Below are 121,896 nucleotides of genomic sequence, written 5' to 3'. Positions count from 1 at the left end.
GAATTCTAGAAGAAAATGTTGGAAAAACTCTTCTGGATATCGGCCTAGGCAAAGAATTTATGAAGAAGACACCAAGAGCAACCACAGCAACAACAAAAATAAATAAATGGGACTAGATTAAATTAAAAAGCTTCTGCACAGCCAAGGAATCAACCAACAGGCATAATGGGATACAACATACAGAATAGGAGAAAATATTTGCATGCTATGCATCTTATAAAGGACTAATAACCAGAATCTACAAAGGACTCAAACAAATCCAGAAAAAAATCAAACCACCCCATTAAAAAGTGGGCAAAAGACATGAACAGAAGCTTTCAAAAGAAGATAGACTAATGGCCAATAAACATGAAAAAATGCTCAACCTCACTAACAGAGAAATGCAAATCAAAACCACAATGAGATATCACCTAACCCCAGTGAGAATGGCTTTCATCAAAAAGTCCCAAAACAACAGATGATGGCATTAATGCAAAGAGAAAGGAACACTTAGACACTGTTGGTGTACAAACAATTCAACTTCTATGGAAAATAGTATGTAGATTCCTCAAAGAATTAAAAGTAGACCTACCATTTGATCCAGTAATCCCACTACTGGGTATTTACCCAAAGGAAAAAAAGTCATTTTATCAAAAAGACACTGGCACTAGAATGTTTACTGCAGCACAGTTCACAATCACAAAGATGTGGAGTCAACTCAAGTGCCCTTCAATTCATGAGTGGATTAATCAAATGTGGCATATGTATACCATGGAGTACTACTCAGCCATAAAAAATGAATTAATACTTTTTGCAACAATCTGGATGGAACTAGAGACCATCCTCCTAAGTGAAGTATGGCAAGAATGGAAAAACACCAAATGTATTCACTATTAAACTGGAACTAACCAATCAGGACTCATGTGCACAGATGAAAGTAAAACTCAATGGAAATCATACAGGTGAGAGTGTGGAGGAGGAAATGGGTGAAATCATATCTATTGGGTACAATGTACAGTCTGGGTGACTTAAGCAGTACAAAAGCAATTGATGTGACTGAAGCATACATACCCCTGTAATTTTCTGGAATATATATTTTTAATGCATTTATTTTAAAATGTGCACTTGAAAATCAATTTATAAATCTAGACTTTCTTATAAAGGATTACAGCCTACAAGGTGGCTGTCCTGACCAGCTGGGAAGTATAGCCTCTGGGAGAGCCCAGAAACAGGCACTTTCTGGGGCAGGAGCTTTAATGGTGAAAAGTACACATGTTCAGCAGGTTACATGAGCTATGAATATTCATGAAGGGGCTCCTAATGCATGTATGATAAGCAAACATGCGGGTTATACGTATCCCATGTTTACTTTTGCAGGGAGACTTAACATTTGAATGTATTACAATTAGGCCCTATATGGCAAAAGGCGGTGAAGCAGGGACACAAGGGAACTCAAGTGTGCAGCCTCTGTAAACCAACTGGAACCAGACTACAGTTGGTGGTCTCCGATCAGGTGAAATTTATTGAAATCAGTCTCTTATCCAAAGCTTTGGCTTGTGGAACAAGGGGGTTAGTTAGTCAGCTATGGGTGAACTACAATTTGTTTTAATATTGCCAGTACTTGTTTAGCTGCTAGAGAAAAAGAAAAACCTTATGACATTTAGAACATAGTTTATTTTTCAAGTGTAGGGATAGGTGACTTAACCCTTGCCCGGCATGGCCTTAGGTCTTGTTTACAAATTGTTATCTTATTGCCATAAAGAACACATTCTGTCAGTCTATGATCTCTATTTTAACATCAATGCTGGTCAGTTATTGTGTCTAAACTGCAAAGGTAGTGGGTATAATGAAGAGTGTTTGATCTCCCATATCATCATGGTCAGGAACTCAGAAGGTTTCTCTGTTCAGTTGGTTGGGGGGAGAGTTAGGATTCTGTTTTTAGTCCTAAAGTTAAAGTTTAATTTGGTAATCTTCAACTTACAGGACAGTAGGGCAAAGTATAAGGGCTCAACAGTAAAGTACCCAGATGCTAAAATTTTATTAAAGCATACAAATTATATTTCACTACATAAAATACTAGTGGGGAGATAGAGAAAACATTTCCAATTAAGTGTTTGAAGCAATTTGTGTTTTTTCTTCTGAAAAGGCTTCATCTGTCCTCTGTCGTTTAACAGGTGGATCTTCGTGATGCTCTGTAACAAATTCAGAAAACCTATTTTAGGTAAGAAATTTAGCAGTTGAAAATATTTTTAAAAAACAAGCAGTATAGCCATTTTTAAGATTTTTAATTTAGTTAAACATGAAATAATATTCCTCTAGGTTTATTATTTTAATGAAATAGGCTTCCATTAGACTGAACAGTATATCATACTAAAATTTGTAAAATTGGGAGAAACCAGTCACAATTGAATGGAAAGAGATCTTGAACATAAGTAACTAATTAAGTAATACAAAATATATATGTAGCCCAAAGAAAGATACATGAAAGTTATTATAGTTTACATTTAATTCCCCAGAAATTGCTCACCTAGATTCATGGTCTGGTTCTTGTAGAGTATAGCGGTAGGAATCTGAAAAGTGATGCATAGCATTTCCTTATTAGGGGCCACATTTCTTACTAGGTGAACTGAACTGCATGCCTCCAAGGAAATGCCTAACACAGCTCCAGCTCGTTGCCGAACATCCTCAGCAGGATCAGCATCTTTGGAAAAGCTGTAACAGTGGACTATGGGAAGGAGCTCCCTGCTGCATGGCTGCCCTTCTAAAAGTGATTTGAAAGCACTAAGAAACTCTATAGCCTTTGCTGGCAAGTTCATGACAATGTGCACAGAGTGTTTTCTTTCTTTTGACAGTCCCAGCTGCTGCGTTAACTCTTCTTTGACTGGTCCTTGCAGGAATTCTTTCCCATCCAAGTTGAAGACTTTCACCTTTTGGTCCACTTTATTTAATTTACAATTGTGCAACAACCATTTATGGGATTCAGGATTGAGATCATTGGCAAATACAGTACAGTTTTTCTTTGCTGCTGGAATGGCAAAGGGCCCAACCCCAGCAAAAACATCAAATAGGACATCGCCAGGTTTGAGAATTTCTGTGATACGGCTATGTTCTGTAGAGAGACGAGGATTCCAATAGACTTTTGAAAAATCAAATTCATAGGTGTAGTTGTTTTCTCGAACCTGAAAACATATACTTTTAGTTAATCTCCTTGGCCCTAAATTCCAGCCACTGATATTGGATAGGTGTGTGTATGCATAAGCAAACACATACACATTTAAATTTACTACTGTAAGAGCAAGTAACAGTGCATTTAAAGGCATTTTAATTAGACAACTGGTTTTTATGCTAATCCTGGGGGGCCAGTTAATATATTGCAGAAGACTTTTTCATGAGAAAAATCATCTCTTCAAAGCCAAATGGTTCTCCATTTCAATCCTAAAAAGCCATAAAGTAGTTTCCAAATCACATGAGAAATTTTTAAGATAGGCGAATTAACTGGTTTAATTATACTCTCTTATGTCACCAGATAGGGAAGAAAAGGCCTATGATTTGAAACAACAAACCACACAGATCTGCATGGTGGGTAGCTAAGTTGCAGATAGCACTTCCACACAGCAAACAAGCTTCTCTCCTTATGTAGTTTTCAGTTTGTAAAAGAGAGGCATGATAGATATAGCATTGAATTTTGAGGTATTTTACTATGTTTTTAGATAGTTACTTGGACTTTGCAAATTTCACATCTGTAAGTTAGAGTCAATGTATATGATGAATCAATCATTCTCATATTTTCTTTCCTTTCCCAAATTTGAATTTTCATGGGTAAACTAAATATATACAGTGAAGATAAGTCTTGAACAAAATTATGACTTCGTGCCATTTCTTTTGTCTATCACAGACATGTTAGAAAACAGAAAATAAAACTAAAATTGCAGTCATAGAATACGACCTTAGCCATCATCTTATATCCCTTAATTTATGGGTGAAGAATCAAAGGCCAGAAAGTTCCTAAATTCTGTAAATCTCAGAGAGATATATCTTCCATCTCTGCTTTCCTGGACTTTAATTCCAAATTTGTACATTTTCCCCCCCTCCCAAGCACATCAAATGCTTCTGGCCATATTATTAAGGTTCCAGAGTTGGAAATGTTTCTGCAAGTTTCTGTCAACTAAAAGTCTTTCTAGGCATAATCTACAAGGATTAAGTATGTCTTGAGAACTATTTTGTACACACTGTTCTATAACTTTCTTTTCTTTTTTTTTTTTTTTGAGACAGAGTCTCGCTTTGTTGCACAGGCTAGAGTGAGTGCCGTGGCGTCAGCCTAGCTCACAGCAACCTCAAACTCCTGGGCTCAAGCGATCCTTCTGCCTCAGCCTCCCGAGTAGCTGGGACTACAGGCATGCGCCACCACGCCTGGCTAATTTTATATATATATATTAGTTGGCCAATTAATTTCTTTCTATTTATAGTAGAGACGGGGTCTCACTCTTGCTCAGGCTGGTTTTGAACTGCTGACCTCGAGCAATCCACCCGCCTCGGCCTCCCAGAGTGCTAGGATTACAGGCTTGAGCCACCGCGCCCAGCCTATAACTTTCTTTTTTGTCATTTAAACTGGCAATGGACAATTTATTTTAACAAATATGGAGCTAAAAAATCGTTAATGATGTAATATTCCATTGCATAATTATAACAGAGTTTAATCAATTCTTCTGGAAAGACTTTATCTGTCACAGTTATCCCATCAGTAGTCTATGTGAGTGCTCACATTCTCACATACTCATCAATACTGGTTGTGATAAATATCTTTAATCTTTGTCTTCTATTCTGATTCTAAACATTAATCTTGATATACACTTTATTTGGAGATAATAAAATATACCTTGGTCATCATGTTCTCCTCTCCAGACAATACTTCCATTTGGAAATTTCGGTATGTATTATCAATATTATTGATTTTATTTACCACTGAGGTGATTCCTGGATTTTTGTCAATCATAACTTGGCCTAAAAGAAAAGATGAAAATTAATAATAAATCCTGCCTGTTGATTACAAAATCAAGGCTAAAACTGCAAATATAAAACAGAGATGAATTACATTTTCTTTAGAGTATAAATAAAAACTGTACCTACAGTGTGTAATGTGGCATGCAATTCTAAAACTTCAGCAGATTATTAAAATTAATGTCTGATTGATGCCAATACTCACAGAAAATGGGTACATTTTTAAAGAAAAAAATGTTGAGGAGTTTGGGTCTACCTAATATGTTTGCATTTTTTCTAAATCTTTTCAAATGTCCCAATACAACAAGTAAACAAAAAGGTAGACCACAGGGAACTGAGAAAGAAAGTAAAGACAAAGACCCTGGCAACAAATGGTCTCAGAAAACAGCATAACATCTGGCTGTCCCCACTGGCCTCAAACCAAATGTCTGTTTTACTGTGGATTTAAAACAAATGCCTCCACTTTGGAAATTTATGCTGGCAAAACAATATTTCCAAATAAAAGAAACATAGATTCTTTAGAGTCTTGTCTAAATAAAATGTTCATTTACTTAAATTGTTCTTTTTGTCAAATATTTATCACAGCAGAAGGGCTATAAAGATAATAAAATACATCAGAAGTGGCATATTGATGTCTTTTAATCAGTCTATTTTTGGTTAGCACTTAAAAATTTTTATAAAAATCGATATGCTATTCACTACATAAGGAAAGATAACTTGATTTGTGAGTTAGTAAAAAGTACTCAGTCATACAAATATGCTGAAATACAACCAGAATCTGTCCAAATTCTCTCTGATAATTAGACATCTAATTTACTATATATATATATAATATCAATAAACTCTAATCAATCATTGCTCTATCCTGTTCTGTTTCATTTATCTGAACTCAATTTTTAAGGTATAGAAGTTAGTTTGAAATAATGAATGAAATTAAAACTTTTTTAAAAGCTACTCTGAAGGTCTGTAGTAATATCTTTAAAATCATTCTTGTATGAAAATGTATTACTTTTAACCTATGAGTGCCCCTTTATGAAAGAGAGGTTATAAAATAGGAATGCCAAAGGAATGTTTGAGTTAGAGTAGGCAGTAATTCACAGGAAAGCCTAGACTTGACATTTGCACCCAGTCACAATTATAAGAATCTGTTTAAGTATTATGTCACCACTATCCATCATCAGTCGCTTTCATCAATAAAAACAAAGGAAATGCATAACAGCACAGTCCTAAAATCCTACCCATGCAAAATACTGAGTACTACATTTAAAGCTGAAAATAATTCCCAGAAGTTCTGATAATTATATTTAAAAAAACAATTTGGAGAATTTAGGTTAGGAGTGCTAAAAAACAAAGTATGGTGCCTGACACATAGAAGAGGATCAGTTGGTTGAATCAATGAAAGCATATAAACGATGTCTTGCATTTTTGACTATAAAACACTCAAATTTATGAAAGCTAGTATTGAACACAGTCCTGAAAGACTAATAAGTCTTGGGTACCAAAAAAAATATGTTCAATGTAGCTGCCAAGGCAAATAATTCAAGTTTAATCTACACTTATGTATTGGTGTACACAAAAGCCTGGACCAATACAGCTTGCTATGACTCTAAAGAGGGTTTTCCAAAATGGCCCGTAAAAGAGGGTACGTAGCTCAAGATACAGCTTAAAGTTACAATGATAAAATGTCCCAAGGCTGAAATTTGGCATTTAAAAACATAATTTTAAAAACTAAAATTAGAATTTGTGAATTCCTTTCCAGCACATGAATAAAAACAAAGGAAATGCATAACAGCACAGTCCTAAAATCATACCCACACAAAATACCATAACACACCTACCAATTAAATGCTTGAAAGGTAGCTGATGATCTCGAAGGTTCAAGTGTGCAATATGTCCAACTCTGCTAAACCCTGAAGTCACATCTTGACCTTCAGGAAGCACAGCTTTCAAGATTTCCTCTGACTTAAAGTTTTCATAAGTTAGTTCCAAATTATATTTAGATATTTGTGGTTTGACATTAAGCTGTGTTAAAATACTGAGTTCTGCTTTCTCAAAAGAATCATGAGTAAACATTTTATAGGGATCCAACATAATTAGTCTATTTTCTTCATCGTCCGGATCTTCAATCACACGTTTTATGCCTGGGCGCTGCAGTGCTGCCCTTTTAAGGGATCGCATCAATTTATTGACTATTTCTTTCTTCACTTTAAGCACTGGAATGGTGACTGTCTTTTTAAAAGCTGTTCTATCAAGTTTTGTCATGCCTCGAACATCAGAAGGTGGTGAAAACAATTCAGAGTCTCTCTCATTTGTTTCTATTTCTGGCATGGTTGAGGATCTTTTTCGTTGACCGGGTAAGGAAATATCAGATGCTTTCCTAAGTTTCTGTGTCAGCGATGTCCAAGCTAGTGGAATCAAAAATTCTGATTCAGTTATGCTGCAGCTTTTCACTTTCAGAAGTCTTCTTGAGAATTCAAATGGTCTCCATAAGATCCTAGAAAAAGTATTTACTTAAGAAATACCATAAAGCTACAAACTAATGTTCATGTTCACAGGTTTTTGAGAATAAAAATCTAAGTTCTATTGTTTCAAATAACCTGCTAAATGCTGATAAAACTTTTAGTGGTGTGTGTAAAGTATACTATCTTTTCCAGAATAGGATGACTTTTATTAGTGGCAGATAATAAATTTACACCTTTAACCCACCTGCTGCCAGTGATCCATGCATCAGCGTTCCGTACTCAATGAACCTCTCTACCCACAATTTTCTACAGAATACATTTGGGATTGGAAGGCTGAAATTTGGGTTAAAGGGTCATGTCTAAAATGAAATGGTCATTTACATGACATAACCAATGGATATACTTATCGGGATATTCTCACGGGTGCTTACTGTGTCAGATGCTGTGCCAAATGCTTTATACATATTGTCAATCTTGGGAGGTGTGAAGTATAGCGTCCTCATTTTGTAAATGAGTAAACTAAAGCTCAGAAGTAGGTTACCTCACCCAAAGTTTCGTTGCTGGTAAGTGGCTTAGCAAGGTCTGACTTTAGTGCTTGTGTTCCTAATATATTGCTATGTTGTTAGTCCTCCATGTTTACTGCCACAGGTCCTGTCCTTAACTAGAGGTTTCCATATTCTGAGGGCGACAGCTCTGCTGAGTGTTATATGCACAGTATTACTCACTTTGTTTTCTAAAATACCAACTAAGTAATTGTAATGGGAAAAGGTTCTGCTCCAGAATCCTGTAAAGCAACAAAGTTTAACCTCATAGGGTTCAAAATGGGTCCAGCAGTTAACCACTTGGGTGACCCTGAGTAGATTACTTAATGTAAGTGTCGGTTTCCCATCTGTAAAAATGCGGCTAAAGGATTTAACTCGGACCCAAGCGCGACACCTGGGCGGATGGGTGACCCCGCGGCGTTTCCGTGCCCAGGCCGCACGAGGCAGAGAGCAGCCCGGCCGGACTGGTACCGCCCCTGGACCATCAGCCCGTCTGAACCGCCAAGGGCACCGCGGCCGCCACCTCAGCACTGCACCATTCAATTCCCAGAGTCGCTCCGCATCTGGTTCGGTGACTAGACTCCTCACCTCATGCTCCGGTGCCGCTCCAAAACCAGCTGCGGGAAGATGGGCCGGCCTTCGATGACATCATCACCGCTCGCCGCAGAAAGGGCTAGCGTCAGATCAAGTCGACGCGCTCCTTTTTTACCAGCTGCGGAGAGGTGCCGGAAACACCGAAGGGCAGGGCCGATGGCTCCTCCTCCGGCGCGACTAACGACGAGATCACAGGGCAGGGGAAAAGGTTCTCAGATGGGCCTGATAGTTAGCAAAAGAGCAGCATGGAGACCTCCCAGGAGAGCATCAACGCTGAGCGGGGCTGGTACGTCTCTGCGCAGCAACCCGAAGAGGCGGAGGCGGAAGAGTTGAGTCCGTTGCTAAGCAACGTATAAGTGGCCTCTGTTTTTTTTCCAGGCGCTGACGCCCTTGGCTTCCCTCACGTGCCTGCTGAATAACTGGAGAAGAAGGAGCAGGGCACCGGTAGAGGGGAGCAGCTGAATCCCGGGCCCTGGGGTTGGGTCCCGAAGGCAGCAGCTAAGAGTCAGATGAGATCGAAGGGGTTATGAATGTGACGGCACCCTAACATACTCTAGAACTGCGGTCCCCAGCCCCCTGGCCGCAGCCCGGTACCTGTCCGCTGCCTGTTAGGAATGCTCCATCCCCGTCCGTGGAAAAATTGTCTTCCATAAAACTTAGGAACTGGCTGCTCAGGCGAGTGAGTGAAGATTCATCATCTGTATTTACAGCCGCTCCCCATAGCTCTCATCAACGCCTGAGCTCCGTCTCCCCCCCCCCATCCCCCGCCCGGGTCTGTGGAAAAGTTGTCTTCCATGAAACCTGTCCTTGGTGCCAAAAAGGTTGGGGACCGATGCTCTAGAAAGAAAAGCTGAAGTAAAGTTGCAGTCTCCAGTGGAAGACATGTAGCGCTGAGTGGAGGCTGGGCACCGGACGGGATGAGCACTGTAGGGCGGTGTGACTCACTGCTTAGTATCTTTATCACGTTCCTGTTTTCTCTACCAGTCTTGTGACAACTTTGCAAGAGTCATAGGATTTTTCTTTTCTCAACTCAGCCATTGAGGGAGTTATAAACATCTTACTTAAGAACTCTTTAGCGGTGGAGGAGTGGAAATGATCTGGCAATAATAATAAGTGCATAAGGACGGGCACTGTGGCTCATGCCTGTAATCCCAACACTTTGGGAGGCCTAGGCAGTAGAATTCCTTGAGGCCAGGAGTTTGAGACCAGCCTTGTCAACATACCAAGACCCCTTCTCTACAAAAAGCTTAAAAATTAGCCAGGCGTGGTAGTGTCAGTTACTGTAGTCCTAGCTACTCAGGAGGCTAAGGCAGGAGGATCTCTTGAGGAACGCTGCAGTGAGCTATATGATCCAGCCTCTGCACTCTAGCCTGGGTGATAGAGTGAGTCCCTGTCTCAAAAAAAAAAAAAGTGTTTAGCATTTCCCTGACCCTAAAGCCTGTGCAGTGGACACTGTGCTTTTTAAGTCAAATCATTGGACTGTAACAGTGTCTAGGACTTTGTTCCCAAATGCTATGGGGGGAGGGGGTGTTTTCAGGGATATCCTCTCCAGAGCAATGTGAATTGCTTCCGTTTATTATAGTGTCATTGCAAGATATTCCTGACTGTCCTTCAAGTTGGATGGAATTAATTCATTAAGTAATAAATAGAGATTAGTTTTACAGTCCTACTAATTGGACAGTTGTTAACCCAGTCCCAAGATGACTCAGGGATTTTCAGTAATCACAAGAGAAGAGGCCATATCCTTCCTCTGCGTCCCCACCCCATTCCTGTCCTATCTTCATCTCTTGGCAAACTCAAGGTTAGTCCTGGCTCTTCCTGAAGCCTACCTGGTCTCTGTACTGGTAGAGATGATTTTCCTAGGAATCTCAAGGTTCCTGGAGCTGCACTAGTGGGAGGTGGGAAGGAAAGGAAAGGAAACTCAGGCTGGTTAAGCACCTAGTGTGTCACACAAAACCTGGTGGTTTGCGGATTTTTCCATAACCGTTCAGTGATTTCTTCACAAAATTTGAATTCCATCATCCAAACATTTAACATTTCTAAATTTGTGTGCTTACAGGAACTTCACAGACAGGGATCCTCAGGTGTTTCATTTGGTTTCTCAGTGTTTAATTTGATGAATGCCATCATGGGAAGTGGCATCCTTGGCTTAGCTTATGTTATGGCTAATACCGGTATCCTTGGATTTAGGTGAGTTTCATATTTTACTATCAGTTTTTCCCCATTTTGATAGTACACTGAGAAGCAAAGAGATAGGTTCCAGAAGCTGCTGTTATACAGTTTCCAGTTAAATTATTCCTGAGGTTTTACTATTTTTCTCGCTAATGTTGATGCTAGTCTGTAGCTTGGAGGATTACTATATAGTTTGCTTTTTTATCCAAAAGTGTGGATAGTTTTTAAAAATGGGAACTTGATCGACTCTCTTTTATAACCTTAAAAACTTATTCACAGCAGGTGTGGTGGCTCGTGTTTATAATGCGAGCTACTTGGGAGGCTGAGGCAGGAGGATCACTTGAGCCCAGGAATTAGAGGCTGCAGTGAGCTGTGATTGCACCACTACACTCCAGCATGGAGGATAGAACAAGTCGAGGATCTCTTTAAAAAATAAAAGAAGTGGCGTATTCCTTGTGTCAAGTTTATCAGCCATGCAGATTACTTATAAATAGTAATTTTATAAGTGCAAACATAATCATTTCATTCTTCTCCATCTTCTCCTCTCCTATTGTTAAGTAGTCTTATTTCACTTTCTGAGGTCAGGCATGTGTTCTGTGCCTATTTTTCATCTTTCCATACTCAGCTCATAAGGTAGTTTTGCCCTGAATAGAATACAGTCCTGGATTTTCTGTGCTCCCATAATATTTTGTATATTCATTCTGTTATTATAATGTGTTATGATTTGTTTGCAAGTTAATCTCCCCCACTAAACTGTCCATTAGAACTGAAACTTATCCTTAACATCTAGCACCATGACTAATAGAATGAATAAACAAATTTCTTTTGTTTGTTTTGTTAGTAGAAGCAGACCTGTTTTACTAAGAAATTTAAAATATGTAGAGTCTCATTTAGATCTATTTCCTTTTATTACAAATATTTTGATAAGCACACCAACTTTTAAGTAACCCAACTTGCTTTTATTATATGTATTCACAAACTTTCATTATTTTTAAAAATAAAAACTATATGTGACACTTTAGGCAAGACATAGAGCTCTTGCTTTTTGTTTCTTTTTGAAAAATCATGTTTTATACACCAGGGTCTTACACACAGATGTATACCACTGAATGAATGCGTGTTCACTGAATCATATCAACTGCCTCTTTTGGTGATAAGAAATTGCTACTTTGTGAGATCTCTGATGTCAGTTTAATGGAGTATACTCTCACCTCTCAATTTTGCTAATTAACAAGTATTACCTGGACCACAGAAATAGAATATCTTCAACTATTGGGGCAATCTACTGGGACCAGCTCTATAGCTAGAAACTTGTGCTGCTAGTACTTTCCTGAGGATAAGTTGGAAATTATGCATGTTGTTTCTTCTTACACTGTTGGTGAGAAGACTTCAATCATTATATTGTTTGCACATTTTTCAAATTGTGTCATTACAAGTGTGTTAACTGTATTGTTTTGGTTTGGTTTGGAGAGAGTGTGTATGTTTAATAGATATTAGGAAATACAGCCTTAATATTAGAGGTGAAATTATGGTAAGGAGGTCCACATCATGGGAAGGAGGAAGGGAAGGGAAAAGAAGAAGATAGATTTCATAACTGAAACTTCTGTTTACACTTAAAATAGGAAAAAACAGTCATAAAAGAGAAATTTTACAAGATCATTGAATGGCTGAACCAGCAGTCAGCAGACAAGAATACAAAATGAGGAAGTGTAATTGCATTTTAAATAAAGTTTGTTTCTTTTTTATTTCTTTTTTGATTTTAAAAACAGTACATTTTCATTTAAATAAAATTTGATAAGTACTAAAAAGTAGAAAAGTAATAATATCTTTGTAATTTCCTTCATGACCATTGTTCAGCTACTCAGAGACAATCCACATGAACATTTGTGAAGAAATTTTTTTTGTAGTGAGACACCATAAAATAGAGAAACTTTTTGGGAGCTTTGACTATGTGTTCTTTTATATTTTAGTTTCTTGCTGCTGATAGTTGCTCTCCTGGCTTCTTACTCAGTCCATCTTCTGCTCAGTATGTGTATTCAGACAGGTGAGTAAAAATATGCTGTTTCATTTGGTGAAGCAATCCCTTGAGTTTGTATTTACATAAAGGATTGGCTGTCTCAAACCTAGTTTCCAATGGTCATATGTTATTAGGTAGGGTGATTGAAATGGAGAATTTAAAAAGGCCAGAATATATAAACCCAATCCTGTGGAGGAATATCCAAGGACAGGATGGCAGGAGGAAACTAGCATTCTTCCCTGCTTTCCTCCATAGCACAACATAATTTTCTGGGTTAGAGTAGATTAGGGGAGCACCTAAAAGACATTCAGAGGATCCAAACCTTATGCTTATGAGGAGGCAGTAGACAGATTTTCATTCTGATCATGTTTCTCCTCAAGGAGAACACCTTCCCAGATCTATTGCTGCCTTCCCTGCCCTAGTCTGTCCACTAGACAGAGGTAGAGATGGCAAAATTAGGATTGTAAAAGGCAAGGTGGCAAAGCTTTGGATTTATTTAGATACATTTTGTATTTTTACTTGCAAGTGTATGATAAGCTAGTTTTTTCTAAGTGGCAGAAGTATGTGCAATTACTATAATATGTATTTATGTTTTTCCATTTGAAATTTCATTATGCAATTTAGTCATGTATTGAATAAGTTCTTTGAGGTTGCAATAAATAAAAGCATATGAATTATAGAACTGCTTTTATAAGGTTTTCCTTCTGTAATTAATGAACAGTCTATGTCCATCAATCCTGGTCTTTGTATAGTTTCTTTTATTTTTGGATTAGGTCAATTTTGATGCCAAAATTATGGCTTTACTTCTTACATGGGTGAGTTCATTTTGCTCTGTCTGGTCTTATGGTTTTCAGATTTTAAGAAGCAGAATAGATACAAAAAATAGATAAAAATGGCATCATTCTTGGCTGAAATGGATCAAGAAGCCCAAAGATGTTTCTGAAACTTTTAAGACTCCTCAGAACATAGTTCTAAAACTACTGCTCTAGTTTGTTTTCCTAAAACCTATCTGTGCATCAGAAAACACCCGTAGATCTTTTTATATACACAGATTTCTAAACATCAGGGATCCTAATTCCAAAAACCTGAGGCAGGACTCAAGAACATGTTTTTTTCAAGTCCTGTGGGTGATTCTTATGCAAAACTGCTTTAGGATCCATGGTTCATAGCTGTAACTTGTAGCAATGGTTTGGCCAGCCAGTGCATGTCTCTGTTCTCAAGGGGCTTGGGTGAACATGCAGACAGATAAAAATACTAGGAAACAATGCAAATATTAATGCCAAAGTAACAAGTTGTTCATAACAACATCCCAAATTCAGGCATAATAGCTTTAGATAAATTTATTTATAAATCTTGCTGAAACTTGACTGGAATTTTAATTATATATTTTGAAATTTTGCTTCTTTGTATGAAAAAATTGTTTTTACTTAATTATGATAGCTTACCTAATATCTTAATAGCTTTTTGTCAATTATGTGGCAACTATGTCATCTAAACTTCATTATAGTTTTAATAACACTAAAATATTTTATTAATTTTAATTATTTGGGAATAGTATTCAATTCATAGAAATTTCTAAGTAATGTTAATTTTTTTCCTCTCTTTCAGTTCATATATATTGAAGACTCTTACACTGCCTTTTGTTCTTCTATAACTCTGGGGCATATAAAGTGAAAACATATGTTTCTCTTCCTTTTTTCTTTTCCTTTGACTTTTTTTTTTAGCTTACTTGTGTCCATGAGCTAACTTCTTCATGGTTTTTCATACAAAACCGGTGCACCTGTCTTCCGTTGATTGAATTCCTTCAGTCAATATAAAATTCTCTGTGGTGGTAGGCTTTTCTTTTTTTTAATACATACATTCATATATAAAAAACTAGAGAATAATGTAGCTAATTTTTCCCCCAGTTTGTTGAACTGTCATAAAGGAGTATTATGCTCACATTGAATTCATTGGTCAGAGAAAGAGCTATCATAAGTTTTTACAAAATAATTTATTCATTTATGTGCTTGGAGGTAAAAGAGGAAGAAAAATGTTTAACTTTATAAAAGTAAAGTGAAATTTTTCTATTTTAGATTTTATACAGGATTTTGGGTCTATCAGGATTTTTCATAGTAGCTGAGGTGACATATAAAGTACCTTATTCTCTCTAGCCTTAGTTTGTCATCTGTAAAATGGCAATGATAATACTTCCCTCATGGGATTGTTATGAGAATGAAGTAAAATAATATACATAAAATGCCAAGTCCTTGCTAAATGATAACTCTTATTATGCATGCTCACTGGGACAAAATTCCCTAAGGGTTGCAAGAAGTTGTACACACTGTTCTCTCAGAAACAATTGGCTCATTGCCTTTTTTTTAGAACACTTCTTATGCTCTGGACTAGACTCACAACTCTTATCCACTGGCCTCCTCATCACTATCAGCTGGAGGGAATGAGAATACCAAAGCTCTGTATACATCTGGCCAAACCCTTACTTGCTAGTCCCTGATCCCCACTACTCACCGCATTGTCGTCATTATCTGCTTTGAGACTATTTGGATTAATGACATTATGCCGTTTATCTCAATTTATGTCAGTCACTTCATGAATCTTAGATTATCCTTCATTTCCCAGACTCATCCCATATGGCTGTCATCTGTTTCCTGACCTTATCTTCCATTGTTCTCCTACTCTTGAAACACTTCTACTGTCTTCTATGGAACTCACGGTCAATCATCAGCAAAACCCACATGTCCTTAATTCTTTTCTGAACATTTCCTTCACTTTCTTTCTCTAAGGAAACCTAAGCTTCCTCTGAGTACCTAGCTTCCCTGTAGTTCTTTCATGTGGCTACTCTTTGTCTTTCATGTCTCTCATACTATTCTAAAGATGGAATAGGTACCCTCTTTGTACCTCATTTCCACTTTCTCAACTGTCTCCCTGTCCCTAAACCTCCCAACTTTGAATTTCATAAGTATGTACCATGTATTTTTCTCCTTTCTATTATTGTGTATAGACTCCTAGACCATTTCCTGTCATTTTATGAATTTTAGCTCCTTCTTTCCTTTTTTTCTTTAGTATTACCCCTGTCATAATTCTGGATGATTTCAATATCCATATAGCTAATCCTTTTAATACTTTCAGTTCCAGAATCACTTCTTCTCTATGATCATATTCTCCACCTACCTCAGCTACTTGTTTCCATAGCTATACCATTGCTCTTGTCATTACCACAATTCTGGCCCCTCCAAAATCTTACTTTCAAGTATCCTTCCCTTCAACCATCATCCTCTTCTGTCTTCCTAACCACCCTCTCAAGTGTTCTGACTCTAACAGTTCTTCACTCTCATCAGGACTTCAGTTCATTCATCCTCATACCTTTGCACTGTCTACCACACTCTTGTTCTTGTTTCCTTCTTTATTCAGTTGAGGTTTAGTACTATGTTTTTACTCCCTTGCCTATCTCTTGCATCATCATACTTCCCTGACAAAATTCTAACCATAGTTAAATATAAGTCTGCCTACTTCATACATGGAACTGTGCATTTGAATGTTCCTGAAGAAAAACACAACCATGCAAACTTATATCACTATAATTCAATGTCTAATGGATCTATGATGCTATCATACAATCCTAGTCCACCTCCTTAGTTCACTTATTCACTTCATTTAGCTTTCTTCCATCTGCTATCTGACTTTTTTATATCATCTCCTTTCTCTCAAACCTTCAACACATTTTTCTTGATTTCACTCTTACTGATATCCTCACTTTCTGTTTCACTGAGGAAATAGAAGCAATCATAAAAGGACCTTATAAGTTCTTGCCAACTCTTCTACCTACCCATCTTATCTGTGCCCATATACTCTGTTACTTGGGATGAACTCTTTGTATTTATATCTAAGGCCAGCCCCTTTACTTATGCTATGATCCCATCTGCTCTCACCTACATCAGTTGAACCATTCTCTCCTCTTTCTTGTTTATTGTATCTTTCTTCCTTTCTACTGTTTTCCTTTCTATCACTGTACAAATAGTCTATAATTTGTTTCATCTTAAAAATGTTTCTTTGACTCCATATCCCTTCAATATGCTTCATGTCTTCACAGCAAAACTTAAAAGAGTTGTTTATACCAGATGTTTCTAATCCCTCTCCTCCTAGGGTTGAACCCATTCTGGTCAGACTTTCCCCATCATTCTACTATAATTATTGTACCAGTGACTTCCATATTGCTAAATCCAGTTGTCAGTTCTCAGTCTTCATCTTAGTTGACAAGTCAGCAGTATGTGACACAGTTGATAATGCCTTCCTCTGTGAAACACTTTATTCACACTCTCACTCTCCTGGTTTTCTTCCTGTTTCATTGAACACTCCTACTTTTTTTTTTTTTTTTGAGACAATCTCGCTCTGTTGCCAGGGATAGAGTGCTATGGTGTCAGCCTAGCTCATAGCAACCTCAAACTCCTGGGCTCAAGCAATCCTCCTGGCTCAGCCTCCCAAGTAGCTAGGACTATAGGCATGCATGACCACACCCAGCTAATTTTTTCTATTTTTAGTTGTCCAGCTAATTTCTTTCTATTTTTAGTAGAGATGGGGTCTCACTCTTGCTGAGGTGGTCTCGAACTCCTGACCTCAAACTGTCCTTCCACCTCGGCCTCCCAGAGAGCTAGGATTACAGGTGTGAGCCATCATCCCTGGCCAAACACTCCTACTCTTTTCTTCTGCTGAGTTCTCTTCATTTCCCTAGCCACTAATCATTGGAGTACCTCTGGGACTATTTCTCTAATCTTATTTACATTCCCTCTTGGGCTCATGATGATTCTAAAATATATATCCCTAGCCTGGAATACCTGAACTTCAGTCTCATATCATTTGCTTCTATGACATCACTTGGATGTCTAATATATATCTCAGATTTATCAAAGTCTCCATATTTATTCTGCCAGTCTACACTTTTTCCTCTTCCCATCTATTAACAAATAAATGGTAATGTCTTCCATCCAATTGCTTAGACCAAAGATCTTGGAATTATTCTGGATTGTTCTTTGTTCTCCCTCATTCTTCATGTCTAATCCATGATATCCTGTTCCCTTCCCTTCAAAAAATCAATAATCTGATTCCTTCTCACTCAGCTGCTACTGCCCACCTTTAAGCTACCATCAATAGTAGTAATATGTTACCTTTTTGTTTCTTTACTTCCACCCCTGTTCACTGCACTATATTCTTAATAAAACAATCATAATGATCCTGTTATTATAAGTTAGATCATAGCATTTTTTTTGCTCAAAATCCTCCAATGGCTTCCCAGTTCACTCAAAGTAAAAGCCAAAATTCTTACAAAGTCCAACATAATATGCTTCTGCTTTTATCTCCCTGATTTATCTTCTAGTACTCTATGCTTCACTTTGTTTCAGTCATACTGTTTATTTTCATTTTATTTTATTTAATGTTCACTTATATAGCATTTACTTTGTGCCACGCATCATTCTAAGGACTTTACAAATATTCGTTTAATTCTTATAACAATACTGTTATATAAGTACCATTATTATTCCCATTTTTAAAATGAGGAAACTGCAGCAAGAAAGGTTAAAGTGACTTGTTCAGGGTCCCCCAATTAGGAAGTGGAGGAGCCAGGAGCCAGACCCACACAGTCTGGCTGTGTGGTGCTTACTATTCCTCAAACGCACTGGGTAGTCTCTCACCTCCATACTTTTGTACTTTGCTCTCTGCTTGGATGTTTCCTCTTCCAGATTTCCACATGGCTTGCTCCCTCACCACCTTCAAGCCTTTGACAAATCTTACCTTCTCCACGAGATCTTTTTGGAACACTTCATTTAAACTTGCAACTAGTTCCATCCCAAACACTCTCTACCCTTTTCTCAGCTTTATTTTTTCCATATAGTACTTATAAATTAAATATTCAATAAATGATTGCTAGCATTATCACTATCATTGTCATTGGTCATTCTCAGTTATAGCATTAGGAAATACATTTGACTGTGAGTAACTGAGATCCAGAAAATAATGACTTAAGGCAAAAATGTATTTTTCTCTAATGGAGAAGCTATCTATAGGTATGCAGTTCAGGCTACTATGGTTGACCTACAGTACCATCAAGTATGCAGACATCTATCTTTCTATTCCACCATTCTTGTATGCATCTTAACATCTTTTAGGTTCAGGATAACTTCTAGATTGCAAACCATCACATCTACATTCTAGATAGCAGAAAGAGAAAGGAATGCCCCCCAGATGCATCTCACTTAAGATTCACTCTTCTTGTTGCCAGAACTTTGAATGCCACATGGCCATACTAAATTGCAAGGAGGCCTGGAAAATGTAGTTTTTATTAGAGGTGGCAATGGGTCCAACTAAAAGGGTTCAGTTACTCAGGTAGAAGGAAGAGACAACCAGCAGTCTCTGTGCCACTAGTATTCTATCTTTGTCCATCCTTATAGCATATTGTCTCTGAATAACATTATAAACTTTTATAGATTAACTACCAACTCTGGGCTGATGATTTCAATCCAAGCTCCCAATGTACATGTCAGCTGCAATTGAACTTTTCCACTTAGATGTTCCAGAGGCATAACGTGTTCAATATTAAATCGATCTTTCATATTTGATACCTGAAACGTACTCCTCTTCCTGTACCCTACCTCTATGAATGACACCACCTAATTTGTATATTCTTTACCTCATTCACTCACCCAATTACTAATCAACTTTGTTAATATTTCTGAGATCTGTCTAATTCTCCTTTTTTATTGTTACTGAGTAGATCAGGCCATAATTCCTCTTTAGGATTACAGTGGAGTTGAATCATAACATGCATTTAAATTCATGTAATTAATTCATGTAATTCAAAAGAGGAGGGAGAAGACAGTGGTTTAAACAGTGCTGGATAATCCTGCTTGCATTCCACTCAATGAACATATCTTAATCTGGAGACTGAGTGTGAGGTGGGAAATACAATAATGTTGTTTCTATGTTAGTCGTGTGTTTTTCTTAAAGATGACATTTATTGAGCTGTGTGCTTAGTGCTGTTTTAAGAGATTCACGTGTATTAATCTAACAATAACTATATGAGGTAGCTATTATTACATTCACTTTAGAGATTAGAAAACTGAGGCACTAAGAGATTAAGTAGCTTGCTCAAAGTAGTACAGCTAGTTAGTTAAAAGAGCTAATATTTGAATTAGGCAGCCTAACTCTAGAGTCTACTTTCATATACACTATGAAAATACTGCGAGATCTCACTTACATGTGGAATCTAAAAAAGTCAAATGTATAGAAACAATACGACAGGGGTTATGGATGGGAAAATGTTGAGCAAAGGTATAAAGTTGCAGTTATATAGGATGAATAAATTTGCAGATCTAAGGTACAGCACTATAACTATAGTTAATATTATATTTTTTACTGGATATTTACCAAAAGAATAGTTTTCAGGTGTTCTTACCACAAGGAAGAAAGAGAGAGAGAGAGAGAGAGAAAAGAAAAGAAGGAAAAGGAAAGGAAACATAACTATATGAGAGGATAGATATGTTAATTTGCTTGACTGTAGTAATCGTATCACTGTGTATATCAAAACATCATGTTGCATACATTAAACATATACAATAAAAAAATGAAGAAACCAGTCTGAAAAGGCTACATACTGTATGATTCTAAGTGTATGACATTCTGGAAAAGGCAAAACTATGGAGAAAGTAAAAAGATCACTGGGTTGCCAGGGATTAGCAGGGAGGAAGGGATGAATAGGCAGAACAAGGAGGATTTTTAGAGTAGTGAAATGACTCTGTATGATACTATAATGGTAGATATATGTCATTATACATTTGTCAAAACCCATGGAATGTGTAACACCAATAATGAACCCTAACGTAAACTATGAACTTTGTGTGATAATGTCAATGTAGGTTCATCAATTGTAACAAATGTACCACTCTGGTGTGGGATGTCAATAGTTGGGGAAGCTGTCTGTGTGGGGGCAGAAGGTATATGGGAATTCTCTGTACTTCCTGCTCAATTTTGCTGTGAACCTAAAATTGCACTAAAAATAAGATCTATTAAAAAAAAACACAAACAAGAAAAGAAACAAACTCAGAGGAGAAGAGGAAACAGATAATGCAGGGACCAGAGGAAAACTTTTTAAAAATTACTATATTTAATAACTTCAGAGAATGAAAAAAGATATTGTATCCTTAAAACAAGAAAAAGAAATTATAAAAAGGATATGTTCAGAAAACACAAGAGCCTTGAAAGTCAAAAATAAAATTAATTTAGTAGTTGGGTTGGAAAAGTTAAGGAAATTTCCTATGAGGGAAAAAAAAAACACAAAGAATTGGAAAGTGGGAGAGAAAAGATAAGAAAATTAGAGAATCAGTCCAGGAAGTCCAACATGCAAATAATAGGAATTCTACAAAGAAAAAAAAAAGATAAATGGGATGGTTGAAAATTATCAACAGAATAATACAAAAAAGAATGATGTAACTTAAGGAAATTAGTTTCCAGATTAAAAGGGTTCCTTGTAGTATCCAGTGTAATACTTTTAAAATAATTCTTACCAAGACACATTGTGAATGATCAGAAACCCAGTTATAAAGATTATATCCTAAAAATTTACAAGGGAAGAAACAAAAACATTTTCAGACAATGAATCAAGAACCATAATTGCAAAGGTCTGCCCAGAAATAATACTGTAAATTAGAAGACTGTAAAACAATACCTTCAAAATTCTTGGGGAAAATGATTTCAATATAGAATTCTATACTCAGCCAAACTATCATTTAAGTGTGAAGTTTGACCAATGACATTTTCATATATGCAAGATCTCAAAAAATTATCTCCTATGCACCCTTATTTAGTGAGCAATAAAGGATATCCTTTACCAAAGTTGGATAGTAGCAAAAAAACAGAGAATCTAACATAGGAGAAAGTGAAGGGGATTCCCAAGATACCAAATGAGCAGCAAATATACCACCTTTAGATTGGAGTAGTTCTTTTCACAAATGTATAGCCCGTTCTCCAGGTCATGTTTGCCCTCAGGATCCTGTTCAGGATGGAAGCCTTTTTCTTATTCCTGTGTGTGAAGGGAGCGCCTTTGTCATTTAGTCTAGTTCTAATTTGCACTAATAGTACCTAAGTAGATTAGCAGTCAGGGCTAGCTGTTACAAAAGTCTAAGAATAAAACAGGGATTGAACCAAGGTAGTAGCAAGGTGAACAGAGTAAAGAAACAGGTTAAGAAATGGGGTTTGGGGGAGAGTTATAGTTGAGAGGAGCTGATATCCAAGTAAATGTGAAGAGTAAGGGAGAAAGAGATGTCTGATTTATCTTTCAGATTTCTGCCTTGGGCCACTGGCTTAATGATAGGGTCATTAATGGAGATTGGAACACAGTCAGAGGAGGTAGTTCAAAATAAATGGAATTCAGTTTTGGATATATGGACTTTGAAGTAAATGTAGGTAGACAGGTCTTAGAACTGAAGTGCAGGATAGGGATTCATTCATTCAATATTCTTTTACCTATTAGTAATACAGAGATAAATAAGAACCAGTTACTTCCTTGAAAATAGTCATAGTCTAATAGGAGAGAAAATACATAAGCAAATAATTTATAATGCAGTGTGATAAATGTAACAATTTAAATATATGCAAGGTATAGTGCTAACTCAGAGAAGGGAGTGATTAGTCTTGTCTAAATTGGAGGGTGAAGGTAAGTATTCCTAGAGAACTGAGCTGAAAAGGAATTTGACTAGCAGGCAAGGCAAGAGAGAATCTTCTAGCATGTGCAAAGATTCAAAGACATATATTGCATGTTATATTTAAGGTACCAAAAATAGTTCACTGTTACTAGCATACAAGGTATAAAGGAAAAAATTAAACTGAAGAGTTAATCTTAGATCCTAAAGAATTTGGGGGTTTTGCTGAGGCAGTGAGAAGCCACTGAGGTTATTGAAAGAGTCAAGTTGATATTGGAATTCGCCACTTTTCACTTCCAAAGAGAATTTTGGTGCTTCCTGGAGCTGAACATAGCCTCTTTTTCTGAGAAAGAGAATATAGTCCCCTATATTCCTCTTTCTAAAGAAGGTTGCATTCTTTATGAATATTTTAATTTCTAGTAATGATAAAGAAATAAAGGAGTGAAATGACCCTTTTGTGTTCCACATTAAAGGCAAAGTTTTTAAGTATAAATCTACTTTAGCAATGATTCTCAATACTTTCTTTTATAACAAATGTTTTCTAAATGCTCCCTTTACTATCTGAAATGAAACTCCCATAGATATTATAACCTACCTGTAGTTAGGCTGAATAATGCCGCCTAAAAGATAGCCACTTCCTAATCCCTGGAACCTGTGGACATTACCTTATATGGCAAAAAAGGACTTTGCAGATGTGACTGAGTTAAGGATGTTGAGATGGGGATTATCCTGGTGACCTTTAAATTCAGTCACATATATCATGAGGAAGATCATGGACAGAAGAGGAAAAGGCAATGTGATCACTGAGGCAGAGATTGGAGTGATATGACCAGAAACTAAGGCATGCCAACAGCTACCAGAAGCTGGAAGAGACAAGGAATGGATTCTCTCTGAAGCCTTCAGAAGCATAACCCTGCTGAAACCTTGATTTTGACCCCATGAAACTGACTATGGACTTCTGGCCTCCAGAACTGTGAGAAAGTAAATTTCTGTTGTTTTAAGCCACCGAGTTTGTGATAATTTGTTACAGAAGCCATAGGAAACTAATATACTACTTATATATAATATAATACTATAACTGTAAAATAAAGGAGAAACAAAAACAAAGTAAATGCTCTTGGTGATGTGATTTTCCATTTAGGAAATACTTTTTGGCAAAGTTCCAAACAAAACAACTTATAGTCTTTCTTTCATTTACATGGTAATTGTATTCCTAGAAAATGTAATGTTTATTCAAACTATTAACCATTGTCTTCATAGCTTCTGCCATGTGTTTGACACACAGAGGGTATTTAATAAAATCTGAATCTATGGGTAAGGGTTAGATGGATGTATTAGCTCTATAGAGAGATTAGAAAATTAACATCTAAGGCAAAAATTATGTATAGGTAAAGTTATCTTTAAAAATTCCTTATATAGCTTATAAAATAGAATATTTAATATCATTTATCAATGAAGAGCTGACAGCCTCTCCCTGATCCCCCACTCTACCCAAGCATTGGTTTGGGTATCATATGAAGGCTATGGATTGCTTTAGGGTCATGATGAATTCCATTCAGCATTGTGAGATGCTCCCACTGTGAGAGGCACACAAGAACTTAAACTGATTGAAAGACAATACATTCATACCATTTCAAAGTTCACTGTGAACATTTGCTTACTGTTTAGAATGGTACTCAACTGTCCAAACTACATTTTCTTTCATCTTTTTCTTCTTTTGATTAGTGAACATTAATTAATAGACCCACAGTTAATTCAGTGCGTTTATTATATGGCTCCATCTTCAGTGGATTAGTGTCCTGTCTCATTCTTTTTACTAATAAATATCTTGTTTTCTACCTCCCGGGGCATTTGGCAGTGTCTGGAGACATTTCTGCTTTTCACACCTGGGGATAGGGAAAGTGGAGTGAGGTGAGGTGTTATTGGCATCTTGTGAGTAAAGGCCAGGGATGCTGCTAAGCACCCTACAACACACAGGACAGCCCCCCACAAGAATGATCTGGGCCAGTAAGTAGCAGCAATGTTGAAAAACCCTGGGCTAGATTGTGTGTGTGCTCTACTCATAGTGATTCTTTCATAGTGTTTGCTTTGACGTTAGAGTAAGTGCTTTCTTGAGCAGAAGCTGAATTTTTTGTTGTTGGGCTACAGGAAAGGATGGGTGTGAGTCTCTACAGGGTTAAACATATTTTTAAATTAATATTCCCTTTTTGTTTTTATCAAAAGTAATATATGCTCGCATGTGTGTATGCATATGCGCACTTATGTAGGACGTGGAGCAGTTCCCCACCCATTCTTCCCTACTTCTATTCCACTTCCCAGAGCTCACTACATTTAAAGAGTTTTTTGTTTTTAATTCTTTAGGTAATGACGTTTCTACGTCTAAATAGTAATCTGTTATTTATTGATTTAAGAGATTGTCTTTTGACTCTTCATTGCAAAAGGTGAAGATTTAGCTCAGGTACACTAATCCTTCCCCTTCCCCTTTCTAACTGTCATTAGTTTGTATTCAATTGTTCTTTCATGGATTATTGTGTAACTCTAAATAATACATTTAAAGCTTTATTTTAACCAGTATCTTTTGACTCTGTGCCTTATATGATGTCAGTGCTCCTATCTTTTCTTTTACCTACTCTCTCCCTATTTCCCATAGTCTGTCTGCTGTACCCTGACATTGTCAGGGTTGACAATATTTACTTTCTGTTTTGTAATCATATTTAAGATGTTTGTATTTGTATCTATAGGTTGAATCTAAAAGTTGAAAACTAATGAATAACTTTTATAGCATATGACTATGTAAATTTTGTTCACTGGAGAGCTAAGTAGTATACCGAGATGCCAGATCCCCCTAAATGCATGCAATATCACAGTCTCTGTGCCACCTGATAGACTGTTCCTAGTATTCTAGCATTCTGTTTTCTGTTACTGCGTGGAAATACCCTAAAATCATGCCACATTTCAGTTGGTACACTGACATTTAAACACATATTAAGAAAGATCAGAAGTGGCAATTAAATTGCATAATGAATATTCAAAAAATGAAAGACTTGAATGGGCACTATTACTAAGAAAAAAGTCTGGAAGAAAGTGATAGAAAACACAAGAAAGACAAGAATTTCAAAATAATAAGGGTATCTTCCAAAGGGCCAACTTTCTGCGAGTTGAACTGTATTTGAATAACTCATGGCTCTTAATCCAAATCCAAAGATAATATTGCTGCTGCTGAAACTTGGGCTTTGTACTATCACCAGAGTTTATTAATTGTCCTGTTTCATTGAGGAAAAAATGCAAAGCAGACAGAACACTGGAGTAACTAGCTGGAAATATTCCACTATTTCATGGGAAGCAGCTTTCCAAATGATTCCTATAGAGGCCCTACTCTTGATCTAGCCAAAATAGCACTAAAGTGTGCCTTGATGGTACATTAAAGAAGAAATTTCCTTCAACTTACTTGATTAAGATTTATAGCCTTTCTGTCCCCTCAAAACATAGTATTGATTTCTTTAATATCAAAAAATAATTTCCTAAAATAAATTGTTAATGATTACTTTCAGTTGTTTATTTAAGGGCTGTGCCAAGTACTGTTTATATGAATTCCTGTAAAAGACTGAATTAATTTCATAATTAATGTTATTCCTGTTCTGTAGGAATATGCTGTTAATGTGACTAGTCATCACCACATCTTATTTTTGTATCTCTCAAAACATCTTTCATAAGATGTTGATCTCAGGAAAGAGCCGAAAAGAATATCCCCTGTTAGCAGACCAAGCAATACTTCAACACTAAACACCAGAGAAAATTAAAATTACATCTTAAATAAAACCTATCAGATATTTGGTAGAAGAAATGGAATTACTCAAATAATGTGGTTTTAAAAAATGAAGTTCCAGTTGGCACAGTGGCCCACGCCTGTAATCCCAACACTCTGGGAAGCCAAGGTGGGAGGAATACTTGAGGTCAGTAGTTCAAGACCAGCCTGGGCAGCATAGTAAGAGACCGCTTCTATACTAAAAATTTTAAAAATTAACCAGGCATGGTGGCACGTGCCTGTGTCATCCCAACTACTCAGGAGGCTGACGTGGAATGATTGCTTGGCGCTGGAGTTCAAGGCTGCAATGAGTTTTCATTGGGCCACTGTACACCAGCCAGAGCAAGATTCATTCTCTATAAAACAAAACAAAAATAAAGTTCCACTACTTCCATTATAATCACTGTAGAATATTTGAAACCTCTACCCCCTAAAAAAGAAGGAAGAAAATAAAAACTAAACAATCATTATTACCATTTGTGTATGATTCAATCCCACTCTTTATGTATTTTTTTCTCTTAAAATAATATTGGCATCTTTCATGTTATAAACATAGTTTTTAATTATTACATATTATTCCATCAGGTATACCTACTATAATTTATATAACTATTTCCCATTGTTGAACATTTAGATTAGTTTTATTTTTCCAGTGTGAACAATGCCATGATGAGTACCTTTGCATATAATGATTTCTCTTGATTTTAGTTTTATTTCCTAAGACAAGCTCCCAGGTGTCAAATGTTTTAAATATTTTAAAGGTTCATTGTTCATATTGGATTTGAACAGTCAGTACCACTTTTTACTGTTACCAGCATTTTAAGAAATGGCCCAAATGACAGAACAGAACTTTAAAAGTATTCAACTAGTATGGTTTATATGTCAGGATGTTCCAGAAAACCATTAAAAATGAATATGTGGAGATAAAGCATTTGGCTGACTGTGTACACATTTTATTTTAGTAAAGCATCAGTGTTAATCCAAAAGCCATTATTCATATTCATGTCGTCTCAGGCATGGAAAAGTGCTTCTAATTTTTGCAACATAAAAGAAGTCTGATGACAGTGACAGAACTGAGTGACTAGCCAGACATGCTGACTGGAAAGCTAGAATTAGGACTTGAGCACTGTACTCAGTCTCCATTTTAAGAGTCTAATACTTGTTTCATTCTCAACTCTGACATTTGTTATATAGAGAGATATTTTTATAAAACTAAAAAATAATAGACCCAGAGAGCAAATTTGAGATTGCTAAAACGTATTCCATTATTGTCAGAGTTGCAATTAAAACTGTCTTCATTAAGCTGTTAGTTTGATATTTTCTGCAACATTAAAGATTGTATTTTAATTTTTTAAAGAAAAAATAAATGTTTAATTTATTTAAATTTAGATAACTGAAATATCAATTCCTTTTGGAATCTTTTAGTCTTATGATTGTTGCTCATAGTAAGCGTATTTGCTTTTCATGTTTACTAAATATACAATCTATACTTATTTCATGCTGTTTAAAAATAAAACAAACCCCAATTGAACTTTTTGATAAGTATTGTGTTGATAATTTGCTCACTGACTGATGCAAAATAGGTCATTTGAAAAGCAGGTATTTGATATATTCCCATATGTGACACTGAAAAGCATCCTTGCTTTAAATTCTTGGAAGGAAAGTTTTTCTTAAGAAAGAATGAACACATTTAACTGTAATATAAAAGGGGTGCTAAAAACATACAGTGATATTTCTTTAATCTCATGCCTCAGGGTGACAGATCAGAGATCCTCTGTAGACTTGATTCACCTAATATGTAACAAAATTACCTTCTCAATGCCAAATTAGAGAGAAGCTAATATTTAGATAATTTTCAGCTCTAATATAATACCAAGGCTTTGGAATGTTAAATGTAAAGAATTGTGTCCATATACATTATCAATTAAGTCTAAGAATGTTTTTTTTAAAAAAGTAAAGATTTATTGATTAAAATAATTATTTTTGTGATGGCATTTACTTTAGAATATATGTATTTGAAAGAAGAATTTTAGCAATTCACATTGGAGGAAAAAATTCCTGTTCTTAATTTTGTAACTCTGTTTCTTAATTATATGCTCTAAAGTATATCCAAAATATACCCCTGTAAAATTATTGTTGAAGTCTTTTATTATTAAAGCATAAAAATTCCTACTCATAATCAAGTTATGTATCCCAAGATCAAAGCCAAATTGTCCTCATGCACTATATTTAGCAGTATGTAAAAACATTGTCTAAAAGAGCCGTATCGTTCAAAAAGTTTCCAAATTCTTCGATCAACTCTGATAATAAAGTTAAAACTTTCATTCTTAATTAGTAAAACTCCTTATTTTTTCAGTATGCTACTTATATTTTTCTGACTTTGTAGTTATAATACGTAAAGACCATATATGGTTTTTAAAATGCTCATTTTTACATACCTAGAGGTCTTTGGTTCTGAAAGTACAGAGGAGTTTTTTGTTAATGTAGTGGCAGTTGAAAGAAAATCCATGTATATCTTGAGAGGATATATTAAAACTGGTTTTGAAAAATGATAAGCTATATCTTTAATATACATAGGAGATATGTATTGCTGTACCAGCTTTAGTATCTACTATTCTGCTTCTCTTTAGTGTAAGCACTATAAGGTAAAGCACTTTTCAAACTATAGGATTATACAAATAGTGACACCACCGCTAGTTAAAACATGAAGCTATATAGTCTAAGGACATAAATTTGGTTCTTTTATGAGCCATTTAATTTTCATCTTTTCTATGACCATACTTCTTGAACAGGTGACAGGAGAATGTAATTTAATACTGTTTTATGATGAAAAAAGAAACTTTATACCCTACTAATTATGAGATAAGAGTATTGTTTCTTTCATGAACACAATCATCATCCTAGGCACCTGGAAAAGTGAATGTCTCTGAAAGTATGATACAACTACTATATTTTATCTAACTTTATTTATATATCCAGTTTTTAGAAACCATCGCCAATGAAAACTTACATTAGGACAGTTATGCAGGTACTATGTAGTGAGAAGTGAGGGTGTTTTTGAGTAGTTATCCCATTTTAATTAATGCAGCCTGAGTGGTTGTCAGACAACTTTAAAAGTTCTACCTATTCTAAGAGGACCCAATCTTTACAGACCATACGTCTTCAAAATTTTTCACAAAAAATGGTTACTTCTATAAATTTAGTCTGACCATCCAATAGCTATAAAGCAGGTAGATCTAAATAGCTAGACATTTTCAAAATTGATATTGGGATTGTTTGAGCTACTTTCAGTATTTCAGAATGCCTAAGAGAAATCACAAATTTACCCATGATCAGCTTATACAGATTAACTAAAAATAAATACAGAGAGATGTCACATAGATAGATAGTTATTAGTTGGTGACCAAAATTACATTAATTTTGTGTGTCCACATTAGTTACCATATAATGGTCAGAAACTTTGCTTATTAAAGGGGGAAATAATTATTAATATGTACAGCTTGACAGATAAAATTTTTCAGAACGTAAGATACATTAACGGAACATAATAAAAGGAATCAGTGATTTTTTAAAAAGTAAAAACCATCACTACTGAAAAAAAGACATTGTATAATACAAAGACATCTGAAAATCATAGGCTTTGTAGGTTATACTTTGGGGTGAAAGTTAACGATTTGATGAAGAAAATTATCAAAGACCTTTACGTAAAATACTCAGTTAAATCTAGCCTTCTTTTTCACAATTGCCTTTATTCAAAGATGTTCGTGTCTTATATTTCTGTCTAGTCCTGAATGACTTGGGTCATAAGAATTATAGTGTGCTCAGTTTGTAGTAGTAAAATTAACTTTATTCCTTTTGAGGCCTGGCACATAAATAAAAGTAAAAGTGAAAAATGTAATTTATCTTAACAGCTGTAACATCTTATGAAGATCTTGGACTCTTTGCATTTGGATTACCTGGAAAGGTAATTTTTTCTCTTTATTGTATCCAAAACCCAAAGTGACATTTTTTGCTTCAGTTTCAAGTTAAAACAGACAAGCATATATAGGAGAAAGACATTAGGGGAATAAAAGGCAAGTAAAGTGAGATAAGACAGAATGATGGGAGCAGGCAGAGAAAGAGAAGAAATCTCTCTCTGCACCCTTCCTAAAAAATACATGAGTAAGTTCAACACTCAACTCTTTTTTTTTTTTTTTTTTTTTTTTGACACAGAGTCTCGCTTTGTTGCCTAGGCTAGAGTGAGTGCTGTGGCGTCAGCCTAGCTCACAGCAACCTCAGACTCCTGGGCTCAAGCGATCCTTCTGTCTCAGCCTCCCAAGTAGCTGGGACTACAGGCATGAGCCACCATGCCCGGCTAATTTTTTCTATATATATTAGTTGGCCAATTAGTTTCTTTCTATTTATAGTAGAGACGGGGTCTCGCTCTTGCTCAGGCTGGTTTTGAACTCCCGACCTCGAGCAATCCGCCCGCCTCGGCCTCCCAGAGAGCTGGGATTACAGGCGTGAGCCACCGCGCCCGGCCAACACTCAACTCTTTTAGTACATTTTCACCCCAATGAAGGAGCTCAATGACATGAAGAATTTTAAAAGAGTAACAATGGCCCATTTTAACTTTTCCATATTAATTTTGATTGTATTCTTGAGTAAATCCTCATAAAGACAGGAGAAGAAAGCAGCTTAGAATCAAAATTATAGCATGGCTATATACAGAACCAGTCATTAGAAGATCATATCACTTAAGAGTTGAACAGTGCTGAAAGATTATCAAGCTATCCTCCCTCTCATTTATAGGTGAGGAAATTAAGGACTAGAGAAATTAAGGGGCCTATTTATTAACAATTACATAAAATCAGTACTACATCCTAGGACTCCAGACTCTAAGTCTACTGCTTTTCTTGCTCAGAATAAGACAAATAATAGCAATTTGTCTTGGGCACTAGCACTCATTTGTGATGCACATACTAAACTGTTTAAGAGATAGGGAAAAACACTGTCTTCTTCCATAGATAATCAGGAGTTAAACATTACTGTCAGTGCTATAGCTTTTTTTTTTTTAAATTTCTGAGGAGCTACTATACTTCTAAAACCCATATTAATTTTGGTTCCAAATAGGAATTTTTCCTTTTGTTTGTAAATCTGTTGCTTGTGTGTTTATTTTTTGATTGACAAATTAGAATTAATTTTATCACATACAACATGTTGTTTTGAAATATGTATACATTGTGGAATGGCTAAATTGAGCTAATTAACATTTGTACTACCTCAAATACTTAACTTTCTTTTGGTTTATTTTGTTTTTAATCTAAAAGGATACTATGTTTGCAGATGGTTAAACTAACTTCTAATAAGTGAATCTTGGAGGAAAAGATATAGTTATGTAATGGGGACGAAAATCTGTATTTACATTCCAGTTAATTTTGTTTTTAAAGTACAAAAGAGAATGTTTAAATCATATACTATGTAGCATCATCACTTGGACTTTAATAACCTGAAACTTGAACAAAACAGAATATGTAACTTGAGGGTAAAGGATTTTATTAATCATCCTTAGTAATAATTACTCTTTTCTAGAAATCAGAATGTTTAGTGTAAACAGTGGTCAATATCCTACATCGGTCACCAAGGAAGAAGAAGAAAATGTATTTGTATAAGAAAATTCTCCAAATAATTTAGAATAATCTGTAAACATGACTCTAAGTATCACACCAGCATCGCTATCATCTCACGTTAGTATTTCCCGCAGTCCTTGCATAGCAGCAAAGCCTAAAAAAGTATGGATTTTTGAGAGTCTCCTTTTCCTACAACCCTAGAGTAGTTGCATTATCATTTTAATATATGTACCCTATTCATAGTAGGCAGGTGCACTAGACAAGCATACTCTGAATGAGGAGGAGTGTTTCTTTCTATATTTCCTCCCCACTTCCACAATTGGGTTGAAACTTACCTATTTCCTTCTCTCTAGATATGATATAAATATGATATATGATAGGATAATATTGTTCTGAGAATGAAAACAAATATTTTTGAAGTGTTTTTAACCTTTTAAGGAAGATTTTTAAAGTGTCTATAAATTGATGTGTACTCACCAGACAAATATTTATTGATAAAATACTATGTGCTATGCACTGTGCCAGGCACTGAAGATATAAGTAAGTAAGTAGATATGTAGGTAGGTGGATAGATATTCTGGTTTTCTAGGTAGTGAATAATTAAATTCAGCCAAAGAATGGAAAAATAATCATCAATAAGTTGGTATCATTGCATTTTGCAATATATTAATAGAGTAGAAATCCAAATTGTATATATAGCTGACACTAGGTATCATTTGTACTGAAGAGAGTATACACAAGTTCAAAATAGTCTTTACACAAATAACTGGCATATTGAAACTAATTTTTACATGGATTGAGATGCAAAGTTACTTCTGGATAATGTTAGAGTGGCAACTACCATATTTCCAAAGACACCTTGCTAAATTTTTATACCATTACCCCTCTTCTGCAAACCCCAACACCCCTAGGACCCAGTAACTTAGATTGTTTCTGCTCTGCCATTGATAGAATTCCTACTAGAGATGGGCCTGAAGGATGATCTGTTCTCAGTCCATGTAGGATGGAATGATGCTAGCTAGCTAATCAGCTCCAAACATACATTAAAAGTTCTGATCCACCAAGATTTGAGTGATTGAAAGGCCCAAGTAGAAGCACAATGTTTTACAATTTCCTCTGAGTGTATCTGACTACCTTGAGTTTCCTAGGAATCTCATCAAAGATGATAAGCTACCAAGCCTGCAGACTGAATTTTATTTGGCTCAAATCTTTTTTATTTTTAACTAGTTACCAACTAAGAGTCATGAAAATTTGAAAACAATTCAATCTCTGACTTTCCTTGAAAAATCAGAAGATCTGCTTATATTAGATCCACATTCTCAGATGCCATCAACTGGCCAGAGCTGAGTAGCAGCTGCCCCATTTTGAAAGGGGAGGAGTTCTCCAATATACTACAGTTCTTGCCACCTTCTATTATCTTACGCTCAACTTATATCACATTTTTGTGTTGGAAGTATTTTGCCTACATTTTCAGGAACTGAGAGTATTTGGGCTTTAGAATTTTCTGCTCTAGTCTTTATTAAACCCTGGGACTGAGATGTTCAAAGGCTGGGTGTATGCTAAGCTGATATACTCAGAAAATGATATCATTTCTTTTTAGGCAATACAGGATTGGCACAGCATATCCCAATTTGTCTTTGTCTCCCTACTAAAGCAGTGTAGTAAAACCAGTAAGAAAGAGAGAATGACACACCTACCCCATAGATTGAATTTTAATTATTTTTACTTTGATAATGACTATTATTAGCTTTTAATATTTTTAACTATTTAAAAATGACTGCCAAGAAAAATTTTAAGAATGTTCTTTATAGTAACCATGGAACTATAAAAGAAAGGCTTTTTTAATGTGATGATTGTTAATTTTATGTATTATAAATGACAAAATTTACTTTCCAATTTCTCTTCACTCATGACTTATGCATCTGTTTTTTAGTAATAGTTATTTGATATTAATAAAATACTAATTGTTATTTCACCTTTTATCTTCTGAATATATTTGTTCTTTTATAGGTGGTGGTGGCAGGCACCATAATAATTCAGAATATTGGAGGTAAGCAATTGAAAGTGGACCTCTTAGGCTTAGATGTGATGGAAATAATTTCCTTCCTTTGGTTTCTTGCCTTACTATAGGTCTAGCTGGAAACCTGAACCTCCATAGGCATAGGTGTCTTTAGATATTTATTTATTTATTGAGAGAGAGTCTCATTCTGTTGCCTGGGCTAGAGTGCCCGTGGTGTCAGCCTTGCTCACAGCAACCTCACACTCCTGGGCTCAAGCAATCCTCTTGCCTCAGCCTCCTGAGTAGCGGGGACTACAGGTGTGCACCATCACACCGGCTAATTTTTTCTTTTCTCTTTTTTTTTTTAGTTGCCCAGCTAATTTTTTTCTATTTTTAATAGAGACAGCATCTCACTATTGCTCAGGTTGATCTCAAACCCCTGACCTCAAGCGATTCTCCTGCCTAAGCCTCCCACAGTGCTAGGATTATAGGTGGCAGCCACTGTGCCCTGTCAATCTCAATATTAAGAACTATGTAGAAATAAAATTACTGTTGATTGTAGACAGCTATTGACTAAATGTATTAAACATTTAAATCTAAAGTATGGGAATCATGTATGCATATGTTGTAAAGAAGTTGCATAATGCTGAATAATATCTTAATTTTCTTTTATCATTGACTGGAGTGTTAAATAATTGCTATTACCTTAAAGGAAAATACACAAAGTTGGATCTTACAGAAGGTATGATCCGAGGACATTTTCTTTTTTTTTTTTCTTTTTTTTTGAGACAGAGTCTCACTCTGTTGCCCAGGCTAGAGTGCTGTGGCATCAGCCTAGCTCACAGCAACCTCTAACTCCTGGGCTCAGGCGATCCTCCTGCCTCAGCCTCCCGGGTAGCTGGGACTACAGGCATGCACTACCATGCCCGGCTAATTTTTTCTATATATTTTTAGTTGGCCAATTAATTTCTTTTTTTTTTTATTTCAGCATATTATGGGGGTACAAATATTAAGGTTATGTATATTGCCCAATCTCCCCTCCCCCCTCAAGTCAAAGCTTCAAGTGTGACCATCCCCCAAACGTTGCACATCTCACTTGTTATGTTTGTATATACCTATCCTAATTAATTTCTTTGTATTTTTAGTAGAGATGGGGTCTCACTCTTGCTCCGGCTGGTTTTGAACTCCTGAGCTTGAGCAATCCGCCCACCTCAGCTTCCCAGAGTGCTAGGATTACAGGCGTGAGCCACCGTGCCCAGCCATGAGGACATTTTCATCTTATTTTTTACATGTAACAGTTTAAAATAATTTAAAGATAACATTTTAGTAAAATTCAATTCTGATACTCTGATTCCATCATCAATGGGTTTTTGGGTCAAGGAAAAATTAACATTCCATCAATGAATTTTGCTCACCATTCTTTTGGAATCCTGAATATTCATGTTTTAATTCTTTTTCATAAAAAAATAATTTATCAAATGAGTAGAATCCTTTCTTGCATGGTATACCAAATAATTTTCTCCTTACACTGCTTCACACTTGATGATAGAAGTCAGTCTCTTCCTTTATGAATTTATATAATGTCATTGATTTTAAGATGTTTTAAAATAATTTTTTATTTAGCAAATGTGTATTCCTTAACTGTATACTGAAAATGTTTCTGAATATGAATGTATATTTTGATATTTTCTATCCCTCATTATCCTCTCTGTATAGGTACTAAGAACTATCACATTTTGTTTAGATTAGACATGTGCCACCATCCCCAGCTAAATGTTTTCTATTTTTGGTAGAGACAGAGTCTCGCTCTCGCTCAGGCTGGTCTCGAACTCCTGAGCTCAAACGATCCACCCGCCTCAGCCTCCCGGAGTGCTAGGATTACAGGCATGAGCCACCACACCTGGCCAACTAATCAGTAACTGTTACCCTAAAAGCCTCCGTAGATGCTATTCTTTGTCACTAAGAAAGGGGAACCTCAGTTCTTGAGACTACCCCTAGGGCAGCCTCTTAGGTTAATATCTAAGAAATCTAGTCCTAAAAAGTAGTTTCCTTTTTTTTTTTTTTTTTCTTTTCTTTTTTTTTTTTTTTTGAGACAGAGTCTCGCTTTGTTGTCCAGGCTAGAGTGAGTGCCGTGGCATCAGCCTAGCTCACAGCAACCTCAAACTCCTGGGCTCGAGTGATCCTTCTGCCTCAGCCTCCCGAGTAGCTGAGACTACAGGCATGCGCCACCATGCCCGGCTAATTTTTTTTATATATATATCAGTTGGCCAATTAATTTCTTTCTATTTATAGTAGAGACAGGGTCTCGCTCTTGCTCAGGCTGGTTTTGAACTCCTGACCTTGAGCAATCCGCCCGCCTCGGCCTCCCAAGAGCTAGGATTACAGGCGTGAGCCACAAAAAGTAGTTTCTTGATTGATATATATTAAGTCTGTGGAACTCCTGAACAGTTATTAGACCATATATGCTTGAGAAGAAACAACATAATTATTTGGGAAGATCTTTAATATACTGTGCATATGACTTAAAGTTATTTCTTCAAAATGGATTTTGACTTTTCTTTATTAATTGGAAATACATTGGATATTTATAAGATTATATGAAATAGCATCAAATTGGATTTTTCACATCTCAAGTACCTATCTGCATATAATATAGTTCAGATAGCATTATTTTTAGAAGACAGTGTATTTATTAGTGGTATAAATGATCTGAGTTTTTGCAGTGGTGGTTTAGAACTGAAAAATAATGTAGTAGATTCTAGTTAAGTCATGCATTCTACTAGACACTTTATACCTATAACAACTTTTCAAGGTAGATGATATTCTTATTTTATAGAGAAGAAATCAGCGTGCAGAGAAGATAACTTGTGCAGAGAAGGTAACTTGCTCACCTCTACTCTGTAATGAAGCTTAAATTCAAAACTCACTGTGTTGGCCTTTATTCTTTCTGCCATGACATAGTAAATATTTGAAAAGCTGTGAAAAGATTAAATGTTAAGGATTTTTAAGTTCTTTGGGAACTTAGAACTATGTGTTTTCATTTGTTTTCCTAATTTTTACCAAGTTTCTGAGAAGAACTCAGTAAATAATATTTGTTAAATGAATTAGACAATTGTAAAAGTTTTACTTCAAAGTTTTTGTCTCAAAGAGACAATTTTATATACCATATAAATGATAAAATTCTAGTTTAGAATTATATAAAAATTTAAAAGTTCAAAGTTGGGGAGAGTTAGATCTTATGTAAGATATATAAAAAGTATATTGAAATATTTTTTAAGTCTATTATTCTCAGATTAGGTCATTATGTCTTAGATTAATGATTCTTAACTCCTTTATTCTTTGAAACATTAAAACATTTCTCAATTTTCTTGGGATACAATTCCTCTGATGAATCAATGAAAATAATGTGAGAAGCCTTTAAAAGTAAAATGATCATGAATTGCTGTCAATCAATATTTGTTCCATGGGAGGCCAGGACTTCAAGGTTAGCCTGGGCAACATTGTGAGATTCACGTCTTTACAAAAAAAATTTTTTTAATGAGCCTAAGAGGTGACACATGCCTGTCCCAGCTACTCAGAAAGCTGAGGTGGAAGCATACCTAGAGTCTAGAAGGTCGAGACTGCAGTGAGCTATGATTGTACCACTGTATTCTAGCCTGGGGAACAGAGCAAGACCCTGTCTCAAAAAAATTTTTTTTGTTGTTCCATGGGTCTTTCAGCAAAGACCCAGTTTATCTACATCTCCATATTCCATAAATCAAAGTAATTTGGTCATTCCTTTATGTCCCTAGTACTTAGCACATAGTAGGCATTCAGTAAGTAATATTGTAGGAAGAAAGGAAGGAATAAGAGAGAAAGGAGAGAGGGAAAAGCTAGTGACCTAGCTTAGTACACCTTTAAGAGGAAGAAGGGAGTCAATTGATCAACCAGAAGAGAAGATCACAGAATATACAAGTGGGCATATAGTTTCTTTAGGAAAGAATCTACTGTCAGAACTTCACAGAAAATTTTTCCTCCCCCAGGATTAATCAGGCACCAAGTATTAGTCACAGGGCACTAGTGTGGTCTAACAAATCAATTGGAAAAACTTAGTCTTAAGATAATCTCTAAATTTTATAATGGAAAAAAATACAACTCACTAAATTTAGCACTCTTATTCTAAGGTTCTAGAAATCTTTGCCTTTAGAAAATGGAGAGCCATATAGTAAATTACTACTTGAAAGCAATTCCTGATCTTTCCCCAACACTAATGAATTGGGGGCCTGAAATAGACCAGAGCCAGTGGTAGCCCTCTGATGTCCATTTCCTCAAGAGCTGGAGTAGCATTTGCTGAGAGTCATTGCTGCTGGACACAAAGTCAGAAAACAGACATCTGGAGGTTTTAATATTTAATGCTATTACAGGCAAGAGAATTCTGGCTTAGAGAGTTTGAATTTGGTGAATTAACTAGTAAAAGGATCAAAAACTGTAGTAGAAAATAAGTATAGGTGGTTTTCACATAGTTCCTCTGATTTGCATTATGTGATTCTTTTCCTAAAAACTAAGGTAAATAGTTAGTTTCATGTTCATTTGAGCTCTTGAGATAGACTATTCAGTAGGCTAGAATATCACTAGAAATCAAAACAGTTAACCTCACCTCAGATGCTTAATCAAGCCAGAGAAAGTCCTATTAATTCTTACAAGTACTTGATAAAAACAAAGTCAATTGATATTATATCTGGTTTCATATTTTGCCCAATTCAAAATGGAAAGATGAGCGGCTCCTAAGAGAATGTTAAACTTTTATTTTTCTCTTATAAATATGAAGGACTGCTACAGTTAGCACATATTCTTTCCTCAGTTCTTTAAAGGAGATTAAGATTTAATCACTGTTACATATTGTAAAAGGAGAACCCTAAACAGTAGTAGTCTTAGGTAAACCCCCTGAAATTTCTAGAATGACCCATATTTTTCAGCCTTGTACAGAATCCACAAACTTTACTCTGGCAGCCGTTATTAATACTTCATGATGAGAATCTAAGTTTAAAGAGAACCCCAGTAACGTTTTACATACTCAGGTGGCAGTTTCTAAATCTCATAAACAGAAAGGTATAAATAAGATTGGTTTCTGTTTAGAACTATAAAAACCTCAAATTCTCAGTATTTGACAAATTCAAAATTTAATATTAGGTAAGTTAGTAACTATTTGAATTTATTCTCCTCTTGTTCATTTATTTGTTTATTTATTTATTGGTAGGGTAGTGAAGTACTCCTTTAAAGAATCTTTCCCATGTACTAGTTTGTATTATCTCTTGGGAAACTGGGATTGGGTGTGCTGTTACAACGCCATCTGCTGATCCATGTGTCTGTGGTGAAACTGCAGTTTTTTTGAGACGAGCAGTATTGTCCAGAAATTCTAGAAAGCACTTAAGATAAGTACAGGAAATTTGGAAGAAGAGTCTTTTTCACAAGTACCTCATTTGACAACATTTACTGGCAATGTGTCATTTTTTAAAAGTTTTGAAAATAATGTTTTTCTTAGTAATGATTTCTATTGAAATTTGATTATAAAATTATACATTTTTCAGAATAGCAGGTATTCTGGTCACTTTTTATTCAAATTTAAGGTCTTGGTAAATGATAAAACAAAGGCATATTTTTCTAGGGTTATAGAACATTTTCTCCCATATATTTTGATTTCCATTTATGCATGAATTAGGAAAATGATGTTGTTTTCAAGGTTTTAAAAAAGATCTTTTTTTAAAAAAGAGACTGTATTGTGTACTATTTGAGTAGGGACAGAATTTCAATGGCATTTAGACATTTAGTGGGACCAACAAATTAATAAAACAAGTTGAATAGAATAAACTATGACTAAAAACACGTTTGAAATAAAATCGAATCTCTCTTAGATGGAAAGGCAAACTTATTATTTCTTCCCAAGTACATCTGTTTGTTTAGGGCTGACTGATCCTTTAAGAAATTGCTAAACTGCCTCCAAGTGCTGAAACCCTAATCTGTTTTTAAAATAGCTGCAAGTAATCCAGTCTTCATATGTTTATATTAAATGTTTAACAAAAATGATAATTATCTTTTTAGACTTATTATTTCTTAGGCCCAAACTCCCAGTAAGGCTTTGTCTTTTTTTTTTTTTTTTTTAAAGCTGTATGCTTAATTAATGACAAATTGAGAAGTATTTTCAGAGTATTGGGGAAAATAGTCCATAGGAATTTGGGAGCAGAGGGGTTGGTTTCTGTTTTTATTTTTTAGATTTCAGTAGAGAGTTAATAATTCAAATATGTGAGAATAGAAAACTTTATCTTCAGAATTATAATCATAGCTGTAAATACAATAGAGTCATAGCAGTAGATGCAGTAGTTGTATCATGAAACTCCTTAAGTCTTGGACTAATCACTTCACCAAACCAGGTACAAAACTGAAATGGAGTACCTTGAAAATACATCTCAAGGGGAACTGAGTGTTCCTTAAGTTTCTGACTGTCGTTTCATGTTATAGAGATTCTTAATTTCCTTTGAACCCAACTATTAAACTCAGCATTCAGAAGAAGTTTGTTTTAAGTGCTGATTTAAAAAAAAAAAAAAAAGTAATTCTGAAGAGTAGTCCTTTTGGTAAATTTTCCTTATTTTTCTTTGCTTTGGTTGATTACTTCTTCACTGTGCTCCTAAACTTTCCCATGGCATACTAGTTAATGGAGCAAGTTTCTAAAGCCAGACTGACTGTTTCCACCCCATTGGCCTGGACAAGTTACTTCTTTGTGCCTCCATTTGTTCTGTGAAATAAATAATATCTCCTTCACAAGTTTGTGTGAAAATTAAATGAGGAAATAATTTGCATATCGCTTAGAATACTGCCAAGCATATAATAGGCATCCAAAAAAAAAAAAAAAGATAGGCTGTTTTCTTGGATCTTCTCACAGTTTCTTCCCCTTTTCTCTGTTACTACCATCTCTCCTCTCAACCTCCCTGCCCCAGACGCTGTTTTTCTCCCTTATGATTAGATCAACCAATATCAGTACCTTGCTACTTCCTATTGCCTAATCAAACTGTATGCTATTTTAGTCATTTCTTAATATAACAAGTGCTTTTTCCAAATGGTTTTGGAAGAATGCTTTCAACTTCTGTGTTTTGATTAGGTTGACAGATTTTTTTAATTTCCTTCCCTGGATAATGGGTTTTTCCCCATAGTAAGCACTGTGGTTTTTTAGCTCTTAAAATATACACCAACATTCTCTAAGAAAGATGCAGTATTTTCCATGTTTTATTATATTTGTATCTTGTATGCTGAGTTCTATTAGCTATGTTTAAAATGAAGAAGAAAAGAATACCTATTTAGTTAATGTGCTGAAATTTCAATGATTCATAATGGCTGAATACCAGTCATCAAGGTATATCTTCTAGCACTAATATTGGCTTCAATGGTGTGGAGACCAGAACCACTTAACTATAAGCATGGCTCTTGTGGATGTCCCTGTTACAGCTATTAATTTCAAGTACAACATGGCATGTCTTGTATTAGGAGTCTATACTATATATTGATGTCAGCAAAAATCATTTACAAATTGTCGCTTATGACTGGACTCTAAGATAAGTCTTTAAAGACTTTTTTATCTGTTAATAGAAAATATGAAACAAAAAGTGTGGCAAGCCAGCTATTCAATCTACTAAAAATTTTGGTTAAAAACAATGGATGTATGAGCTTTCCTATTAATATTGTATCTTTAAAACCTTTGTAGATTTTATTGAACTGATTGTTCTTTTTATGTGACTTTAATTAAGATGTATTAATATTTCCCAACTTAATGTATATTTGGTAATCTTATTTGTTTCTTCTCTGTATTATATATACTATAATGTGTTAAGGTGTTCGTCCTTACATGAAAATTTACTTGTGCTTAAGAAAAAAAACATTTCCACCGTGAATAGAATAGTGTATTTCTTTGTTTTACTTCCTTAATCGATGGGGTTTTTTTCCCCCATAGTAAGCATTGTGGTTTTGTAGCTCTTAAAATATACACCAACATTCTCTAAGAAAGAAGCAGTATTTTACATGTTTTATTATATTTGTACCTTGTATGCTGAGATCTTTTTCGAGAAAGAAACACATGTTTGGTGAGTTCAAATTTCTTAAAATATGCATGATTCTTCAACCTGGAATCTAATGAAATAGGACTCCCATCTGAAAACTAAAGAGTTAAGGCTGTAACAGAGGATAAAAGTGATCAAGTGATTAGCCAGGGGCTAATAGAAATTCTGGAAAGAATGACAGATTGTATATTAGAAAGAAATGTGATCTCATATTCATTGTAGCTTTATACATCTAAAGATCCAAAAGAAATAATAGGAAATTACTGAAAGAAATGAATGTCTGAAACTTTAGAATTGCTTGTGGTGTTGGATTAATCCAAGCAAGAAAGACTGATGGGCAGATAATACATTACATTGTGTAGGAAGTCTGCATTCCTTATATTCAAGTACTTTTGTCTTTTTTTCTTTCCTCAAAATATATTTAAGTAGTTCTAGGCCAGTTTCAGAAAATTCAATTTATGATTTTCATCATTGCACCATATGTGTGTAGTTCTTTGGAATAAATAAAATATTATAAAGACTCCAAATCCTTGAGTGGAAGAGGTTAATCTAAACCGTCCTTCTGTTCTGTGCCAAATTGATAGCATTTTTCCCTATGAGAATATGAACAATATAGAACAGATTTTCACATACAGTCAATTGTGATACCCCATAACTAAAAAAGTTTGCAGAAATGTCTCAATGGGTTTTACTCAACAGCTATACGTATTCTGGGAAAAAAGAAATAGTCATAAACTAAAAAATACACATATGTATATTTTTTGTTACAGAGAAATGATTATTTGACTTCTAAATTTTACTTTGCCATAAGTACATGTTATTTAACTAAAAAAATTGACTGTGTATGTTTGCATGTGAGTACTACTGTCTATGTCCATACAGATTTACACACAAACTGGTATGTATCCTTTTTTTCTCTAAAGTTAAGTGGTCACACAGCATTATAATTGTTCAGCTACTTTTCAAATATTTTGATTGAGATATACACATTCTTCTTAAACTGAGCTTTTTAATCAAATTTTCCCCAGATTTTTGCCATTTATACTTAGCATTCATTTGTGTTCTTAGTTTTTGTAGGTCCAAGGAGAAAGTGAAATGTTTCCTGAAATATAAATGAGTAATAAAATTAATATGCAGACAGAGTATCTTCTTTATTCTTCATGGACATTTTCTTGTTGACTCTTTTTTTATACTTCATCTTCAAGGGGAAATAGATTCTTACTCTGTTAAACTAAAGGTTTTTTTTTAAGTATTTATTTATTTATTTTTTCCCAAATTCTGTGGGTACAAATATTGTTAGGGTTACATATCTTTCCCCTGCCCCCCTCCCCAGCCCGCTCTGCCAGAGCTTCAAGCGTGTCCAGTCTTCAAGTGGTGCGCCCTGCACCCACCATGAAAGTGTGTACCCTTCCCCTTCTCCCCGCTTCCACCTGTTCACCTCCCATTAACAAAAATTTTTTTTTATTACCTCTATCCCTTTTTAGGGAGAGGCAAAGAAACACACTGTAACCAAAATGTCTAAACTAAAGTTTTGATGCCAAATCATCTGGATTTCTCTATATTCAAGCATTTAAGTTAATGTTAAACTCAAGTATTTATATATAAATGAGTTCCATATTCTGTAACCATACTAAACTTTTCCTAGTATTTGATGGAAGGTTTATAAAATTTATTTTACGTATGTATGTGTTTAGAGACAGAGCCTTGCTCTGTCACATAAACTGGAGTGCAGTGGTCCTATCATAGCTCACTGCAAGCTCAAACCTCTGGGTTCACTTGATCCTCCTGCCTCAGCCTCCTGAGTAGCTAGGACAATAGGCACGTGCTACCATGCCTGGCTAATTGGATATTTTTTTAAAATAGAGACAGGGTCTCGCTGTGTTGCCCACACTGGTCTCAAACTCCTGGCCTCATGTGATCTTCGTACCTCTGCTTCCCAGAGTGCTGTGAATCATCTAGCCTGGCCTGAATTTATTTTTTTATAACTACATCAGAATTAGGACCAGGCACTCACACTTGTAATCCCAGCACTTTAGGAGGCCAAGACAGGAGGGTCGCTTGAGACCAGGTGTTTGAGACCAGCCTGGGCAACATAATGAAACCTCCATCTCTACAAAAAATTTAAAAAATAGAAAACTAGCCAGGAATGGTGGCATACCCCTGTAGTCCCAACTACTTGGGAGGCTGGGGTGGGAAAATTGGTTGAGCTCAGGAATTGGAGGTTGCAGTGAGCTGTGGTTGTGCCACTGCACTCCAGCCTGGGTGACAGAGTAGGACCCTATCTCTTAGAAAAAAGAAAAAAAAAAAAAAAAAGAATCATTATTAAATTGCTAAAAGCTAGATATTTCTTGGATCTTGTCAGATAAAATGTGATAAATAATGCTAGCTTCAGGTTTCTGACTGTATAATACAAATGAGCCCTGTTAATAAAATAGAATAAAAGAAGTTGATTCTTTTAATATGCTTAATGGTTTCCATAGAACATTTTCTAATCTTTTTTAGAGAATCATTTTAGATGTAATTCATTATGCATTCTGTTTTTGTCCTATAATTACATATGTTCATAATGTGGGTAGCAGAGAGAGGAAGAAAGAGAGAATGAGACTTCTGTGGTAGGGTGAGGCATCTCTCTCTAGTAAAAAAGAACAAATAATCAAAGTCATAAGCCATACTTATTAAACTACTATTTCTGTGTCAGTTGCTTCTAAACTACTCTAATGACTTGGACAGGAGTGATAACATATAGAGGAGTTTTTGCAAAACTTCAAACAATTTCATTTATAAGTGATCTGTAATCAAGACCCTTTCTCTTACCTAGTTTGCTTAAATGTAAGCAAAGGATATTTAATGAACTTATCAAACATTCTTCTTAACAAAGTTACTTATCTGCATTCCTGGTATGTATGTATATATATATATATATATATATATATATATATCTTTGGAATAGTGCATTATGAGTTAATTCTATATTTTGTCATAGTCCTAATGGACATCTGTGTTCCTGGATAGATTATTATTTAAATGTTTTAAAATTATAGAATTCTAATAGGAATCTCTTTCTTTTTGCAGCTATGTCATCTTATCTTTTCATTATTAAAACAGAGCTTCCTGCTGCTATTTCAGAATTTTTAACTGGAGACTACAGTGGGTAAGAAAAATATTTCACATTGTGTTCATTCATTTATTAATTCAATAAATATTTATTAAGCTCTACTGGCAAGTGAAACAAATGTAGTCCTTGCCCTCAAGACACTTACAAATTAGGCAGGGGTGGAAAAGTAATAGAGTAGAAAATACTTAGCAGATGTTTATTGATTACCCATATGTACCAAGCACTGTGCTGTGAACCATCAGAAGCACCAGATATAATCCTTGTATTCCTTGAGGGTGTGAGATGGGCTAAGACAGGTCTGAGATAGATCTTGGAGAAGAATAAAAGAGAAATTTCTAGAGATATGAAAGATTGGGCGGGGGGATAGGAAAAAGCTCATGGTACTGGAAGTAAAGTTCTTAAAGGAAAAGAGTAAATAATATTGCTGTCACTTCTCAACAAATCACAGTGATGAAAAATTCAGCAGTTACAACCATATTGTGTGAGGTTCTTATTATATAGTATGGTTAAAAAAAAGTATTTGCAAGTTCATTTCCTGTTTTTTTAAACAATATTATAAGCAATTCTAAACCACGCTATACCTCCTTTCTCCTTTCTCCTTTATTTAAAAAAGACTAGGTTCTAAAGACTTGATTCATCCCTTTTGTGCAGAAAAAAATTAATTGTGTTTTTTATTTCACTGTGTAGAACAAGAAATTTTTAGAAAAATAAACTTGAAAAGATAGAATAAATCCTTTTAATTGCCATCAAGTTATTTAACACAGTTTTCAACCCACAACACAAAATCCATCAGACTTTTAGGTTTAAATATTTGGTTGTTTTGCTTCAATAATTGAACTTGTTCTGGAATGCAGGGAAAGTTCCAAATTCAGTTTTTCGCTTTGACATCTTGGCTTCCATTAAAGAATTCTACTTGCACAAGTGCAAATACATATTTGTAAGGAATGTATGGTATACTTTAGAATAGAAACCATCAAGCAAATTTGATTGAAAAAAGGTAGATAGAAGTTCTTAAAGATTTTGCATCATCAGAAGATAATGTGCCTTTGTATAGTACTTTACAGTTTACAGTGTTTCCACATTCACTGTCACATCTGATACTCAACAACTACCTTGTTTTATCTACACCTTCATCTAGTTACATTTTGATTTTATGCTTTTAGTTTGATAAACACTTGCTGTAAGAAATAACTATGTGAAACTCACTTTGTATTTGCTCTGAAAATATTGAGGACAGCTTCTATTATTCAAATTCTGTGTGAAACATGTATTTTATAATTTAGGGCTAAGAGCTCAAGGCAGTGTGAGGTGGAATAAAGAATGCTAGACTAAGACTAAGGAGACATGTGTTCTATCCATTTCATATTCAATAACCTCAGGAATCTAATTTAACTTCTTTTGGGTGTATGACTTAACTTTGAGCCATAGGTTTTTTTACCTGGTGTAATGGGCTTACAAATATTGCCTTCTTAACACTGTTTTTGGGATGATCAAATAAGATATACATACAAATGCTTTTATAAGCTGATAGCACAATGTAAATGTGGAGAATTAAGAAATTCCAATAATAATGACTATATTAAAGATAGTGTTTCCCTTTTTGCTCTGACTGCCAGAAAGCTCAGAGTCAAATTTGAATGTATTGCATAAACTGTTTTAATCCCAATAATTGTCATGTATGTTTTCCTTTTTCTTGGTCCTGAATTTGGTGACATTTATTTAAATTTTTTAGTGTCATATGTCTTTGTGGAAAGAGAAAGGATATAAATACATATAAAATTTTGAAATAATTAAAGTAATATGTGGCAGAACTGGTATTGAAACTTAGATGATCTTTCTCTAAAAGAGATACTTTACCACAGCTTCATTTTAAACTATTTGCCATTTACATTGTTCAGGTTTTTTCTTTTTTTTTCAAACAAAAGTTAAAATGAACTCCCATCTCATATCTCATATTAGTAGAAAATTGATTAAAATGTTACTTTTATATATCAGAAATGGATTTTTTAAATTGTGTACTTCAAAATACTATGGCTAGTTTGTATCTTCTCAGTTATGATGTTTTAAAATTGTACATCTTTTTAACAACCTATTCTTGTTTTAAATGTAATATGTATTCAACTTATTTTGGATTTCAGAGTTTTGAAAAAAATTAATAAATGGCTAATTATATTAATTGGTTAGAATGCAGATAAATCATTAATCTTTAAAGTTTAATTATGTAAAATAATTAAGAAGCAAATGTTATGATAATTGACTTTACTATCTATATAGAACAGTTTATTTCTAGATAGAGTGACATAGCAGGATTTCCTCTAAGAGATTAATGTATTGATATGTTGATTTTGAGATTTGATTTACAACACATTTTAATTAAGATCTTTCAGGTGTGCTTGTTTTCTGGATTATCTGAGTTTGATATACCTTTGTGAAATATAAATCTTTATAAAAATATTATCAATAAACTTTGTGTTCATAATAATTCTAATTTCAAACATGTCTATTAGAAGTCAGAGGCTATAATGCTTATACTGAACTTTCATGATACATCTATATTTTTCAAAGAATAACTTATATTTTTAAAATCTATAGCTGTTAAAAGTTGGAAGCTATCTGTTAACATTTAATGATCTTGTCAGGGGAATATGATTGACACAATTAAGTTGTCTTGCATTTGAGTTACATAATTGATATGGGATGTGAGTAAGATCCTAATTCAGAACATATGATACTCTTGTTCCATTCCATTCGGGAATGAAATTAAAGCAACTTATAAATAAATCTGGTTTTCATTAAAATATGGAAAAAAACATCTGCATGCCAAAGCATTTGCAATACAGCTAAGGATTTATACTCTATATTTCATACTTGGAACATTTTTATCATATAGGATTAAATCCACAGATCAAACAAGTTTTCTAGGAAGTATAAAACTTTTTACTCTAATTCTTTTGGCTTAAAGAGAGTGTATATTTAGATCACAGTAGGAAAACAGGAGTTCAGTTAGATAATTCTTTATTCTCCCCTTAGGAAAAAATTTAAAGTTAGTACATTCTTCTAAAATCTTGATTTATAAAATAAGCTTACTTAATATGCACTTTTTGAGACTTCTTTTTACTTGTTTGTATTTCTCAGGCTGGAGTTTTGTTTTATAAGTTTAATCATTTCTGTTCTTTGGAAAATATCCATTGCCGAACACAATTCATTTAGCTGTGACACACACATGAAATCTAAACTAACTTTACATTACTGTGGTGCCTTTATTGTTAATGAATGGTAAAGAAAAGCACTACATTTACATTAGGCTTTATTAAAATAATAAGGATTAAAAAAGCTTAATAATAAACCAGTAGCCAAACTGGGGTAGAAAATTTTATTTTATAATAAAATTCTTTTTTGCATTAAAAATTTAAAGTCCAGTCCTGTGAAAAGGAGAGCACAAAGCATGATCTTGAAATAAATGAGGCAGTATCTGAAAAATACCATAAACTTAGAGTGACTATTGAGGAATATTTTCATCACTACTGTCACTAAGATCATCACTATCCTTTTGCTGATTTTACAGACATATACAGTGAAGCTGTTGAGCCAGATGATCTCTAAGATCTCTTCTAGCTATAACGTTCCATAAGTCTGTGAGTTTGAGTTACTGCTGGGAAAAGGCACAGTTATATTCAAACCCACAGTTTAGTGCTTTGGTCAGTCATATGATTTCTATGGGCATAAATGAATTGTGGTCTGAAATGGTATAAAATAACAGTTGTTCAAGATTTCAAAATTGTTCCTTTATTCTTATGCTAGAGAAGAATCCTGGTCCTGGGGATTAACATGTTCCTTTTTGTATAACTCTACCTCCATGACATTTTTTTTCCCCTTTTAAAGAGAGAAATTGGTTTATAATTATTTTTTGTTTTATTTTATTATGATAAGAACACTTAATGTGAGAGCTACACTCAACAGATTTTCAAGTGTACAATATAGTATTGTCGACTAACAGGGACAGCAGAACTAACAGATGGAATCTACTTTGGTGCTCCTTTGGGCATTTTTTCTCCTGGCACTGCAACTGTCTGGGCCTGATAGTGGGTCCCTGAAGGAAAAGGCATTTCAGACATAGAGCCCTGGGCTTTTTGCCAGCTTCAGAAATTTAGTTGCCAGGTGTTCCTCAGTGAAAGATATTTCAAAATTCCTATTTTGATTCTTATTCAAGAGTGACTAGAAAAATAAACATGTTAAGTATCACTTTGTATTTTTAATTAGTATATTCTTTTAGCACTTCCTGCATACCAGGAATTGCAGGACATTGAGCTTCAGGTCCATTAGAGCTAGAAATACTTGTGCACAAGTTATATAATAGTTTCTAGCACATGCATTTCCTAAGGGCACAAATTAGGGTAGAGAAGGGAAAAATGTGATTATGGTGCTATTTCTGTTGCTGCTCCTTCTCTTATTCCGTTAAAGAGAAAGTTGTTAGCATGCAATAGTAATGATTAAAGATACATTGAAGAGGACTTCCTTATAAACCACAGTATAAAAGATATGCAGTGAATTATAAAGTCCATGTTAGAAGCCAAGGGTTGAAACTCATGTAGAGGAAAACCCTTTCTTAATTTAACGTGGCAGTGGAAGATTTTGGCTATCTGGTAGACAGTGAAAGAGGATGCATTATTGCAAAGTGGGAACTTTGAGATCATCTACCACATAGTTTGAAAAATTTATCATATTAGGGGTCTTTGATGTCCCCAGGTCCCATTTTAGCATTAGTTTTACTTTGTTACTATTGTTCATGTGTATATATATATGTATATGCTTCCGCACAAAACTATGATAGCTATATTACAAAAAAATTTAGAAAAGAGAGCAAAGAATTATAATGTAATACCATCTCTAACCTAATCACTGTCCTCTTTCTTTTGTATTTTTTCCAAACATCTTTTTAAAACATAGTTAATAATCATATATTTTAGATCCTTATCATTTTTCATTTTATTAGATTGTCTTTTTAAAACTATATAACATTCCTTTGAGTATACTATTATTAACCTAAATAATTCCTAATGTAGGGTATACAGAGTTTTCTCCCAGCTACTTTTTTCGGACTATGCTTACCCACCAGTTTCTTATTATTATAATATTGTATTCAACAGTTTCATACATATAGAGTTTTCTCTATTTTGGATTATTTTCTTAGAATAGATTACCTCTGCATTTTTTTACTCTTGCTACATACTATCATTGTTTCTCCAGAAGATGATACTAATTGACAAGATTACTAGCAATGTATGAAGTCCAATTATGCCACATCTTTGAATATTATTTTTTAATAATTTTGCTAGTTTAATGTCAACAGTTTCATTATTTCCTTAATTAGCACCAGTAATTGGATTTTTCTTCATGTGTATTTACTGGTTATACTTTTTTCATGAATTGTTTGTTCTTTATATACAAATCTTTTAAGGACTTGAGGAATTAACTTTAACCTTTTGAAATTTCTACCCATTTATTTCACATTAAAAAAATTGAAACCACATTATATGCAAACAAGGAAAAAATAAAAATCACTCATATTGCTACCATTTAGATATATCCACTTGTGGTATTTTAAGTATATCTTTCTGGCTTTTTATGTGCATCAAGTTTTGTCTTTTATAATGAACAAATACCGAATGATACTGTTAACTTACTTTTTTCTCATTCAGTATTCTAATGTATTTAATGCTTTTTTATTGGTACTACATGCTGTTTCCTAAAATTTGGAAAAATATAGGAAATATAAAGAAGAAAATTTACCCATCATTCTGACTCTCAGAGATAATGCCTATCAATATATTGCAGTTCCTTCCCATTTTTAATGTATCTGTGTTTTTCCTCAAGATTATCATGCTGTATACACACATGATGTTTACTGAATATTATATTGTTGTTTCAGAATTATCATAATCTGAGATGTTTGTTTTCAATTTTATTTTAAATGTTTTCAATAACATCTTTTTACAAAAATCTTTGTTCTTATTGTTTCTTTATTTTTAATGGTTTTTTAAGTGTTAAAGGGTATAATTATTTGAAGGTCCTCTATATTTATTACCACATTGCTTTCCAGACATATAATTTATATAGTTTATACTTTTACCATTTCTTTTTTTTTTTTTTTTTTTTTGGCACACCTCATCACTCCTTACTAATGTTGACTGTTATCTTATTTTTAAATATTTGTTAAGTTGGTAGTTGAAAACGGAATTTCACTTATTTGATATATTTTCTAAATGTAAATTCATTAATAAGAATAATAGGGTCCCACAAGAACATTGTAACAAAATGAAGTAGGCTTTTCCTAATGGGTAGTTATAATGATTGTAAGTGTGTGCATCTGTGTGTGTAAGAACAAACACTGGAGTCCTGGACCTAAAATAGAACTTTTTTCCTAATAGATCTTGGTATCTTGATGGACAAACACTACTAATAGTCATTTGTGTTGGTATTGTGTTCCCTCTTGCACTTCTTCCCAAAATAGGTAAGTCTTTATAAAAGAGCACATAGTTTGTTTAGAAAAAAGAAAGAGAGAAGCAGGGAGGGAGCAGGGAGAAATGGGAGGGAGGCAGAGAGAGAGAGAAATATTAAGGGGCTTTTAAATTTCACAGTACCACATTTTTGGCAGAAGGGTGGTGGTTGTGAATAATTTTAAACTTGGCCTTATTTTAGGTTGTTCAGCCTTCAGTCCTGCCTAGTTAACCTATTACTTGGTTTGCAGTAGTATTTTGTCTGCCCCACTAAAATAAAATCTTTACAGCGGAACATTAAAGAGCAGCCTTTCCTTACAGTGTACCATTAGTGGTAAGCCAGTTCCAATTCTGCTGTACAGAGCTGCATAAATGATCTGTGACAGATAGTTGGAATGTTGTTATTCTGAGCCCTAAGCCCCAGATACCAAGCACCATAATAGAAAACATGCCCAAGATGTATAGCTTTAGTAGTACGTTAAATTCACTTTCCTTATAAATTGCTTTTTATTTTACTGTTATTTTACAGGCTTTCTTGGCTACACAAGTAGTTTATCATTTTTCTTTATGGTGTTCTTTACTCTTGTGGTAAGTTTAAAATATAATGCATTGCTTATCTCCTCACAAAAATTGGCTTCATTGTGTTAATGTCTTTTTTTTCTTTTAATTCTGTTGTGTGTTGAGAAAGGTATTCCATTTTATTTCATTGTATTATTAAAAGCACTTTTGTTCCACAAAATTATTTCCTTCATTGTATCTATTTTGAAGAGGCTTAGCTAGAGCAGCATTTCAAATTCAGTATCTGATGTGGTTCACTAGAGAACAGAGTACACCAGTAAAGTTAAAACCGTAGGTATATCAGTTAATTTCTGTATGATATTGTGTGAAGAATCAGTCTAGTTCTAACATGTAAAATAAATTTGATACTAGTCATCTTAATTTTGAAACTTTGTTCCATTAATGAAACCAGAGCTTCTGGGACTTCACTATTGAGAAGATCTAATAAGAACTGGGGTGCCTGAATTCTCCAATCTGGTCTGGTTGATTCAACATAAATAAGTTCTCATAAAAACACCACTTCAGATAAATATTTTTCTTCACATGTGGGACATATTTCTTCTTATTTTTATATTAGCTACTTTCTATTATAACATAGAAAAATATCAGATAGTAAATTTAACTTATTTTGAAATTATAAAATAATTTAATATAAAGATAAAAGAGAATTTGAATTTATTTCCTTTTAATCCTTCTAAAATAGATCTTAACATCCTAAAGTTAATATCTTTGTGTGAAGTTTTTTTAAAACCCTTTTTTTCTTTGTATGGCAGTTTACTCCATAGTCAGTATCTAAATGCCAAACCTTAAGTAGTATTAAACATTTTTAACTTGTCAAGAATATACATATCGAAATGGCCTTTTCATAAGCTTGGTTGAACTCTTCCTTGTTATTAAGAAACAAATGAAAGAAAATTGCTATTATACATAAGAGCAAGACAGCACATCAGTTGTTAAGCCATATTATAGAGCCAGATTTCAAACCTCTCAAAACAACCTAGGGTACATTTAACTTTAACTAAACTATCTTCTGAAACATAGGGATAAAACAACTTTAAATTATTTAAAGAAAGTGTAAGTGACCGTGTTTTCCGTGTATATAAGTATTTATATGCTAATGAAAGCCCTTAAAACTGAAAATATTTAACAGTATTTGAATTTAATCATTTGTTGAATTCATCAACGTTAAAATCATTCCTCCTCCGTCCCCAGTTGTTTGATTTGTATCTTACAAATAAGTGAATTAAACATATACTTTGTAGGCTACATACTGATGAGAGAAACAGTATATATTTTCATTATAATTTGATTGTCAAGAGACATCTACATGGATAGGAATGGCTTACATATGCAAATGAATGTGTGGATACTAAAGAGAATCGGTATAGATAACATTGAATTTTCCCTCACCAGATAATTGGCAATCCAAGCATTGCATAGGTAGGATTAATTTAGTTTTCATAACCAATAGCTTGAAGCAGGTGAAATGTATTGATATACTATGTCTACTGTAGTTTTTGTATCTGTCATGGTAAAGACTGTTAAATTCAATACAGATTTCTATTGTAGCAGTCACATGGAAATAATATTCTTATTCTGCATTTATGGTAATGCCTTATAAACATCTACTCAGATTTTTACCTATGACCACAGTTTAAATTTAATCTGCAATGGGACAATGAAGAATACTTTTGTACATTTTCTTAAGTGCTCTTTTTAATTGGCATATTTATTTTAGTTTCTCTAAGTGTTAGGTTTTGAAATACATAGTATTTAGGAAAAGGAAACATGTATGTATATTAACCTAGATTTTTTTTGAAGGATAGCGATTTTTTTATTCTTTTTGTCAGAAGTGTTTGTAAATTTGTATAATATTTTTATTATATTTTTAAAATATCAGTCCAGAAAACTATTATTTTCTTAATTATACTTTTCAAATAATATAAATCAAAACCTATACTCTAGTCTCGCAAATCCTTATTTGCATAAAAAATTTTCGTGTAAGTATTTGCCCCCTCTAAAATAGCTAAAAATTTAAAAAATAAACTTTATTGGTGGTTTACAATAATGATAACCAGATGGATTTACTTTTTTGGGTAAATTTACCTTTTTTGGTGCATTTTAGAACACAAATGGATTGCCATTCTTTCTAAAAGTTCTATCTTAAGTACAGATTAGAATTCTAAGCAATATTTCAATAAGTCAGTAATCAAAATAGAGATCTATTTAAATGAATTGTAGTCAGAAGCTTTCCTTCTACTGAGCACTATGTTAGACATAGAGTGTGGGAATTTAACCTGTTCACTACTTGTGAAGATCTGTCAATCTAGTAGGGGAGATAAGGGAGGCCGCTTGTGCAAGTGAACATTTTTAATAATCTCCTTTTTCCTTTTGTCTTTCTAACCCCCAGATTTATCTTCTTACCATGTTCTGTTTTCAACCATAGCAATGACTCCCTGTTTATCTTACCTCTTTGCTGTTGAGTCTTTTTCCGTTCCTATTCTGTCCTTCTGCCTTGTAGGACATCATCTCTATACACCCCTTACCACCATGCAGGCTTGGGGTTGGGATGAATCTTTGTAGAGAAATAACAGCTGATAAAATAAGTGAGCTAGCTCACAGAGCTTATCAAGGTACCTGGTACACAGCAAGTACTCAATTAATGGCTGTTCCTGCCAGTACCACCACTGGTAGTAAGGGGGAAATGTGAGAAACTGTATTTGGAACAATTTCAGCATGGCAGAAGTGAGACCAGTAACAGCCTTGATTCTCTAGCTTCTCCCTGGCCCTATCCTTGTCCTTTTTTTTTTTTTTTTTTTTTTGAAAACTTATCAGAAAAAAAAGATTATTGCTTTTGATTTTGTCCTTTCCTCTTAGTAAGCTGACTATTTAGTTTTATTTCCTATTGAAAACTTACCTAGTAATTTCAAAGCAACTTGCCCAGTTTGTCCTTATACAATAATTCTTTCTTTTTTTTTGGTGAGATTTTTAATTAAGAGTGATTCTTCATGTATTAACTTAATCCTAAAAATATATCTTTTCTTTAGATTTGTTCTATCACTATGTAAAAATTTGATTGAATTAATTAAAAATCTAAAACTTGGTAAATACCAAATAGGAATAAGAATAGTGTTTACTTATTGGTCTCCTGCAAAGGACAAATACTTCCTTTATTCTCCCTTGCCCCTTTGTATGCTGGGATTCAGCCTGGAGCAAACATTTACAGAGTAATTATGTGCCCTAAAACAAGGGAAACAATGGTAATGTTGACACAGCTACAACTATAGGTCTAGGAGCAGGATGGCCACAATTAATAGTAAAGACCTGAAACATTTTCATTGATTAATTCTGGGAAACAGCATCCCTCTGATTTCTTTTAATATTTTTTAACATTATTTTTACCAGCTGGAGTTCCCTAGCTATGTGCTCTTATGCTAGCCAGCTTTCCCCACATTTGACAAAAATAAAACAAATCTATAAAAAACAAATCTGTAAAAGTAAGTAGGGGCAGCACTTATACATACATCAGAAATCCTTGAGCTCCTCCTTTGCATAAGGTCTACTTCCTTCTGCCTGTAGCCTTTCCTCCAACTGCTATTAATATTTCTCTATCCACCACTGACAACAGGTTCATAAATGACCATATTCTTGTAAAATTATAACTGAAAACATGTTCCCATCTTGAGTTCCACTTTTTAAAAAAATGCCTTAATGCTGTTGGTTTTGAAAGTTAAAGAGTACTCTTGGTCTTTAATGGGGGAGAACCCCATTAAACAAATATGTAGCATCCTGTGTCCCCACCACATGTACCCCTATACTCCACCACAGGTGACCATGTTAAATGATGATCCCAAAATTGTATAAGTAGAGAATTTTCTGTTAGCATCTTATTTGGTATGATATTAGATTAACTGAAATAATGCTGACCTATTTTATATCAATTTCTTATTAATTTTATAAGAAATAATCTGATTCTATTTATTTTCGCAGATAATAATTAAAAAATGGTCCATCCCTTGTCCTCTAACATTAAATTACTTAAAGGAATGCTTCCAGGTATTAACTTTTATTTCTTTTCAGTTTCTTTTATTTTAAACCAATTTTTTTTTTTTAAAATGAATGGTTCTTTTTTCCTGATAATGAAAAGCAATAGCTACATAGCATTTTGGAAATATGTTTTGAAATATTTTGGTTTGAAAGTGTATTAATAATAAATTTATCATTTTTGTTGATATATTCTGATTTTTAATGGCTGTTGATTTCTCTTTTTCCCCTCAATACTCTTAAACAGATTCCAAATGTTACAGATGATTGTAAACCAAAGCTCTTTCATTTCTCCAAAGAGGTGTGTAAGTTATTAACAGATACTTTGGTTGATTTTTCACATTTCAAGTTTTAAGAGGTTTATGTAACAGGGTCTCTTAGGTCTTTGTACCTGTAACTAATTAATTTTCTCGAAAGTGCTAAGTATAGGATTGCCTACCAGAAGAATACTATTATTTAACACAGGGTGGCCCATTATGAAACAGCCACCTTTTTTTTTTCTTGGCATGCCTTTAAATGGAGCCTGTTTTAAATGGGCCTCTGCCTAAAAGAACAGATTTACCGAATGTCTGGTCTGGCCAATAAGGTCCTCTGTGGATACAGACTTCCTGTTGCCCTCTGGACTTGTAAAGCTAAATAGCCAATTATATCAAAAACTCCTCCCCTGTGAGTAGAACCTTGGTCTGTAGCTAAACAGCCTCATCATTGGACCAGCAATTGAACACTGCCAATATATCTTCTGGCCAACATTCCAAAGTTGAAATTTATGATGTCTGGAGTAGAAACTAGAAGACGAAATCCTTTCGCCTTCTCTAAAAGCCATGGACACTGGAAACGCCTACAAGAGCCCCTGAGCATCAGCAGATGGATGACAAAAGAACTGTAATCTGGATGGTCTCTGCTTTACCACACTAGAAGAGCTCAAAGTCTTCCCTGTTGTTGCAAGTCTCTTTATCTACACTTTCTGATTCTGCTGAAATGCTGGTTTGTAGGTCCCAGATGCTAGAATCTCTTCCACTCACTTTAGTAGTGTAAAATGTTAGTGTGGTTACTTCTCCATGCAGAATTTTCCTTTTTATCTCTAGGTTTTAAATGACAAATGTCTCTCTGGCCTCACAAGGGAGGTTACCACATCTCTTACATGGTAAAGACCTCCATGTGCCTTAAAGATCTAGGTAGAATAATTGACAAGCCAGGAAATTGAGCAATATATGAAACAGAGATTTTGTGAATTAAACTCTCATTCCCCTAATCCAGCCTCAGGAAACACAACAGCTTCCTTCCTCCCAGCCTCCCTCAGATATTTTAGGAGTCTATTTATGTCCCAAGATAGAGCTGCATCATCTGGAACTTCTTTTGTTGAAGAGCCTGAAGTTAGTTAAGGGGAAAATTTTTTTGAACAGAAAAGAGAAGATAAATCACCACCATCCATTTGGTAAAGATAGTATTTTCATTTAGGTGGTAACTATTTTTCCTTTGTAACTTCTTCTGGCTCTTGTTAAGTATTTTAATAATAAAAACAAAAGGAAAGAAAGCCTTATACTTGTGTGTTCCATTGGCATACACAAGAGTTTGTAAGTCTAAAATAAATGGTGTTCATTCCCATTGAAAAAGATCCTAATCAAAGATTGCAACAATAAAATGTGACTAATAATTTCAGTATTACCTTGGAGGGAGTTGGTGACAGTCCCTTGGATTGAGTCGGTGAAAGCAAGTTTCAAAAACATCAACAATTATTGCTACTTAGGGTAATAAAATGTATTTAAATTATACATTCATTAGGAAAGACAGAATTATAATAAGAACATTTTTAAAATGTTATTTTTATCTTACCTAAGTGTTTTATCTTACTCAAATAATGTAGAAGAAGCAGTGATTGTAGTAAAAGCAACAGGATTTGGGAAGGCAGTCAAAAAATATTCTGGCTAGCACAGGCAAGTCAACTATCAAGTAAAACATTTACTGGTGACCATAGGTGTTTCTCTCTTTAAAAAAAAAAAAATTATTTGATAAAGAGATGACTTGTGAAAGATGAAATGAATTTAATCAAATTAATTTTTTGAAGAACTGAATTTGTTGTCAAATGAAGGAGTGGTTTCAATAGAGTAACATTTAATAATTTTGTGTTTTAAAACTTTTTTTCAGAGTGCATATGCTATACCAACCATGGCTTTTTCATTTCTGTGCCATACCTCAATATTGCCCATATATTGTGAACTTCAAAGGTACTGTAGAATCCTGGAATATTTTAAATGCATTGTCCATCTTTTTACCTCTAGGGCTTTCAGATTGAATGACATTTTTCTTTATGAATCCTTTCCTCCCATGAGTGGATTCTAAGTGTTAGTTTAAAACAAAACAAAACAACCAGGAGGTAGTTCTGTCCATGTTGAAAATGTTCCCTAGAAGTGTAATCTTTATGTACTAATGTCTTTTGTAAAATTTTTATTTATTTATTTGATGCATTATTTTTGTACATATTACAAATATACTTATGGGGTACATGTGCAATTTTGTTACATGCATAGAATGTGTAATGATCAAGACAGGGTATTTAGGGTATGGGTCATAGGAGTGTTTATCATTTATATGTGTTGGGTACATTTCAAGTCCTCTCTTCTAGCTAAGTTGAAATATATAATACATTATTGTTAACTGTAGTCACTGTACTCTGCTAATAAACATTAGAACTTATTTCTTCTATCTAACTGTCTGATTGTACCCATTAACCAATCTCTCTCTTTATTCCCCTCCTTTCCGAACCATATACCCTTCCCAGTCTCTGGTATCTATCATTCCACTTTCTACCTCCATGTGATAAACATTGTTAGCTCCCACATATGAGTGAGAACATGCAATTTTTGTGGAATTCTAGTGTATAGCTATTGATGAACTAGGTTTTAAATGATTGAGGAGTCCTCTTAACTAGCTTTGGGGATACTTGTTTCCTTAAATATAATTCAGATCACTGATTCTACTTTTGCCATTTTTATCTTTTAGCCCTTCAAAGAAAAGAATGCAGAATGTAACCAATACAGCAATTGCTTTAAGTTTTCTCATTTATTTTATATCTGCACTCTTTGGGTACCTTACTTTTTATGGTGAGTATATTTTTAAATTATAGATAACAAAACAAATAGTTACACAGATGATCCTCACACCTGAGTATAGACTTTGTTTTTGTCTTTTATTGGTAAGTTAATTTGTTCAGCTGTCAGATTGCAGTATCATACTCTGTTGGCTCTTGGGGCCTTAAATAATTGATTCTCTTTGTCTTAGAAAGGTGGATCAAGTTTAAGATTAATGACTTCTTACGAAAATTTTCTTAAATACCTAAGTAAAACTTCAGGCCTAGGGACATTGATGTGTTTCTACAAGAAAAAAAAATGCAATAATGATTTTGCTTTTCTTAAATCTTGAATTCAGTATATTAGACCTCTAGTTCAGAAATTTGGGGATTGGAAAAGTTAGTCATCTTAATTGTAAAAGAACAAGTTGAGAAAGGAAAGAGTGTTTACACTGGGCTATATTCATATATTTAGATGTTAGACATCTCTGCCTTCAGACTTAATTATCACAGGATTAAACAGCTGTGATGCATCATAACCTTTCTCCTTAATTTTTTAAAAGATTATTTTAAATTAAAAAAATAAAATTTTCTTTTACTTATTTTAGAAAAATTATCTGCTTGGTATGTTAATTTTTTTTCTCTTCTGATAACCTCAAGAAAAAGTAAAACTTAAAAGTCTAGAACAAGAAAAAACTTGTAAGCTCTCGTTTAATTTACAAATATGCTTATTTAATTTGCAAGCAAATACATGATAACACAAGTTACACTGAATTTTTCAAATTCTGAATACACTTTTCAGTTTATGAACACTTTTATAACAACTATCCAAGTAAATGGCTGTTATTACCTTGGTAATACTTAGCTGTTATGACTCTGATTTCATAGTTGATATCCTTGTGCACATGTTTCAGGTTTTTAGACATCCATAATGACTGACAGTGGCACTTATCTCCCAGAGTTTTTCCAACTCTAACAAGTTTTGGGGCAATGTTTACACCCTTTTCTAAGCCTGGTGGAAAGAGGGTGGGATATGAAATTCAACAAATCTGGTTCAGAAAACTCCTAACTTAACTATATGACCTCAAAGAGAATACTTCACCTTGCAATATTTTCATTTCCTAATCTGTAACATGGGAATAACTGCTTAGGGTTGTATTGAGAGTAAATGAGTTGTATGTAAAATGCCTGTTACAGTATCTGGCATATAACCACCCTCCACAAATGAGAGCTACTGCTAGTGGTATGTTGCTATTATTATCATTATTATTGTAATTGTTTCATAATTTCAGGTACTCTGTCATCAATGTAATTCTCTTCTTACTATCTTTAATAGAATTTAATTTAAATATGGTAACTTTTCAGTATATGCTATATTATCTGGAGTTTTTAGTTTAGGAAAAAATTATAATTGTTCCATATAATGCTTCTTTTCTTGCTATTTCTATATTAGTTCAACAGTAATAGTTGAACTAATTAGTTCAATTTAAATCAGCTCTTGCATTTTTATACTGTTGTAAGATGAGGGTGGTAGAGTGTAATAGAGCTCTGTGTACACCATCAGGAAAAGCATTATTTCCAACATGAACATGGTGCCCTGCTGGAGACATTACAAAGAACGTTAAAACAGATTGTCAAGCTTTTCTGATCATTGTTAATAAAACAAAATTCTTGATGCACATAAGCTCTATTTTTGTTTGTTGGGTTTGTTTTATACAGACTTTAACTCAATAAGACTTTTCTGAATCAATAAGATACTATAGCAGGGTCTCTTGGGATTCAGAAAGATTTAGTATAGCAAAATAGCTGTATTTTTTAAAAATTAAAATAGTCGGCCGGGCGTGGTGGCTCACGCCTGTAATCCTAGCACTCTGGGAGGCCGAGGCGGGCGGATTGCTCAAGGTCAGGAGTTCAAAACCAGCCTGAGCGAGACCCCGTCTCTACCATAAAAATAGAAAGAAATTAATTGGCCAACTAATATATATAATATAAAAATCAGCCAGGCATGGTGGCGCATGCCTGTAGTCCCAGCTACTCGGGAGGCTGAGGCAGGAGGATCGCTTGAGCCCAGGAGTTTGAGGTTGCTGTGAGCTAGGCTGACGCCACGGCACTCACTCTAGCCTAGGCAAGAAAGTGAGACTCTGTCTCAAAAAAAAAAAAAAAAAAAAAAATTAAAATAGTCACCTGACACAAATACTATCATATTTAGGAATCTTTAACATTGAGAAAAAGCAAAGCAAAAAAAAAAAACCTGACCTACTCTTCCCTATAGATAAATAAAACTATCTGGAAGAAACCTCAAATGGCCTACCAATATCCAAGATGGTTGAGAAATAGTTTCATGAATCACTATTAGATGCTTAGGAGCTATATTAAATTGTAAGAAAGTTTAGCTTGAAAGGGATGTGGAGGAGGAATGGATGCTAATACATTTATTGAGTATTTAAGTAAGTATCAGATAATTTTATATACATTCTCTTAATCCTTATAACAACTCTGCACTGTTGGTATATGTTCATTTAGGTTGAGTAATTAAAGCAGACACCTGCAGCTAATGAATAATGGAGTTGGAATTTGAATCCAGTTTTATCTCTCTCCAAAGCCAATGCCTTTATTACTGTGCTGCCTTCTCAGAAATTATGCCATAGAACCCAGATTTCTTTCATTCCAAGTTTTTGTTAAAGTGAACTTTTGGAAAAATCTGGCTCACTTACGCTCCAGGTGTCTGTCTATATGTCTGTCTGTCTATATATTATTGTTAATTGGACACAAAGACTAAAGGTTTTCATCATGTAAATGAAATGTTTCCTAGACAGGGACTTGCTTGGTTATCAAATAAAGCTGTTATATTGGCTTTAACTTCATACTTTCTCTACTAATGCAAATTCTTCAGAGTATCCAAATTTTATATAATGGAGAAATACACATCTAAGATAAATCACATTATAGATAGGTGTATTATTTATAGGTATATAGATAGATAGAATAAATGGTATAAAAACAATTTCTTCTCCAAAGACAGAAGATGTAGATATTGATTTGCTTTCACAGTGACTCATTCTGGGGTTCTTAATTATAACCAAGGAAAACCTTTTATGGTATCTTTTTATCAGGATAACAGGAAAACCTTTATGGTATCTTTTTATCTGTCTTATAGGACAAAATTGCTAATTAAGCCTGAGATCTTTTCAGAAAGGCCAGCCTTAATTTAAGCCTTTCAATTCATTTTATAAATGAGCAACTAAAGCTCAGAGAAATGAAGTGACCTGCCACAGAATTAAAGGCAGGTTTCCTGAATGCTAATCCAGTATTCTTTCTGCTACTTTGGGATAATCTTTCTAAACTTAATACCCTGTAAGACAGTCTCCTGACTTCAATAGCACATATAACTTGCAGAGAGCACCATCAGGTCCTTTCTGAGATTTGTAGAGATTTGCCTGAATCCAGAGAAGCATGTTGTCCTCTATCCCTTACATGTGTTAGGACTCAGCTAAGAACACAGAATGATTGGCTCAGAAAAAGGTTTTCAACCTGGAAAAGTGGAAAGTAGACATGTGATTATATTTTGAATAATAAATCTAATTTTTTCAAGCTTCAGGAGCTATTTGGGATCCTTTTATCCAACGCTCCAAAGGCTTGGTTAATTTCTAAATTTTGTCAGATTAAAGGGACCTATAAGTATGTACCTAGATTAATAATATTGGCTCTGATTACAGATGTTAAAGCATTTTATGGTGAGAAAGAGAAAGGTGTTCCTCTGGTGAGCCAGACCAATGCCCAAATGTTGTGTAATAACCAGACCATTTTAAAAGTCTATGAGGTTGTTAAGCGAGAAGTGTTAATAGCTCATTTTATGATTCAGAAAATGGAAATAAAATAGTTTGCCATATTTCTCCAAAGACTCGCAAGTATCTCACAGATTTGGAAATAGAATCCAGATTTCCTGGCTCTTCTTAGTCTCTTATTTAGTCCATTAGTCCCACATTGTGTAAAGGATGTCTTTGATATTTTAGACAATTCATGTCACTTCCATTTTTATCTCTATTCTAGTTCAGATTCTCATCACCTCTCAGTGATTATGACAGTAGCCTGTTATCCCTGTTTGGGGCCTCTCTTTTCTAACTTGTACTGCTGCTTAATTCAGATTGTAATACACCATTCATTATAAGTCATTATTGCATCTCTGTGGCCTACCAGATTGAGTCCAAATCCTATGCAGAGCTGTATTACTGAGTCTTAAATGCATTTCCAGCCCTGTACTTCATCCACTGTAGTACTTAGGGGACTATTCATTTCCTTGGATGCACATTCTCTTTGCCTTTCAGGGCTTTTGCTTGTGCTATTTATTCTAAAGAACCTCTTCCCTTACATCTTTGAATGTCAGCACACATATATTGACTCACTTAATGCTCTTAGTAACCCTATAGTTCAATATATTATTGTCCCCATTTTAAATATACAGGAACTGAGAGACTCAGTAGTTAGGTTGCTAGTAAATAGTGGGATTTGAACGTAGTTCTGCGTGGTTGCAGTTTAGAATCTCCATAGCTCTTTGTTTAGACCTTCTTTTGCCACTTATGTATGTATATGTGTATATGCTTTCTATTATATCTGTTTGTATTCATCTTATCTCCCCTTTAAAATTTAAGATCCTTGAGAACAGAGGTATGTTTGATTTATTTTTTATTTCTCCCAAATCATCCTTTCTAAACCACATATGCTCAAATTTAAAAAGCACCAGTCTATTTAAGTACAAACTGATCACCAGAACTGATATGCAGTGTTCTTGTACACTCTCACTTTCCATACCCCTTATCTGGGTGAGAATGGAAGAACACCATGGAGCAAAGCCTGGTCAACAGGTATAAATCCTGTCACTGACTACTACACTAGCTTACTAAGTAACCATTTCCCCAGGACTTCATTCTCATTTTTATGAAAGATGAATCCATAGATGAAATGTTGATGTAGCAGGTAACATGCACAGAATTGTACATCCTAGAAAACGTGGTATTGAAGAAAAAGCTGTGGCATTAAAAACAAAAAAAAGGGGACATATGGTTCTGCCAGCTCTACCCCTTTGTATTATGTGATCTTAGGCAAGTCATTTAATATTTTTGAGTGTACCTACCTATTTCATGTTATCATAGGGACCAAATTCAACAATACATGTGATGAAAGTACTTTATAAACAACATAAATATTCAAAACCCTCAGATGATGGAAAAGTTCTGAAGAGATACTTGTACATGTGCATTAATTGTCATGATTTTAGAGATTCTGCCTGTGCTGGCTTCTAATTTTATTAAAAGAAAAAAAAGGATAATAGGTTTCAGAAAGATATTTAACTAGTGACTCTGTGTTTCATAGGATAGGAGAAAGGCCAAAGATGGATTTGGTAATGGCAATCAAAAATCTGTTAAGATCCATTAGTGCAAAGGAAAATCATTTTGCTGCTATTAACATCTTAATAGTTTATAATGTGATCCTTATTATTTTTTTTTTATTTACAGGCAAAGTGGAGTCAGAATTACTACAAGGTTATAATAAATACTTACCACATGATGTTGTTGTCATGACTGTGAAGTTGTGTATCCTATTTGCTGTGCTTTTGACAGTCCCTCTAATCCACTTCCCAGTAAGTAATCTTAAGGGTTTTTGTTGCCTAATGTAGCTGTATCCTAATAGGGCAACACTAATTCTTTGCAGAATAGAACATTTGAATCACATCTAGTCTTGTATATCTTATTTATTTGTCAAGTAGTTGATCAAAGATCTTGTACTTGCATATGGCCCCATGAAAGCACAAGTATAACAGTGAACCACTGAGCTAATTTGTGCTTTTTTGAGATTTAGTAAGATTTATGCCCTCCCACAGCATTGTTTCCAATTTAGAAACTATAGTTCTTCTTAAGTTTTGGGTTCCCCCCCTTTAATTCTGTATTCTGTTTTCAAAAGAATGTGTGTGAAGAGGGAAAAGTCAAGTCAGCAAAATAAGCTCCTTCTGGTATATTATAAATTTCTTTCACATAGATATTCTAGTTAATCAAAATATCGTATTTGCTCTAGAATTACAATTTAAGGGGCAGAACAGATTTGCATTCTTCATCTGGTTGCTATATATAAAAATCTTAAGACTTTCTAAGAAAATAGGAACAAAGGCTTTGGGTATAAATGCTTCTGCTTGGATGTCTTGAATCTTTAAACAGTGAGATTTTTAAGAACTGAGACTTAAAGATTTTTTTTTTTGCCTCCTCCTGTGCAGACTACAGTGCCAAGATTACAATGGGGGCTGGATAAACTTTTGTGGGATGTGACTGCCTGCTGCCCCCTTAGCGAAGGGAAGTGTAACAAACTATTTTTCATATTTACATGCTATGAAACATAATATAAAATAGTAAATGGTGTTTCTTTCCCAGGGCATGATTTCTTTTTTTTTTCCTTCAGAAATTTTTATTCATGTTCAATCACATGTTCTACAACATAAGCACCAAAACAGAGTTATTTTTCTGACTTCTACAGTCCGGGATAATGGTGTGTCCTCGTGGATAGGGTGAAAGGCAGGGGGGCCATTACACGTTGCAGTTTGCCTCTCCTGCAACTGGAAGTGCCTCTTGGGAAGTCAATTTGATTTGGGGTGGTTGTACTGCTAATACTGTGTGTTTAAGCAACTGGAGTTCTCTGCTGAGAAACAGTGCTCCTTCTGAGTCTTGAAGTTAGTTTACCAAAAAGACTAGTGGAGCCTCAGCTTTGAGTCTGAGACAATGGTGTGGATTCAGGAGACAGGCTAGGAGAGACAGAGGGGCTGTAATATGTGGCAATTTGCTGCTCCTATGGCTGGCCATGGAAAGTGCTAAGACTGGCAGTGCCTCTTGGGAGACAGATTTGATCTGGGGTGGTTGCACTGCTAATACTGTGTATTGAAGCAACTAGAGTTCTCTGATCAGGATATGAAGTCTGTCTGGAAAGTATCCAGCCATGTTATATGAAAAATAGAAACATTTATTTAAGAAGATACAAGAAACATCAGTCCCCTCCAAAATAGACACCTTGGGACCTCAAACAGTTCTCCCAGTGTCTCTCAGCCTAACCCATACACGTTCAACATTCTCAGGTGTTCTGCTTATTGCAGGCCTTCCAGATGTGGATCACTTTCAACAGATTCTCAACCATCTTTCAAGCATTTGTGCCACACTTTTATTTGTGGTGCACTCATTGCATCATCCCTGAAAGTCTTCTGAATCATCCGAATCGTTTCCACGGAGGAATGTTCAAGCTTAATGCAAAATTTGATGCAGATTCATTGCTCTACTAGCACAGTCATTTTGAATGTGACGGCCACACAGTACACATGCTCACACAATGGCGTCTGGCACCCCACTGAATAGTACAGTGAAGTCGTAGTTGTTCACGCATGTGCATTCCAGTCCACTCTCCTTGGCTGCCAGGTTGCATTGGTATTGTGCAAACTGATGTTTTCCTGACAGACTTTGTAGTGCTGTTTTCCTTGGCATTCTGAATCACTGCGTGTCTATCATCTGTAGTTCTCTCACTGCAAATGTACGTATTTCACTGTGTCATTGCTCCAGATGCTGTGTTATTTTTTGGAAGGGCAGTATGTGGATAAAAGCGGCAGGAACGAAAAGTCCTAAAGGCAGAGACCAAGGTCCTTCTTTTCTCTGGGAAACTAGGGACAGTGGAGCTATTTTTCCATTCAGGAATATCCGCCTTATTGGGATTACTTGCATTCCCAAGCATGGGACTGGCTGGAGCAATTGCCCTTCCTCCAACAGCAATGTCACTTGATTTCCAGGAGGTAATTCCATCTTCTTTGAGGTCACTGTCTGCAGTGCTGATCTGACTCCTTTTTGGATATGTCACAACTGAAGGAACAGCTGGTCCAGCATGGTCACTGTAACGTCTCTGCTTCTGGCTTGAAGAAACAGTTCTCTGTACTTCGTGTTGGGGAGACTGGCCACTGCCGATGTTGAGATCACTGCTCAGCCTAACCTTAGTAAGTGAAAGGTTGCCACTTGAGCTGGAATCACTAGCATCCAGCTCTGAAGATTTTCTCCCCAACAACAAATATGTGGCTGTAATTTCATCATATTTCATTTTACTAAAAGATTCTTGAATTTCTTGTGAATATCCCATTCTCACCAAAATGTCTATTCTTTTCTGGTCTGAGATGTCTAGTTCTGGTTCAACAAATGGTTTAAGTTCATCTTCCTTATGCCCTGCATTGAGCCACCTGTGCTTCATGATTTGCTCTAGAGTGCCTCATTTAATTTGATTTAGCACCAGGAAACGTTTGAGAAGTTTTCTACCTTAGACGTATAGAAAGGGATTGTGATATTTCCCTCTTAATATGCTCATTCTCAGTTCTTTCAAGTTTTGCCCAAAAAAGGGAAGTGAGCCAGTGACAAACATATACAGGATCACCCTGAGACTCCATACATCAACCTTGGTATTTCTTGCCCTGGAAGAGCTTTGGGGCTGAGTATGGAAGACTGCCACAAAATGTTTCTAGTTTACTGCCAAAAGTAAATTCATTGCTTAAACAAAAATCTGCTATTTTGATGTTCATATAGATTTTCAGCCTTGAGGTCTCTGTAAAGGATCCATTTTTGATGGCAGTATTGGACTACAGGCATGATGTCTCTGAATTTAGCTCTTACTTCTTCTTTGCCCCATTCTTCCATGTTCAACCAGTCAAATACTTCATCTCTACTTCCATGTTCCATGATTGTAGAGTGTTTTTTCAGATTCAATGGCTTCATATAACTTCACTATATTTGGATGATTTAAAAGCTTCATTATTCTTACTTCTCTGAAGAGCCTTTGTAGTTGACTTGTTGGATTCCATTGAGTTTTATCAATTATTTTAATGACCACCTCTCTGCCTGTAAGGATATGTCTTGCTAGTTTCACTTTATCAAAACTCCCATTGCCAGTTGTTTTCAACAGTCTGTAGTTTCTGGTGACAGGTTCTTCATCTTGCACAGGAAGCTATAGTTTCCACACCAACCTCCAGAGTGGTCTGTGTGAGAGGTAACTTCTTCATGCTTATCTCCATCTGATGTGTGCCCAAAGTCACCAAGTCAGTGTCCTCCGGGATGACTTCTGGATCCAGACCTTCCTCAAAGCATTTCAGTTTATCAAGGCCACATAATACCTTGGTAGCTTGGCCACCACCTCCAGGCTGCAGCCCAGATGCTGGGCCACCAGAGCATGGTCTGAGTCAGCGACCTCTCCCGGGCAGCACTGGTGTCAGCGGCTTCTTCAGCGACAAGTCTCTGCGCCCCCACAGCCAACCACGCCACAGCTCCCCAAAGATGCCCACATGGAAAGCATGTATGTTTAACTCTGGAAGCTGGTATTCTGGAAAGTTGCAGCCACAAGTGCTGGGGACTGGGTCCTGCCTGCCGCAGACCCCAGTGCACATTGGACTGCCTGGGTTGCCTTCAGCCATGTTTGCCCCCCATGATTTCTTCTTCTGTTTTAAATAATTTGTTTTTCTATCTGTTGGATATAATGGAAATGATTTCCTGAGATTTTATCATAGTGTCTCATTGTTGGTAAAAAAAAAAAATTATTCAAACTAAAAAAATTGCATGTGAAATTTTTTTTGTAGAATTAAAGCAAAATAATTTGTATGAAGCTCCAACAGGAAGGTTTATGTGTATAAACAGTTTGTGTATACATACTTTGCAATAATTTATGCTATATTTTTGGAATCTAAATGGTTTAGGAGGCAAGAATATCATGGTTACTGTACGTGCTTCTGTATGCAAATATTTTGACTTTGACACTTCCGTTTTGCTAAATCTGTTTCTTTTTCTGTAATACAGGCCAGAAAAGCTTTAACGATGATATTTTTTTCCAATTTTCCATTCTCATGGATTCGCCATTCTTTGATCACTCTAGCACTCAATGTTGTCATTGTTTTACTTGCAATATATGTTCCTGACATTAGAAATATATTTGGTGTAGTTGGTAAGTTTTCTATTTCAAATTCATGTAATAAAATGCATAAATTGTTACCTAGCCTCACACCTGAATCCAGTAACATTCTCTATTTTTTCCCCTCCAACTTAAAGGTGCCAGTACATCAACGTGTTTGATTTTTATATTCCCAGGACTATTTTATCTTAAACTTAGCAGAGAAGATTTTGTCTCATGGAAAAAGCTTGGGGTATGTTGTTTTGTTTGTTTCTTTTAAGATATCTATTTTAAGAAATAACTTGTCATTTTATATTAATATTTTATCTGTGTTAAGAAAGTCAATATATTTTAAGATATAAAATATATTATTGGGGAGGCTGGAGGTTTAAAAAATACTCTGATTGTTCTTTATCTTTTTTCTTATTTCCACAGGCATTCATTTTGTTCTTTTTTGGAATTTTGATTGGGAATTTTAGTTTAGCACTCATCATTTTTGATTGGATTAACAAATGAAAGAAATATTTTTCTACTTTTTATGAAGAATAATTTATCTCCATATGCAAGAAGGGATAATTCTGAAACACACTTGGATGAAAAATAATACATTTATAAAAATCATTAACACAAAAGCAGAACAAAACTGCAATGGGTAGAGGAAAGTGGGAGTATAGCAGTTTTAATCAAAATAAGAAAAAAAATCTCAAAATGCTCTTAAATGTATTGGGTCAATTTTGTTTTTTTTTTAATTAATAGACTTTATTTTTTAGGGTAGTTTATATTTACAGAAATATTGAGCAGAAAGTGCAGAGAATTCACATATACTTCCTTACTCCCAAACACACATAGTTTCCACTATTATTAACATCTTGCATTAGTGTGGTATATTTGTTACATTTGGTTAGTAAATGTTGATGAATTATTATTATTAACTAAAATTGATAGTTTACATTAGGGTTCATTCTTAGCAACCACTATCAACCACTGATCTTTTTACTGTCTCTATGGTTTTGCCTTTTCCAGATTGTCATTTGATTGGGATCACATAGCATGTGATCCTTTTCAGCCTGGCTTATTTCATTTACGAATATGCAATTAAGTTTCTTCTGTGTCTTTTTGTGGCTTGATAGCTCATTTCTTTTTAGGACTGAATAATATTCCATTGTTTGTTTTTCTGTTCACCTGTTGAAAGACCTCTTGTTTGCTTCCAAATGTTGGCAATTACAAATAAAGTTCTAGAAACATTTGTGTGCAAGTTTTTATGTAGACATAAGTTTTCAGCTTATTTGATAAATACCAAGGAGCACAATTTCTGCATTGTATGGTAAGAATGCGTTTAGTTTTATAAGAAACTGCCAAACTGCCTTCTAAAGTAGCTGTAACCTTTTGTATTGCCACTAGCAATGAATGGGCCTTCCTATTGTCTCAGGTCCTCACCAGCATAGGGTGTTGTCAGTGTTTTGGCTTTTCACCATCCTAATAAATGTGTACTAGTATCACATTGTTTTAATTGGCAGTTCCCTAATGAACATCTCTTCATATGCTTATCTGCCATGTGTTTGTTTTCTTTGGTGAGGTATCTGTTCAATTCTTTTGCCTATATTTTTTTTTAAGGAGATGAGGTCTTGTTATGTTACTATGTTACCCAGGCTAGATTTGGACTGCTGGGTTTTACTTCAGCCTCTGGAGGAGTTGGGACTACAGGCACAAGCTACTGCACCCAGCTGCCCATTTTAAAAGTTGGATTTTTTTCTCATTGTTAAGTTGTAAGCATTTTTTATATATTTTTGATATCTGTCCTTTATGAGAGGTGTGTTTTGCAAAGATTTTTTTCCTAGTCTATGGCTTTCCTTTTCATTCCCTTAAAAGTGATTTTTGCAGAAGTTCTTAATTTTCTTAAATTCCTTGGGTCAATCTTTTGTTTGTTTATTTTTTAAGAAATCAGTGTATTAAGTTTATGTACAAAGTTGAATCTTAGCTTGTGTGTTAATGTTGTCAGCGTCAATCACTAATAATAAAATTGTGAGATTATTCCGCTTGGTATTTTGCCCTGCTTCTAAATCCTACCTAAAAACTTTAATGATTTTCCTCTGCTATTCATTTTATTTATTTATTTATTTATTTATTTATTTTTTTTTGAGACAGAGACTCACTCTGTTGCCCAGGCTAGAGTGCTGTGGCATCAGCCTAGCTCACAGCAACCTCCAGTTCCTGGGCTCAAGCAATCCTCCTGCCTCAGCCTCTCCCAAGTAGCTGGGACTATAGGCATGGGCTACCATGCCCAGCAATTTTTTAATATTTTTTAGTTGTCCAGCTCATTTCTTTCTATTTTTAGTAGAGACAGGATCTCGCTCTTGCTCAGGCTGGTCTCAAACTCCTGACCTCAAGCGATGCTCCCACCTCAGCCTCCCAGAGTGCTAGGATTATAGGTGTGAGCCACCGCGCTTGGCCAACATAGAAGTTTATAGTTTTATAAAACTGACTGGCTGTGGACTTGAAAGTTCTGACAGCTTTCTCAGTTTGCCACTAAAACGTGACATTCTACTTGTTCTACTTGGCAGAGACAAATATTGATCATTTATATATTTTTTTCTTCTTTCTTTTTTCATACTTTTCTTTTTTTCTGCCCAGTATGATCTGCAGGAATATATCTGTTTTGTTTGGAGGTTGTAAATCATTGCAGACTTACCACTGACATGGCTTATTTCTGGTTAGAAACCAGACATTTGGGCTTTCCTCCCATGATTATTGTATATAAAGGATATGTTGTTAGCAGCCTACCAAAGCCAAGGTGTATCAGTAAAAATGTAATCCTATCCTGTTGCACATGTAAAATAGGAAATTGCATGCAAAGTACCAATTTTCATGTATGGAAGCACACACTTTTGCAGGTGCCCCCTTGCTTCTCACTTCGGAAATAAGCTGAAAAAATTGACAACTTGAAATTCTCTTTTGAGAACATCAAAGAGATACTTCTTTGACAACTTGAGAACAGCATGGCATAATGGGGAAATTCCAAGCTTTTGGGTTAGAAAGACTTGGATTCAAATGTCAGTGAAATGCATACTACTTAACCTCTCTACACCTCCACTTTCACATCGGTAAAATGGAATTAATACCTATTATACAAGATTGTGTTGAGAGGATTAAATGACTTTGTACAAATTAGATACAGACCAAAACAGAGCCTTTTAATAGATTAGATGTTTATCCTCTTTCTTCCATCCCTTATCTGGACCAAAAAATAATTTTGCTTTCTACCAAGGATGTGGAAATATATCTCAAATTTCTTCATCTTCCATCTTGCACGACTGTTATCTTCAGAGTCTTTCTTGAGCCTTCACTCACAGGGGAACTGGCCCCAAGTGCAGTGTTTTAGTGCTTTCCCACAGTTCTACCTCAGCTGTACTCTCTTACTAATGCCTTCCTGATACTAGGCATTTACCATGGTCCCAGGGACACAGCCAGATATGGCCTCTCTTGGGGCTTCAGGTCAGCCAGAGTCAATCAATCTGATAGGCTACTACTTGTACCCTCTTTTTCTGTTTATGAAATTATGGATCTAAATACAAATAGGTTTTCAGCTGCTTAAATAAATCTAACTCCAGTAATACCAAAATAACCCTAAATCTGCAACAGATGCAAGGATGACCCCTGGGGCAAATGTTAAGTGTGATGACAGCTGGGCATCAATTAATACATTTGTCACCTGCTCTCATGAGAGGATTATAGGAGATTTGGCAAAGAGACAAGTAACCTATTGAATGAACACTGCACAATATTGAGTGAAATTGAATTGAGAAAAATTATTTATGGAGTTGTTCATTTTTATTTCGCTTTAATGTTCTGTCTTATCTAGTTACCTGTTTAGAGTCACAACTTTCTCTCAGTTCTGAGGAAGTTAATAAGAGAGCTGGTGAGAGCAGTCCCCCTTTCACCGAGATTACCAAAAAACCTTGTTAAAGCACCCCTTGGAATTTTTCCTGGGATATATGGGCCTTCTTGTTATGGGCTTAATGTTCATAATTTATTAGGTAATAACTATTTATAATAAAACTAAAACACAAAATGTACACTTTTCTAACATTTGGAGACTTGTTTGCTAAATTAAAAGACGAAGTACCAAGACTATAAATTACTTTTGTATGTTGAGGGTGAATGTTTAAATTATACTTTTTTTTTCTTTTTTTTTTTTAACAGAATGTTTACTCATGAGCTTAGCATTTAAATGGTTAAAACAAGCCTTTGAAGTTAACACTCCATTAAGATGAATAGGGGTAATTCACACCTCTGCTGGTGCTATATTATTTCAGTCTAGCTGCGGAGAAAACAAGACAGCATTAGGTTGATTTACTGTGTGAAGGCCCTTTAAACACCCAAGGTCTGGAAATCTTTGTTGTTTGTGTGGGTTTTTTTTTTTCCCTCTTTCCATCTAGAAGCAGGATCTGAAATTCTACCCGATGTACATATAGAATTGAGGTCTTGAAAGTACCATAGATTCTCTGCTATCTGGCAATTCCCTATCTGGCATTGATTGGGTGGCAAGTTACCAGATCAACCCAACCTCTCTGGACTTTGTGTTTGCTCCTGTACTTTAATGTTTCTTTCTACCACAGCATTTTAAAACTTCATCTTAGTATGCTGATAAATTCACCAATGGAAACGCAGAAACAAACTGTCCATTTTCAGGTGAACTTTATACCTTTAAATGGGTTATGGGCTAAGCATTGGCATTCAAATGCCACATTTTCATCTTTGCAAAATGTCTAGATATAAAGTGCCTACCTTTAAGAACTTTTTTCCTTCTCTATAGTCCTGGGGTAGTAAAGTTAGCAGAGATCAGTTGGAAAAGATTCATTTCTTTCTCAATGTGTGCTTTGTACCAGTACTATATTGTACTAGAAGCATGTATTCTACCCATTGGTGGGAGTATGACAGCAATTTGACCCTGAAAGGATTCATTTTAAAGCATAGGAATAAGATTATCTTAACACAAATGAAATAGTAAACATTATATGAGATGTTATGAATATGGAAGCTCTCTTTTTAAGGTAAACAGATTTTTCTCTTCTTTCTTTGCCCTGCATGTTTGCAGGATCAGGTTACTGGATAATCTGTGGGTAGCTGGGTGTGGAGAGTATTTCCGCTCTGGGCTGTCTGTAGTGCTGACATTGCCAGTACAGTATATTGAGATAGAAAATAGACGCTAGAAACAAAGGAATTCAAACTGAATTAATTTAACCTGTTTTTCTTCTTGGCATGTTGACAGTTCTCTGCAGCTGTGTTAGAATTAGCCCCCTATGTTAAACATACTTCCTGCAAATTTTCCTGCCTGGATTTTAGATGTCATAATTTTTTACCTTAGAACTTCTCAGACCTTTCATAGTACTGAGAAATTTGTTTTTCTAATTTAAAATAGCAATTTATTCATCCTTCTACTGGTAGTTTTCCCATAAAGACATAGGAAAAAATGGAAAACAAAAATTTCTTCATTGCAAACAGAATCCTTACTATCATGATGATCTCTTGTCCTAATTTGCCAGGCTGTCTATCAAGATAAGCAATTATGAGGAACAGGAAGGCTCATCTTGGCTGGTGGCCAAATGGACAGGTGGGATTGAAAGGTTTATTCACCTATGGGACAGACTTATTGAGTGGAGAACAATGTAGAAATTGCTCTTTAAATTTTGTGTTGCCATTTAGCTTTTCACATTTAATAAACACCTTATTTCTCTGACTCAGCTGTAATTAACTCAAAGACAAGAACCATGTCATGTACATTCTAGCATCTCTCACAATAACACAATAGGTTCATATAATTAGTTCTCAGTAAATATTTGTTAACTCTTACTTCATTGTGTGTTTAGAGTTTTCTTATGGCTCTGATCAATGCCATATGAAAATTGTCCCCTTTGCATGTGTGCTATTCCCAGCAGAGGAAGGGACCAGTGTGTGATATTCTTAAGAAAGATGCTGTCTTAGTCTGTGTTGTGCTGCTATAACAGAATACCACAGACAGGGTAATTTATAATGAACAGAAATTTATTGACTTACAGTTCTGGAGACTGGGAAGCCCAGTATCAAGGCGCCAGCAGATCTGGTGTCTGGTGAGGACCCTGTCTCAATTCCAAAGATGGATTCTTGAATGCTACATCCTCTGGGGGAAGAAACACTGTTCCAACATGGCAGAAGAACAAAGAGTGAAGAGAGAAAACCTCTCAAAAGCTTTTTTATTAAGGTATTAAACCCACTCATGAGGGTTGAGCCCTCATGGCCTAATCACCTCTTAAAGGCCCCACCTCCCAATACCACTACATTGGCAATTAAATTTCAACATGAGTTTGGGAGGAAACAAACATTTAACCATAGCAGATGCCATTCATTGCTATGGTTTCTCCAGGATCCTGTATTATCATTGACTCAGAATGATCAACCAATCCTTGGTTCTATTATCAGATTTGGTTAGTTTGAATAATTCAGTATAAAGGATACAGCTAACACCAAGCAAGTGTGCAGTGCTCTTCATATCCTGTAACTTAGTAGATAACACATTTTTCTGCCATTTACTATGAGTTAAGCAAAAAAGCTCTGTTCCATGAGTTTTTCCCAACGTTTTATTATGAAAAATTTCAACCATAAATATAAGTTGAAATAATAAGCTCATATATCCACCACTGAAATTTAACATTTTTTCATGTTTATTTTGTTGCTCAAAATTATATTTGCATATATATAAATTATATGTAAATATACAATTGACCCTTAAACAACATGGGTTTGAACTTTGCAGGTTCACTTATATAGGGATTTTCTTCTGCCTCTGCCACCTCTGAGACAGCAAGATCAACCCCACCCCTTCATTTTCCTCCTCAGTCTATTCAACATGAAGACAATGAAGACATTTATTCACTTCCACTGAATGAATAGTAAATATATTTCCTCTTCCTTATCATTTACTTAATAAAATTTTCTTTTCTTTAGCTTACTTTATTGTAAGAATGCAGTATATAATACATATAGCATGCCAAAAATGTGTTAATCAACTATTTATGCTATCAGTAAGGCTTCCAGTCAACAGTAGACTATTAAGTTTTGAGGGAGTCAAAAGTTAAACTTGAGGAGAAAGTATTCAAGATGGCTGTCTAGATGCAGCTAGTACTCACCTCATCCATGGAGATGGAACTACAATAGCAAGTAGATAGTCACATTACAAATAGATTGTCTAAGAGAGAACAGTAGAATTCAACAGAGAAGTGACAAGAAGCACTGAAAGCAAAGAAGAGGGAAGTGAGGCAGCCTGATTGGCCAGGATTGGCTGTGAGTCAGGAGAAGGTCTTGGATGTGGGGAAAGGGTAAGTGAAAGACCCCCAGGGCTCCACATTCCCACCATGGGCTTTTACAATCCTAGGTACTGGAGAGCCCCTCAACCCATGTGGGCCCTGAGACTAGCACAGAGATGCACAGAGGCATTATCTGGAAAGAGAACTCATGCAGAGTCCCACAGGCTTCAAACCCTGAGCACCTGCAGCTTGGTGACAATTCTGAGAGCCAAGCCTCCAGAGGACTGTGTCTTGGCTCAGTGCTAATGTCTCCGTTTCTGCTGCAGGGCCAAGGAGGGAGAAGGGATGTCAGGCACCTTAATGTGCCCTGAAGACAAATCCCACAGCCTCTGCTTCAGGCTGTTGTGGAACCAAGGCACAAGCAAATCACACGCCCCACAGCTACCAGCCTACCTTGCTCTTGCTGAAAGTTGAGAGTGGCCCTGCCCTCCCTGGTTTCAAGTTCACAGCCAGGTTTGTTCTGAGATCCCAGTCTCCAAAGGTTTACATCCTGCCCTGAGTCCAGCATAGAATGCAGCCACTGCCACTGCTGGGCCAAGGAGATAGAGGGGAGGCTGGGTACTTTCATATGCCTTGAGGACAAAATCCACTGCCACTGCTACAGGCTACTGTGGGACCAAGGTATGCAGAAACCAAGCAACCCCCAGCTACCTCCCTAGGTTGCTCCCACTGAGAGTGGCCTCACCCTCCCTGGTGGCAGGCCTGCAGCACAGTCACCACTGCCTATACCTGAGCATCCCACCAGTGGCCTGAGGATCATCCTTCCCCTGCCTATCAGAGCCATTTAACAAAATATTAGTTGAAAACTTCCTAAGTCTAGCAAGAGACCTAGACTTCTAGATACAGGAGGCCCAAAAATTCTCAAACAGATAGAATGCAAAAAGATGCTGTCTACAGCACATTATAGGCAAGCTGTCTAAAGTCAAAACAGAGAATACTAGAAACAGCAAGAAAAAAGTGTCTATTCACCTATAAACAAAGTCCCATCAGACTAACAGTGGATTTCTCAGCAAAAACTTGACCAGGAGACAATAGGGTGACCTATTAAAAGTCCTGAAAGAAAAAAACTCTGTCACCCAAGGATACTATATCCAGCAAAATTATTCTTCAAAAATGAAAGAGAAGTATTTCTCAGATAAGCAAATGCTATGTGGGAATTGACTACCACTAGACCTGCCCTACAAGAAATGTTCAAGGGAGTGCTAAACTGGGAAACAAAAGGACATTTACCACCATGAAAACACACAAAAGTATAAAACTCACTGGTAAATGAGAAAGAGAAAGAACTCAGTGGTACTGCTATAGTATACCACCAAACCACAATGACAAGCAAAAGAGAAAAAATATGCAAAACAACCAGAAAATAATTCAATTAACAACATAACAATAACAAAACCTCTATATTAATAATAACCATGAATGTAAATGGATTAACATCTCCACTTAAAATATATAGATTGGCTGGGCATACTGGCTCATGCCTGTAATACCAGCAATTTGGGAAACCAAAGTGGAAGGATTGGTGGAGGCCAGGAGTTCAAGACCAGCCCGGGCACCATAGTGAGACCCCATCTTTATAAAAATTAGCCAGGCCAGGTGTTACATGTCTGTAGTTCTCCCTACTTGAGAGGCTGAAGCAGGAGGATCATTTGAGCTCAGGAGTTCAAGGCTGCAGTGAGCTACAGTCACACCACTGCACTTTAGCCTGGGCAATAGGGTAAGACCCTATCTCAAAAAAAAAAAAAAAAAGGATATAGATTGGTGGGATGAGTAAAGAAACATATACTGGCTATAGGAAATACACTTTACCTGTAAGAACACATATAGTCTCAAATAAAGGGATGGGAAAAGATATTCCACACAAATTGAACCAAAAGCAAACAGGAGTAGCTATATGTGTATCAGATAAAAGAGTCTTAAAGTGAAAACAGTGAGAAAAAAAAGACAAGTTCACTATATAATGATAAAGGGCTCAATTCAGCAAGAGGATATAACAATTCTAAATATATATGCACCGAACACTGGAGAACTCAGATTCTCTAAAGCAAATATTTCTAGATCTAAAAATAGATACAGTCTATAACACAATGATAGGGACTTCAATAGGCCACTCTCAGCATTACACAAATCATCTAGACAGAAAATCAACAAAGAAGTATTGGATTTAAACTGGATTCTAGACCAAATGGATCTAACAGACATTTGCAGAATGTTTTATCCATCAACTGCACAATATACATTCCTCTTATTAGCACATGGAACATCATTCAGGATAGACCATATGTTAGGCCACAAAACAAATCTCAACAAATTTTAAAAAATCAAAATCATATGTATCTTCTCAGATCACAGTGGTATGAAATCAGAAATCAACATCAAGAGGAACTTTGAGGAACTATACAAATATGTGAAAGTTAACATGCTCCTGAGCAACCATTGGGTCAGTGAGGAAATTAAGATTGAAATCAGAAAATTTCTTAAAACAAAAATTGAAACACAACATAAGAAAACCTGTAGAATACAGAAAAAGCAGTGCTAGGAGGAAAGTTTATAGCAATAAATGGCTACATCAAAAAAGTAGAAGGATTTCAAATAAGCAACCTAACAATGTACCTCAAGAAACTGGGAAACCAAGAACAAACCCAAAATTAATAGACAGAAGGAAATAATAAAGATAGACTAAACAAAATAAAGAATAAAAAAATTACAAAGATCAACAAAATGAAAAGTTGGTTCTTTGAAAAGATAAAATTGATAAACCTTTCACTAGACTAACCAAGAAAAGACCCAAATAAGCAAAAGCAGAAATTTAAAAGGAGACATTACAACTGATACCACAGAAATGCAAAAGAGAATCAGAGACCATTATGAACAACTACACACTAACAAACTGTAAAATCAAAAGAAAGTGGATAGATTACTGGAAGCATACAACCTACCAAGATTGAATCAGGATGAAATAAAAAACCCAAATAGACCAATGATGAGTAAAGAGACTGAGTCAGTAATAAAAAGTCTCCTAACAAAGAAAAGCCCAGGACTGGTTGGAGTCACAACTGAATTCTACTAAACATATAAAGAAGATATAATACCAATCCTCTTGAAACTATTGCAAAAAAATGAAGAGAAGGGAACTCTCCCTAACTCATTCCACAAGGGCAGCATTACCTTGATACCAAAACAAGAAAAGGACATAACAAAAAAAGAAAATTAAATATCCCTAATGAACATAGAAGCAGAAACCCTCAACAAAATACCAGCAAACCAAATCCAACAGTACATCAAAAAGATAATAAACATGACCAAGTGGGATTTATACCAGGGATCCAAGGATGGTTCAACATACACAAATCAATAAACGTGATACATCACATCAACAGAATGAAGGACAAAAACCATATGATCATCTCATAGATGCAGAAAAATCATCTGATAAAATTCAACACCTTCATGGTAAAAACTCTCAACAAACTAGGAATAGAAGGAACTTACATCAAAATAATAAAGGCTATATATGACAAACCCACAGCTAACATCATACTGAATAGGGAAAAGCTGAAACCCTTTCTTCTGAGATCTAGAACAAGACAAGGATGCCTGCTTTTCACTCTCCATAGTACTGGAAGTCCTACCAAGAGCAATCAGGTAAAAGAAATAAATAAAAGACATCTAAATTAGAAAAGAAGTCAAATCCTCCCTCTTTGCCAATGATATGATCGTATATCTAGAAAAATGCAGACTCTGCCAAAAAACTCCTAAATTTGATAAATAAATTCAGTCAAGTTGTAGGATACAAAATCAATATACAAAAATCAATAGCATTTTCATACATGAATAATGAGCTAGTTAAGAAAGAAATCAAGAAGGCAGTCCCATTTATAATAGCTATATATATTTAAAAAAAGAACAAAGAAAGAAAATCCCTCAAAATAAATCTAACCAAGGAGGTAAAACATCTCTACAAGGAAAACTACAAAACACCGATGAAAGAAATTGAAGAGGATATAAACAAATGGAAAGACAAGCCATGCTCATAGATTGGAAGAATTACTATCATTAAAGTGACCATATAGTCCAAAGCAATCTATAGATTCAATGCAATTCCTATCAAAATGCTAATGTAATTTTTCATGGAATTAGAAAAAAACAATTCTAAAATTCAGATGGAACCAAAAAAGAACCCAAATAACCAAAGCAATCCTGAGCAAAAAGAACAAAGCTGGAGGCATCACACTACTTGACTTCAAAATATATTACAAAACTATAGTAAGCAAAATAGCATGGTATTGGTATAAAAACAGATACATAGATCAATGGAACAGAATAGAAATTCCAGAATTCTATATATATATGGTCAACTAATTTTTGATAAAGTCTCCAAGAACATACACTGGGGTTAGAACACCCCCTTCAATAAATGGTGCTGGGGAAGTTGGGTATTCACATGCAGAAGAATGAAACTGGACTCCTATCTCTCCTATATACAAAAATCAACACAACATAGATTAAACACTTAAACATAAGACCTAGAACTATAAAACTACTATAAAATAGCTTAGGGAAAACACTTCAAGACATTGGTCTAGGCAAATATTTCATGGCCAGGATCTCAAAAAGCACAGACAACTATAATAACTAGATATACAAAAATAGACAAATGAGACAATATTAAACTAAAAGCTTCTGCACAGCAAAGGAAACAATCAATAGAGTCAAGGGACAACCTGCTCAGTAGGAGAAATTATTTGGAAACTGTTCACCCAAAACAAGACTAATATCCAGAATATACAAGGAACTAAAACAACAATTTTTTTTAAAAATTCCATTAAAAAGTGGGTTAAGGACATAGACATTTCTCAAAAGAAGACATACAAACATACAAATGGCCAACAGATATATGAAAAAATGTTCAACATCACTAAGTATCAGGAAAATGCAAATCAAAACTACAATGAGATATCATCTTACCCCAGTTAGAATGGCTAGCGAAAAGAAAAAAATAGCAGTTGCTGGCATAGATGCAGAGAAAAGGAAACCCTTACATACTTTTGATGAGAATGTAAATTAATGTAACCACTATGGAAAACAATATAGAAATTCCTCAAAAAACTAAAAATAGACCTACCATATGATTCAGCAATCCCACTTCTGGGTATTTATCCAATTAAAAAAAATCTGTATATCAAAGAGATATCTGCACTCACATGTTCATAGAAGCACTATTCATAATAACAAAGATATGGAATTAAGTGTCAATCGATGGACAAATGGATAAAGTAAATGTAGTATGTATTCACAATGGAATACTATTAGATAATAAAAAAGAATGAATTCATGTCATTTGCAGCAACATGGATAGAACTGGAGGTTATTATGTGAAGTTAAATAAACAAGACACAGAAAAACAGATGCTGCTTGTTCTCAAACATATGTGGTAGCTAAAAACATTGATCTCATGAAGATAGAGAATAGAAGGATGGATACCAGAGGCTGAGAAGGGCATGTGAATGGGTGAGGAGAGGGGGGAAGAGAGGTTATGAGTACAAATATATAGTTAGAACAAATATGCCCAATATTTGATAACAGAGTAGGGTGACCATAGATAGAAGAGAGAACTTAAATGTTACCAACACATAGAAATGATAAATATTTAAGGTGATGGATACCTCAAATACGCTGACTAGATCATTTCACATTCTATGCATGTAACAAATATTCGCATGTATCCCATAAATATGTAAAATATTTTATATCAATAAAAAAATAAAATGTAGGTTCCCAGGCTTCCCTCCCTTCCCCCAAAAAAGTTAAACTATGATTTCTCATTAGAAAATCTGATTTCCTATTAGAGAAATAGGGTTATTACTCTAACCCCTATGTTGTTCAAGGGTCAACTGTTTATACAAATATTCATATTTGCTGAGCGATTTGCAAAGTAAGTTACCAGTAAGTTACTGATAGTGTATGGAGCAGTAAGTTGAAAATTGTTTTTTATAAATGTCATCATCTATCTTAGCTCCATAGCAAAATACCATAGATTGGATGGCTTAAACAACAGAAATTTACTTTCTCGCAGTTCTAGAGGCTGGGAAGTCCAAGATCCAGGTGCTGACTGGATTGATTTGGCTTTCTTCCTGACTTGCAGATGGCTACCTTCTTGATGTGTCCTCATGTGGTGGAGAGAGCGACCTCTCTCTTTCTCTCTTTTCTTAAATCTACTAATCCCATCATAAAGACCCCAACCTCATGACTTAATCTAGCCCTAGTTACCTCCCCAAAACCCCATCTCCAAATACCATCACATTGAGGGTTAGGACTTCAACATGAATGTAGGGGTGGGAGAAGACACAATTCAGCCCACAGTATTTTCTGTAAACAAATATAATTTGTTTCATAACCTTTTTTTTCAACCAAATTATATCCCTTTTTCCAAAAGGATAAGAAATTTGATGGCATCTTTTCCTTAATTGCAAGAAGACTGTATACATGAAAAAACATTGTTCAAGAAGGGAGAAGCAGCTGGCCTCAGAACTTCTCTTGGTAAGGAAAATATCTTTAATGTCTTTGCTTAGGAAAATATTTTGATAAGCTATTTGGGTGTGAAAGGCTAGATCCTATATGGTGGCCGAACAATGTGATTGTACGAAATGCCTGTAAATTGTATACTTTAAAGTGGTTAATTTTATGTTATTGAATTTCACCTCTATTAATATAAAATGTGTGACCCTAGGAAAATGGGTTGGCAGGAGAAAAGGCAGTGAGTTAGATAGCTAAGCCACTCTGCATGAAAAAGAACATGGATTGGGGAGTTGGAGAAATGGAGAGGGAAAGGGGCAGAGAGTGCTACACCAGTGGTAGGAGTCTGCAGTCTGGGGAAAATTGGCTGAAGGGCATTTTAACAAAAGAAATGTCTAATATTCAATTTCAATTTGCCCACCTCTGTATCCTGAAACCAATAAAGTCAGCTATGTACAAAAGTGCCTCTTCTGAACAGAGTTGTGTGTGTAAACCCTCCTCTGGAGCCACATGGAACAGAACAAGAACAGCATTGTGCTAGCCAGATGATCCAGAAACCTCAAAAAAAAGTGGACTACAAAGACAGAAATGACCAAGAAATGACTACAAAAAAAATGTAAGCCACCTGCTTCCTCCTAGGGTCATTGGGGATGTCAGGTGGGTTGTGGGATTAACCTCATGTGAGGTTAATCTAACAGCCTGTTAGATTAATCAACAGGCTGTTGAACTGACAGCCTGACTCTCAAAGTGCAGGTAACTTTAGTTGACATCTCATTGGCAATATATTGTCATTTCATTGATTTAAGAGTTCATTTTTAATTAATCATCACTGGTACTTGTAGGGAAATGCCTCTTTTTAGAGACAAAAGGACCAAACCTCCACAGAGGTAAATCTTGGGAATTGAGAAGAGCTCTATACCTTCTGACATTTGCCTTAAGGATCATTTTCCTAGATTCTCTATACCAAGCCTGGTAGTTCCAAAACCAGGCTCCCAGAACTTGCCTTATATCAATCTGGTTTTTGGTGTGTTTGGGATCAGAACAACTTGAGCCTGTGTCTCCTTGGATGGTGGCAATAGGAATCAAAGGGAGTGGGGCCCCTAGGGAAGGGCATTCCCATGGAAAAGAGTGAAGGCCATTTTTACAGTTCCCTACTTCTCTAACCCAGTTCTCCATTCTGTTAAAATCTGAGAGAGTTTGGTATTTTCAATGAATGGAAGACTGTCAATGTCATAAAATGACAATGATGAGCTAGCACTTCTATGTATGGACCAGGCACTATGCCAAGCACATTATCTGATGTAATGTGAGGTAGGTACAGATATATTTCCCATTTAATGAATTAGAAATTAACATTTAGAGAGGTTATGAGGTTAAGTGACTTGTCCAAGTTCACACATCTAGACTATAAACCTTAAAATTTGACTATAAAGTGTTAATAATTAAATATATACAACGGTTGGGAGGTTTTTTCCCACAAAAAGTTCTACTCATGCTCAGTATGTAGTCAATATTGACTGTGTTGAAGGATGTTTTATCAATTTAAAATGTGGCACCTGTTCTGCCACATCACCCAGACAGCATTTGGGCCTGCTTTGTGTCCTCTTGAGTCATGGTTCATTGTCATAGCATTCTTGTTTATCCTTTGTTAAGTATTTCAGAGGAAATTCTGGACAAAGAAAAGGTATATGGGCTTTTAAGTACAGCAGGAATGTGTTCCAATATTTGTCAACTAGACTGTGAGAAAACTTGGATTGCTTACAAAACAGGGTCAGAAATCCATTTCTGTATTCTATTACTCTCTACAAATACAATTTTTAAAAATCCAAATATAGCTTAGACGATCAGTAATCTAATTCAGCATTTCCTAGACTTGAGACAGCTTTTGCATCTTTGGGACTTCAAGATGAATTTTGGGATATTGCCAACTTTTTATTTTATAAATTGTGGATGTTAAAAACTTGCCATCTATCATCACCTTTAATATAAAAAATTAAAGAAGGTTATAATATAATAAAATATAGTCCTTGAAGTTCAAGGACTTGATTTGTGAAAAACTTGCTACATAACCCTTATTTTTTCAAGAACCAATGAAAACTTTCTCATAAACCAACACTTGGAAACTACCAGTCTAAATAACCAGTCAATATTCAAAATTCAATAAAGATTTCTTTACTTCTAATGCTTACTGACTTCAATTATCTTATATTTGGAAGGAAGTATATATAAAAATAGACTAATGACTTAGTTGGCTTTTCCCCCAATAATTGCTGATCCTAACATTTAGAAGGGAAAAATATATAAATAATTAATTCCTGGTTTACAAATTAATAAAATTTTTGCCAACATTTCAGGATTTAGAGAAAAACATTGACAGAGCATTTCTATTGCAAAACTTCATAAGTTTATATGATATGTCTAAAATCAATCAATAATGATTATACCATGATAATATTTACATTTCATGGGGAAGCAAAGTACTTGGAAACTCTCCACGTGTCTGTCTAAAGATTTGTCATTTATTTGCATTCAAATAAATTCTTTGCTTTCATTCATCCAGAATGGCTCTCAACTTATTAGCTAACCAGACTAAATAAATAGAGTTGCATTCATTCATTTTAATGTCAATGTAAAAATGGCTTTCACAAATTTTTTTTATTTTCAATCAAATCCCCCAAAAGATATGTAATCACTCCAACACTCAGTTACTTAAATATTTCACAATGTTGCCACTTCTATAGTAAAACAAAAAGTAATTTGCTTTCAGTAAATCAGAGAGCCATACTCTACAGTGTTTCCCCAAAAATAAGACCTACCCATAAAATAAGCCCTAGCAGGATTTCTAAGCATTTGTGCAATATAAGCCCTACCCCAAAAATAAGACCTAGTGATGGGCATGGCTACGCAGCATATCTGCACAACCCATGCATTTCATCATGGAGTGGTAAGAAGACGAGCAGCCCTTCCCATCTGCCCCATCGTGACAGCTACTATCCCAGAGGTGACCGGAAAGGTGGGGGTAGCCCCACCAACAAGGTCAGTTCCCCCTGTCAGGTCTCGGCCATCCTATGCATGCTGCAAGATGAGGCTTTGAGGGGAAAAGTAACGCATCCCCTGAAAATAAGCCCTAGGGTGTCTTCTTGAGGAAAAATAAATATAAGACCCTGTCTTATTTTGGGGGAAACATGGTAGCAACCTGGAACTTTATTCTGGTAAGACAGAATTATTGAACTCTATTTCCAGCTCCATTTGTAAACAGATAATTTTCCCTGTCATAGAGGTATATGGCATTGTTAGGTATATATAGTATTAATATTTGTTCTTCAGTTGGTAAACTTCTCCCGGAACTTATTATACAATCCAATGGAGGCAACTTGTGTACAATAATGAGGATGGTCATATCCTGAAAGACAGGGCTTGGCCTTTGTGTATCCTGTGTGTGCACTAGGCAGGCTATCAGTGGGTGCCTGTTGAAAGAATGAGTATCTTGTTGAGTAATACGAACATTAAAAACTCTGCTAGACAAGTTCATAGGAATGAGGGCTCACTGCCTTCTGGGCGAGTGGGGAAGATTTTGTGGAAGAAATAACAGCTGAAGCAAAATTGAAGGATAGCCAAAGTAGGAATGAGAAACACAGGAAGACACTCTTACTTGGAAAGAAAATAATAATAATACATACAGGAATACAAGATATATTTTGGAAATGACAAGTAAAAATTTTGCCAAGAGCAAATAGCAATTTGAGAAATAAAGCTGGAAGGTGGGATCCTGATTGTAGAGATGCTGGAGGCCAGCTGAGTTTGGACTCTATGCCAAGTAGAAGGCAGGTCTTGATTGAAGGCTTTTGAGCAAGGTTTGCTCAAAAATGGTGGTAGCAAAAGATTAATCACCTCTATATTTTGTACTAGCACCATCACTGTCTCCCAGAAGCAAGAAAGGAACACTTTCAGCCTTCAAGAGCTGGTTATCTAAAAACCCACACATTCACTCTTGAGTTGTTAAGTCATAGCTTCAGGGGGCATGAAGAACTTTCTCTAGAGTTGTGGGAAATCCCTTATGCATTCAGGTCCTATTAAGACCTGTGGTGTTTTAGAGGATTTCCCATGAGTTTCTGCCTCCATACTTCTGCATAAGCCATTCATGCTGTTTTCTCTCCCCTCCAAATCCCTTCCTCTCCCTGTAAACCTAATTCAACACTCACCTCTTTTGGAAGGACTTCCCAGACTGTGATTTCATGTAACTCTGTTCACTCCATTACTCAGGAAACCTACCCCCCAACATCTTGATACTACATTTAATTTCTCTAAATGATACAAATTCTTGTATATTCATGTTCCTAACCACCCAGTCACATCCTTTAGGAGAGATGCTATGTCTGTCAGTGTCTTTATACTCCCTCCCAAGACCTGCCTCCCATCCTCACTCCACCTGCTTAGCTCACAGGCTTCAAGGCACAGTGCAGAGGTCATGATGAATGTTGATGGTTTAAGAGTATACCCTGAACAACAAAGGATTTTTTTCAAACTGAAATCCTATGGGATCCATGGAATGTGGATAGTCACTTCTCTTTGGCTCCAGCTCCTTTTGCCAGCATGTGTAGAGCTTCTAGAACAGTCCCTAGCACGAGAGAATCTCTTCATATGCCTTGCTCCTAGCCTCACTTTCTCCAATTTCTGTGGGCCTGTTGACATAGTCAAGCTGTTAATAACCTAGAATTGTACACCATGAAAAGCAAGCATTAAAAAGCAACAACAACAACAAAAAACTCTGAATTTTATGCAGGCTCAATATTTTTTTTTTTTTTTTTTTTTAGACAGAGTCTTGCTCTCTTGCCTGGCCTAGAGTGCTGTGGCATCAGCTTAGCTCACAGCAACCTCAAATTCCTGGCTCAAGCGATCCTTCTGCCTCAGCCTCCCGAGTAGCTGGGACTACAGGCATGCGCCACCATGCCCGGCTAAATTGTTTTTCTATAGATTTTTAGTTGGCCAATTAATTTCTTTCTATTTTTAGTGGAGACAAGGTCTTGCTCTTGCTTGGGCTGGTTTCGAATTCCTGACCTTGAGCGATCTGCCTGCCTCAGTCAGCCTCCCAGAGTGCTAGGATTACAGGTGTAAGCCACCGCTCTGGGCCTTGCAGGCTCAATTTTTAAGAACTGTTTCTTCCTAACTCAGGTTTATTCTCATTCATCTACTCTCATACATCTATGACTAATGAAGGTAAGGACACCTTGCCCATTATACACACATAATTCCATCCCTCCAAATTTTATTTAATGTTCTCTAGAGCCTGTGTGTTATGTGACCTGTTGTGGGCAGAGGCCTTTCTGAGGGAATCTGTGATGCCAGATGGGCAAAGTCATATCTTTATCTCTAGGTTCCAGCCTGGTAAAAATCATAGCACCTAAGGATCTGGAGCTGACCCTCTTCCATAAAATTTGTGCCTTCCAAAAATATATTTTAGGTTGCCTGTACCTGCATGCAATAGTTTTTTATAACAACCACTGCCTCAGACTAAGCTTCAGAGTCCTACCCTCATGGATGCAAATCAAAACAGCTCAGAATCAAGTCTGGGAAGCAAGTCCAAGTGGTTGATTTGCATGGGGAGCTTTTGTCTCTGAGTGAAGGCAGCCAAATTCCCTGGGCTCCCCAGCCCTCCGGAAATATGCTTTACAGGGCCTGGGGGCCCGGGCCCACCGGGTGGGCGTGATTTGAATGTTCACTGCCACAGCTGCTGCACTGGGCCCTGGTCACTGCCATCGGTTTCACTCCATTTTACTGCCTCAGAATCCCCTGTGCATGTTAGTGGTTAACACAGCAGCCAGGAGACGCCAGACAGCTCTCGGCACCTGGTTCAAATTTAAGGCTCATTTACACATGATGTCACACACGCATTGTCAGCGCGAGGGAGGTCAGGATGGTTCATTTTGGGAAGGTTCGCATTGTTGAGTCTTTACAACACTCACCGCTATTAATGCTTTAACCATCTGACTTGGATTTCGGTTTTCTGGCATGAGGTAATCCCAGGCACTAGATTTATATGCTGAATGGGAAGCCAGCAATGGTGGCTAATCATGCTGGTTTGCAGATCTGCACCTCTGGAGCCTTGGGATGGAATTAGAGGGCCACATGGCAAGTAGCAAATCATGAGGGTTTTGTGCAGGAGGGGAATTATCCAGACCTAGAAGCAGGGGCCATGCAGGAGGTGTTGTCTGAGCCAGGAGGCTTGAATAAAGGATGAAAACCAAAGTTGGACAAGGTCTGGGCCCAGAGACCATAGGAATTACTCTAGTTTGGCATACTTTTGCTCATCACCCATAGAAATCTCAAATCTATCTTCCCAGGCCCAATGTGAGACTCTCTTGTTCCATGAAGCTTTCCTGACCACCCAGCCCCCAATACTTTCTCTCCTGAATCCCTACATATTTTTGTCAATAAAATAAGCAAACTAACAGTTACTAAGTACTTAATTTGTGCTACCAGCTCATTTTACCCTCACAACAATCCTATGTGGAAGATAGGACATTATTATTTTCCTTTTGTATATAATGAAACAAATTCAGAGAGGTTAATAATGGGTCCAGTGTCAGAGCTGCTAAGAGGCAGGATGGAATATGGATTCCAAAGGCCAGATTCTAACCACTGGAATAGGCTCTGTAGTATACGGTAGTACTACAGTTTTGGTGGTACTTAGCAGTGATAACATGGGAGACAGAGCCTGTACTCTAGGGAAGTGCCACAGGTGAGTACATAGTAGTGCTGTCTAGTGCCTCATGTTTATGTGTTGTCTCTAGCACCTGACTGTCAATAACTGCAGGGCAGTGGCTATCACCTCTGGACCCCCTGCCATCCAAGCATAGTGCCCCCCAAAGTATGCCTCGGTGTAGGGGTGAGTAGATATCAGCCCTTCCTCTACCCTTGCCCATGCTCTTTTCCTACCTAAAACATATAGAAAAGTTTGAGATCTTTGGATAACAACTCCTGTTCACCTGCCATTTTTCTCTGTCACATGGCTAAAAACTGGGCTGCCTACTCAGCTGCAGTAAAGGTCTCCTTACCTCACAGGAGGTTCAGAGAATGTCCTTTAGTCCTGCTAACTGTTTCAACTGTTTTTGAATTTGGTCCAAGACATATTGCCGTGGTGGGCCCCCCCAAATGGGCCTTCTTGTTCTATGGGTCTCTGTTTCAGCCAAACAAACAGTATTGTAATACAGTGCCGCCGTGGGTAACACTGGGTACCAGAGGAGCACACTGGAGGGGCACCTGACCTTGGCGTGAGAGTCCAGAAAAGGGTTCTGGGAGTGAGTATGCCTCTTGAAGGATGAGTAAGAATTAGCCAGTGGAGAGGAGTGTAAAGGGCCCTCCAGGCAGCACTGTGGGATGCCTGCACCTCTCTGCCAGTGCTCAGCTCCTGGCAAGTGGCCCTCTCCATGCAGCCATCCTCACTAGGCTCTGGGTTCTGGCAACCTCCCCTTCCCTCTGCCCCTCAGTCATAGGATGGGAACAGCCCCCTCATTGTTACCAGCTGTTGTGGGCTGGATTGTGTTCCCGCCCACAAATTCATTATCAGTACCTCAGAATGCAACTGTATGTGGAGATAAGGTCTTTAAGGAGGTGATTAAATTTAAATGAGACTGTTAAGCTGGTCCTTAATCCAATGTGACTGATGTCCTTTTAAGGAGAGGAAGAGACACCAGGGAGGTAGGCACACAGAGGAAAGACCACATGAGAACACAGTGAAAAGGCAGCCATCTACAAGTCAAGGAGAAAGGCCTTAGGAGGAAACCAAACCTGTCCACACCTTGATCTTGGACTTCTAGCCTCCAGAACTGTGAGCAAATAATTATCTGTTGTATAAGCCACCCATTCTGTGGTATTTTGTTGTGGCAGCCCTAGCAACTAATATAGCTAGCCCAGAAGGTACTTGACTATCCCTTGGTGATTTCCTTAAATCTTGCTTATTACTTTGTGTAAGTCCTATTATTAAACTTTCCTTTTGGAGTGTGGGCACAGCAGCTCACACCTGTAATTCCAGCAACTGGAGAGGCTGAGGCAGGAGGATTGCTTAAGCCTAGGAGTTTAAGGTTGCAGTGAACTATGATCACACCATTGCACTCCAGCCTGAGTGACAGAGTGAGACCCTGTCTCTTGAATAAAACCCCAAAAACAAACTAAAAAAATCCTTTCCTTTAAGGATGTCATCTGTTTCTTTTTGGGACTCTATTATACAAGCTTAGACTCCAACAAGAAAGCTTAGTGATAGAGTCAAGAAAATATATCATGGAGGTGGCTCTCACCCTAAAGGTCCCCCTCTGCCACCCACCTCATTGATGTAGGGTACTCCTACATCCCCTCCCCAACTCCAGGCATCCTTGCAAACCACAGTGCAGTAGAGAAAGGGACCCCTTGCACCAACCTACTTTCAGTCATGTTTTCATTAGCTCTTCATAAGAGATAAGTAAATAAATCAACGTTTACTTCACACTTACCTGCCATACAGGACCCATTATGTACAACAGGTGAATGTGTGTATCTCTTTGCCTCATCGCTCCTTTTTGTTTGGGAGTGAAGTCAAATGAAGTAGCTGGAGGCGAGAGCAGCTTAAATGCCTAACAGGTACACAGTATGCAGTAGAAACAGACTGTGTCTTCTGGCTCCTGATTTCTATTTCCAATAAGTGAGGCTTCTCAACCATTTTATCTTCACCTGCCCAAGCTAAAACAAAATCTTCACTGGTCCCATAGCTGAAAAGAGAGAGATCCTGACAAATGCAGATGCTGCTAGGATGGGCATGGGTCCCAGCCTCCCAGATTGCAACTGTGAGAGGATAGTCAGGCACTGGAGTCTGAGACAGGGCCTGGAAAATGAAGGGGCCCAGCTGGCTTCTCATGCCTTCTTTGCCCTTTCTGCAAGCTGGACTCTCTACTGGCCCTTCCCAGAGTGAGCCAGGAGACCCAGGCTTCTTCTCAGTTGGACTCTGGCTCTTCACAAAGGAGAGCTTTCCCTTGGGAGGATGATACCTCCAGGGTGATATGAGCAAGTTTTTATTAGCATACTATTATTTCTATCCAATTCTATGCTTCTAAAGCATTCTCATGGGTTTGCAAAGCATATTGGGGAATGAAATGGCCTATAGGTTAGCCAGCTCAAAAGATAATAAAATCTCAGGATATAAAGATCTAGAAAGATTGTCATTGCCACTCTTTAAAAAAGAAGAAGAAAAAACAGACGTCTTCAGACAATCTACAAGCTTATTACTTTTTTGGACCCATCAGAAAGCTAAAAGTCATAGGGCAGTCAATTAATGTGAGATCCAAGGATCGATGGGGGCCTATGGAGAGGCATGGGACACAAGCCCTTGTTTATTGAGGGCAGATGGAGGCCAATAGAAGAATTCAGCTGGAGTACATAAAGAATTGATGGAGAATCAGTGTGGGCAGGTGAGAGTGTGTGTGTGTGGAGCCCCTGGGAGGGAGTTTGAATCTTTTTGGAGACTTGTCTTCATGGACCCCACCAGGCACTGGATCCCACCAGAGAAGACTGGCCTAAGTCCTGAGGAAGAATTCCTCCACAGTGCAGGTCTGGGAAAAGGGAAAACAGCCACAGAAGAAGGGCATGAACTCTACCCAGATTCCTCTTCTCATCGCCTTTCTACAGGAGAAAGGGAAAAACAGTGCTTCCCTTAGACCACTGACAAAACTTAGAGAAGAAAGGAAACAGGAAAAAAAACCCCACACCTCTATCCTGATGAAGCGGCAGGAATACAACAAACAAAAACTAAGAATTTATTGCCAGTAGATGCACTCAACAAGAAATGTTAAAGTTCTTGAGACAGGAGAAGCGTGACACATGATAGAAATGAATGTCTAAAGCTATGATACAAAGATATGAAAAGCACTAGAAATTGAATAAATGGAGGGAAACAAATACATTTCAAAATTTCTAATTATACTAAAAGATAAATGACTGTGAAGAGTAAAAAGAATAGCAATGCATTATGTGTGGGCATGATGTGTAAAAGTAAAATGTATCATAACAATTGTACAAAGGTCAGGAGGGAGAAATTGGGAATAAACAATTATAAGATCATTACATTATGAATGAAGCAGTATATTATTTGAAGGCAGACTCTGATCAATTAAAACTGTATATTGTAAACCCTAGGGCAGGGGTCCTCAAACTTTTTAAACAGGGGGCCAGTTCACTGTCCCTCACACCATTTTAGGGCTGGACTAGTTTTAAAAAAACTATGAGCAAATTCCTATGCACACTGCACATATCTTATTTTGAAGTAAAAAAATAAATGGGCAAAACCACCCGCATGTGGCCCGCGAGCCGTAGTTTGAGGATGCCTGCCCTAGGGCATGAGACCTAAACAACGTGATCAACCAACTTGACTGAATTGACATTATTTAACATTCTAACCAATAACAGAATACATATTTTTTTTCAAATATACTTGGAAAATTCACCGAAAAGCATATTTTGAGCTGTAAAGCAAATCATGGCAAGTTTTAAAGATATAAAGTCATACAAATATGATCTTGGAACATAATGAAATTAAAGTAGCAATTATTGACAGAAAAATACCTGGAAAATCTCCAAATATTTGGATATTAAACAATACACTTTTAAGTAATCCATGAGTCAAAGAGAAAGTCTCAAAGAAAATTTAAAAATCCATAATCTAAGTTTCCTCCTGCAGACCCTAGAAAAGAAGAAATTAAACCCATAGCAAGTAGAAAAATTAATCCCAAAGCAAAGTAAATAAATAAATAAAAATAAGAGTAGAAATCAATGAAATTGAAAAATAGAGAAAGTCAAAGAAACCAGAAGTTATTTCTTTGAAAAGATCAGTAAAATTGATAGCCTTTTAGCCAGACTGACCACGAAAAAATATAGGAGACACAAATTACCAGTATTAGTAGTGAAAGAGGAAAATTACTACAGATCTCATAGATAATGAAAAGATAATAAGGGATTGCTATGCACAACTTGATGATACATTTGACAACACAGATGAAATGAACCAATTTTTTAAAAGACTCAAATTACCAAAACTCAAGAAGAAATACATAATTGTAGTAATTACATAAATATTAAAGAAATTGGATTATACTTAAAAATCTCTGAAATATTCAACACTTAAAAAAACAACTTAAGAAAAGGCCCAGACTCTTTCATACAAAAATTCTACCAAACATTTAAAGAAGAAATATCACTAATTATATATAATATGTTCTATAACATAGAATAGGGGAACACATGTCTCAATGCATTTTATGAGGTTACCTTTACACTGATATCAAAGTCAGTTTTAAAAACTATAGCTCAATATTCCTCATGAACATTAATGCAGAAATCCTCAACAAAATATTACAAATATATAAAAAGAATAATACAATATGAACAAATAGGGTTATGCTGGAAAAGCAAGGCTGGTTCAATATTTTTTTTAAAAAAAATTCAATGTATATTCCATCCTATTAATAGCCTAAAGAAGAATAACTACTTAAGTATATCAATTTATGCAGAAAAGGCATTTGACAAAAGTCAACATTCGTTCATGATAAAAACTCTCAGGAAAGTAGGAGATGGGAATTTCCTCAAATTGATAAAGGGCATCTACAAAACAAACAAACACACAAAGAAACAAAAAAACCCCACAACTAGTAAGACTGAATGTTTTCTTTTCTTTTTTGAGACAGAGTCTCACTCTGTCACATGAGCTAGAGTGCCGTGGTGTTAGCCTAGCTCATAGCAACCTCAAACTCTGGGGCTCAAGCAGTACTCCTGCTCATCCTCCCAAGTAACTGGGACTACAAGGCACATACCATGATGCCAGGCTAATTTTTCTCTATTTTTAGTAGAAAGCGGGTCTCACTCTTGCTCAGGCTGGTCTCAAACTCCACTCCTGAGTCCAAACAATCCTCCTGCCTCAGCCTCCCAGAGTGCTAAGATTATAGGCATGAGCCACCGCCACCAGCCTATGTTTTCTCTTAATATTGGGAGCAAAGCAAGAATATCTTCTCACACCACTCCTATTCAACATTTTCCTGAAAGTCCTAGCCTATGCAATAAGACAATAAAAAGAAATAAATAGCATACAGATGGGAAATGAAAAATGAAATAGTTGCTGTCATTCTCCTGCAGCTGGAGGAAGAGAAAAACACAAAACTCCCCTTATCCCCAGGGAAGGGGCAAGAAACAGCCCCAGTTGCAGACATTCTCTCCTGCACAGGACACAAAGAAGTCAGTTTGGTTGCCACAGAAGGAGGGGCAGGATTTCTCAGAAAGCCCCACTCCTGAAACCCAGACCAAACACTCCCCATACCCCCAGCACCAAGTAACAAGCAAGCAATAGCACTGGACCCCAAGGTTGCAGACTTCTCATCAGATTTTTAAGCTTTTTAATTTTTAAAACTGCTTAACTAATTGAAAACTTTAGCCGTAGCGGAGATCCATGAGACAGTAAGGAAAGTTAAAAAATACAGAGATTTTACAAAGTCAAAGTTGTTTTTTTTTTTTTTTTTTTTTTGAGACAGGATCATACTCTGTCTTCCTGGGTAGAGTGCAGTGGCTTGATCATAGCTCACTGCAACCTCAAACTCCTGGGCTTGAATGATCCTCCTGCCTCAGACTCCCAAGTAGCTGTGACTACAAGCATGCACCACCATGCCCAACTAATTTATCTGTTTTTAGTAGAGATGGGGTCTTCCTCTTGCTCAGGCTGGTCTCGAACTCCTGGCTTCAAGCAATCCTCCTGCCAAAGTGCTAGGATTACAGGTGTGAGTCACCATACCCAGCCTCAAATGTAGTTAAGAATTTAGTAATTTTGGAGAAAATAAATTAGCTAGCTACTTCACACCTTAAAACAATCAGTTCTATGAGGAACATAAAGAGCACCAGTTAAAAAATACATAAATATTGTTATCATTTTAGGATGGGAAAGTTATTTTGAGGCATTAACCAAGCTATTAAGGATTGTTATTAGAGTATATACAAGTGGGGGGAAAAATCCAGAATGGAATAAATAAAGCAAAAACAAAAAGAAATTGGGATGCCTGACTGCAGCAGGGTCGACTGTCGCTCTCCAGTGGTTTAGGGGAGAAGGGCGTGGATGTAGCTTTGTGCCTTTCCTTCAGCAGTGTCCCTCCCTTTCCCTAGCTCCATTTGCCTAAATTTGGCAACACCTAAAATATCCAAATTAAACTGTTGTCATTCTTATAAACTCAAAATTCTTTTACTAGGCATTGACTGAGGCCAGCACAGTGTCAGATGCTAGAGATCCAATGATCTGAGACCCAGTTCCAGCTCTGAAAGTAGGGAGACCCTTGGATTGCTGAGACCTCAGGCTATTGAGAGAATTAGCAGGATAATATTTGTAATCTGTTTAGAAGAAGGCCAAACACATAATGAGTTTTGCATACATTTGTTATTATTGTTTCAAAGTTTCTACTTTTTAACTTTTATGTTTCATAATTGGAAGAAAATGGCATGCACCGGGGAGGGAGGCTTCTTTGGTCTCCTGCCCTGCTTTCAATCCTTTCTCAATCAATGGGTGGAGGCCAGTGGAGAAGAGCCTGCAAGTGGGTCTGAATTCCTCTTGTATCTGCAACTCCCAGAGGTGCTATACTCTCAGGCTAGTCCACTTTGGGCCTTTAGTAATTTGTCAACAATTTCAGCTAAATTCTTTTAATTTTTTTGTATGGAGCCCAGTGTCTCTTCTTCTCATACTTGACCACAAGCCCTTGCTTACATTCTGTCTCTCCTTGGAGAGGCTGTCTGTCCTTAGGTTTCAGGCTTTTGGGTCCCCGGTGACACTATTTTCAGCTTTCGCCATACTAGGAGTGAGACTCATGTGTTTTCATATCTAATCAAGCGTGTACTCTGCCCTAATCCTTCTTTAAAAAATTTTTTTGGTTAGTCTCACATATCTGTTTTCTTAAATACAATTTAAAATAACTTTCTCAAGCTCTTCATTTCCGAACCTCTCCAAAAACTCATTCCTTTTGGATTGAAATGGTGTCAAAATGTGTAACCTAATTTGGATTCCAGATGTTGACACTTCATCTCCAAGATCTGAATAGAGCGGCCAGAACAGGTTGTGATTGGAAGAGCACCTCCAAGGCCTGCCTGCCTCTAAATCTATCCACTTTGCTCTGGTGCCTTGAAATTCCAGTATTAGGGTGAAGAGAAATAGGTTTAGAGCCTTAGAAGGTTAAAAATGTATGCAGTTTGCATTGGAAAGACTGGCATAATAACTAATTTACAACCATCACTCCACTTACACATTAAGGTCACAGGTCCAGACAAAGTTTCAAGTGAACTGAGTGAGTGAGAGAGTGTGTAAGAAGGCAGAGAGGTTCCGTTAAGAACAGGGGAAATGACTGGACCTGGACTGAGGGCACCTGAGTAGTTGACAATGAGGACTCTGAATCTCCTGGGAAAAGAAGGGGAGAAGTGCAAAAGCCCCACCACCACCAACTGGTTGTCACACTTTAATCTGACAGCCAGAGGAAAGCTGGAATCAGGCCAGATAAGGCTCCTCAGAACAGCTGGCCATGACTGTGTGTCGAAGACTGTCTAGAATGTGCGGAATAGGGAAAAACTCTCCAAGAGGAACCATCGATTATCACACCTATTGATTTGTACACCCACAGCCCTGGAGGCTATCAATCTCTTAAAAGCAAAGGAAACAACCATCAAAAATTTCAGAAAGAATTTTCCAGTAGGGGAAATAGAGAAAGAAAAAAATTCTGAGAAAGAGAATAAACTTTTTTGATGTTTTCCACAGACTACTTTAGAGAGAGAAAGAATGATGCAATTCAATAAAAGACAATGATCCTTGGTTGACCTGGGACCTTTCACAGACCGGGAATGCACAAGGCGCAGACGTCCACATGCAGGCCTCGGTTTTGATTTTTTCAAATGCAACAATTTTTTTGTGAATTAATATTTAATTTTCAACCAACTCCAGCACCTCATTAAGGAGGGGCCTGTTCTTTGCCAAATTCTTCCAAAGGAACCTGTGGGGTTTGAGTGTAGGTGTCAGCAAACATTTCCCAGTGTGTTCTAATGGGGAAATATTTGTTTTGTAACACTCCTCCCTAACCAAAAATACATTTATGTGACATGCTTTATATGACCAAGGGGATTTGGACTAAGATTTCATATCCATAATGTACCCTAATATTGAGAAACACAGGTTTAGAAGTATTTTTCTTTGGCATGGAAGGGGTACTGCATCCTTGAAGAATAGTGCTTCATGGAAATGTCTCTTTAGCCCTGAGAAAAAATAGTTTGGGAACACATATGTGTAACTGGTTTGAGATCTCGAACCCTGCAAAGTCTCTGAAAGAGGCAAATGGGTGTGTGAAGGAATTATTAGTTATTCCAAGTTTATTTCATAATGGCCTATAAAAATATACATGCTCCATTTCTAAAGCTGCTATGCCTTTATGATAGTGATTTTTAAAAACAAGAAAGGCTTTCCACAAAGCTATTTTCTGCTTTTGGTGGGATAACATTTAGAGCAAGGTGTAAAGGACCTTTGCCAGAATAATTACCATTTAAGGCAAAGCTCTCCAAGATTTTACTTGGAGCTGAAGATCCTGGCATGGCAGCCCTGGCTCTGTAGAGGAACACCACACACATCCAGCAACCATTGGCAAGCTGGCTGCCCTGCTAGGCAATGCAGCAATAGTAATATAAGTCATATGCTCTGAAGGGTGAAATGTGATTATCTGCTAAGTAAAGGCTCTGTCAGGAGAAGCCAGAGGAATGGCAACAGCACATTGAATCAAAACCCATGAAGGGGTCCCAAATCTTTTTCATCATCTGCTTTTATGCATTTAGAACATGTCCCTTTGGGCACCTCCATGGCATGGGTGCCAGGACTCAGTGTTCCTAGCCCAAAGCCAAAGAGAATTTATGATCAGAGCCACTTACATGGCTGTCTTATCTGAACATGTGACAATTCAGTGATTTGGAACCACTAGAGAGACAGAAATGTGTTATGGCTGAAAGCAGAACTTGGGTTAATGTTTACAAAAGAGAACAGCCAAACAGTCTATACATTAATCCGTGTCCTGCTGGTAGTTCTTTTAGGAGGGATTACCATTCATCACTTAAAACAAGACCCTTTATTAGAAGGTAATTGTTTTTATATAATAGTGATGCCATGAAATGGTCAGAGGGGGATCATTTATATATACTAATGAAAATCAAATTCATCATCTAAGTGATACATAATAGGAAATATAGAAATGTACATTTAAACAAAAGTATTGATTCAGGGTCCATTCAACATAGTATTTTGTTTGAAGCATGATTGATGTAGGCATAATTATCTGCCACAAAGTCAGCATCATCTTTTTAGGAAACTACTGCATTCCCCCCACAGCCTATTTTCTCTTAATGATTTATTATGATTCCTTCATCCATCCCTAAACCCATCATAAACTCCCAGTTATCGCTGTGTAAGAAGTAGTACTCCTTTTTATCATCCTAACCAATGTATAAACAGTAATAGTTCCTTTTACTTACCTAAATTTACCTGATCTCTAAGGGAAAGAAATTTGGAACCACCTCTCCATGTTTATATGCTTTATATCTTTCACAAGACATAAAGCTTTATAGCTTTTTTTCCCTTTCATTTTGTATCTTTCCAGGAAAAAAAAAAAGACTTTTTTTTTTGGCTGTATAGGAGCCATTCCATTTTCTTGACCATATTATTGCATTTCTCTGGACCTCCTCCAGCTCCATTTTGCCTTCCCAGCAAAAGTGTGTTTTTAAAAAGCAGTTGTTTGGAAGAATAACATCAGTATGGTTTATTATTTTTCCTGCTTCATCAAACACCAGTGTTCTGTGCTAACAGATGTTAGTAAAGCCAAAAGTTAGTTAACTAAGTAAATAGTTTAGTTTCAAAATAGAAATTTTGTCACAAGCATAATGTAATAATTTGCTAATCCTTTGGAGACACACATACACACAACTAATTTTGTATACACCCACATAGCTTCAGAATATCCAAGGTGATGGTAGAATTACCTACCCCTAGCAGCCAGTCAGTGATCAATCGATTGGTAAATTGTGAATTTATTGGCATACATGTATATATAAAAACATCTAATAAGACTGTAGAGTGTGCAGGTCAATTATAGATTCTCACAATTAAATAGCTGGAGAAAGCTCCCAAATATCATTTAGACCAGCTCCACTTTCCTAAATTTGGCAACACCTGAAATATCCAAATCAAACTGTTATCCTTCTTATAAACTCAAAATTCTTTTACTAGGCATTGACTGAAGCTAGAGATCCAATAATCAGTGAGACCTAGTTCCAGCTATGAAAGTAGGGAGACCCTTGGATTGCTGAGACCTCAGGCTATTGAGAGAATTAGCAGGATAATATTCATAATCTGTTTAGAAGAAGTCCAGACACATAATGAGTTTTGCATATGTTCATTGTTATTGTTTCAAAGTTTCTACTTTTTAACTTTTATGTTTCATAACTGGAAGAAAATGGCATATTTAAAAATACCTAAGGAGAAGTGCCACACTAGTACTGTGAGTGCCCAGAGGGAGGAACCACTGGGCCTGTCTGGGGGGAGTTGGGACAGATGTCAGAATGAAGTTTAATTTGGGCCTTGAAAGATGGAGAAGGTGTGGGAACAGCAAGTACTAACTAGACCTGTTCTTGCTTCATCTTAGGGCAATTTCCTCTTATTCAGGACTTTGGAGAGATAGAGAACACCGATAAGAGATGCCCTGATAACAACCCACTTTTTCTGAAGGGTGGTTAAGTCATCCATGATAAAACTTCCCTTCCAGACTGTAATCTGTCTAGTTCCCCTTCTCTTTCCTTAGAGTATTTATTTTCATCCTTTTTTTTTTTCCCTCTTTCGTGAAGCAGCAGATAGGAAGAGTTTTGGCAAAATGATAAAAGTAAACACGACATGGCTTTGCCTGACTCCCCTCCCAGTTTGGAGTCTTTTTCATGGGCTTTCAGTGGATTGGCTCTGCCTGTGCTCACTGAACTTGGGCTCCCACTTTTCATCGAAAAAGGAACCTGCAAGCTCATTCTCACTGGACTGTTCTGGACTTAACCATGCAGTATCTGCATCCTAAACTGCAAGCTTTCTGAGAGTGATGTTTTAATGCAGAGGCTTCTAGGCCAGTAAAATTATCCCAAATTTTGGTAACCCCTGACAAAGTGCTAACTTTTTATTTTGCTAAGGGAGAACATTAAAAAGACAATAAATTCCCATCTAATGTCACTGATACTTCCTAAAAGAAAGCATATTTCAATAATAACAACAAAATAATGCAAAAGATAGAATGTCAGAATAAAGGATGATTTTTAAAATGGAATATGATTGGTTTATGAAAAATCCACTGCCTTTATTTTGTTCCTGACCCATAACAGTCATTTGGAAAGTGTTAAATCAATGGGTACATACCTAATGGTAGCCAGTCAGACACCAGCAGGGATGGAGTGGGAACAGAGTGAGGAAGAGGAAACAAGGAGTCTTGGTGTTCTTTTTGTTTCTGCCTGCCATTTCCACCAGTGGATCTCTACACGCCTCTATAGCTCAGCTCTATCAGCCTCCAGCATGTGGCTGTTATCAGAACTGGGCCTTGGTCTCTAGAATGGACTGCCCAGACCATCAGAGTCAGAAATTGACCTTTAAGGATCCCTTGTTAATTAAGATCATATCCAATCTCCTTAATTAGTCTTCCTCACTGTTTCAAATTATGAAGTCAAAACCCATGCTTGAGCACAGCCCATGCCTTAAAGAGCACATTAGTGCTGTTTAGGTTTAAGAACTTTGACTGCCATCAGCTGAGGTTAATGTGCCTAAAATATTAGACTCTCAAGCAAGTACTTTTCCGAAGGTAGCTGTCACCTTTGAGGTACCTGGCATGTTAAGCCAACTTGGAACACATCAAGTGTCAATGAATTTTGATAAATCACAGCAGCCATCCCAGCCCACAGTGGAAAGGGTTCTGAAAGCGCTAGCATTAGAGAATGAAATATGCAAAGCCCGCATGGCTATTTTTGGTCACATTCTGCAGTGTGGTTCCTAGAATAAGTTGCCATTGCACAGCAGGATTCAAGGAAACAGTGCTGACAGCCTCACTTCTCTTGCATTGTGATGCTCGGGGAGATTAGCCTGCTGCTGACTTGTGTCCCGAATGAGAAATGTGTTCCAGGTAGAAGAACTGTGGCTCCTTACTGTTCACTGGATCTTGCTCAAGAGAAATGTACACAAGCGGTTTTTTTTAAATAGCTGCTGAACTCCCTTTCAAATGCACTTCAAATTTATTATTCTTGAAATTGAAAGAGCTGTAATCACTGATTATGGAAACATTGAGCAATTTCAAGGCAGGCTGGGGAGGAAACCTTTGTCATCAGACTCTCCTTTATGACACCCTGCTGTTGTCTGTATTTTCACATTCGTAAAATGGCGGAATACCACTTACATTGCAGAATTATTATGAAGATCGGAAAGAAAAACCATACAGTGCCTGACACATAAGGCCATCAAAAAATAGTTCTGCTTGTTATTATCAAGAATTTTTTTAGGTGGGAAAGCAAGCACTTTTAGCATTTCAGGGTTTCCTTCCCCCTCTGGGACTGGGTGGTAGGGGTGCAGGAGTAGAGGCTGCTGAGAGAATATGTTCTCCTTCAGTGTGCTCAATTCTAAAAGTATTTTTTTCCTTTTGGCCTCATGGAGGGGCAAGGACAAGTGTCATCCAAGGGTGGCTTGATGATGTGGGCAAGCAAATGACTTTTCCTTGGTTCTCAAAAGTTCAGGGCCTTCACCTGGCCCCATTCACAATGCCCATGCTATCATAGTAATAGTTCACGTGCACATGTCTTCTTTCAGTTAGGTTGAAAAGCTCCTCATAGGTGGGCTGCTTTGTGTCCCCCTGGCAAGGCACTCAGCTAATTTGGCTGGGTGCCCTTGAAAGCCAGGTTAGCGCAAAGCAAACAGCTTGGTTGAAATCAAGGACAGCTAAAGGGGTTGGATGAATAACTCCCTTTTCTGTGACCATGCCTGCCTCTTGTTTACTCCATTGAAAGAGGTGTAGGGAGATCAATTGCTGCTGCTCATCCAGACAAAGTTCATAGACAGAGACACCAAAGAATAATCTGCTTCTATTTTTGAAGCTTTCCTCTGCTGCTGGTATTGCAGTTTGTAAACAATTGGTGCTCAATAAATGCCAGCAGACAGATGGAAGTGCTAGTGCCAACTAGCTGGCTTGAAAATACTAAATGCCCAGTGCCCAGAGCACTGGCTGATGGGCAAAGCAGTGAAGCAGTTCTCCTAGCTTCTGACTTTTGGTGTGCAGCACAAGCAGTTGGCTAGACTCAGACCCCCCGAGTAGCACATGTCAATCTCCTGTCCTCTATGAAAGAGCCTATTTTTCTCCCTGCTGGGCCCCCCACTTCTCCAGGATTTTTCCAAGGCTGTCTGTCCCAGTCTTTCGGCTGCTGGAAGTGTTTGCTCAGGCCCAGAAACACTGGGAATGGAAAAACGAGTCAGCTCTAACTATGGCTACAAATTCTTCACCTTTCCAACAGCCTGGGGGTTTTCTTCTCACCATGACAAGTGAGTCTCATTCTCAGAATCTCTGAGCCCTGGTCAGCTGAGGTCCCTGCTCTTCTCCCACTGGTGCAGGCCAGTTCTGATGGTGTCCCTGCCCAAAGGGCAGACACCCGTGAGATTTCAAGGAGTCAGAGGAATTGGAACAGAATGAAAGGGAGGGTGAAGGCTTTTCTGCCAAAGCAGAAAGCACACTGGGTACAGGCCCATGTGCCCACATGTGCCCAGCCTGAATCAGGGCACTGAGTCCAGCCTGCCCACTTTGCTTGTGTGTTAGTTCATGGCAGCTGCAGTTGCAAATAGCATCAAATCATGCAGTTTTTAATTCTGTGTAATGCTGCTATGAAAATGGGCTTAACTGCTTTTCAGTATGGTCATTATGACTCTCTTAACTTCCCTTCCCCAAGAAACCTAGCATGAGTCATGGCTGGAGAATCTCACTCCACCCCACTGTCCCCACTCTCTCAAGAAGCCTAAAGGCTGGCTTCCCAGGGCTTCTCTTCCTGGCAATAAACCCCCATCCTCCCTGCAGGACTATTATAACTGATCCAAGGTTAGAACATCAGGGAGCCCATAACCTGGCAGGGCGGAGGTTCTCCTTACCAGCTTGCTCCCCACGCAGGAGGGATGGCGGGTGTCTGCTGCAAATTTCCCACGGGGGGGGGGAGTGGGCAGAACAATGAGGCTGAGCAGACACACAGCAGGCCCAGTGAAGTCCTTAGGCCCTGCCAGGATCCTCCCTTCCCAAACTCAAGCATATTTGCTCCCAGGGTTAGTTGGGCTCTTTTGATTACAAAAGATAAAAACTCACTTAGGCCCCTATATTAGTTTGCTAGGGCTACAGGAACAAAGTACCACAGACTGGGTGGCTTAAACAATAGAAATGTATTGTGTCACAGTTCTGGAGGCAAGATCAAGGTATCTGCAGGTTGGTTCCTTCTGGGGCCTCTCTCAGCTTGCAGGTGCCCCTCTCTCCCTGTGTCTTCACATGATCCTCCCTCCTTGTGTGGCTATGTCCTAACCTCTTCTTCTTATAAGGACATCAGTTATATTGGATCATTTAAACTTAATTATCTCTGTAAACACCTTATCTCCAAACACAGTCACATTCTGAGGTACTGGTGGTTAGGACTTCAACATAACAATTTTTGGAGGGGGATAATATTATTTAACAGCCTCCAGAGCAAAAGCCTGTTTTAAGGATATCTGTGGTCTGGAGGTGAGCTGGGCCAATGTGGGGAGTCCCCAGACAGCTTTTCTTCTCTGTCTCTGTCTCCATGTCATTCCTGTTCCCTTTGGGTAAAGTCAGGTATTTCTGTTACATGCACTCCTAACACCCCTTTGTCTCCCTCATAGATTTACCACCAGTGTGGATAATGTTGTGAAGTTATTTAGTTAGTGTCCATTTCCCTGTTAGATGGAAGCCCTGGGAAAGCAGTGTGAGTCACTGTCTTGTTCATTGCTGCATCCCTAGGATGTACTCGGCCCAGCAGTGGCACTTGATTCTATAGTTGCTGAATTGAAGTTCTCTCACTGTTGGTGTTTCTGCTCTCTTCTCCTCTTCATTACCAGCCAATCAATCCTATAGTAGTCTAGACCCAATTTGACCACATTTCAGATAGTTGCATTCTATAAATCACACTTCATTTCACATAATTTGTCTCTGTGTCTTCAGAGACAAGAACATTCCTTTCCTCTGGGTATATGGAGGGCACCTCTCAAAGGATAGTCATAATCTGCTTCAGGGGAGAAGGGTGGAAGGTCTGAGAGTGACGTTCCTGCTTCTGCTGTTTCCTTAAATGCCAAGGTGCCATATTTTGGGGTATTGTGTCCTGAAGTCCATCAGTACTATTAGTTACTTAATATTCTCCTTTTAAAATAATCCATGCTTTTACTTAAATAGATTTTAGAAGAAAACATTGTGTCATGGGTTTGATATTCTGCTTATATTTTAAAATTAAAAGAATGTTAAAACAAACGCATAACTATTAAAATATATCTTTTTGTAACAAGTCATCTCCTAAACCACTTGTAGGCCACCTGTCCTGAAGAGGTCCTGGAGGGAGATAGTCTACTTGGCTTAACTCATCATCTCTTAGGTTACATTAAATAAGGGTGCTCTTGGCTGTAAGTAATAGGAACCCCATTAATGCTGATTTAAATAATTAGAGCATTTATCATCTCACTCAACTAGAATATTGGGATAGTGTGGGTTTGAGGGCTGATTGTTTTAAGGGCTCAATTTATCTCAACAAAGACCTAAGTTCTTTCCACCTGTGTTCTGTGAGCCTCAGGGTTGGGTTCATCTTCTGCTTAGTAGCAAGATGGTAGCAGCTGCTATAGGCACCACACTGCAGAATGATGTTGTCTTTGTCTGTCACTCTCTCTTTTCCTACAAGACCCTAGCAGACTTCCCTATAAATTCCATTGGCCAGAATTGAGTCACACACTCATTCCTGACCTGGAAGGAAAGATGAAATGACCATGAAGGTCCTCTGGGGTAAAAGGATGTTGAGGTAACAGCCACAATGCCCATCACACACATCAAGGGCCAGCCTATGGGCAGGTTGTCACTGAGGCAGGTGCCCACTGCTGATGCATTCAGTGGCTGCCCTCAGCCTCATACCAACCTTAGGCCAAAAGCAGACAGAGGAGGGGCTCAGGCACAGCAGGTGCCATGATGGACACATCTGTGCTCTCCCTCAGGTGACAAATTCTATGGCCTTCCAGCTATGCCTGGCTTCAGGCTGAACCACTGGCTTCCAAAATGATGTGTCCTCCTCCCTGCTTCCCACACACTGGGGTTCGCAGAGGACCTGAGCAAGTAGAGCAGCCCCCACCCCACCTTGTCCCCAATCTGGGAGGAGAGACTCTACCCGGAGTCTGCTTTTGATGGGGCTGGGCCAGACCCGCAGGGCTCATTTTCTCTGTCTCCTGCTAAATTCCCTGGCTGCTCCTCAGCTGTCAGGTTGCCAAGCCCTGAGCAGAGCGTCTCCTGGCTCCATCTGTAGCAGGAAACAGGCCTGACAATTGTTCTTCCAGAGCCAGGGGTTTTTCAGTATGTATTTGCACTGGATCCCACCCACGCTTCATCTTCGAAACCCCGGCTTGCATTCAGCTGATTTACGGAGCACGTACTACGAGCCTGGCTCTTTGCTCTGCACAGCGGGCGGGTCAGCAGGGAAGGTGGAGGAAGCATCTGACCTGCTGTCTGCTTTGGGCCCCACGCTCTAGCACAGTGACAGCTGCACACCTGGAAAGTGAGAACACGGGCCAAGGTGGCTCTGGGAGGCTACAGGTCACATAAGCGGTCTGGACAAAAAAATGCCGTGTGGGTTCAGAGAAGGGCAAGGCAGACACAGGCAGTATGTGTGCTGATTATTCCGTCGGCCCCCTACTCACCCCTGTATCCAGTCTTCCCTGCCATGTGCCCCTGGGCTGGTGGTTGTAGACTGCACCCACAGGCCCTCTGCCCCAACTTGGGCTTGCCAGTGGTGCTGCTGGGCGGAGATGGCAGGGCAGAAGGAAAGTGAGGCTGGAATTTATTTCCCCTGCTGGGCTTCTGGCTGTGGCTGGTTCCTCTGAAGCTATAGCCTGCAGGGCGAAGGGGTGCTGATGGCTTCCCGCTGCTGCAGGGCCCCAGGTCCCTCATTGGCTGCCCTAAGCCTCCCCACTCTGCAGGCCACTGGAGTTCTCTTGAGCCTGCAGGGCTGCTGGCTTGTAGGCCATGCTTAGGAAATACTTCTTGAAGAAGCAGAGCCTAGAGCCAGGCTCCTGAGGATAAGTTGAAGTTGGATAAGCAGCAATGAGAAAGGAGGGCTTTCCAGGGGAGCACAGCCCCAGCCACGGTGCCAGGGAGGGAGGGAGTGAATGTCAGGAGACATTGCCTAGGCAGGTAGGGAAGGCCGGAAAAGAAGGCGAAGGCTTGTCATGGAAGTCCTTGACCGCCAGGCCAAGGGCCGCGGCCTGCATCTCAGCGGCTAAGTGGAGCTACTGGAAGATTTGAGCTAATAAAACAGAAGTTTTGACTTTGTTTCGGTCTTTGTCTCTACTTTTTCCTTGTTATTGATTTTAGTATCATCATTAATAACAGCTGATATTTATTAAACACTTACTGTTATGGATTGAATTTTGTCCCCCTGCAGTCATGTGTTGGAGCCCTAATCTCCAGTACCTCAGTGCGACCTTAATTGGAGATATGGTCTTTAAATAGATAATTAAGGTTAAATGAGGTCATTAGGGTGGGCCTTATGTGAAGGGGAAACTTGGACACAGAGACATGTGCAGAGGAAAGAGGATGTGAAGGGATGGGGAGGAGACGCCATCCACAGCCAAGGAGAGGGGCGCAGCGTGGACCCCACCCTCACAGCCCTCAGCAGTGACCAGCCCTGCCCACGCCTTGCTTTTGGACTTGTAGCCCCAGAACTGTGAGACAATAAGTTTCTGCTGCTTAAGTCACCCAGTCTGTGGTAGTTTGTTAGGAAACTAACAGTCTCAATCTGGATAGGGCTTGTGCAAAGCCGCGAGTTACCAGATTTGCTCACCCCGCAGCCCCCCTGGCAGGCGACACCTCTGGCCTCTCTATTTCAGGCGCTTTCGTCCTGGCCATAGCACTCAGCGCTCCGATGCTTTTCCTTGGCTACTAATGCGTTCATTTACTAAGCACTCAATGTGCCAAGCACTATTCTAGGGTCTGGGGAGACAAAACCGACAAAAATCCTTGCTGTCCCTAAGCTGATGTTTGGTTCCTGTCTGCCTCGACCGTGATGCAGAGGCTGTCTGTGGTCCTCATCACAGTTGGGCATGTGTGGAATGGACGACAAAGAAACTAAGATTAAAACCTTGACATCTTGGTTTTAATCACGTTTAAATACGATTAGCTTAAACTCCTTGGGCCTGCCTGGAGGCAGCTGCCTTCCCAGGGGATGGTTGGTCCATGGCCCTCTGGCCATGGTGTGAGGATCAGGGCTTGCTGGCATGTGGGGATGAGGTTGGTGCTCTCACCACACTGCTGGTCCAATCCGTAGCCCTGATGCATGCTTTCAGCTGTCCTCTCTGCTGGGGGCAGGAAGGAAAAGGAAAGAGAGTGACAGCTTCCCAGAGGCCCAAGTTTTGGGACATAGAGAGCAGGTTCTAGATGGTGAGAGGACCCTTCCACCTCATTTTCTGGGAATTCTTCTTGCAGGCATTATTTCCCCCATGTTGTCCTCTCTGTTCCTATCAAAGTCCTAAGACCCCACTTCTTTAGCCTCATCTACTCTCATCCATGACCCAGCTGCACATCTCTAATGCTGGGCCTTGTGCCTTCTTTTGGGTCATGTGGCCATGAGCACAGTCATTTGGACAATGTCATTATACTTGAGTTATCCCAACCCCTGCCAGACGTGGAATTTCTTAGTCCACAATAACCAGGGTTGAAGAAAGGCGAAGTGCTCATATAATTTAGTGGTGACACCAGCCTCAGGCCAGCCGTTTTGAAAGGGGTGGAGCCTTACCTGACATGATGGTTTGCCCTCTACCTCTCTGCCCATACCCACGTGCCAGACCCTGAAATTAGGGCAGCAAACCCTTAGGAAAGTCGATGCTGGCTCCAGGTCTCTTTATCAGTCATGCTCCCATCAAGACTGCACATGGACAACAGGCATGTTTCAAAGTTTGTGAATGATTCATACACTAATTTTTCTTAAACTGGAATGGATTTCAGGTTATGCCATAATCATGCCCCTCACACTCACTTTAATTGCGATTTGCTTTCATGGACGGGAGCAAAAGGGGTAGAGGGCAGCCTGTGTGCTGGGAATTGTGCACAAGTGTGGGTTGGTCCATCAGAGTGTGTTGCCCACATGAACATCAGACTGTGTGTTATGGCAGAAAAAGTTGGGAACCAAACCTCCTTTAGGTTGTTAAGAGATGGGCTTCTGGAAGATCCATTAACATAATGCTTTGGAAACCAGCTTGGAAAATTTGACATATTGTCACTTTCGTCTGCTAAGTAGCTTACAAACCTCCTCCTTCCCATGCTCCCTCCAGCGTCTTCACTGCAGCCCGACCATCTGAATTGTCCAAGTGAGATCACAGACCCAGAGTAGGCCGGCTCCAGGCTCTGGGAGGGTGTCAAGGGCAGATGTGAGGTTTGGGTACAGGAACCATCATTCCTCCCAAAATTTCCCCATTTCACTTGATTTTTTTGCGATATAAAAAACCTGCCCATCACATGGCAGCTAATTCCTGAATTACTCAGAGCTCCAACATCGTGCATAAGAGCGAGCACAGTAAGTCAGCTGCACAAAAGACTGAGACACCGCCTGGCTGCGGGGATGGATCTCTCCCTAATGCCTCTGGGTTTGTGGATGAGCTCAGGCCACTTTGTAAGAATAAAATTGACCCTAGCAGCCAGGGATCAGAGCTGCTTCTCTGATGTTTTAGAATGTGTTCTATGACTTGCAAAGCCTGGCTCAAAGCGTGATGCTCTTTCCTAGGAAATATCATCAACTCCCTTCTAATTCTTTCCCCTCTAACTTCTGCTGCAATGTCAAAGAGTAAAATCTTAGGCCTGCCTACCTCCCACCCATGAAGCAGGAACTCTCTGGGGGGCATGCACCAGGATCCATTTGCCCCTGTTGGGCTCAGGCCCGCATGACTGTGCCAGGTAGCTGTGGAGTTGCCGTCTCTATTTTATTTGTGTCTCTGCAGCCTGTTGTGTGAGAGGCATGATGAATGCCCTGGACTCCCTGGGAAGGAGGGGGGCGAAGGGATGAACGGAGGTGGGAAAGAAAGGCCAGTTTGTAAATAAACAAGGGCAGAACCAGGAGACCCAGGGCCTCGCTCCTGCTGTGGCTTTCCGGGCTTCTGACGAGGGGAGCTCCTGAGGCTCCCTCTGGAGCAGGCTGGGGGAGGCAGTTATTGTTTTTGGATTTCACTAAGATGAACTCCAGATGATTTTCCAAGGGCTGATTTCACAGCACATTTGCTCCATCTGAGCAATCACTCTCTGCAACAGTTGGATTTCCATTTGGCGTTTACTTCGTGTGCCCGGAATCAGGACTGTCTGCCTCCTTGGGGTTGAATCGGTTTATTTTCTTTGGGGCTTGGCCAAACCCTTTCCATTGGCCTTGGTTCCATCCAGGCATTTCTATTTGCATGTGGGCAAGACTAGGCCAGGTTCACAGAGGTTTCCAGAGCACAGTGACAATGCCCCCTCCTTGTAGAATATAAAATGGGGGAGAGAATCCACCAAATTCTTTTAATTTCACAGAGACAGATATTTAGCTATAATGGAGAACAACAAAAGGCAGAATGATACTCAACTTAGGAAACCCTGTCTTCTCTGCCAGGGCACTTCCTGAGTGGCCAGACTGGGCCTCTGGAGTGTACACGATGGGCCCTCGTGAGGAGGAACAGGTTGACAGGCCATCTTGCACACAGCAGAGAGAACCCCAGATATGTGGGAAGTGAGGCTAAGGGGCTCAGTGTCGCCTCACTGAGCTGCTCTGGGGACAGAGTGCCTAAGACAGAGAATCAGTAGACTTTACATCGATAAGTTTTGTGTCATTGTCCAGTGAGTTGCACCACAGTCTCATGGTGTTTCATTTTTATTTTCTCAATACTTACACTTCTGTAGTACAAATAAAACCAGCCCAGGATGTCACTCTGTAGGCCATTTTGTTACTTAAGGAAAGAAATCTGTGTCTGGCCTTTGTGCAAAGGTCACATTTAAACTCAGTGTCAGCAGTGTGTTTTCTGTGATGTGTGCTGATGTTTTATCGTGTCCCTGTCCTCGAGCATTTCTGCCCCCAGGCTAAGTGTTGTTCACTAGGGCTGCTGTCACTCGCCAGGCTCAGCCTGAGGGTTCTTCTTGCTCCACACAGCTGGGCCTGGCCAGCTCAGCCCCACAGTGACTGTCCCTTTCTCTGCCTGTAACCTAACTCATGTGACCTTACTAATGTGGCTGAGGGGCCACATGCTCTGGTTCCTTAGTGCCCTCCTCAGCACTTGGCATGGGGACAGAGCCAAGGAGGGTGCCATTCACTAGCTAGGTGAACACACCTCTTTGTGGTAGCTCATGGCCTTCCTGCTCCCACTGCTTCCTCTGGCCCCTCTGCAGCCGCCTCTGCTGCCCTTGTTTTCACTTTGCCAAGGATATTCAAGGACTAAGGTTGATGCCCCAGGCCCTGCATCCACCCTTTCAGAAGAATGAGTCCGGCCTCTGACATCAGACCTGAACACCAGGCCTGCCTCTGCCATATATTACTTGTGTGTCCCTAAACATGTTTCTTAACATCTCTGAGCCTCAGTGTCCTCAGTTGCAAAAATGGGGAATGGGTTAGTGCTTCTCTGTGTCTTAAGCTATATATGAAAGGATCTGGTATTCTTAAACAGTCTCAAAGTGTTAGGGAAGCGTGGAAGGAAAGAGTCACTCCCCACTGGGCTTTGTTTATCTTATAGTTCTCAAGAGTGAGGGACCTCTCACTGAAACTTTTCTTAAAGGCCTGGGATTTCATCAAATCTAAGAGGAACCTGCCTCCAAACTGGGTTCTAGAAGAAAAGAAGCTGAAGTTGGCCAGGCCCTTGGGTTCTGAAGCACTTATGTAGTTTCATTTGCTGTAGCTCTATGTGTCCCTGGACCTTGGGGATCAGTATTAATCATTCAGAGTAAGATGATCATTCCCTGGCAGTACCCTTTGTCATGGTGGGAGAAGGCCTTATGAGCCTGCACTGCTGCTTTCAAGCATCTTGCCTTTTTTTTCTGCACTCAGGCCTTTTAGTGAACATGGTTCGGTCTTCTTTTAAACTCTACTCCTCTGTTTGCCGGTGCCTTCCTTCTGACTCAGTGCTCAAAATCCTAACTGGAGAACCCCAGGGAGAAGATCATAAGCATTTGAGGAAGAAGTTGGCATGCTGAGAACCTTCTTCACTACTCAGGTCTCCCTGCTGCCTCTCACTCACTACCTTGAGATCTTGTGCAAAAAGCAACTGAAGGTCTGGCAAGAGATCATTGCCTCAGAGAACTCGTGATTAGAATACAAAAAGGATCCATGTACCAAAGGCCTTGATAGTTGTCTCCTGGGAAAACACAACCATCGCGTGATGGTCCAGGGCCAATGAAAGGGCTGAGAGGGGATTATGAAATCTAAATTCCAAATTCTTACATGAAGACAATGCCCAATTCTGTAAACGTTTATTACTATGGACTACTGAAGGCAGTCCATATACTTGAAGCCTACCAAGAATGATTAAGCATTACTAAACTTTAAAAAAAAGCATTGTTTTATATTATAAAATGTAATATACAATGTAAATTTATATATTAAATCATAAAACATGTATACAAAATGAGAAATAAGTATTATGTAATAGAAATAATATGGTATAAAACCATGTATATATGTATATAATATTTTTATAAAGTAATTAAGAGATTCTTATATGTTCCACTAATATTCTTTAGTATTATTGAGTTTTGTTTTATTTTTCTTCTGGAAAGAGAGAACAGACAGAGGAAGATGGCTGTGGGGACTTCTGCCAAGCCTAAATTGGCCACAGTCAAAAATGTTTGATGGCATCATACAGAGAAATGAGCCTGCAAATAATTTTTCTCAAATTCCTCTCTTCTTTATGAAAGATGGTTTGAGAATTAATGGTTGGGTAGAAAAGCATTTTCAGACCCCCACATAGGCAATGGTAGAAAAGCTCCAAGTGTGATATTGTAAATATATATATCATCATCTAAGATAAAAATATTTGCCTTGTCCACCCTAAAAAGTGCAATGGACATATGGGTCAATTGTCTTTTCTCCTCTATTTACTATGTGCAGAATTTCCCTTCAACAAAATAAGATAGGAAAGAAAACTAACACAGCAGCGTAGGCTTTTGCTCTATTATAAGGAGAGGAAAGATACTCAAATACAAAAATCAGCATGAAATGGTATTTTACATGCAAGTATTTAGAAGATGTATATGACAGGGAAGATCAAAGGAAGGCAGAGAAAGCCAGAGCCAGTGGTTGATTATGTCCTTCTCACTATAATTGTGCCTCAATTTGCAGGGAAATAGGTTCCTCTTCATGGACCCTATACAGTGATCTGCAGAACTCTGGGCTCCAGTCCAGATTGGAAGGTGTCCAGGGTGTCTTCAAGCTCCCTCTTGGGGGTTTAGTGTGATCTTTTGTGTGTCAATGAGTGGGCAGGGCCCTGGCACCCAGTGCTGCCCTCAGTTACACAAAGAGTTGGGATCCCACATGGGATCTGGGCACACCAGGCTTTTCATGAACCCAGCGACAGACACACACATAAAAACACAAAGACTCCGCATGCCACATGGAATGGCAGTGCTTTGTGTTTTCATTTATTGGTTGTTTAAAAAATCATAAAATCTATGTTTATTATACAATAATTACAAATTCTAAGCCTTATAAAAGGGAAAATAAATGTAATCATCATAATCCCACTACAGGGGGTAACCACCTTTAAAGTCCTGGCATGGTTCTTTCAGTCCTGTGTGCATATACGCATATACACATTTACACCCCCCCATCCCCCTCACCCCGGCAGATATCAGCCAGGATTTCCCAGCCTCTCACCCTCCAGGAGACTCAAGCCCACTCCATGCCCTCCAGAAGAAGCCCCAAAGCCTCCCCAATGTTTCTGGAAATTCCAGAGAGTCTTAAGTCTTAAGACAAGGATCACCCTTGTCTCTAAGCATCTATTTCTATAGCTAATTCTGCATTTCATGAATTTAGATGAATAGTGAATCTTTTCCTGGATTTCAACCCTAAATCTCCACTCACATAAAGCATTTATGATGTAGTAGACTTTACTGAAAAGTTTAGGATAGGGCAGAGTTGGGGTGTAATCACAGCCAGAGTAGCAACCTTCAGTTGGAGCACCAGGCACCCTTGTGCCCTGCAGGCAGTCCACCATGTGGAATGCCCATGGCTTCTTTGCTCTGGGAGGGCTCAGGCGCGCACCTCCAGGCCTCCTGCTCCCTCTTGGTTCCGTGCCCCTCTTCCTCTGCCTCCCCACCCTCACCCTTGAACACCTCTCCTCTGTTGCTTTGCACACCTGTCAACAGGGTCTCCCTTCTAATGCAAGTAAGTGGCTTATAGAAGAATTTGTTTAAACAAGGGCATTTCTTCTTATAGCAACTATTACAATAATAAAAATCTTGAGATCATATTCTATATACATCCTTTATTCTGCCTTTTTAAATTGAGCATTACATTTTTAGCTCTTTCCCTTATCATTAAATATTTAGCAGCACAGGATTTCATCAAATAGATGCGCCATTATTCATCTCACTATTCCGCTATTTTTGGACATTCTTTGCTTTGGGGAAATTTATAAAGCAGAAATTATTAGCTCAAGGAGTGTGAATATTTTTAAGGTCCAATACTAATTGCTAAATTATCCTCTAGAAAGGTTATGTCAATTTGCGCACTCCCCAGCTGTAATTGAGAGTGTCAAGTGACTTTATTCTTTAAACGATTTGCTAATTTGACATTGGCTATGGAAGAGACTATTTCAGGGCAGTGAAGTGTCTTGTCAGAGTCACAGCAGCTGAGAGCCTCAGGGGCTGTGAGGGAGCTTTTGGTCTTGGTGGACTCCAGGGCCCTGGGGCAGTGAACAAACCTCTCAGGGCCCCCTAGTACTGCTGCACCACCCAGGTAAGGATGGCCGCTGGCTCACATGCTCAAAGCAAGCCCTCCCCCATCCTCTGCCTCTGTACCTGTCCCTGGGGTGGCTCTCATCCTACCTCTGCCACCAGGAAGGGCAGATCAGGTAGGATGCCCTCAGCAACTCTTCCCAGCTATTCCTCACCAGATCGGGGTGGCTGTTGGCAAACTGGCCTTCTCCCCAGCTCCATAGGGAACTGGGTTCTGGACCCACCCAAACTCATTTCTCTCTCTCCCTGGAGTTTGGAAGGGGTCCAGGGTCTCCATTTCCTCATCATCCTGTCCCTCCATTATAGTGTCTATCAGTCTGCTTTCCCCCTTCCTCGAGGTGACAGGAGCTCACACCAATAAAGCCCCAGAGCACCACCCCCCTCTTTCCTTTCCTGAAATGACAGATGTCTGGAGAACCAGAGCTTCCACCCCCCTTCGCTCTCTTAGGACATTGGTGAGTTCTGCTTTTCTCAGTCTGTGAGCAAAGCACACGTGTGCACAACCAGCCATCCGGACTATTTTTAACCAAACTAAAAATACCGCCTTACCTCAGAGGAGTGTGCTGAAGGAGCTTGTTTAGGGTATCGAATGGACAGGCGCAAATCCAAAGTGCTTCGGCATTACCTGCTCTCATACCCCCCAGGTCCCTCCCCTGGGAATCGAGCAAAGGATGTGGGGGTGACTGGGAGCAAGGGACTATCAGGTTTGGTGATTCTCCATCTGATTTTTCCTCTCCTCCAGACTGGGTAGCTCCAGGTCATGGCCTGGGACATAGGAGGCACTCCACGAGGGTCGGGGCAGGTGGGGACACAGCGAGAAGAGTTTCCCACCTAGGACTATGCAGGTGATGAGATCAGGGGCCTGGATGTTAAGATTTCTGACATCCTTGCTTAGGTAGGAGAAACCCAGGCACACGCACACACGTGTCCACTTTATTTTTCTCTCCCTTCCACCCTGTGTCCTTCTGCAGTGTCCCTGGACTCATGCCCTCCTTGGGACATCTGCTTCCCCAGCGTAAGCCTCTGGGGCACTTGAACTGCTGCAGAAGGGAAGAAGATCAAGTGTTCTCCTGTTCCAGGTCAGGCACTTTGGATTTAACCTTGAGGCAGAGGCTCAGCTGCCCTGACAACCCGCAGCTCATTTCTACAGCAACACCTCCCGCAAAGGTAGCCCAGCACGTCCTTGGCCACCGGCTTCCTGCGGCGATAAAAATAGCTGAGGCCCCGCAGCTGCTGAATGATGAATTCTGGAAGGAGATGATTGATTCTCACAGCTGAGGCCCGGGGTCAGCGGGCGTTGTGCAAGTAGAGACGCCGGGTTGAAGGATGGGGTTCTGCTATAGATAGAGCTGTTGACAGAGCGATCCTGGGCTTCTCCCCACCTGAGGGGAATACAAACTGAGCTAATTAAAAGAAACTGCAAAGGGCTGTTGGAAATGATGCAGACGCGTGCACTCTGCTTTCAGGCCGTGCTTGACCTTTTTGGTATGCGCGGTCATTTCCCCTCCTTCGTTCTGGCACAGGATTCGAAGTGGGGAGAGAGTATTCATTTCCAGGGAAGGCGATGGGGTGGTAAAGTGAGAGGAGTGCCTGCTTCCCCTAAAACAATGGTGAGGAGTTGTCAGGGCTTATGAAACACCACAGGGACACCGATGTCAGGCAGCTCCTGGTGGCCTGGAATTCGTATCAGCTCCCAGCTCGGGCTGGAGGAGTGTTCCAGCTCGCCTTGCCAGGGGACTAGCTTGGTGATCTACCAGGCTGCTCTCCGATTAATCACGGTGATCCAAGGTTAACTGTGCACATGAAACTCCTGACCAGTGACATAGGAGCTTTTAAGCCACATAATAAAGCTGTTGCACTGTGCACAAGTAAACAGCTGGACCTGTGAAGCTGCACAGCTGGATTAGATCTGGACAGATATTCAGATATATCCCCGTATGTGTTTACTTTACAGTGCATGTTTTCTAGGCAATCTATCCCCTAGTGTTCTATAAAGTAGTAATAATAATAATTTTTCAGAGAAAGAGAGAAAAGTCACTGGAGAATGGAGAAAGTAAGAGGCAAATGAGAAAGGATATGTTTTCAGATCAGATTATTAAAAAGATGATGAGTTGATGAAGTGGCCAGACACAGAGAAGATAATCCAGATGGCTATTGCTCCCGAGGAGAAGGCACTGCCTCGTAACTGGAGCAGAGGAAAGGGGTGAGGGACACCTACTGGTTTTCATGAAAGAGACAACAGGAAGCCTCTGCAGAAAGTCTGGTTAGGACCACAGGCTTGGAAGCAAGACAGGCCCTACCTTTGTCTCTCCTGGAATCCTGAGAGATGCATGCACTCAATTCCTCCCCTCCTCTCAGTGCCTTTGGGGATTTAGCATGTGTGACTGAATCCGCGTTCCCTGGTTGTCCCTGATTGCCAAGTTCGTGCAGCAGCTATCTGGATTCCTAGTCATGTGAAATTTAGGGTCAATTCAAAGGAGGATAACAATGATGAGGCGTCTAGAAACCAACTCAGACCAACTTCATGGGTTAAAGTGCTAATATTTTAATTGCTCTAGAAAATCAGAAGATAACTCTACAGGTTGCCTTTAGGTCTGTCCCTAATATTTGTGGGAGAAAAATGGAGATCCCTTTTCTTCTTAATCCCTACCCTATCAGCCACCGAGAGAAACCTTACACACATGTATGTGTGTGGACAGCCCAGGCTGTGCGTCCAAGCTACATCTCCAAACCCCACCAAAAAACTGTCACTTGGCCACTGCTTGGGACAGAGGTGTGCTCATCAGAAATATGAGCCACCTGTGGGAGGACAGACCTGGGAAGAGGCCATAGGCTGGGGTCACTAGGCAGGGAATTTCCCAGCTGATTACCTGGAGCAAGGTTACACTGGGTCCAGGTTGGCATGTTCCCTGGTGCCACAGACTTGTCTTGCTCATGGAAAGTGGTGTGACCAGAGAAGGGCTAGAATGTGGTCTCTAATATGTGGGACTCAGAACAGGGACCCCAATTGCCAGGGTCTAAGTCTGGTACTGAGTATGTCAAGTCTGAGCTGTCCAAACTGGCTGCCAAATCTACTCCTTCACTTCTATGTCCTTCATGCTTCCAGAATCTTCCTTTTCTTTCAGCCCTCGGCTGCTGCCCATGGGCAGTTCTCACTTGTGCCAGGACTGAGTACTTGGCCTCCTGGGTTGAACTCCTCTCCTCCAGCCTCCATACTGCCAGCCCAGCAGTCTTTCCCCAGGGCAAATATGACCGTACCACCCCCTGTCCTATTTAAAACTCTTCAGGGACTCCCTGTGCCAACAGGATCATGTCCAAGCTTCTGAGCTCAGTGCACAAATCCCTCCACAGCCCAACCAATGCCCCCATCCTCTGACTCTTGAACCTTGTCAAATATTCTTTCAGTTAATGCAACGTACTGTTTCCTGCCTCTTTGTGGGTGCTGCTCCCTCTCCCCGAAGGGCCCTTTCTCTCGTGTCTGCCAGGTCAATGTGTACTCACTTTCTCCAAAGTGGAAACCTTTCCAATGCCCCTTACTCTCCCTCTTCTCCCCAGCTAAAATTGATCACATTATCTGTAAACCGATCTGACGCTGCATCATAGTACTTAAAATATTTTCTAGCATTTATTTCTTTACAAGTCTGTCTTTTTCTAACCAGATGCAATCTCTCTGAAGGTAGGGGCTATATTGTGCTTCTTGGCACCCCTGTGTGTCTGACACAGAAATGTGCTGAACTGAAATAGAAAGTGTGCTTATGATCAATGCTTGTCCCCCAGACCGAATCATATGTCGATGAGCATATATTACTTGATTTGTTTTTACCAGGTATTAATATTATATATGGTATCAATTTCTAAACAATAGGCAGAAAATGATCATGAGTTTCAGGCACGATGTGGGTGAGTCCATAAAAGGTGCTGGGTCTTGCTGGGAACCCTTGGCATCGCCGGCACTGGGAAGGCACTCAGACCTGCAGCAGCTCCAGGGCTGTGGGCTTGTGTCTCTGGGCCAGGGTTATCTCAGGATGAAAGTCGGGTCAGTGCCTCCGGTCACTTGGCTCTGCATCCTCTTCTCCAACAGGAGGAGCCAGCAGGGACCTCTTGTTCACCTTTGGAAGGGAGGGAAGTGGGAGAGGGCAGACAGGTATGAAATATACTCATGTGGTCCTGTACCAAGTTCACATCTCAGCTACTCATGATTTACTGAATGGGTGAGGGCCAAAGATGCACGCATGAGCATAATGCACCTCCGCCCTCCAGGGGCTCACACTCAGCTTAGAAGGTAGAAAGTAAATGAATGGGAAAAATACAAAGCACATCTGCCAACATAGAGTGAAATACCAAATGATTGGAGCACCCTGATTATGGACCACACCCACCTTCTTGCCACCACCTGCTGACCCCGTGTGCCCTGATCCTGCCCACCCTGCATGTGGAGTCTCTGTCCCTCTTGCACTGGTCTTCTCTCTGCACACCCTGTCTGTCCTGCCCGCAACCTTCTTCCCTCAGTGCTGTGCACAGCCGGTTCCTTTTCCTCTTCCACTGAAATGTTGTTTCCTCAAAGAGCTCTTCTGTTGCCCCAATTATAGTCGCTTTTGTGCTTTAATCCTCACTATTTGCTCTCAGCTTCTCATTTATTTCCTTCAAAACACTTAATCTAGCATGATCGTCTTATTTATTTATACTTATTATCTCTCTAACCCACAAGCTCCATCAGGGCAGAGACGGCATCCATCTGGTTTTCTCCTGTCTTGACAGCATGTGGCACCTAGTAGGGGCTTAATAATCGTTCATTAAACAAATGAAGGGAAGAAGGGCCCTTGTTGGTCTCTGGCAGGTGAGAGGCGGGGGAGAAGCCATGGAAGGCTTTCCAGAAGAAGGACGTTCAAACAGGGCCTTGTGGCACCGTCAAGTATCTGGCAGGTGGAAGCGTTGCAGGCGTGTGAGCGGGGATGTGACTCTGACGGGGGTGAAGGTGGGGACAGGGAGACATGCGGCCTGGCTAGGGAGGAACAGGGGGACAACTGCTATCCTTTTTCTTGTGTATGGCCCCCCCTTCTTGGTGGATGGGACAATGAGGCAAACCATTAAAAGTCTACTTGGACACAGCTGGCTCTCAGATGTGCCCACCTGGGCTGGACAAATTCAGCACAAGCTGAACAATTAGACCTCAGAGCCGCTACCTGAGGGATCTGACAAGGACAGCAAGGACACTCAAGTGACCTCAGATGATCCCCAAACCTAGGAAAAATACTCCAGCAAGCCCAAGCCATCTGATCATGGGACATATCTCCTGACTGTCTCTGACTGCTCACAATGAGCTGGCCAAGGACATTCCAGCTATGCCAGGCCACTGGGCCAAACTCCCAGGGACAGCAAGCCACTGCTGCTCTCTCCCCCATCACACCCAAGGGAAAGCACACAGAATGGGCCTGTGTCCATGGCCTGGCAGGCACCTGCCCCCTAGCCCTCTGGGACAGTGTCAGCTGCCAGCGAAACAACCAGCACCTTTGCACTGGGCCAGTGGGCAGAAATGCTGCTGGCAGAGCCCTGGTGGCTTACGGCACCCGGGCTCACCATCAGGGTGATTCCAGGTAGAACCTCCTACTTCACCCGGCAAGGTCTCTCCCTTCCAGTGATTTATGATCCCAGAGGGAGCCAGTTGTTGTTGTTTTTTTTTTCCCTTCCCCCCCCCATCTCCCTCCTCCTCCCAGGACAAATGGGTTCACATCACGTGGGCTCTCTGGTCTGCAATGACAAAGACAAAGAGGTTCCACTTGTCCTTCTACCCCCTGCACCTGCTGTCAGGGGATTATGGCTATTGGTCAGCAGCCACATTCATTTTGCTGGCACCTTCGGTTCTTTGTATGTTGCCTGGGCCACAGCACCAGCCACAGTGCTCTTGCTGTGGCTTTGCTGATTGCCCGGATATATTGCCCATCTGCAACAGACCTGGCTCAAAACTACAAGGTCACATTTTTCCTTCCTTCCTTCCCCCCTTCTCTCTTTCCTTCCTCCCTTCCCCAAACCTATAAATCTTAGCTCGATTTCTTGGCATGAGAATCCAGGGGTCTGGGGCTTCCTTCCATAGGAGTAGGACAGTCCTGAAACAGCTGGTACCCTGAACCCACTTTGTTTATGTTGTACAATGAATGGGCCTTGAGCTTTTCAAAGTTATCTCTTTGTTCCCAGAGGTCAAAAGGGAAACAAGAAGATGGCCGTTTGCCTCTCTGCTGTTCTCAGGTGCCCTTGCATTGCTGTTGTGCTACGTCAGGGCAGTGGTGTCCTCAGGGCCTGGGAGGTGGCAGAGACACAGCCAAGACAGAGCGGGAGGGAGGCTGGGGAGCGTCTCCCAACCTCGCCAGCTTTGGAAGCCCAAGTTCCTTGGCAAAGAATCTGACAACCTTCACTCACTTAAACCCCCAGGAAGTGCTTGGGCATTTACCAGGTAGAGACTGGCTCCTGTGGAAAATCACAGACAAAATGCAGCAACTAATCACCCTGTGCTCTCAGGCTCTTCCCCTCTGCCATGCACGGGGGAGGAGGAAGAAGAGTGAGCGATCGGGCACCAAGCCGCCCCCACCCCCACCACCC

General features: G+C 38.0%; 2 protein-coding genes across 9 annotated transcripts; one reads left to right on the top strand and one right to left on the bottom strand.

The window, feature by feature from the left end:
• Positions 1 to 1,993: 1,993 nt before the first annotated feature.
• Positions 1,994 to 8,700, bottom strand: TRMT5 (tRNA methyltransferase 5). Of its 2 annotated transcripts, none has more exons than XM_012777645.2 (5): positions 8,570 to 8,700; positions 6,816 to 7,471; positions 4,856 to 4,980; positions 2,507 to 3,158; positions 1,994 to 2,171 (listed from the first exon to the last, which is right to left on the bottom strand). In XM_012777645.2, exons 1-5 carry the CDS (start codon positions 8,572 to 8,574, stop codon positions 2,086 to 2,088), a joined length of 1,524 nt encoding a protein of 507 aa, XP_012633099.1. In that variant the 5' UTR covers positions 8,575 to 8,700; the 3' UTR covers positions 1,994 to 2,085. The 2 variants fall into 2 exon arrangements, with proteins under 2 accessions (XP_012633099.1, XP_075860100.1); XM_076003985.1 differs by having other exon boundaries at positions 6,816 to 7,382; positions 8,570 to 8,696.
• An 86-nt stretch (positions 8,701 to 8,786) lies between these two features.
• SLC38A6 (solute carrier family 38 member 6) lies at positions 8,787 to 70,417 on the top strand. 7 transcript variants are annotated; one of them, XM_076003986.1, is made up of 17 exons: positions 8,787 to 8,925; positions 10,635 to 10,765; positions 12,718 to 12,791; positions 30,170 to 30,222; positions 33,878 to 33,917; positions 36,703 to 36,744; positions 45,023 to 45,101; positions 51,494 to 51,576; positions 52,092 to 52,150; positions 56,111 to 56,176; positions 56,412 to 56,465; positions 58,310 to 58,389; positions 59,165 to 59,265; positions 64,745 to 64,869; positions 69,083 to 69,227; positions 69,332 to 69,426; positions 69,609 to 70,417. In XM_076003986.1, the coding sequence occupies exons 1-17, from the start codon at positions 8,821 to 8,823 to the stop codon at positions 69,687 to 69,689; spliced, it is 1,413 nt and encodes a 470-aa protein (XP_075860101.1). In that variant the 5' UTR covers positions 8,787 to 8,820; the 3' UTR covers positions 69,690 to 70,417. The 7 variants fall into 7 exon arrangements, with proteins under 7 accessions (XP_075860101.1, XP_012633094.1, XP_075860105.1 ...); XM_012777640.2 differs by lacking the exon at positions 36,703 to 36,744; XM_076003991.1 differs by lacking the exon at positions 10,635 to 10,765 and having other exon boundaries at positions 8,807 to 8,925.
• Positions 70,418 to 121,896: the final 51,479 nt, after the last annotated feature.

This window comes from Microcebus murinus, chromosome 6, assembly GCF_040939455.1.
Source record: "Microcebus murinus isolate Inina chromosome 6, M.murinus_Inina_mat1.0, whole genome shotgun sequence".
Classification (NCBI taxonomy): Eukaryota; Metazoa; Chordata; class Mammalia; order Primates; family Cheirogaleidae; genus Microcebus; species Microcebus murinus.
Note: the sequence above shows the minus strand (reverse complement) of the source record. Positions and strands in the feature narration are given on the sequence as shown.

What these genes read in the sequence shown, in the direction of transcription:
- SLC38A6 (XM_076003986.1), top strand. Translation starts at nt 8,821, where the DNA reads ATGGAGACCTCCCAGGAGAGCATCAACGCTGAGCGGGGCTGGTACGTC. An exon ending in CATTTGGATTACCTGGAAAG is followed by an intron (nt 30,223 to 33,877) that starts GTAATTTTTTCT and finishes GTTCTTTTATAG; the next exon opens with GTGGTGGTGGCAGGCACCAT. An exon ending in AATAATTCAGAATATTGGAG is followed by an intron (nt 33,918 to 36,702) that starts GTAAGCAATTGA and finishes CTTATTTTATAG; the next exon opens with AGAAGAAATCAGCGTGCAGA.
- TRMT5 (XM_012777645.2), bottom strand. An exon ending in ACCTTTCAAGCATTTAATTG is followed by an intron (nt 4,981 to 6,815) that starts GTAGGTGTGTTA and finishes CTTTTCTTTTAG; the next exon opens with GCCAAGTTATGATTGACAAA. An exon ending in GAACCAGACCATGAATCTAG is followed by an intron (nt 2,172 to 2,506) that starts GTGAGCAATTTC and finishes AATTTGTTACAG; the next exon opens with AGCATCACGAAGATCCACCT.